This window comes from Tamandua tetradactyla, chromosome 26 (genome assembly GCF_023851605.1).
Source record: "Tamandua tetradactyla isolate mTamTet1 chromosome 26, mTamTet1.pri, whole genome shotgun sequence".
NCBI lineage: Eukaryota > Metazoa > Chordata > Mammalia > Pilosa > Myrmecophagidae > Tamandua > Tamandua tetradactyla.
In genome coordinates, this window is record NC_135352.1 from 47,157,241 (window position 1) to 47,301,011 (window position 143,771).

Genomic DNA, 143,771 nt, shown 5'->3' on the forward strand with positions numbered 1-143,771 from the left:
GATAGCCAAATAGCTTACAACCATACGAAGAGATGCTCAATACCATACGGTCTCAGGGAATTGCAAATAAAAACAATGCAGACTCCCACCTCACATAAAATCTAAAGCACTGACAATTCCCAACGCTGACGAGGAGGCCGACCCAGGAGCTCTCACTCACTGCTGGTGAGAATGCACGATGCTGCAGCCACGGCACTTCTTCACAAATCTAACGTGCTTGCCAAACAAGCCGATTATACTCATAGATGTCTACCCAAATGAGGTGAAAATTCATGCCACACGAAGACCTGCACGCTAATATTCATAACAGCTTTTCATAATTGCCAAAGATGGGAAACAACCAGATGCCCCTCAACAGCTTAATGGATAAACAAACTGTGGTGCATCTAGACAACAGAATATTGTTCAATGATAAAAAGAAATGAGCTATCAAGCCAAGGTAAGGCTTGGGGGAACCTGAAACGCATGTGCTGAGTGGAAGATGCCAGTCTGAAAAGGCTGCATACAGAATTATTTCACTCAAATGCTACTCTGCAAAGATAAAACCATAGCAACAGTGACAAGATGGGTGGTCACGGAGGGTTTCCGGGGGAAAGGGAGAGGGCAGGTGGAGTGCGAGATGGGAAAACCCCCGTCAATGAGGCACACTCTGCACGCAGTGAGGACTGCGCGGGTCGAGGATGGAGGCCGCCATCCTGTCCCGCTGTGTGGGAGATGGCATTGCATCCCTCTTGCCTAACACCATAGACTGAAACTGCTTAGGTCAGCCCAGACTCAAGGACCTGGAAATAAAGTGTCTAAAAACGATGGCCATTATAGTATGCAATGTCTGCTTTCAGGCTACAAATTATTGGTATTTCTTTCACGTGTGAAAGACACTTGCCCCTTGCCAAGGCCCCCGAAAGCCTCATCCCACCATGACGATACTCTAATAACGTAAACTACCTACACTGACCTGTAAATTTACTGTAATACTGATGAAAATCTCAGTATTTGCAAGGGATTCAGCAAGCTGATTCTTAAACTTACCTTGAGGAGTAAAGGACCAGGAAAGAGTCAAAACACTCTGAAAAGAATGAGATACCAAGTCCTGTTGTAAAATGATAATAATAATTAAGATAGGGAAAGGATAAGCAAACTGACCAAAGAAAGCACTATAGTACTCAGAAACAGACACACATAGAGAAGTAACCTAAACTTATCAAAGAGCAGATTGGTACAAAATAATGGACAATTCAACACAGTTTATACATTAATTGGTCATCACATGGAAAATAGGACATTTTACCTATGCTTCCCAAAACACACAAAAATCCACTTGAAGCAGGTCATAATTATTTGTTTAAATGACAAAACTATAAAACTTTTACGAGGCAATGCAGGGAACTATCGTAGGACCTCGGGATAGCAAAATAGTTTTTACACAAGATAAAATAAAGGCTAGCCATAAAGAAAATTTAATAAATTCACCCACATTAAAATTAAGAACTTCTGTTCATCAAAAAAATACCATAAACTATTGAAAAATAAGCCACAAACTAGGAGAGAACAACTGCAACCTAAGAAACAAGTAAGAATTAATACCCAGAATGTGTACACAACTTCTGCAAGTCAATCTCACAATCATCAAACAAATGAAAGTAAAAACAAAGACAAATGGCATTTCCTAGCCACAAGGCTGGTTGAACAAGAGCAAGTGTTCTCAGGGATGTGGAGCACCTCTTATCCGCTCTAGCGGGAAACAGTCAATAAAATCAGGTTAGGAAATCAGTTGGCCTAGCTTAGTAGAGTTGAACATAGCACATCCAATGTCCAGGAATTCTACTACATATCTACATCTATGCGTATCTATATCTGTATTCTACTATATATCTACTATATATCTAGATATCCTAGAAAACCAGAGTTACCCGTAACCTTGTGCAGCAAGGCATGTACAGACATAATCTTTAAAATATTGTTTATAGTAATCAAAACCTGGAAAGCACTGATGTCCATGAACATTAAAATGTATAAATCAATTACAGTATATGGAATACTATGAAAATAAAGGAAATACTACATGCGTCAACATAATATAGAGAATTGTCACTAAAAAATAGAAGAAGAAGAAGAAGAAAAGCAAATACATTGTTTACTACGTACCAAGCTCTTTTCCTAAGTGACATATATATACACACACGTATGCGTAAACATGCTTACATACATGTATACATGCATGCACACAAACATTACTTACTCCTCACAAGAATGAATGCAATGAGGTAGATTCTATTGTTTTTCCATTTTACAAATAAGGCAGTTCCAGTTGGAGGAATGAAGTAACTTGCACAAGTTGACACAGCTACTAAATTGGGTGGGAATGCTAGAATTCAATATCAAGGAATACGAATACAGAGTCTGTTAGAAGTTAGGTGGTGTGCCCAAATTGACAAAACCAAGCACGTTTGGGGGATATGTATGTGTGTGTTTGCTACGATACATGGAAAAACGGGACTACTTGTTTTTGAATGGACAACTGAGCAGCCACAAGAAGGAAGCTGTGGGGCATGCAACCGGGTGAATGAAACTTGAGGAATGGATGCTGAATGAAATGTAGGAAACTAACAGACGAATACGGTCATGCTTCACTCACATGGGCCAACCATAATATGAAACCTCAGAGAACTGGAGCCGACAGCATGGCTTATCAGGTGGGGCCTATTGTGAAGGGTCCTGGACTGTGAGCTCTTAAGCAGTCACGTCTACTCCAGAGTCGTAACTATTATTTCTGAGGTATTGAGCTATTTGTGTATAAACTGGTTATTCCCTGAAACTTTGGATATTTGTATGACACCTCAGACTTAGGGTCTATATAGAAACTGTTTAAAAAGTTGGAAAAGGGATCAGACATCAACTAGAGATATGAATGAAGCTGATCTGGATAGGACTAAGGTAAATCAGAATACAGGATAAAGGATGATATCATCCATATTTTAATTCTTCAACTCTTGTGAGACCAAAGGAAGAGATGTTTATTTGGTGCAAAATTTATATTTCAGGTAGAGCATTACAATCTTTTTTTTTTTTTTTTTTGCATGGGCAGGCACAGAGAATTGAACCCAGGTCTCTGGCATGACAGGCGAGAACTCTGCCTGCTGAACCACCACAGCCCACCCCCAGCATTACTTTTTATTAACTTTTCTGTTAATACATGAGTACATGGAACGTTGAATAGGGCATGGGGCTTTGTTGGTTTTTCCAGGTTAGTGTATGCCTTGAAACAACCCAGAGTAATTCGGGGAGAGAATAAAAAATTATTTGAAAGTCCCCTTCCACAACTGGGGAGAAAAGAAAAAACACTGAACTTCCCCATTTGGGGAATTCCTGTTTTCTCACAAGCAGTGGAGACAACCGTTTCAATAGACTGAACCCTTGATCTTGAGGCTCATCCCTATGAAACTTACTCCAGTAAAGGAGAGACTGAGCCTACTTATAATTATGCCTGAGTCACCCCAGGGAACCTCTTTTGTTGCTCAGATGTGGCCTCTCTCTCTCAAACAACGCAGCAGGTGAACTCACTGCCCTCCCCTACAGGGACATGACTCCCAGGGGTGTAAATCTCCATGGGAATGTGGGACAGAAATCCTGGGATAAGCCAGGACCCAGCATCACAGGACTGAGATAGCCCTCTTGACCAAAAGGGGGAAGAGAGAAATGAGACAAAATAGAGTTTTAATAGCTGAGAGATTTCAAACAGAGTTGAGAGGTTATCTTGGAGGTTATTCATATGTATTATATAGATATCCCTTTTTAGTTTTTGGTGTATTGGAGGGGCTGGAGGGAAGTACCTGAAACTGTTGAGCTGTGTTCCAGTAGTCTCAATTCTTGATGATGATTAGTAAATCTATTTTTTTAAAAAGAGAAAAACAAGGGGAAAAAATCACATAAAATTAATACTTTCAGGGCAATTGAGGGCTGGCATTTTTATAATTTCTAAGTCACTAAAATCATTGCATTTCTTATGCTGAGTTATGGGTGCCATACATAGTTGTTCATTCTACTATAATTTTTGAATCTATACATAGATATACATATATCTACACATATATGCACACACACATGTATGGTTCATGTGCATATACCATGCTGTGATTGGCTGTGCTTTCCTTTTATTCATCCAGTTTTCTCTCAGATTCGAGCAAGATTTCTCCTTAACACCTTTTTGAAACTCGAATCCAGGAGGAGAGTCCTTTCTCAACACATTTCTTCTCTACAGAAGTGAATCCAAAATGACCTTGTTCATAAATGGGAATAGAGAAAATGAAAGCTTGAAAATATATGGAGGGAATATTAGTTAATATTTCAGAAAACATTATTCCATCACCGCAGAGATTTTTCTATAATTCACAGATTTGTAACTGCTGAGAGGGAATGTGCCTTCTCACATAATGCTACACAATGAGTGTAATGACAGGTTGTCATGCATGTCCACTTTGATATAATAAATTCACACCAAGAATTTCTTCTAAGGAAACTATTGTGGACATGTCAAATGTCTTAGCTACAGAAATATTCATTTCAATGTCATATACAATAGTGATAATGGAAAGAGATGTTTAACTATTAGTTAAATGGTGGCACATTTATTGAATGGAATAATACCATCTTAAATAAGAGTGATGAATAGAAGATAACCTAAAAGATATGTTAACTGGAAAAATAAATTTAAAAATCATCAAGCATATGCCTCTATTGCTGGATAGTCTAGCTGAAATAAAGATTTGAAAGAAGAAAGTATAAAGGGAAAGGGATGTAAAACACAGTTGGCCGTGAAAAGTGTGGAATGCCTCAGTGATTATCTAAATGTTGCCGGAATCTAAATGGCTCAAAATAAAGCTTAACTTCTTTTTCTGAAAATTTTTCTTAAGGAAAGATAAGCCATTTTTTCTATAAAGTGTAATAAATATTTGGGAATAAGCAAATGACCTTGGGTTATTGATAATGAAAAGAGAACAAATGTAATGATAACGCAATTTCCATATGGTTTCATTAAGACTTTCTGTGCATAGCTTAAGAAATAAACAGGAATGACGAGTGGTATCGATCTCCATGGGGAGAGAGAAGTCCAGGTATGGCCACAGCTCAATAATCAAGGGGATAATTCATGAAATGGCCAAAGGGTGGTTGACTGAGAACTTTGCAAGGGTAATTCTCAGTATTTACATATTTCTGGTCAAAGGAAAGAAAAGTTTCTCTTGCCAAATTACTGATGGAAGTTTGTATATTCTTTTCCATAGAGAAGAGGGTTGGGGTGGAAGGCCAATGGTATGTGGGATTGTCAGCCCTTTTACAGAGATGTGGAGAGAAAGTCACCATGGACTAAGTGAAGACTTTTACATCTGAAAAACAGAATCGTCGAAGAGGTGTGTGTGTGGAAGATGTTAAATCATGAGAGAGAATGTGCTTGTTCACCATGAACACAGCCACTGAATCCAAAAATACTAAAAATGAGCCGAAAGGAGGGAGTTCTGGAACAAATAAGTTCTTCTTTAGTAAACGTAAGGAATTCATTTCCCCAGTAAATTGTGCGATGCAAAGTCAGAGTGGTCCAGGAAGGGTTTGGTCAGGGTTCTTTCGCCCATGGATTTAAGGTGCTATAAGAAGAGGCCAGTGAGGTCAGCCCAGGAAGACCAGTGTGGCAGGAAAGAGCCAAGCTCCCTGGAAGGCGTGTCCTCGCGTGATGGGCAGTCAGCATGTCTGTGGGATCGCATCTCTCGTTGCGTCCGACTGGCACAGCACCTGGAACAGGGGGTGCGTGTGCACACGTCCTCAGTGACACCTAACGCGTCAGTCAACTCCCCCCAAACCATCTCTGCTCTTCACCTGCTCGGCCATTGCCCCTGCAGAGAAAAACTAAAGCCAAACACCCTCTTCAGAGCAGTGGTCCCCCAGATCTTTCTGAAACTGAGTGAAAGCCGAAGTCAGACATTCTCCCTTTATATACATATTGAGAAGACTGAGGGAGAGCCACAAAAGTACACTTGAGTTCTGATAAAAAAAAACAGTAGCAGAGGAATGCTCGGGTACTATACTAAAAGGAAACACACAGCAGGCATTTCATTATAAGGTTCCGTTCTTTGTATCATTTTTTAATGTATGCAACTCCATTTAGTAAAGAATCACCCTGCTACACTTTCTATTCATCCAATAATTGTTTAATAAAATTCTGTTACTTACCAGTTTTTCAAAAAAATGCATGAGAGCTATAACCTTGTGACTCAAGTCCTATTTTATCTTAGTATAAACAAAATTTATGAGAAAAAAAAACCTTCCTTTTCTCTCTACTGTCTTTTCTTGTGTAGAAATCACCCAAGAATATCCCATGAAAGTAGTTCAAAATTCAGGACTATTTGCCAAAGCTGCCAAAGTCTGTCAGTGAAAGGAGGCAGACAAAACGCTATAAAATGAACTAAAGTGATGGCTTTAACAGACACAGTTTAGAAGTCTCAAGGTATTTTTCTCCTACCCGTGCTGGGGATCTCTCAGCCTTCCCCTGAATCATAAGGAATGCGCCCTGGGTCTCACAGCATCTCTTCAGCGGCCAGGAACCCTCTCCTGCAGCTGCAGGGAATTACAGGGACCAGGGACTTCGCGAGGTCCCCCGCTGTCACTTCTCATATTGATCCGAGGAGCATCCAGAAGGAAGTGTCACCTGGAAACGTGAGCTCGCTGTCCCGGCGGCAGCCTCCTTAGGGGCTGGGAGCAGGGTGAGTTCACTCCCTGAGAGCCAAACTACCCAAAGGACAAAACTACAAGTCAAAGCAGAACCTTTCCTTCCTGGAATAACTAAGGTAGGAGCACAAGAGGCATGAAAGGTGAAAGGAAAAAAACATTTTCTCCCAGTGGTTCCCATAGATAATATTTTTATTTTTTGAAAAAAACCATAAACCCACAGAAAGAATAACGAGCAGTCCGAGGGCAATGGTGTGCCCTTATCTGTGCTCCCTGGCTCCTGAGATCCTGCTGCGTCGTCCCCGTCACCCCGCATGGGTCCCGTCACCCCGCATCGGCCTCGTCACCCCGCGCGGGTCCCGTCACTGCGTGGGTCCCGTCACCTCTGTGGGCCCCATCACCCCACATCGGCCCCATCACTCCGCGTGGGCCCCATCACCCCACGTGGGCCCCATCACCCCACATTGGCCCCTCACCCCTGTGGGCCCCGTCACCCCGCATCGGCCTCGTCACCCCGCGCGGGTCCCGTCACTGCGTGGGTCCCGTCACCTCTGTGGGCCCCGTCACCCCGCATCGGCCCCGTCACTCCACGTGGGTCCCGTCACTCCGCGGGGGTCCCGTCACCCCTGTGGGCCCCGTCACCCTGCATCGGCCCCGTCACTCCGCATGGGTCCTGTCACCCCTGTGGGTCCCGTCACCTCTGTGGGCCCCGTCACCCCGCATCAGCGCCGTCACCCAGTGCTGGTCCCGTCACTCCACGTGGGCCCCGTCACTCCGCGTGGGCCCCGTCACCCCGCGTGGGCCCCGTCACCCCGCATCGGCGCCGTCACCCCGCGTCGGCGCCGTCACCCCGCGTCGGCCCCGTCACCCCGCGTCGGCCCCGTCACCCCGCATCGGCGCTGTCACCCCGCGCGGGTCCCGTCACCCCGCATCGGCCTCGTCACCCCGCGCGGGTCCCGTCACTGCGTGGGTCCCGTCACCTCTGTGGGCCCCGTCACCCCGCATCGGCCCCGTCACTCCACGTGGGTCCCGTCACTCCGCGGGGGTCCCGTCACCCCTGTGGGCCCCGTCACCCTGCATCGGCCCTGTCACTCCGCATGGGCCCCGTCCCCCCTGCGTGGGCCCCGTCACCCCGCATCGGCCCCGTCACTCCACGTGGGTCCCGTCACCCCGCGTCGGCCCCGTCACCCCGCATCGGCGCTGTCACTCCGCGCGGGTCCTGTCCCCCCTGCGTGGGCCCCGTCACCCCGCGTCGGCCCCGTCACCCCGCGTCGGCCCCGTCACCCCGCATCGGCCCCGTCACTCCGCATGGGTCCTGTCCCCCCTGCGTGGGCCCCGTCACCCCGCATCGGCCCCGTCACTCCGCATGGGTCCTGTCACCCCGCGTCGGCCCCGTCACCCCGCATCGGCGCTGTCACCCCGCGTGGGCCCCGTCACCCCGCGTCGGCCTGTCACTCTGCGTGGGTACACGTCGGCACACACACGGCACGACCCTAAACGCGGCCTTCCTCTCCACGAGACCCCACACTATTGCCAGGCCCTGGAAAACAGCACTAATTTAATGATATCACTCAGTATCTCGCCTGTACCCAAATAGTCTCGCTTGTCCCTAAAACGTCTTTAGAGACTTGATTAGAGCTCAGGGTCTAACCACACTCACTGCGCTCTCTTTGCTCTCCCGTTGTTTCCCTCCAGGCTTCGTGGCAATGAGTCCCCTGATAAGGCTAATTGTTCTAGGGAGGGCCCCACCTTTGAACTTGCTTTATGGTTTACTCTCGATTAATTTAGGAAGGACATTTCTGGCAAGAGTACTGCTTAGTGGTCCTGTGGGCCTCCTCGGTGTCACGTCTAGAGGCCCCTAATTTCCAGCCCACCCACCGCTGCAACGCCAAGCTTGGCCACTCGGTAAGATGGCAGTTTCCGGTTCTCTGCGTCCTCAAGGCGTGTCGTGATGCCCTGGCTGTGTGAAAACCACATCGCTAACCCACGGCAGGCCCAGTGCTTTCAGTGTTCACAGAGGGGCCTGGTCCAACACAGTTACTGCACCGATTTGCTATCTTCCTTTCTACATTGATTAGCTGACATTCTTCTCTCTCTTTCCTCCCCTCATGAAAAATATCAAGGAATTTATGTATTCGTAATATTTTGTTAACATTATTAATATTTTTGAAGCTCATTGTCCCAAATTTTGACAATGAAGTCCCTTTCTAGGCAGCTCCTTACTCTTTTGAGATGTCACATCCTGCCAGGTGAAGTGAAGACAAGCCAGAATCTTTACAGAAGTAAATCTCAGCACTCTCAGAGCTCCTATCCATGATGTATCTTTAAGCATGTAGATTTCATGCTCAGTGTATCTCATGGGGCCAGCACTATGTAACTTAGACTTACAGAAAATGCTGACCTAAGAATAAAATCTAAACTCTTTGATTGGCTTGGCGCATGTTTAAGTCAGGTTCTCCAGAGAAACAAACCCAAAAGGAGAGATCTGTAAATATGAGATTTTTAAAGGTGTCTCACACAACCATGGGAATGGAAGAGCCCAAAATCCGCAGGGCAGGCTGTGTGCCTGGCAGCTCTGATGAAGGGTCTGGATGAACTCCACAGGAGAGGCTTGCGGGTGAAGAAGCCGTGAAAGCATCTCTCTCCTCCCTCAAAAGTCTTCATCTGATTGGATTATCTTTTGGGTGGGAGACACGCCTTAGTTGATAGCAGATGTAATCGGCCACAGCTGCAATCAGCTGACTGATGATTTAATACACCAGCCATCCAGTTTATCAACGAGCCAGAAATATCCTTGCAGCAATGGTCAGGCCAGTGCTTGCTGACCAGACAACTGGGCACCATCACTTGGCCAAGTTGACGCCACAGCCTCACCATCACAAAGCACCTCCACAACACAGTGCTGCCCACCCATCAACCTCTGAGTCTTCAGTTCACACTCGCTCTGCTCCTGAGTCAAACCTTGAAACCTGCTCTCTCCCGTTCTAACCCTGCTTTCCCGCTGAGCACTCTGCTGGCTGCCTGCAGTGATTTTCCTCCCATCTCTGCCTCTCAAACCCCAGCTCCGGTGGTGCTGACTATACAAGACCACCCAGATTCGCCCACATGGAACCAATGCTTCCATCCATGCCTCCCACCCGAGTATTTTGTTTAAAATGCTATCAAAACACATGCTACTCTGTCTTACGGTATAAGTTTTTTAGTTTTAGTTTTCGGAAATAATTTATTTGGAGTATTTGTAGCTGCACAGTTGAGAAAAGCACATTCTAGTTACAGGGGAGCGTCTGCCTGCCGCTGTCCTCAATACCTTTCTTACACGCGTGTGAATTCCTCGTGTGTGGGACCAGCAGTGTTATGGTGCATTCTGAATGCATCTGCTTCCCTATGAGACTATTCCTAGAGGGCAGAATTACATCTTATTCCATTTTATATCCCACTCAATAGCTAACAGAGGTCAGAAAACATAGTACATGCTAAATGAATGTGCGAGGAGTAAAATGTGGATTATTAACTATACCAGATCTGTGCCTACAAAACTTTTGATTCAAAGAGAAAAACAAGAAGAAGAGCGCTGACTTCAGAAATAGTATAGATTTTGCATAACCAAACTGTGCTCCCTCTTTGACGAGTCCTCCACTTAGAACAGATTAAATGAAGAGAACCCTTTTTGCTTCCCTTCTGAAGGCCTGCAATCTAAACGAAGACAGGACTTCTGTAAACAAACGGAACACTTTTTGCTTTTTGGTAATTGGCAATAGGCAAAATGCAGGAATCAGAACTTGAGCAGAAATTATGAGGAGGAAAGTTGATGCCATTTCGGCAGGAGCTCAGCCACCAGTTGGCGTGAATTCCAGTGGGAAATGGTAATTAGATACGTTCAGATTCTAACCATCTGGAACTATAGGAAGCTTCTAAATTTGATTTGTGTTGGTCGAGTTATGGTCAAGAAAGGAGCATGCGCACAGTGATTTGGACAGACTTCAAAATGTGACCTTTTTGGAGCCCAAAACATGTAATTCTAGAAGAAAAATGTGAGCAGAGTTATGTTCTCCTTTGCCCTGGAGCTGTTTCTCAAAACCTGCCTGGAGAACACAGCTGAGTTAACCAATACGTTACCCGGACTTTCTAATCTCACAGTCAAGAAACAATTTGTTATTTTGCCTTTATATTAAAACACCATGATGCGCTACCAAAAAACAAGTGCTTCTGGAAGCATTGGGAGGGCACATGAGAGAAAGAGAAACTGCTGGATGGTGGAGAGACAACGTCTCACTCTCAGCTGCTGCAGCCGTCAGCAGACCCCACTAAGCCACTTTCCAGCTGTGGGTTGAAGAGCCTCCAGGCATGGCTACCCGCTCATTCCAGAAGAGAGGCCTTTGTGGAAAATGACATCACGTCCAATGGAGTTGTGCAGGCTGGGTCCCAAGCTGATGCCTTATTGCCATTATTCCAAGTCATCATAAGTGAATGACTCAACTGACCATGCAAGCAAAGCAGGGGGGGACATGTGGGTCAGCTCTCCAGCCATCATTGGGCTAAGCAATGGCCAACGAGCGTGTGGTCAGTCAATGCAATATCTTACAGGAAGAGCATGTTTGGAAGTCCAGGAGGGATGAGACTTACCCAGATTTCAAAATCTTTACAGGAGCAGTGACAATTACCCTGATTCAGCAAAGAAAGTGATGTACCTGCATCAACATTTGCAACAGCAGGTACAGTTTCATGGGGTTTCCCCTGCCACCTCAAAGGTGAATTGCTACATCAAAGCGAATAGTAAGCTTCATGCACGATCCGCTAAAATAAATAGGCTCTGTGTTAGGAGAAAGTCAGAAGAGTGGTTTGAAGAATTTGAAAGACAACTTCCTTCAAATCCTGGATTTGACATTCTTTAGCTTTGCACCTTCAGTTAAGACTCTGAGCTTCAGTTTTCTAACCTAGAAAATGGGATAAAATCTGCCCACCATCCAGGGCAGTGGAGATGAAGTCAGACAACACAGGCATGGTGCTTCACCTGTGATGAGCGCTCAGTAAATGTCGGCTGATATTTCTCATTCTCACTCACTGCACCTGAAAGGCTGGTAAGGCGATGATACAGAGCAGACACCATATAAGTTTGTGCAATCCTGTCTGCTTTTCTCAACCAGAAACATATCCGATTGCTTCTGTATGTTCCATCTTAAAGACTAATTCCCTGACGATCTACAGTGACAACTGAGCAGTACCTGCTGTTTAGTGAAGACTTTCTGGGTTCCAGCACTTTGAGCACAGCATCCTATCCTAATTTATCCTCATGGGAAAGCAGCCTTACACACCCTCGTCTAAAGAAGAAACTGCAGCATGAGCAGGCCAACAACCTACCCGGTGCCACGTCTCAGCTGAAAGCGACAGCACTAGGGCTGCCCCGACAGTCTCTGTCTAGACCCCTGCACTCAGTCACCGCTGCCTGCCGGAGCTTGCCATGTGCCGCAGCTACGTTTGTTTCCAGCAAGGGAAACAAAGGACGCGCTGGCCATATCCACACCGTGTCCAGTGGGTCACAGCTGCTTCAACACACAGATGTCCCCGCAACCAAGGCCACATCGCCCTGTAAGACCACCTGGGCACCGTCAGGAATTGGTCTAAGCTCCTTCTGGACTTGGCCCCGATTGGCATCCACGGTGCCAGCCTCCTGGCCGCCGCCCTGAACATCTTCCTATCTCCTCCCAGCTCTCTCCCGCACCTCCTTCTTCAAGCGTGGATATCTCTGCTGTTGGATCCAGGATGAATCCTCAGTACCCGGAACGAGCTTGGTGCAGCGTCGGGAGTCAGAGGCCATGTGTTGTGTCCGTCAAGGTGGTCGACCCCACGCACTCATCAGCGCTGTGTCACCTTTAACGGTATCGTTAACTTTATGAATTGCAAGATTACCCATTTACTTTCTCTCTCTCTTCTGCTACATTTTAAGTCTTTTTGCCACTGATTCCACAACCTACCACCAAGTCGATGCTTACTCATGTTTGTTGAATGAATGAGCTGGACTGAAAAGCAGTCGGCCCTGAATTCTAGTGCAGACTCCAGATTCTCGACAGTTCTACCAGCAGATGCCGTGTTCAGGGAGCAGAGGATTTCCACTTACCTGTGCGGAGACAGAAAACCTAGCTTCGACCCTGGCTGTGGACAAAGTGTCTAAGGCAAGTAGTACTTGGCTACAGGAAAGGACAGCGGAACAGGGTTGGTTGGTAGGGCTTGGGGTGTGCTTTTCTTTACTGTTTTGTCTTCCCTGTAAGTAAAACAGAGGCTGAGTTAGACAGGAGGTGTCAAAACTTCCTCAGGAGATGAGAAAGAAGAATGGTACAAGATTATCTCAGTGTATTCCAAAAAGACAAATCAAATTACAAACCTGTGTTTTCTAAAGAACTTACAAATATTTTTTCCTTTTGAGAGTAGATTATCTGATTTTTCACTTTTGTTTTTTTAGAAAAAATGATATGTTTTGTGTTTTACTCTTCGTACACATCCTTTCTAAAGAGTTTTCTTTAAACTGTCAGCATAAAATCCCTTAGACTTGCTTTCCAGTTGAGGAACGCGGTTTCTGACTCTTCGCTGATGTCAGCCTGCCATCTAGTGCCCATGCAGGGGATGACATGCCTGGAGGCAAAGCCCAGAGTCGGGGTCCAGCTGGGCAGGCCCCTTTCCTCCCGCCACCAGCCCACCACCCCGAGACCTGCCCCAGCCGGAAAGCAGACGTTCATATGTGTCGTCTTCCCTTCACCAAACACCTTCCACGAGCAAGTCCTGCTAGAACCACGTGAACCGGATGTGTGCGTGAAGTGCCCTCCGGAGCACGAGCCGTGAGTGGCTGGGCAGCGCGTACCCGGGCCAGGTGGGCCTCGGACACCTCGCTGCCCCTCGATCCGGAGCGGCGGTGCCCTCCGTCCCTGACGACAGGCCCAGAAGCCCTGCCCTCCACCGAGACACAGGTGCTCGCGGACATGACTGCACAGCTTTCTTCCAGCATCAGGTACAAACATGAAGTGCCCGGGTTGCAGAAAAGCCTCTACCGTCTCATAAATTTCTGTTATTGCACTCGGGTGACCCCTTCGCCCACAGTAATTACCTGTGGCTAATAAAAGAGAAATAGTCTTTAGGATTACAATGTACCTTAACACACACAAGGCCCTGAAATCTACAGAGAACGACTTTCTCTGAAGTAGGTCCAAACTGCGGGTTTATTTGATGCTGTCTCTGACCATGCTTTGTAAAATAAAAGTGACTTGTCAGTTACGTTGGCTTCACCTTTTCTCAACAACATTCACATTCATTGCTGGTAGAAGGGGGAAAATCATATGACACAGAAACTGGAATATATTCGCTTACTTGATTTTCACATAAACGGAGAGATGAGCGTTCACCTGTCAGAGCGCCCTGGCCAGCTGACGCTGGCCCGCGCACGTCCAGAGAACAAGGCAGTCTCCAGCTCTTCACCTCTCGAGGACGGACACTCCTTTACAAGGCGGAGCAGGGAACATGGCGCAGGGTTTACAGCCCAACAGTCTGTTTCTGAACAAAGCAATGCCCTCTGCTTTACTCCCTTTGCTCAAGAAAATGAAACGTGCGTTTTTCATGAGAACTGATTGCAGATTGCATGTACACATACATTTTTATAAGAAGAGACAGTGAGAAGGTGTTTCTTGAAACCTTTTCATTAACCCTGAAAACAAGACTGAATCTTCTCTACTTTAATAATTCTTTAGTAAATAATAGATTTTATTTTACCTATCTCACTGGCAAAATTTAAAAATAAAGTTGATTGTAGGGTGGGCCACAGTGGCTCAGTGGCAGAGTTCTCACCTGCCATGCTGGAGACCCGGGTTCAATTCCCGGTGCCTGCCCATGCAAAAAGAAAACCAAAATAGTCAAGTTGATTTTTAAATGTTTTCTGAGGGTTTATCATTACATCAATAGCATCCATAACTTTTTAAAATACTCTTTGAGGGGAAGAGAGACTTCCTGTGTGTTCTCCATGTTTTACCTCTTGTTGTGACTAAAATACTGAGAACATCTCTTCCAAACACCTACAATCTATGTGTGCAGTTCACAGCACCTTCTCATCACCAGCGGCTTCTCCTCTAATCATGGACTATCTCTGAAAGCTCATCCTAATCGAAAGTAACTAACTCTAACAGACTTATTTCAATTCTATGTAGAACTTTAAAATTTTTGTAATAAAGGAATAGAGAGCCAAAAGCACACCATATATTCTTAAAAAATGAAAGACCAGTCAACTAGAATGGAAAGCTTGAATGAATAAAGAAGGAATGATTAAAATTGTGGAGAATTTCATAAGCCAGACTAAATACTTCCAAATCAACAGCTAATCAGAAATGTATATAATTATCTTCTTTCTTTCCATTTTAAGATTTATTTTGAAATTGATTTTAAAGGACAGTATGAGATTTCTATATTTGTCAAGAGGACACACTTTTTTAAAGAAAAATTGCAGACTTGAGAACAGGCAGCCACTAGAAGCTTGGAGGCAGCATGTTTGGCAGCAATGAGAGAGATGGAGCTGAAGTCCAGGAGGCTAATCAGGAGGCCATCGGGACCGCTCGGGCATTGCAGACCGAGAGGCCAGCAAGAGTGTGGCAGCTGAGGGGAAGGAGTAAATGGGAAGGGCGTTCAGAAGGACCCGAGTTTAAAATGTGCATCTACTTAGTGGACTCTCTGCCGTCGCTTACAGAGGCTGCACATGGCAGACGCAGGGGCAGGCAGGCTCTGGGGCGCCCTGAGACTCCTCCCTGCGCATGAGCTGTGGCCTCCTGTCCCCTCCTGATCCCCACCTGACCCCTCCTGTCTCGTCTTCATGTCCTGCCTCCTGTCCCCTCCTGACCCCTCTTGTCACCAACTGTCCCCACCTGTCCCCTCTTCCTGTCCCCACCTGTCCCCTCCTCCTGTCCTCTCCTATCCCCTCCTGTTCCCACCTGTCCCCTCCTCCTGTCCCTTTCTGTGCCCTCCTGGCCCCTCCTGGCCTCTCTTGTCCAATCTGTCCCCTCCTGACCCCTCCTGACCCTTCCTGTCCCCTCCTGTCCCCACCTGTCCCCTCCTCTTGTCTTCTCCTGTCCTCTCCTGCTCCCACCTGTCCCTTCCTGTCCCCTCCTGTTCCCACCTGTCCCCTCCTGTCCCCACCTGTCCCCTGCTGACCCCTCTTGTCCCCACCTGTCCCCTCCTGTCCCCTCCTGGCCTCTCCTGTCCCCACCTGTCCCCTCCTGACCCCTCCTGTTCCTTCCTGTCCCTACCTTGTGTCCCCCTCCTGTCCCCCTCCCTGCACGTGAGCTTCATGCAAGGCAGAGAAGGGGGAAGGACATGCTCTCAGTCCTTAGATGGGTTGCCCCAGCAGGTAGCTCCGTTCTCAGTCAACATTAGGCAAGCGCTTTCTCCTAGAGGATGTGTGAGTGAGGGGTGGCCTGGGCCGGGAGTCTTACCCCAGGGTGGGTTTTCCAGCATAGAAACATGAAGGTGGGGGGATGCTGTTTCTCTCCGACAGTGCCCAGATCCTGTTCAGGTTGAGAAGGAAGCGTGGGAGCCTTGCAGCCACGTATCATGGAGAAGAGTCACCAGGGCCAGGCTGCGTGGTGTGCACACCTCCCTTCCGTGGCGGGTGGGTGCGTGCCCTGGTCTGCACAGCCCTGCGGTGGAGATGGGTGTTGTACTTGTTTCCCCGCCTCTCCAGTTCCCGTGCTTTCATGCAAGGCCATGTGTCTAGCTCTGGTCAGCGATACGTGAGAAGAGCTTACCTGTGTCACCCGCATGCCAAGGCAGCTGGAAGCTCCCCCATGGCTCTCAGCTTCTCTTCCTCCCTGCTGCCGTGACTTGAGACACCCTTCCTTCCACATGTGCAGCTGTGCGGGGCCTGGGCTCCTTCAGCCGAGGTCCTCAGTGAACGTATAAAAAGAGCCCAAGAGGGCGAAGAGGGCCTGGCCCACGGTGAAAGGAGGGCACTCTTCCAGCGTGCAGACTCACGTCTGAATTTAGGAGTATTTCCCACCCCGAAATATGAGGCCTGCAAACTCCCCCTCAGCAAGATTTCAGAATTGCTGCAGACCCGTGGGAGCTACCCGCTCTGGTCTTTGAGTGGGAGTGTTTGTTGATGCCTCCTTGACTGTACCCCACCGCTGTCCGCTGGCTGTGAAGGGACAGAAATGTCACTGTTCTCATCAAAGGTCTCTGGAGCAAGCATGCCCCTGCAGACCTGATGTAGAGACCACGATGGGCTGGCTCAGGATCCCAGACGAGAAGCTCAGGGCCCTGACTGCATGTGACTTTGAGTTGCCTCCTGTGCTGAGGGGCCTGGATAAATCCTGTGTTTAGAAAAACAGGTGCAAATGTGAGCTGGTGAGCAGAAGGAAGGGCCACGGCGGTGGCAGGGTGTTGGCCACCCTGCAGCTGAGCACGGCCATCCGACTGGCTTTTTCCAACGAGCTGTGGCAGAAACAACTCCAGTTCTCTCTCCCTGGGACCCAGAGAAGAGGCTGAGAAGCCACAAAGCTGAAGCATTAGCTGTCGCTGAGTCACTCCATGTAGGACTAATTTCCTGGAGAGTTGGGTGGCCCTCCACACTTCTCACGAGTGAAAATAAATCCCTGCTATGCTACAACCCTGAGGTTGGGGACTGCCTGTTCCAGCAGCAGCATCCAGCCTATCTTGTCCTAAATAAACCCCAAAGAGTAAAATTTTGAAGTTCTTGAGATGTCAGCCCTAATCCTAGTTTTCTCCTCCCTCTATGGGCTCCACCTAGGGGATTTTCTCCATTCCCTTGGCTTTAAATACCATCTACGTGTAGGCAGTCCTCTGTCTAAATTTACGCTGAACAGTCCCATATAAAACCTGTTGTCCTGGCATAATTCACTGTGCCCTTTCATACTCAAAAGTGCCCCAATTTGTATGACTTAATTATACAATCACCGTACCAATACGCCGATTTCACCCAAATCTGTATATCCAGTCTGAGCCCTCTTTCATGAGCTTCAGATACAGAATATCCAACCACACACTCAAAACCTCCATTGGCCTGTTGCACAGGCACAGGCATCTCACACAATAATATCTTGGTTTTCCCATCTCTGCCAGTCTGCCTCTCCAAGATTCTACACCTGTGCACCTAATTTCTCAAGTTATAAGTCTTGTCTCATCTTTCACACCTGCCTCACCACTTGCATCCAATCCTTCACCAAAATGTGCCAACTTCACTCCTAACATCGACCGCAGTGGTCCCCACTGGAGGGTCTGACTTAGCCTCTGTCTCCTGGGCTTCTGCTCCTGCTTCCTGTGGGGGCTGAATTTCACCCCAGCTTGGAAAAGGTCCTTATTCTGGAGGGTGAGGACCCTCTACACAGGCTTGAAGATGTTACTCAGTTAAGGTGGGAGGTGAATCAGGTATTCCCGGAGTCCTTTACAAACAGAAAGAGAAGAGAAACCACAGCGCGCAGCCAGAAGCCGGAAGCAAACGTGATCGGAAGAGAGTGGAGAAGACACTGCCACGCACATCGCCCATGAAGGAGAAGCCAAGACCCAAAGAGCACGGCCAGCCGGAGCACCCTGAGCCTCAAGCAGCCTTCCAGCCGACGAAACGGGGGCAATAGCCCCCCTGCTAGCCAACCTGCTGCATGGTGTTTGTTTAGCAGCCCGAAAGCAAAAACACTTTCTTACTGATCTTGCTTCCGATCTCCACACAGTATCCAGAATGTTCTTTAAAACATAAATTAGGACACTTTCCAGCTTAGAAACATTCAGTGACTCTACAAACAAAATCCAAAATCTTCGTTCTGGTCCACAAGACCCTGATTCCTTCTCTGTCCCCTTCCCTGGGCTTTACTCCTCACCTCTCACACCTCTGTTCTAGCCGTTCCGTCTTTATTTCGGTCCTCCAGCAAGCCACGTGCTTCACTGCCCCAGTACCTTTGCACCTGCTGCTCCTTCTATCTGCAGAGACTGTTGGATGCTCACCAAACTCCGTATCACCCAACCAACCTGGGACGCTGCTAGAACCATTTCCCCAACCCCTCGCAGCTGCTGTGCCACAGGACGAAACTGCAGCCAAGTCACGTGAGCAGAAGTGAAGGCGCAGCACCTCCCAGCCTGGCCCCCGCAGACGCCCCCACCCGCTCCTCCCTGCCCTTCCTGGTTTCCCTCCAGCCGAGATGAAGATGGCCCCAGAGCAACTCTGGGGGCCACAGGAGAAGACGGCAGAGCTGCTGAGGGCCCTGGAGCAACTGCACGGAGAGGCCCTCCCCACCGTTCTCTTCTGTACCTGGTGCAATGCCAGGTATGATTCCATCGCGGTTAAGCTGTTATACATTTGAGGTCTGTTATCATAGAAGTTACTATTATTTTAACAAAAACCTGTGCCTGGAACGTTGATCAGCTCGCACCACACACACATACATACACACTTCTACACTCATCACTCTGCATCACTCTCTCCTACTTACATTGCACGACAGGGCTTACATTCCGTGCATTAAAAGCCTTCCCTGACTGGCCTCATCCAGTCTGTCAGCTGCTCTGTCATTCCCTCCTCGAGCCCTCATTCTCTCCCGTCACTCACTCTGCACAACGCATAATTGCATATTAATTTGTATGTATGTGTATATAATGCCTGTATCCACACTGGCTGATAAGATCCACGGAATACGCCATTTCATCTACCATGTTATGTATTGAGTCCGCACAGCGCTTGACATACATCCAGCACTTAATAAATTTCAAAATGTAGAAGATGGACAAATAAGAAGCCACTACTAGGCAAATACTTGTTTTCATCACGTGACCAAACACTAGATCAAAAATCACAGAAAATTAAAATACACCATGAGGGGAGTTTTTTTTTTAACCTTTATTTATTCAGAATGCAATTCTAGACCAATCTATAACCAAAAGAAAACCCTAAACCTTGAAGTAAAGTTAATAGGCTAAATATTAAGACCTGCATTACCCTTGTTATATACGAGCAGAAGTAAGTTTCCATTCCTTTCATAAAACTTCTTGGTAAACTTCTCTATTTCCTTCCCATCAAAAGTGCATGAATAAGATCACGGTCATATAGCTACTGAGCACAAGGTACAAATGACAACTCAAACGAACTTTAGCTCCTGCAGTGTCGTGCTGACAATCCCAAGTTGCAACTGTTGACCTTTTCGATGGCCTCCATACGACATTTTCACCATTGGGACTTCACTGATTTTTAAAAGCTAGAATTATTTTTAAAGTTCTACATCATAACTAATACATGGAATATTGTGTTTAAGTTTAAGCTGGCAAGTTTACGTAAATCTTTTCTACAGTCCACATAATATATGTAGGAAAATGAATGTTATATAAGAGAATGAAATAGATCAAGTTCTTATATTTTTCACCTAAGAGTCTATGTATATTAAGTAATGCCAATTAACATTTAATGACTAAAAATATATCAACATTAAATATTAACTGCACAAAATCTAAAAGAAAATGGCTACCTTGCATCATCTTACATAATATACGATAGATTAAAAGTAGCTAATTATAAGCCTCTCTAAAAATTTAAAGTTTCTGACATCATTTTCCACCATTCCATCAATTCTTCCTTCTCCTCTTCTTTCCTTTCAGAAAATGACTCCAGTTCAAAATCAACCTAAAGGAGAAAATCAAGAAAAAATATCAAACTGTATATGTAGTTTTAGAAACTGAAATAAAAAATAAGAGCAACTGTAGAATAAGCTCAGCCCAGCCTCCTGAAGTAAAGTAAACGCTAAAAAATCTCTAGTGATAGGCAAAAAAAGATACATTTAGGAAAAAAAAAGAATTAAAAGCCCTTTTGTCTGAAATGTGCTTGGATCTAATAGCTACGGTTATTTGAAGGGAGATATAGTTAAACAAAATCCTGCGCTCCAGTCTTTTGCCTCCCACTGAAAGAGGAGACACGATTATTTCTCTGCCACTGACTATTCGGTGAGTCTCTGCTGTCAACGCTGACCTCTCTCCTAACAGCCAGGGGACCGGCACAGGTGCGCTGCGCAGCCAGTGGCCTGGGCCCCCAAACCGGAAGGCTGCACCTCACAGCTCCTGAACACTAAACTGACGGGCGCACACGCATTTCCAAACTGCCGCAGAGCTGAACTCTCCGCATGAACGGGGTTCCTCCCTGGTCTGTGGAGAACCACACATTTCCACAGCCGAGGGCTGTAGCACCCCCCTTCCCCTCGGGCCCCCCAGCCCTTCTCTTCCCTCATTCCAGAGGGAACTGAGGGTCCTTGACTTGGCCAGGTGAACCACGGCCATTTGCACTGCTCACCACCTTTTAACCAACAAACTAGGAAGGCCTGGGGCCAAAATAATTGAATCTTGTGCAACCTACTAATGGAGCAACTTTTCCCTAAATTTAATTTGCCCAAATTTCTCTCCTGTGTAACACCTGTGCAATCTGAGACCAAAGCACCGGTTAAAAAAACAAGATAATTTGTTGGCAAAAAGAAAATAGCTGCAAATTTTGGACGTATAACCAAAAATACAAATAAATTCTTTTTAAATAAGCTTTATGATTGGAAGCCCTGTAGGCTATCCCAGGGGCCCATTAATGTAATACTAAGAAAACAGTAAAATTCCGCTCTTGGAAAAGTTTTGGTCTCGTTGCCATCACCTTCAGAGCAGCGTTACTGGGCTCTGCTGAAACCAGATGTCGTTTCTGATAGTGCCTCACACAGCCTTGCTCAGAGGAGGCGCGTAATCAATGGTTAATGCTGAGATTGTCTGGCAGGCATCGTTTATTTGTTCAAATATTTATTGAGGCACTATGCCAAGTATTAGAGATAAAAAAAAGATTACTGGGACAATCCCATTTAGATGGAAATCAAGGTGATCAAATGAGTGTTTCGCTTTTTTAAAGTTTTATTTTCTTGCTGTAAAGCACCTTGAAAAACGAAAAACAGTAACAGAGTTCCACACTGAGTGGTAGTCAATCATCCAGGGAGACCTGGGGTAAACCCTTTGTCTTCCCCAGCCTCAGTTTTCTCCTCTGCTAAAAGGGGTAATAAAGACATGTACCTCATAGAGTTGTTATGAAGGCTACATATAAACCCCTTAGATGTGTCTGAACATGGTAAATCGATAAGTCTAAATGGCTGTCGTGATTACTTACCCTAACTGCAGGGCTGTAAGGAACTGCCACCTTCTTGGTCGTAGCCAGGTAGCCTGGAGCTGAGGCCGTGAGCTTATAGTTCCCAGGTACCAGCAGCCTCCAGTAATCGCCGTCACTCGCTGGAAGGAAGCAGAACACAAACCACAAGATGCAAATGTGAATTACAGAGCACAGCATCCAAAAACATCTCCCACAGCTCAGCTCAACTTGACTGGCTTCCCTATTTCTAAAGTCAGCGTACGTGGAATTTAATGAAATTCCATTAGAAAGGTCGTGACGCTGTCTACAGAGCCTCATTTTTTACAGCTGTTTTACAGATATCAATGTTAAGTTGTCTAATAAATGCCCTCAGAGGATGGATCTTTAATCGCATCCTGGAAAGCCATATAAAGCTCCCGGGCAGTGAGGGCCAACCCCGGGCACCGGGTCTGAGCTCCATCCAGAGCAGTGTTCACAGACCGGGGCCAAGACCGCGCCCCAGGGTCCCCGGAAGCTCCTGTTGGGGTTCTAGATTCCCAAGGATTCAGAAGAGGTAGGTCTGGGTGCCTTCTAGAAGGCGTTCTCAACAAGCTCTCCAGAGGGCCCTAACCAAGCAGAGTCACGTAGTGCTGTGCCCGCTCCCCGCGTCCCGGCAGTGCCCTCCTCGCCTGCGGGACTTGGCGCCCACTGGGTGGCAGCTCTCGGGCCCTCAGCTCCAGCCGGTGGAAGCTCTCCCCCTGGGCTGCCCTGGCCTAGCAGCCGCCAGCACCCCGCATCCACTGCAGGTGCCCACGGGACTGCTCGTGGCTGTGGAAACCTCAGCCGCCGCCTGGGGTACGGCTTGGGTGGTGCCGAGGCCACAGGCAAGGTGCCACGGTGCTCAGGGACACCGCCCCTCCCTCCTCCTAGCACCCGCCTCCCAGCCGACACTCCGCATCTCATCTCGTAAGACCCCTCGCCACATCTTCCAGCCCCCACATTTCTCCTCAGCCAGGACCTCATTTCTTTGCTTTGCTTTTCAGCAAAATCTTTGGAAACACTTGCCAGCACCTTCTCCAGTGTCTCGGCCCATTCTCTAGGGTCTGCTCCAGGCCGGACCTAGCACTGCACTGCCACAGATTCTGTCAAGCTCCTGCCAGCTGCTGAGTCCGAGGTTCCCTCACAAGCCGCATCGTTCTCGGCATGTTTCCATCCCTCCCTCCCTCCTTCTTGGGCCACTTTTCTCCCAGCTTCCACTCCAGACCCCACTGACAGCTCCCCCGTGACCCTGTCTTGGAAGGGCTGGAGCGTCCCGGGGCCGGCTCCCCAGAGTTCTCCTCTCTCTTGTCTACACGGGTTTGCCCGGTAAATGTCCCCAGACCTTCTGCACCATGGCACGCAGGAGGGTGACGAGTCCCTGGCATATTCAGGTTAACAGAAGAGATCCTCGGGCCGCAGGGGACAAAGTCCCACCTTTCCGAAAGGCCTCCCTGTGGGGTTAGGGCCGCACCTGCTGAGTCCGGCGCGCTGCCGGTGACTGATGAACACGTGTGGAGTGAACCAACGAGCAGAGCTTTAGAGGACATGTTAAAGATTTTTTTAAAAATCCAAGTTGTAGATATGGAGGTTAAGAAAGAGGTAATGGTATGGAGTGGTTTCAAAAACAAGCTAAAGGTTAATTATTTGTAAGGTTTAGAAATATGCAAAGAATTCATAATTAAATGTGAATTGTTGTTCTTGTTGAAAAGAACCCAACAAATGCCAGTTAAGCTAAAGTTATAGTTATTGACAAGAGCAGATGGATTTGCCAGGAAAATACACCAAAGTCCCTAGTTTAGCAGGGCCTAAACCTCGAAATAACTAATAGTACACCTCCACCCTTCTCACATCTTGTCTCACCTTAAACAAGTCATTTAACTTCGCTGAGTCTCACTTTCCAATGAGTAGAAAATGGATTTACATAAGGGTTAAATGAAGAAACGCGTGAAAATCCTAGACACAGAACTGCTGGCAGATCTGTCTGTGCCACTCCTGCTACCCACTAGTTCGCAGGTCGTGGGCACTTCTCGAGACACTAGGAGGCCTGGGCTCTAAGTCAGCGGAGGGTGTTTTCGTCTCTTGGCCCACTGGGGCTGCCATGCACCGGGCAGCTGCCCACATCTGCCTCCGGCTGACAGAGCCCAGGCCAGCACAGAAGCAGCCCGAGCACCCACCTGAGGTCACGTCATGGTCCAGGCCCTCCACCGACAGGGTCGCGTTGGCGATGGGCTGGCCCTGGAGGTCACGGACGAACCCCTTCACGCCCCGGTGCACCTGTGGAGGGCACGCAGGATGCGTCACACACGGCCCGAAACGCGCTTCGTGCCCAGCCCCGCATCTCCCAGCAAACTACCGCATGCCCCGTGGCCTAGGAACAGAGCACGCTCCGAAGCCACTCCAGTTTGTGCACTTTTTGCTCCACCTTCTCTTAAATGCACAAATGAGAAGTAACCCCTGAGAAGTAGGTCTCAGAAGTTCCTGCTGAACCATCACAGACGAGGGAGGTTCTGGCAGGTTCTGGTCTCCAGCCCGTTATTTTCCTCTAACGCGGCAGCTGCGTGTGCCAGTGAACAGGGCAGCACGCGTCCAGCCGAGGCGCAGCGGGGCAGGGCTGGGCCATGCGGTGAGCCACCATGGAGAAGGGATGGCGGCTGATGGGACAAGACCACAGCCTGCGTCCATGGCCATGACATGCGGACACAGGCACGAAGCGGCAGCATAGGGGGAAATGCACCTGCCGTCAGCCAGGATGACCGACAACGGCACCATTCTAACATTCCCTCCTCTGCCATGAATGCAGCGTCAACAGTCAGGGAGCATATGAGAGCTTGTATTGTTTATACGACTTTTCTCTAAACCTACAACTTCTCTAATTAATAATAACAATATGTAAAACCATTGTGCTAAGTGAAAGAAACCAGACACAGAGTATTATATATCATCTGATTCTATTTATATAAAATGTAAATATAAATAAATCTATAGAGATGGAAACCCACTAGTGTTCATGTACGGTTGGGGAAGGGTGGAGGGATGGAGTGGCGGCTGCCCAGAAGCTTAGGGTTTTTCTCTTTGGAGCAATGAAAATGCTCAAAAATTGATTGTTGTGTTGAATGCACAACTGTGAATATACTAGAACCAATGAGTGTGCAGTCTGGCTGGGTTATATGGTATGTAAATATATCTCAATCAAAATGCTTTTTAAAAAGATATATCCTCTGGCTACTTCTGCATTAAACCCATAAACAATTGTATTTTAGCTGGAAACGTGCTGTGAAAGACACCCAAACATCACAAGTCTGAATACCGACTTAGGGAGAAAGTGGATGAGCAGCTATTGAAAAAAAAACTGAATCAGTTGCGGTCATTAGCCTCATCACCAACAACATATGCTCTGATCTCGCAAGTGCTCAAATTGCTCTCACCCAATACGGCCCTAGGAAGTTAATTTTCTTTTGGTACTGATGATTTTGAATATTTCCCTATAGAATGTACAACAAATCTCATGTATCCCTTTATCATCAAAAAATAAATTTGGCAGTGTTACAAGATTTACCAGAAAGATGTCCTGATCATCAGCAAAATCTTTTGCTTTGCAAAAGTAACACAGGATTCTTTAAAGGCAATTTACAAATGGCAAAAAGTTACATATGTTATCAATAATAGTGAACGATAATTTTATTGGCAAACAGTATAATTAACAGAGAGTAAATATATTTTGAAAATGAAAAACATTTTCAAGACCTACTAAACCTTTGATTTTATTTCCCAAAACTTATTTATGAATTTGCCAACTGAAATTGAAAGAGATTGAAATTTAATAATGAAAACATGAAAAGTTACCATTCCAAATGAAATTCACAAGGTGAGAAAGTGTTGCCAATCAGAAAAACTGTGGAGAGGAGGAGGAAGTGTACATGTGGAAAAGGCATGGGGCAGAAAACCAGAGGAAAAATAATTTTACAATTCTTAACATAAAGGCTAGTGAAATAAATTTAGAGAGCTTCTGCCTTGCCCAGAGGGGTTTTTTATCCACAGTTGCTTTACCCATCTGGAGGCACTGTTATCCTGACATTGTCCATACCAGGAACCTGAGAGAAATGAAAGTTATACATTTCTTTACTTTTGGAAAATAAGTCAAATAATCATGGGAAAAATACACCATGTATCTCTATTGGGCACTGTGTGCCCAGTTAACATTCATGACTTCAGCGTTTTGTGCCCTTGAAAGCCGAGCGCTGCACTGCAGTATACAGCTCAGCAGACAGCGTAAGAAAACATCTCTGTCTCTAACATGCCAGCCATGGGGTGCAACTATCCTATTTGAAAAATCCCGCTGTAGGAACACGTCTCAGTGGACGTTTAGGGACCCTCCCAGCCACCCGCGGGCGCAGACCGGAGAACACCGCCACTTCATGCCTTTCCCAAGGGAGACAAGACGCCCCCCGTCCGCGCGCGCCTGCAGCAGCTGTTTTCCTACACTGTCCGCCCTGCAATGGGCGCTCCCCAGATTTCACTTCAGCCAGCCAAGGCTGGAGAATCGTCTGGGAGATGCTCTCCCATCATCAGGTTGTTTCCATCCGCAGTTCTCCAGCAGCCACGTAGCCAGGCTTTGCCCAGGGCTCTGCTGAGGGTGGAGACCCTCGGCTCTGCCCCACAGAGAGCATGACTCGGTGGCCGGACGGGACACCATCCCCAAAAAGGGCCCAGGACAAGCTGGCACGGGGCCCAGGGACCACACCCCGGGAGCCAGAGGGGCGGCTCTTCTCCTTACCCAGCTGCTCGCCTGGCTGGCTGCACTCTCCCACTGCATGAGCTCATCACACACACTGCTACTGTGTCTACACGGCTTACGCCCAGGCACTGACATCCTATTCAGGGTGGATCAGAACCCACCCCACGAGCACAGGAGACTGCTGTGTGCGCTGTCCCCTCTCCAGCCTGTTCCTACACAAACTGCTGTAACCATTCGACGAGCCGGCTGCGCGCCCTCCTGCCACAGTGAACGGGACAAATTCTGCCTCTTTCCTGGCTGCGTGCATCTGCGTTGTACTTTGTCCCTGCCATCCTTTTTCCTCAAGAACGAGGAGTGGACTCAAGCAGCACCCGAGCCCATTTTTATTGTTGACCCGAACGCTGGCCTCCCTGCCTCCACTGTGTAAATCTCAGAGCAGGGCGCCAAGAAGCCCTTCCTGGACCCAGGACCTGGGTTATGGCCCCTCTGTGCTGCCGTCCCTCGCGGCACGAGCCCACACTCCAGCTGTCACATCCTCTGGCGAGCCGGTGCTCACGCCGCTGAGGCCCGCTCACCACCCCTGCCTCCATGTTCCCTACAGGACAATGGTTCAGTAACTTTGGGAAAGTCACTGCATTAAGGGAACAGTCTTTATATATTCAAGTGCAAACACACCAAATCCCTCACCTTAATTCCTCTACTCTAAAGTACATTCTGTAGTTAACTTTGTCCTTAGATATGCATTCTGCATAGCTCTCCGCAGAGGAGACTCTCCACAGGTGCTCCCACCAAAGTTGTTTCAGGGTGAACGTGGCTAACGAGCTTTGCTTTTTGTGGTCTGAAAGCCACCTTTGTGTGTGTGTGCGCAGCAAAATTCCATTGACTGAAAAACTCCTGTGTGATGGGGGTTCCTTCATCAGTGTCCAATCAGCACCGAATCTACACGATGAGGCTGCTCCATTTTGGTAAGATACATGAATATCTGACATATATAAAGTAATTCTTAGGCTGATTTAACATTTTTTCAATATTGGTTTTGTATGTGTACATTTATAGTTGTACGTATATGTGCAAAGAGTTACATATTTATTTAACAGCATTTGTTTATGTCAAAATAATTTCTAAAGTTTGTCTAGACTGCCGGCCCATGAAATTCTCTTTTCTCCATTTGAATTTGGATGGAAAATGGAATTTGCAAACAGGAAATAAGTGAAAGCCGAAGCGAAGCCCTCCTGGCAGCTGCTCTCCACATGTGCTCCTCTTGCCACATCCGATGGACCCACCTGTACCCTCCACTGCTCACCAGCCTCCATGCTCGCAAACACCCCGTTTCCTGAGCAGTCAGCGCTTACCTGTTGGATGTAGCTAATCAGCGAGTTTTTGTTGTCCTCCCAGTAGCTCTGCAGAGTCTCTTCAGGCGGGAACTTGTCACAGCTCAGCTCCACCGTGACCTCGAAACAGTTGCTGCTGAGGTAGTTGAAGTCCTGCATCCCTGCCGAGGTGGAGAGGACAGTTGGCACATGGGACCACGTCACTGTCCTGCTCAGGCCCTGCCCCACGCCGGCCCCGGGCGGAGGGTCAGGCAGCCTGTGGGGAACCAGCAGGGGAACCGCCCACGAGCCTCAGAGATGGCATCACCCAAGACAGACCCTCCAGGGTCTCAGCAAGCCCTTCGCGAAAGGTGCTGCAGCTGGAGGGTCGGCGCTGCCAATGCCTCTGGGAGACAGCCCGGGAGAACCAGTCCCCGCTGGCTTATTAAAGAAATGCACGTCCTTGAAGCCCACATCTCTGTCAGGAGAGAACTTGGAGGGCCACGTGAGGTCACCACACATGCTACTCGTTCCTTAAATCCACCAAACAACGTGAATGATTGGGACTCTTGTTAAATACTACATGCAAATTCAGCACTGCCCAGTGCATTAGGCATGATGGTGACAGTACCTCAGACTGCACCGAGAGAAGAATCTGCATGCAGAGCTGCCCTGGTTTGAATTGGATTCCCATCAGCGGTGACTCTGCTGGCGCTCGCAGGCCAGGGCGAGCTCCCCAGCTGCCCTGAGGGTGGGAAGGGCTCACAGCCCCCCACCTCTCCAGGGACAGCCCCTGGCCTGGAGGTTCCAGCGTCCAGCCCCACCGCTGGGTGGGACCCACGCCCCCCACAAAAAGAAGGTCCCAGGCACTGGGTGTGAGCCCAGTGTTCTAATTAAGATGTGCCGGGAGAAATGAGAGTGGGCGTTAAGCCAACATGGCTGAAGGTCTTCAAGGCAGAGAGAACTGGACATGGAAGGAGAGCAGCCAAAGCTGGAAGTCAGCAAAAGAGGAAGGAGAAAATGCCTAAGGTGCACTGCCCCCCAAAAGTCAAGGAACACCAAAGACAGACAGACAGACAGAAAACACCTCCTAGCCCGGGAACCCTGAGCCTACATTCCTTTTGTTCAGCCAACCTATCACATGGTCCTTGTCTCAGCAACCAGGAGACTAAACCCAACCCCACAGGGCCACCACGCACAAAGGTGGATGGACACACAGCCAAATAGGCTGGGCCCCGTGCCTAAGGGGTTCAGCTCCAGGGGTCCCCGTTACTCAGGAGGGGACACCCCTGCCAGGGGTTCAGCTCCAGGGGTCCCCATTACTCAGGAGGGGACACCCCTGCCAGGGGTTCAGCTCCAGGGGTCCCTGCTGGTGGCTCAGACAGGCGGCCCTTGACCTGAGAACGTTTACTTACTCAGCCCTAGAACCTTCCTTACTCCTCTCTGTTCCCTTCCCTACTCCCCTCTGTCCCTTCCCTATTCCCCTCTGTCCCTTCCTTACTCCCCTCTGTTTACTATTTCCTTACTCTTATTTATCCTCTTCATTTCTCCACTCTACTCCCCCTCCTTACTTTTCCTTATTCGCTGTTTTCCAGGGTTTTTCCTGTCATGCAATGAATCATTGGATCCCACTTCCTGTCTCTGGCCCTACTTTAGGAAACCCAACCAAAGGCACTGATTAAATTCATTTTCTAAGGCACTAAAGACAATCAAAACTTAATTTACTGTTTATTTTTGGGAGATAATCAGTGACTAGGATAAATATTATTACTACAGTTTTAGGGATTAAAATTATTTGACATTCTGTAGACAAAGCACTATTTGTGCCTAAGGATAATTGTAATGGGATTATGAAAGGTTTTATGGAAGCTGTATTATAAAATTACGCCCCATAAGCCATTTTTTACTTTATGTAAATCCTGTATCTGATATAGGCTTTACTTCTCCATCTATAGGAATACAAGTACTTACTTTTGAACTAGCCAAATGCAAAATCAATATAAAAGCAGAAGTAAATATATATCAAGAAGGAAAAAATCAGGAGTATTTACCTCATTGCATAAATCCAGGTAATTAACTACATTAAGCAAAACAAAACTCATATAATTAGGCAGTGCTGCTAATGCCATAACTGATTCTCGCTTTCATTTCCAGGTACACCATAGAAAATGGTTTTTAGATAACAAGAAAGTCAATGCATGCATCTTTACAATTCAGACTCCATTGCTGGACAGAGGCGAGTATTATTCCACAGCTCTTAGAGCCTTGGCTGCTAATCTTAACCCCTAAATCCAGAATTTGAAGAGTAGAGCCAGTAACAATATTCAGTTTTCCCAGTGGGCCTTTTCAGTGTCTCTTAGTGACCATCAACTGAAAAATCATGAAAAACAGAAAAAAATCTAAACAGTAATCACTAGAAAACTGACCAAATTTAATGGCTGAACTATAGGTTCAGTCTCTTCTTAACGATTTAGGAGAATTAAAGACTGTCTAAGCCTAAATCGCTCCCTATTTAAACGGCGAGTCCAGCCGCCTCCACGCTGTCACAGCAGGTGGGACTCACCACCGGGTACGCTGTACCAGGCTCCACCGTTGGTCGTCCCGTCTACAAAGCTGCTGTCGTCGTCGTTCTTTCGGCACGGAGGCCGGTTGGGGTCAGACATGGCGGGGTTAGAAGAAGAGTAGGTCCGAGCCAAGCTCTGGAATATGGCGTCATCTGGGCAGGAGCTGTATTCGTGGGCGCTGCCTGGAAATAAATCCACCAAGATGGACGAAGTCAGGTCCAGCCACAGCGCTGCGTGGTTTCCGGAGTGGCTAGGGCTGGGCTACTCTCGTGTGCCTTTCCAGCTGCCTCACTATGAAAAGGGTGAGGCCTTAAGGACACGACAATGACAGTGTTTTCGGTGATATAACATCCATTCCTGACACCTCTTACTTACGAATGGAATAAACCTCACACAAAAGGTGAGAAGCCCAAGAAAACTGTTCCTGAGGAGACAACAAAGAGGTTTCTAATCGTTAAATTTTTAAATAAAAACATCACCTGCAGCAGCCTCACAGTCGTTATGAAGTGCTTTCAGAAATGCCCTTCAGTATATGATTCTAGGTTCTTCTAAAAATGTTCATGTGGGTATAATGAAAAAGACATATGTGTTTTGATATTGCACTTTTATCCATACATAATAAAATATGCCAGGACTACAGGTTTCCCATCTGTCAAGAAACCACAAAATCTGTACATTTATTTAATGTCATTTCATCAGAGACTTTCTTCAAAACCCAAAGTTTTCAATAAACTCTAAAATAATCATCCTTGTGTTTCTATGAGCTAACTCTTCTCAGGCTCTGAGAAAGGATCCAATGGAAAGTTCCTAGAGCGACAAGAAGTAAGGTGAAAGATAGACCTGGTTAAAGCTTGCTTTGTCTGAATCATAATGAAAATTTTAAAAAACTCAGAGCACTACTTCCCCTTGCTGATGACAGCGGACGTCTTTCCAGTTGCAGAACTGTGAGAGCAAGAAAGGGTGAGATCCAAACGGCCCAAACCCAAGAAGCTGCCGCATTTCTAACTTTCCTGTTCACGGACCTATGACTCCTGCTTTGGCGTCCCGCCCTGGCTCCTGACCTTCACTTCCTCCCTCTCTCTCGCCTCGGTATTCTGTCACGACCGTGCTTCTCTTCAGCTGTACCTTTGAACAAGTTCACAGTCCATTTCCGCCTAACAGCACGTGAACTAAGGGGTGTTTCTGTCCAGCGTGACTGTTCCCACGGCGGGTCTGCGCAGCGCCCAGCTTCCCTTCGCGAGCACAGCAGCACCCACCCCGTCCCTCCTTGGGGGCACAGTTGCGCCGAGGAAGGGGAGGGACACCTACCCGTGCGGGTCTCGTCGTAGGGGTAATTGGCCACCAAGTCTCCCCCGTGGAGGTTGGCGGACAGCACGAACGGAATGTCCATGATCCAGTGGATGACCGCCTTGGTCTCAGGAGCAAGCTGCACAGGGTGGACAGGGCGACAGGATTACATGCTTGGAGGCCACTGGTGTGACGCTTGACCAACGGAACAGCATAGAAAAGGTTAAAAAAAAAAAACAGCACAAAGCTGGAAGCTGGGGAGGTTTGAGCCCTGCTGTGGCTGCTTTTGCAAGCAAAAGAAGGTTCCCGTAAAAGCAACATTCCCACGTGGACTCAGGCTTACCACCGAAAATAGCTCAATAGGCTTAAGTTCTCCTAAAAGTTCTACTTTGTGAGCTGCCGGTTCTTCTGTCTTTGTGACTCGGAAACCAGCGTACAAATGTGGAGACTGCTCCCACGTCTGTGGGGGAATTCTGGAAGATTAAATGGAGTGGGGAGAGGCTGGGTACAAAACGTGAACAGGAAGCTACTGGACGGGTCAGGGAGAGCCGTAGTAGGGCGCAGGGCTGGAGCGGCGGCTCGAGGGCAGAGGCGGGACACTGCAAAGGAAATGGGCGCCACATCTGTGAGCTTGGGAGGCCAACGGCAGGTGAGCGAGGCAGGGTTGGAAACATCAAGGTGGATTCTGGTATTTCTAACTCTGGCGACTGGCTAAATGAGAGAATAGTAGCTTCTGAGGGAAATCATGTTTGTTTTTTTGACATGTCAGGCTTGAGGTGCTGTGTGCCGCCAGATAAAGGGAAGGACATTGGAAAACTAGAGTCCGCAGTCAGAGGGCTGCCTCGGGGACAGCGTGCGCTGACGGCCAGGAGGGGCTGCAAGCCCACGGAAGGTCAGAGAGCCCCAGAAGACCCTGAGCTGCAGGAGAACGAGCAGGGAAAGGAACTCAGCCGTGACCAAAAGGCAGTAGGAGAGGAGGCGAGGGGGAGAAGAGACACCAGCAGCGGGAAGCACTGCCACGAGACCGGTCGCTGAGAGCTGGCAAAGGCACCGCGGGAGCCCACAGCCGCCCTCCCCACCCTGCTCCGAGGACGCCGCCCTCCTTCTGCTCTCGGGCTCGGGTCCCTCCCGCCATGCATGCTGCCCCTTGCTTGGACACCACTCCCGCGTCTTCCCCGGTGATAAAGACACCAGAGGCTGGAGGCGAACCCCAGGAAAGCGAGCGCAGCCCCCACCTTTGTGTTCTGATCCACGATTTTCTTCAGATTTCTCAGCAGGTGGTTGTTCGGGCCGCCTTCCTTCTCGTGGGCGTAGACGATGCGGTCCAGGTCGGGGAAGTTCCGGTTGAGGTCGATGCCCTGGGCGTTGCTGCGGCCCACAAACCAGTCCTTCAGCTCGCCGGGCTGCAGGCCAAGGAGAGGGGTCAGAGGTCAGCGCCCGCTTCCCACGCGGGGCCGCCCGGAGGTGGGGCAGCTTCCCCCACCCTCGGGCCGCACCACCCAGCACCAAGACCACGGGTCACAGGCAAAGGGTCGGCTGTGGGGACTCTGACCACTAAAATGGATAATATTTTCAATAATAATAGCACTATTTTAAAGATACTTATCATCATATTACAGCATGTCCATCCATGTTAACTTAATAATGAGCTGTTTCCAAACGTGCCGCTCTCTAATTGGATTTAAGTAAATCCATTCATGGCCTCTGTAAATCATAGTAGCCTTTTTAAAAGAAATATCTAAAATATTAAGTCACTAAATCAGATTAGAAGTTAGAAACCAGTTTAGCATGAGTAATTTCTGTATTAATAGCATACCTCCCCTTTAGAGTCTACATGAACAAACAGGGGCTCTAGATAGAAAGTTTATGATTTCAGGAATTTCTGTTTAATTTTAACCTTCATTTTACTAGTGGTGCCATCTGTAAAATTAACGAATTTCCAAGATATTCAATTATGCTTTGTAATGTGGTTTTTCCTATTATATGACATAAATATGATTATAAAAGTAATTCCTATATTTTGGGGATCATGTCATCTCAGACATTTTGATCAAATATCTATAAGATAGAAAATAGCAATCATAACTTTTTTCGTTCCACATACAGTTTTGAATAGTACCTTAAAATATTGAATAATTTAATCCTTTATTTTACTAGATTTTTTCTCTTCTTACGTTAGAAACTACCTCACTGTTATTCTTATTTACGGAAATGCACTGTCAAAGTTTCATACAGTGCCAAATTATCGTGCATTGGAGATTTTATTTTTAAGGTACAAATCTTTCTTAACCACAAATAAATACACAATATATTTACTTTAACATTTTAGTAAAGTGAGAACATTATTGCAAACTATAGAGAGGAGCAAATATAACGCCCCCAGCTCTGTCCATTCCCAAAAGAAAGGGAACACACACTATATATCTTCTTCTAAAAAGTGGTTAGTTTCCAGCTTCCCTAACAGTTAAAAGGCATTACGTTGTTTGGGTTTAAAGGCAATCGCTTTATCTCTGTTCAGGATGCACAGAACCAAGCTGCAAAGCCTAGCTGGCCAAGGCCCCTCCGCCTGGGGTCAGGAGAGGGCTCCGGGCAGGGGCGCAGGAGGGCGTGTCTCCTCCCCCCCCCCCCCCCCCCCGCCAAGCCCCAGGGAGAAGGAAATGCCACAGCACGGATCGATGAGCATTGTTGATTTAGCAGGAAAACGGAACACGTGATCACTCGCAGCCTCTCTGACGACACTGTCCTCCGGAGCCCCTGAGTCCCCGCACGTTTCTCCCCAGCGCGCTGAGCCGCCCCTCGGGCCTCAGGGCCTGGAGCTCGGACAGGCTTTCCTGCAGGCGAGCAGGACCGTGCGGACCCGCAGACAGGACAGCGTGCCCAGCCCGCCTGCCGCACTGACCTGGGACGCCGCCTTCTCGAAGCCGTCGGGGTTCAGGGAGGGCATGATGTGGATGCGAGTGCTGTGGATTAGGTCCACGATCGTGGCGTTCCCCTGCTGGTACTCGTTGCACAGGTACTGGGCCAGGAAGACCAGCAGCTCCCGGCCCACAGCCTCGTTTCCGTGCATGTTCCCGATGTACTTGAACTCCGGCTCACCTGAAAGAGCAGCGTTTCCGTGAGGCCACAGAGAAGGCCCAGCGCGCCCAGGGCGGGTGCTGGACCCCTACCCACACCACAACACGTAGCGGACAGCTTCTTCGCCCCCCGAAGCGACGGTAGAAATCCGCCCTGAGATACTAGAGCACTGCACGCCGCGTCTACCCTTCTATTCTTCTCCCCAGCTGCATACGCCTCCCCAGTAGCTACTACAAATGGGTATCCGGTGCCTGCTATTTGCCCAGCCTGCACCAAGCACGTTGCTCGTTTCCTTCGTCCATCCTCACCACATGTTCAAACCTCAGTGTCGCCCACATCCTTTCCAGAGGGGAAACTGCCGCTCAGACAGCTTATGGCGCCTGAGCACAGCTACACAGCCCGCAAGTGGTCGACGCTTTTCGTTTCATGTTTCCTAACCACAGGAATGAAGGGCACGGGTCTGGAGGCAGACGCCCGCGTGCACATGCGCCCACGCTTGCTGCCCGCTGAGCCTCGGCAGCTCTGGTGGCTGTTCCACCACCCGTGACACAGAGGTGACAGCAGGCCCTATCTCGGAGGTTTTAGAAGAACTACGGGAAATAATGTAACAGGTGCTATGCGTTTGCTATAATTAAGTTTTAATAGTATTGTTACATTGCATTACCTTATTGTGAGAGTACTCACGGTACATAAGCTAATGTCCTTTTTACATTAACTAAATAAGGAAAACAGATATTTTCATCGTCATTATTACACAAATGCAGCCCGAAAAGGGTAATTTCACTGACGGGCTCAGAATTCAAACGTAAATCACCGCTGTCCGTTCCTCAGCTGTCCACTGCGTTTTAGGAGTAATGAAACTGCAGAGCAAGTGCCAAAGTTAACCCATCCTCTGGCTCCTTTCTGCTCGCCCATCCCCGCCCATCTCCTGGAGGAGGAAGGGTTCTCATATACACAGTTACTGGGACTGTTCGCTCCTCCTGTAAGAAAAGAGGCTGAAGTTAATTTTCTCCTGGAAATATGTCCTTTAAATGTCCCTCACCTGAGATTCCTGAGCCTATGCTTGAGTGACCACACAAAACGTTGCCCTGTGTGACCTCTCAGCCTGAGTTGAGCTCATCTTAATCCAAGGAGCAGGTGGGAGAAGGGTCAGGGCTATTTATACTCCCTGTCTTCACTGGAGTCGCTCATTAAGCTACTTCTTTAACAGGTCCTTCCCCAGGAGATTGCCTGAAAACAGCTCTTTGCTCATGATTTTTTAAATCACTTTTTCTTTGGGGGGGTGCATGGTCCTGGAATTGAACCCGGGTCTCCCGCACGAAAGGCGGGCATTCTAACCACCGCTTTACTTCTAAGTAATCATATCTTTCTTCCTTCTGTTACACTCGTGTGCTTTACACACCCCTTTCTGGGTGTGCCGATTTGATTGGGACTCAGGAGAGACTTTAGGCGTCCGTTACAAAAGAAAATGGAGCCGAGGCAGCCAGAGGCACTTAAGACGCCTGCTGCCCAAGGTTTTCTGAGAAGAGTCCAATTTCGGAGGCGTCTGCGGCTCTGCTCCCTGATCCTAACATAGCTTTGGAGTTTCGAGTCTCTCAACAGAGCTCGGCTCATACCCCAACAAGGCCTAAGAGGAGACAAAGCAAAGGAATTGTTCTTATTACTTCTCTGGGTTCAAAATTTTATTTTAATCATTTGAAGGAGAAATAGCAAACTCATAGTCACTTAACTAAATTAGGCCTCCAGATGTTTTATATTTTGTATTTTAATTTTAATGGTTTGGGGCGGGAAATGATTTCTGCGGTTCTGTCACAAGCCACACTACTCACTACTGCTGTTTTACTCGTCTACCTTCGCAATGCAACCGAAAATTTACAGTGTGATCTCTTTTCCTCAATCCTGTTGGAAATTCCTCTCCGGGACAAACTTCCCCTGATTTGACTACTGTATTTGTGGAGACGGTAGTTAAGATGACGATAATAACGCCCTATGTTTACATGAAGTTAGAACTGCGAAGGTCATAATTTTGAAGAAAATTAAATACGGAAGTAAGAAGAAAGGCACTCAGCAAGAGAAAAAAGTGTAATTTTATCTTGCTTTTTCCTTAGGAATAAATGAGGTCACTCTGAAACCCTACCACCTGCCTCCGAAAAGCTATTCTTTGAAGCCTCCTGACATAGCCTGTGAAATGAGAAAGAGCCACGACGCTCCACTCAGCATCTGCTGGACCGAGGACCCCGGGAGCCCACGCGGCAGCCCAGGGAACGTCCAGCCTGGAGCCACGTGGGTGAGTTCTGGGCGGGGACCCGGCAGGGGGGCGGCTGTGGGCAGGGCCGGGCGGGGCTGGGGCCTGGCGTGGGAGCCGCGGGTGGGGCGGGGCGCGGGCTGGGAGGGGTGTGGGAGCCATGGGCGGGGCAGGCGTGGGTCTGCCGCGGGTGGGGAGGGGGTGGACGGGGAGGGCAGGGACGGGGCCGGGGGTGGGAGCCGTGGGCGGGGCGGGCAGGGGCGGGGCCGGGCGTGGGAGCCGCGGGTGGGGCGGGGCGCGGGCTGGGAGGGGTGTGGGAGCCATGGGCGGGGCGGGCAGGGGCGGGGCCGGGCGTGGGAGTCCTGGGCAGGGCGCGGGCTGGGAGGGGTGTGGGAGCCATGGGCGGGGCAGGCGTGGGCCGGCCGCGGGTGGGGAGGGGGTGGACGGGGTGGGCAGGGGCGGGGCCCGGCGTGGGAGCCGCGGACGGGGCCGGGCGTGGGAGTCTGGGCGGGGCGGGGGCGGGCGATGCCCGCTGGCTGCGGCGCGGTGGGCCCCCGGGCTCTCCCTCACGGTTCCGTCTTGCCCACCGCGTTCCGTCCAGATCCTGAGCTCTGGTCACCGGCTCTCCGCGGCCTCGGCCCGCCCCGCAGTGAGGACCGCAGCTGCGGCGGGGCTGGAGAGCCGATCTGGGCCCGTGGGCGTCTTGCACCACACTTGGGGACAACGTGGAAACGCGGCCCGCTGCTTGTCACTTGACCGTTTTCTTCGGCCCTGACCTTTCTCTCCTGGGCCGTACCCAGCTGGTCAGGGGCTGCGCAGGGCTCCCTGCCGGCCTTGCGTGGAGGAGCGCGGGGCAGGGCTGCAGGGCTTGTCCGGTGCCGCAGGAAGCGCAGCCTAAAGCCCTCCTTTCAGCACCTGGGGACGGCTGTTTCTACCTTCCTCGCTCGCTGGCTAACTCATTTTCCTTTACACGAGTTACCCTGAGCTCCTGGCCTGGCACTTGAGGAATAAGTGTGTCCTGCAGTTTGCGTTGCGTAGGTTCAGGAAATGCAGTTTCCCTGCTGCAGCAGTTTTCCCCCAATTTCATGCAGCTCCCGGTTTTCCAGTTATGTCAGATGCATGGCACACAGACGTCCGTCGTGGGCCACGTGGACAGTCGCCTCACAAATCACATCCAGCCTGGTGGACCAAGTGTGTTTCTTTCTCATTTGTGTCACAGAACCAATCTATGTACCTCACAGAATTCACGTCCTCACCAGAGTGAGACAACAACGACTTCAAAGCTTTAAAAATATGAGCCACAGTGCACTGAAGTCATGAAAAATAACTGCGTAAATTCTAACCAAAGCCCAGAAATGATGATAGTTTCATACTCGTAATCCTTAATTTGCCCTGTTTGTATTAATATAACCTTAAATACCTAAGTCAGTAAAAAGTAATGTGAAATTTCCGTTGTCTCAAAAATAAAATTTAATATTCTTTACCTCAGAATCACGCAATACTTAGGGTGGGTGGGTGAAGTTGAACCTCAAGACAGGTTGGCCATGCTCCCCAATAGAAAAAGGTATTTCTGTCCTAAGGATTAGAAGGCCCCTAAAGAAGAGCCCACAGCCCCAGAAGGCATGGCAGGGAGAAACTTAAATAATAATAGTCTCCCTTTCCCACAAACGGGACACCCTACTAATTGATTTTTGTCCCCTTATTTGACTCAGTGGTTACCCTGCCTCCCCAGCTAATATTTTTTCCTCTTGGAGGTGGCAGACAGACTGACAGTTGGGAAGAGTGATTGCTCAGATGACTCTGAAGGGCCCCTTCAAGTCAATTATTCAGTGACCTCCATATGGGAATGAACAGCAGAGAGAGAAGAGCCAATGAAAAATGAGATACCAAAAGTGAAAGCGGCTTGTGGAATTCCACATAAGAAGTGTAGAATCATCAAGTACTTTAAGCCGCTTATTTTATTTTAATACAGAACTTAATTATAGCAACTGAGTTCTTCCATCACATCCTGTAAATAGGAAACTCACTGAAATGAATTACTTCTTTCTCCAACATCAAATTTTTGCCAAAAAGTGAGTCCCCAGGCTCATTTGAAAAGTATGTATTTTATTTAACAATTACACAATTCTTCGAGCTAGTGGCAGTCCCGAAACGCATGTTTCTAGTAATATAATATACTCAAAACCTTGCTGAATAAATATAGCATCTCCAACAAAATGCAGACAAAGCCTTAAGATATGACCTTACCCCTTTGCTCAAAGTTATCACGGTAAAGTGTGCACATAATCAATGACTTTGAGAAAATAAACAAGGGGTAAACAAAATGCATAATCACTGAATTGATTTGGTTTACCAATTGCTATGCAAACAGATTGGAAACCTCTTTGGAAAGGAGAGAGCTTTTTTCTTTTTTTTTAAGGCAGTTTTATTAAAATACATTCATATACAGTACAATCCATCCACGTATGCAATCAGTGGCTTTTAGTATGATCACGGAGTTGTGCACTCATCACCACACTCTATTTTTGAGCACTTTACTCCATAAACAAAAAGAAAAAAAAAATCACATACCCCTCAGCAGCAACCACTCAATCCCTCCGTCTTTCCCCAGCCCTACACAACCACCATCTGTTTCTATCTCTATAGCTTTACTGATCTTTACAGTTTATATAAATGGAATCATACAATATGAAGTATTTGTGTCTGGTTTCTTTCACTTAGCTTAATGATTTTTAAATTTTTTTTTAATTAGAGAATTTTTAGGTTTATTTTTAAAGTCATGTAATAAATACAACATTGTATTGCTGACACTTTCCGTTAGCTTGGTACCTTTGTTACAATTGATGAAAGGATATTAAACTACAGCTGTTAACTATCCATAGTTTACATTTGATGTATTTCTCCCACATGCCACACTATTATTAACAGCTGTATTAGTGTCATATATTTGTAATAATTCACGAAAGCACATTCTTATATTTGTTCTATTAACCGTAGCCTGTTGTGTGCAGCAGGGTTAACTGTGCTATACAGTCCCATGTTTTATCTTCTGACTGTCATTCTAGTGACATCCAGGAGACGAAAACCCTTCCAACCCCAGTCGTGTACGTAATTACATAATGCAGCGCTGCTGATTGCACTCTCAGGGGTGTGCTACCGCAGTCTATCGATGACCTTCCTTCCTCGGTGGCAAGCTTGGACTTAAGACAATAGTGCTGGTAACAGTTTCTACCTGTTTGACATTCTAACCTAGTATAACCTGGAAATTCTTCTTGCAGAAACTGACCCGTGCAGGTTTCCTAAAATTTGTCAAAAAGTAAGGCATTCATTGGCTCATGTTTTAGCACATTTTAGCAGCCTAAAATTCTGTGCATATTCCTAAGGAAATGCCAATCTCCAGAGATCAAATAAACATTGGAAGAGGGTGGGTATGGCTATAAAAATAGATTTCTCTTCAAAAAAAGAGATGAGAAGAAAATACAGAAAGAAAGGAGGGAAAGAAATCAAGAAAAGGCAAAAAATAAATAAATTGTTGCAAAAAAAATTCCAGAGCAGAGAAGCATCATATTCTCTTCTGCTTCTTCACAGTCTTATTTTAAAAACAAATAACATAAAAAATAAATTTTAAAATCTTGAAAGTGAAGTCATACTTAATCTGATTTTTAATGGCCAGTCAAAATGGAATACATTTCTGAATTATTCTGCAGAGATTCATTACAGAATTATTTTTGAAAGTATGAAATTAAGTATTGGCTGGTACCTATAATTTTAAAGTTCTCTTGTAGCTGATATCTAGAACATTCCTAATAGGATCCTGATTGGATAGAGGGGTGAACAAAAGAACTACTGACAATAATCTCTCCAGCTACCCAAGTTCAGACAATGTCGATGTTCTAATTCTAACAGAAATTCATTCAATCTTTAAAAAAATCAACATATTTGGTGACTTCATACAAATATGCTAGAAACTTTTTTACCAATCCCCATTTTCAGTGGTGACCTGGTAAATGTTTAACAGCCAGCTCTGATTTTATCACATTTGCAGATTTTCATGGCATAAATATTTCCACTGTGGCCAATTTGAAGCTGCCAACATGAGGTCAACTGGCTCACAAACTTCTTAAAAATTTCATAATAGGCCCTCTCAAGAAGGGATGAGCCAACTCCAGCACTTCACGGGTAATGAGGAGTGACTATTTGGGATAAACCTTCCAGTTTCTTCACATCCTTTCCAAAAGAGACACTACAGCCTGGGAAGACTTACCAAGAACTTTCAGTTTTCAATCCTCAACAAAATACTTGCAAATTGAATCCAACAGCACATCAAAAGGTTTATACACCCTAATCAAGGCGGTTTATCCCACTTTATGCAAGGTATACAGGGTGGCTCAACATAAGAAAATCAGTTAATGGAATACACCACATCAGCAAAATGAAGGCAAGAACTACCTGATCATCTCAATTGATGGAAGAAGGTATTTGACAAAAGCCATCATCTTTTCTTGATAAAACATGTAGAAAAATAGGGATAGGAGAAAACTTCCTTCTGCTGGATGGATGCCCAGTGTCACCACTGTTATTCCACATTGTCCTGGAAGTCCCAGCCAGAGCAGGTAGGCAGGAAAAGAAATAAAAAGGCAGCAACATTGGAAAGGAAGTAAAGCTTTCACTATTTGCAGACGACATGATCCTATATATAGAAAGTCTCAAAAATTCTACAGCAAGACTATTAGAGCTGATAAACAAGTTCAGCAAAGTGGTGGAGCTCAAGGTCCCTAGAGAACACTGATAATACAATATCCACACCAAAAGAATAAAGGAGAACTCCTACCTTCTACCACATACAAACATTAACGAAAAGGTTTCACCCACCTACATACAAGAGCCAAAACTGTAAAGTCCCAGACAAAAAAGCAGGGAAGCATCTTCAGGGCCTTGTGTTAGGCAATGGTTTCTTAGACTTTACACCCAAAGCAACAGCAACAAAAGAAAAAATAGATAAATAGGACCTCCTCAAAATTAAAAACTTTTATGCATCAAAGGACTTTGTCATGAAAGTGAAAAGACAGCCTACTCAGTGGAAGAAATTATTTGGAGACTACATACCCAATAAGGGTTTAACATCAAGAATATATAAAGAAATCCTACAAATTAACAATAAAAGACAAACAACCTGTGCTGGTTTGAAAGGATGTATGTACCCTAGAGAAGCCATGTTTAATCCTAATCCCATTTCTTCTAATCCCAGTTCAGAACTGTATGTTTGAAACTGTAATTAGATCATTTCCCTGGAGATGTGACTCAATCAAGAGTAGTTGTTAAACTGGATTAGGTGGAGATGTGTCTCCACTCATTTGGGTGGGTTTTGATTAGTTTACTGGAATACTGTAAAAGAGGAGACATTTTGGAGAAAGCAAGAGATTCAGAGAGAGCAGAAAATGCTGCAGCACCACGAAGCAGAAAGTCTACCTCCAGCGACTTTGGAGATGAAGAAGGAAAATGCCTCCCAGGGAGCTTCATGAAACCAGAAGCCAGGAGAGAAAGCTAGCAGATGACGCCATGTTTGCCATGTTCCCTTCCAGCTGAGAGAGAAGCCCTGACTGTGATCACCATGTGCCTCCTCACTTGAGAGACAAACCCTGGACTTCATCAGCCTTCTTGAACCAAGGGAACCCTGACTAATACACGTCCCAAGTTAAACAGCGAACACAAGTCTTGAATAGACATTTCTCCAAAGAGGATATACAAATGGCTCAAAACATGAAACAATTCAACATCGCTAACTATTAGGAAAATCCAAATCAAAACAACAATGAGATATCATTTTCCACCCACTTGAATGGCTACTATTTAAAAATCAGAAAGTTATAGGTGTTGGAGAAGATGTGGAGAAATTGGAAAACTTTTTCATTGTTGGTAGGAGTATGAAATGGTGAGGCCACTGTGGAAGAGTTTGGCATTTCCCCAGGAAGCTAAATACAGAATTGCCTTATGGCCTGGCAATCTTGCTGCTAGGTGTATCCACGGAAGAATTGAAAGCAGGGACCCGAACATGTTTGACCACCAATGTTCACAGCGGCATTATTCACAATTTCCAAAAGATAAATCCAACCCAGTGTGCATCAGCTGGTGAATGGATAAACAAGTGTGCTACGCATACAATATGATGTCATTCAGCTGTCAAAAGGAATGCCGTCCTAATGCTGCCACATGGATGACCCTGAGGATGTCATGCTGAGTGAAATAAGCCAGGCACAAAAGGACAAATGTTGTAAGATCTCACTGACATTAACTAATTATAATAAGCAAGCTCATAGAATTAGAATCTAGAATAAAGGTTGCCAGGGGATGGATTGGGGTGGGGGATGCCCAGTCAGTAGAGAATTTCCATTTAGGTTGAATGTAAAGGTTTAGAAAACAAGGTGGTGAGGGCAGCACATACTGTCAGTGTAATTATGAGCGCTGAATCGTGTGTGAACACGGTTGAAAGGGGAAGTTCTGGTGCCTCCTTGCCATGAAGGAAAGCTAGAGGTCGAAACCTGGGGCTACGGTGGGGAAGGGACAGCAGTTAATAGTAAGAGAATCACAACGTTCTTTCATGGGTTATGACAGACGTCTGACACTAATACAGTGTGTTACTAATAGGGTAGTATATCAGAAAAGCCCACCTAACAGAAAGTATGGACCATGGCTTATAGTACTAATTTAATATTCCTTTATCAGTTGTAACAAAGGTGCTACATAAATGAAAGTGTGGACAGTAAGGGGAACACTGTATTTATTACGTGACTTTTCTGTAAACCTACAACTTCTCTAATTAGAAAATAAAAATTTTAGAAATCACATTACGCTAAGTGAAAGAAACCAGGCACGAAGTACTACACATTGTATGATTCCATTTGTGTAAAATGTAAATGAATCTATCGAGATAGAAATTGATCAGTAATATGTAGGGTTGGGGAAGGACAGAGGGGTCCAGTGGTGACTGCTGAGGGGTACGGATTTCTCTTTTGGAGTAGTGAAAATGACCTAAAATCGCCTGTGGTGTGGAATGCACAACTGTATGAATACACTAAAAGCCGCTGATGACACTCCTTGGGTGCACAGTACAGTATGCGAATCTATCTCAAACTGATTTTAAAAATTCTTAGAAATTAGTTGTGTAAAATTAATGATGTAAAATTCTCTATTATCACCGCCCAAGGAGACTGACTCCCTGTGAATCGCTCTAAGCAAACTCGGGGAAGTTTTGATACACAACATACAAATCAAATTGGGCAGAGATTGTTTTAATGATAAAGTTTCATGATTTGATATCTTTCTGTAATGCTGATCACCAGGAAAGGCAAAGACTTACTTTTTAATTATTATAATAGTAATTAACTACATCAAATACTTATGAGAATGTCTTTGTGCATTTATTTACTGACAAGGGTTTTTAGACCTGAAAGCTTCTCTTTAAAGTATTAATTTCTAGTTATTTTAGATAACACTTTTCCCACACTCTGCTGTCTTTCACCAGTATTCTTATCAAATAAAATAATATTTAAAGATAAATTTACCCACAAATTTAAAAGCAAAGCAGAGGATAAGCTGGCACCAGGACAGGGGTGGAGAGGCATGAGCGGACCTGGGCCCTGACAAGTGCTCGTGATTCAGGTCCAAGCTGGTTCCCCCGATCACATTCCTTTATGCTTTCTGTCATTTGTTTCTCTATTTTGGAAGGTAATTTCCATAAGAAGTACATTTTGTCGTGTGTGAAATAAAGTTTAGATGGTGTGCTGGTTTGAAAGGAAGTATGCCCCCTAAGAAAAGCCATGTTTTAATATAAATCCATTTCATAAAGGTAGAATAATCTCAATTCTCATATTTCAATATGTTTGAAACTGTAATGAGATCATCTCCCTGGATGATGTGATTTAGTCAAGAGTGGTTGTTAAACTGGATTAGAGGATGACATGTCTCCACCCCATTTGAGTGGGTCTTGATTAGTTTCTGAAGTCCTATAAAAGAGGAAATACTTTGGAGAATGAGAGATTCAGCGAGAGCAGAGAATGCTGCAGCACCACGAAGCAGAGAGTCCACCAACCAGTGACCTTTGGAGATGAAGAAGGAAGATGCCTCCCGGGGAGCTTCATGAAACAGGAAGCCAGGAGAGAAAGTGTTTGCCATGTGCCCTTCCAGCTGAGAGAGAAGCCCTGACTGTGTTCACTATGTGCCGTCTCGCTTGAGAGAGAAACTCTGAACTTCATCGGCCTTCTTGAACCAAGGTATCTTTCCCTGGATGCCTTAGATTGGACATTTCTATAGACTTGTTTTAATTGGGACATTTTCTCGGCCTTAGAACTGTAAACTAGAAACTTATTAAATTCCCCCTTTTAAAAGCCATTCCATTTCTGGTATATTGCATTCTGGCAGCTAGCAAACTAGAACAGATGACAGCATCAAGTTTCTGAAGACTGAAAGTTCTTCGAGTTCCCCGAGGTGGTTGAGTGGGGAAGCTGTGATGCCTCTGCTCCACTCCAGGGGGCAAAACCAGAAGCAGTCAGGAGAAGGAACGGTGAGAACGTTCAACACAGCTCAAGAGCAAAGTTTCTTTCAGCTAGGGCTGTTCCAACACAGAAAGTATGCTGTGCAGTTATTAATTCCTCTAGAAGGCAGAGGGGTATTAAAGAGGCATGTAAAAAAGCTGCATTAAACGTTCTCTTAAAAATTCTATGATTTCATAGAACTCCAGCCCAACTCTTCTTTCATAAACTATTATTATCCAAGCTTTTTAAATTGTTCTGCACAAACCATGCTTCTCCATAAATGTTAGTTGCCAATTTTGACGGTTCTCTATCACAAAGAGAAAACTGTGGCTGACCATACTGAACTGAAGCATGACTATGCAAAGTAACAGAAAGCGCTCGTCTACTTCCACTCATCACCCCCACCCATGTCTGAGCAGCTCAGCAGGTTTCAAAGGCGCACAGAGAAGACAGTGCTGAAGGCAACGTTATCCGAGCCCACGTGGGCAGAGGGCAAGGAATGGTTTTAGTAGACACAGATGAATAAAGGAGAAAAACTTCAATCTGCTGAAAAGCAGACAAGGTGGTTACAGTGTTAACCACCTGAAACAAAATCAGCAATATAGAAGCTTAAACAATCTCTCCTTGAAAAATCCATGGATTTTTTTGTTTAATTCTGTTAGGAAGGAAGATAACTCAACTTTAGGATGTTATTTTTTCATCATAATCAAAGCCTTGCAGCACTGAACAAACACCATCTCCGAAGCAGGTGGCAAGTCACGGGTAGGCCCCTGGGTTCTGCCGCCTCTCCGCGTGCCTCAGGCTGTAGGTCCAGCCCCCATCCGGCTGGCTCAGCAGGAAGAACGAGTCTACCCTGGCCACACTCATCCCTGCAGATCTCTCCATTCCAGGGCATGCACGAAGCATCCTCTTTTTGTGCAGCCTTTGAAGAAAACCATGCTGACTTTCAGTGCTCCAGCTCAGAATCTTCTGTGGGGCTTCTTATATACAAAGACCGCTGGGGCCATCCCCAAACTCAGAAGTCTGGGAGGCTTGGGTTCGCCTATCAGCTCCACCACTATGCACATGGCCCAGAGCAACCAGCCCTCTCCCCGCCCCAGTTTCCTCTTCTGCAGATGGTCTTACCAAAACCTCTTTTGATGAGCCATAGAGAGAATTTAATGAGAAAATGTAAATGAGACTTTTTCACCATGCTGAACAATGAGTAGGTATCCAATAAATGGGAACATTACCCATGATTACACTGTAATAATTAGACAGTCATCCTTAATCAAGCCATAGCGAGACTTCTTCAATATCAGGTAGAATTTCTCTTTCAAAAGCTTACAGAGCCTGCGCGGGTTTGAAAAGGAATCAGTCCTTCCGGAAGTGTAGTGGTGATAATTATTTCTGGATTTTGAGAGGCTGTTTTATATGTGTACCCTGATATATGATATGTAGAGATAAGAATGAAGCTGATCAGGGTGGGGTTAAAGTAATTCAGAACATAGGGGTAAGGAAGACAGTGTCTATAGTTTAGAGCCACACTTACTCTTCGAAGCCAAAGGAAGAAAGTTTTATTTGGCCTGGAACTGAAATTTTCTGTAGCACATAGTCTAACTCACCTGTCTGTACAGCTCATTTGAACAGCTGAAACACAGGGAGCCCAGGATAAGAAACACGTCCTTTAATCCTAGGTGGATTGTTGTAATGCCTGCATATATCCTAGAGTATATTAAGCAGATAATCAAAAAGTATTGGCAAAATCTCTTGAGGGATGGGAAGAAAAAATAGGAAACTATTAAAACCTTACCATGAAGGAATCCCCTGATACTGTGTCAAACTTTAGGGACACCCAAATCAATAGGCCATGCCCTCGATCATGAGGCTTACTCTTGTGAAGCTTATGTAGGTAGTGGAGAAGCTTAGACTACCTATAGGCATGCCTAAGAGTTACCTCTGAAGGACCTCTTTTGTTGCTCAGATGTGGCCTCAGTCTCTCTAAGCCCAACTCTGCAAGTGAAACCACTGCCCTCCCAGCTATGTGGGACATGACATCCAGGGGTGAAAGTCTTCTAACATGGGAGATGCAACATGGGAGATGCAAAAGTCTGCAACATGGGAGATGAAGCCCAGGGATGAATCCAGACCTGGCACTGTGAGAGCAACAATTACATCCTGACCAAATACTGGAAAAGAAGTGTAATTAATAAAGTATCTGTGGCAGAAAGAGTTCAAATAGAGTTGAGAGGCTACTCTGGAGGTTGCTCTTATGAAAGCTTCAGGTAGACCTTGCTACCTATCATAACCTGCCAACTCCCAACCAGGACCATACCAGACAATCCTAAAGAACAGCTAAGGCAATATATGAGTCCACAAGGGTTCCAGCCACTAGAGTAACTTTCCAGAAACCTACAACCTCCAGATGGGTCCCTGGTCCAGATAAGTCCTGACACCTAGAGGGCCCAGCCTCTCCAGAACATCAGATAGTTTCATCTCCTTATAGGGATCTGTCCTGTAACTACCTATTGAAAAATGCTTTGAAAGGTATTGCTTTGTTTATTTCTTCGCTTTGTATATATGTTGTACTGTGCAATAAAATCATTTTTTAAAAAAAGTGTACCATCTTGTTAGGACCTAGAACCCAAGGGCAGGTGGCAATGGTGAGAGCCCGTGTCTGGGGGCTTACCTGGGGGCAGGGACCCTTCCAAGAGCCCTCAGTGCATTAACTCACCTAATGCACACACACATACACACACAGAGACAGTAACTCACCTAACACACACACACACGGACAGTAACTCACTTAACACACACACAGACAGTAACTCACCTAACACACACACACACGGACAGTAACTCACCTAACACACACACACAGACAGTAACTCACCTAACACACACACACAGACAGTAACTCACCTAACACACACAGACAGTAACTCACCTAACACACACACACACGGACAGTAACTCACCTAACACACACACACACGGACAGTAACTCACCTAACACACACACACAGACAGTAACTCACCTAACACACACACACACAGACAGTAACTCACTTTACACACACACAGACAGTAACTCACCTAACACACACACCCACGGACAGTAACTCACCTAACACACACACACACAGACAGTAACTCACCTAACACACACACACGGACAGTAACTCACTTAACACACACACAGACAGTAACTCACCTAACACACACACACACGGACAGTAACTCACCTAACACACACACACAGACAGTAACTAACCTAACACACACACACACAGACAGTAACTCACCTAACACACACAGACAGTAACTCACCTAACACACACACAGACAGTAACTCACTTTACACACACACAGACAGTAACTCACTTAACACACACACAGACAGTAACTCACCTAATACACACACACACAGACAGTAACTCACCTAACACACACACACACGGACAGTAACTCACCTAACACACACACACGGACAGTAACTCACTTAACACACACACAGACAGTAACTCACCTAACACACACACACACGGACAGTAACTCACCTAACACACACACACAGACAGTAACTAACCTAACACACACACACACAGACAGTAACTCACTTAATACACACACACACACACAGTAACTCACCTAACACACACACCCACGGACAGTAACTCACCTAATACACACACACACACACAGTAACTCACCTAACACACACACACACAGACAGTAACTCACTTAACACACACACAGACAGTAACTCACCTAACACACACACCCACGGACAGTAACTCACCTAACACACACACACAGACAGTAACTCACCTAACACACACACACACAGACAGTAAGTCACCTAATACACACGCACACACAGACAGTAACTAACCTAATACACACACACACAGACAGCAACTCACCTAATACACACACACACACACACACAGACAGTAACTCATCTAACACACACACACACACACACAGTGACACACACAATGAGGTGTGTTCTCATCTGCTACAGCTGCCAGAGTGCAACACACCAGTGTTGGATCAGTTTTTAATAAAAGGGCATTTGTTTAGTTACAAACTAACAGTTCTTCCGAGGAAAGGCAGCTGGCTTTCCTTGGGCTTCCTCTGTCCCACAGGAAGGCGCAGGGTGATCTCTGCTGGCCTTCTCTCCAGGCCTCTGGGTTCCAACAGCTCCCTGGGGCCATTCCTTTCTGCATCTCCAAACCTCCAGGCTGAGCTCCTTTACTTAATCAAGCTTCAAGTGCTAACCTCTTCCTTTCTGCCTCACCCTGACAATCCAAATTCGAGTTATGAATATGCAATGATCCATTTGACAGTGGATTCAAGATGAAAAATGGCTTTGCAAGGCTGCCCACTGCAGTAAGGGTGATGGCTGCACCTCCTGAGCCACCTTCCTCTTTCTCTCCACCTGCCCCAGAACCAGCAGCATCCTCCTACCTGTTCCCTCCCTTTGCAGCCCCTGCCCAGAGGTAGGGGCCGCCCGCCAGTGGGTGCAGGATGGCACGGATGGAGAGAATGAGCACGGATCTCCCAAGCAGCAGACTCCGGGCTGAACGCTGCCCGACTCCACATTTGATCACCTACCTGAGCCTCGATCCCTCATCTGCAAACTGAGACAACACTACATTTCTGCGTGCTGCTGTGAGAATCAGAAATGACACGCATGAACCAATGACCTCCGACTTAGCAAAGTGAACCACACTTAGCAAAGGGCTCAGTAAGTGTGAGCCACCATTACAATTAATCCAAAAAATAAAGCATTCTCCCCGTAACAATAAAACAGTCTGAACTTGATGTCAGAGAGGTCCATAACCCCTCCTCCCTGCTCTCTGAGTCTAACCGCCCCCATTCAACATTTAGGTCTAACTCTTCCTTTATGACACTGGTGAATAAACCACACTATGAACATGTAAAGTTACCTCTCTTCTATTGAGGACTTTATGAAAGTGTCACGAGCGTTCCTACACGTAGGTGTGTGTGAATATAAGACTAGATATGCACACACATTTCCTGACATCAAATATATCACTACATACTCATGCTTTCATTTCTGTGGGTTTGGTTTCTGAAAGTAGGCTGCTGGTTCAAAGGGAACGAGAATTCATATTTCAATGGCGTCTTCTTAAAGGGCTGCAGCACTTCCTGCGCCATCAGCAACGTAAGGAAGTGTTTGGTTACCCAATACCCAACCGTGGTGCTACGTCTGCTTTTCATCTTTTCCAAACTGTTGAGTTACTAATAAGTTATTTTAACTTGCATTTATTCTTCTTAAGGAAGTTGAGCATTTTTTCACATTTATGGCCATCTGTATTCTATCTTATGTATCTTGACTAATCTTAAGCTTTGCCTGCTTTCTATTATGGTTCTCTTTTTCTTATTATTTCATAGGATACTTTGCATATTAAGCACATCAAATTTTTGTTTGTCATGCAGTCTTGCAAATATTTTCTTAATTTTAACTTCTTTTTTTTCACAGAGCATTTTTCCACATGGAAATTCCTAATTTTGTAGTCACAAACTGTTGTTGTGAGAACTAGAGAACTGGAGAATTCTTGTAACAGATAAAATGATCTGAAATTTTATTTTGAAAAGTAGAGAATTCCCTCCTAGGGAAGGGAGCCATAAAATAAAAAGCCATAAGATGGCTTTTTAAAATGGTTTACGGACTTTTTTCTGTCTTTAAAGAAAAGTTAAAAACATTCTCCTGAATGGCTGGGCCACCTTCCCCCTTCAGCCCTTAACACTCCAGGTGCCCCAGTGTGGCACCCTAATTTCCTGTTCCAGTCATCCCAAACCTAATTTTGTGGCCAACTCAAGGACGTCCAGGACCTCACTTAGGGATTGAAAACAAAAGCTCTAAAGTCAGACGGGTTCATTTCTATCAGTCTTTCACCATTTACCAGCTGTGAGATTTTCGGCAAGGTATTTATCCTTCTGTGCCTCAGTTTCCTCAATGGTAATGTTGGAAAAATAGTCATACCTACTCCTCATAATTATTGGTCGGATAGAATAAAGGAGCCTGTTAGAAGCACTTATACCAGTGGCTGACCAGTATTCAATGCCCACTATGGTTGGCTGTGTGGCAATGATAAAGATGGGAGGAAGGAGGGAGGATAGGAAGAAAGAGGGATGGTGCAGGAGCAGCTGCTCTGCCCTCTGCTCTGGCTTCCAGTAGCATCTCTTAGATGACATCTCCGCTGTCTTTTCCTTGCTTCTTCCTATGATCCCCAGGGAACCCTCCAAATGATCCAAACCCCAAGAGATGCCCACATTTTGTCTTTTATTTAGTCTTTGCTGGGCTCTTTCAAGTATCAATTCACAGAAGTGTCTGGAGTGTTGATTATGTGCCGGGATCTGGGCTTACAGTGGAAAACAAAGAAAGCGTAGACCTTATCTTCATGAAACTTAAAGTCTCCTGTGCTTGGGTTCAGAGTTCCGGGACTGTTGTGCTCCTTTTAGGTTTCACTTCTTCTCTGCAAAGTGGACAAGGTATCATCCTAGAGAGCTCACTCACTAACACCGAATCAGCTGAAGACCATCAGAGACAGAGCCGAGCGCATGTTCACCAGACAACAGAAGGACGGTGTAGCTACGAGCTGCCCCTGCCCTACCCCAGCATCATGAAGTAGACTTTCTGGAGAGATGGAAATGTTCTGCATCTGTGTGGCCAGTGCAGCAGCACTTCAGCACTTGAAATGTGGCAACTGAGGACCGGGATGGATTTTCAATTATATTTAGTTTTAATTCATTTAAATGTAAATAGCCACATGCAGCTATATATACACTTGCTCAAGTTGCATCAATTCCCAAGATACGCAATACTTTACATTTCTCTATGCTATTTGAGTCATTAAAAATGATTTCACTAGTCATCAAATATTTTGTGACAATGTCATTGACATGCTATTAATCTCATAGCTCTCCTAAAATCAGTGGCAGATTATTTAATTCTTTATCCATATTAGTATTCCAAATACTCATTAACAAGCCTGTCCTTGTATTTAATTCTGTGGCTTTGGTCAGCCTCATGGAAAGGTGAGGACAGAGAGGCAGTGAGGATAAAGCCTGCCTGAACTCCCACGTGAGCAGATAGGCACTGGTTTTGCCTGCTTGGCCTCTAGTCCTTTCAATCTGGCCAGATGACCACAAGTTTCTTCTGAGTAGTGACCATTCTCCCCCCCTAGTCCACATGGATACCTGAGCAAACCCTGGTCTATCTGGGACCCTGTGACCAGCTGGGGAGGGCGGTGCAATCCCCGTCAGGCAAACAGACCATTGCCATTACATTATCAGAGCTGAATATTTAAGATTTATGTCATACTGACATCTGTCTGATGCTGAACATGAGTGAAGACACAAGCAGTAAATCCCAAGACTCAGGGAATTTTCAAGTGCATATCAACGACTCACACATTACTGAAAAAAATAAGCTTGAAGGCCAGTATTTCCAAATTAAAGAAATAGAAAGAATAAGAATGAACTTCCTGTCATATGTGATATGTGATATAAGTTTAAAACTGAGGTAAATCTTTAAAGTGACATGAGTCACATTAAAAAAAAATGTTGCAGCAGACTTCTGCCACAACATATTGTTCCTTGTCTGTGGTTGATCTGGCAATACAGGACACTGATGGCGCTTTCCTGAATAGTGTGTTTCTAACAGATTAACTAGGAAATGAATTTCTGTTGACCTATAAATTAGAACTATAAACAAGAAAGACACAGTCTGCTATACTTCCCCCAGTTAATTCTACTTTTTTCTCTCTCCTTATTCACTTCTTTTTTACATCATCTTTGTGTTACCTTCCTAAATTCTGAAGTTGGCTCACCCACAGCCATTGTCTGCGACTAACAGACAATCAACTTCATTTTCTGTTGCTGTTATTTTTGGTTTGGGTTGTTTTTGCTACTGGAGCTACTGTTGATACTGGCTTTGTTTTTTCAAAGCGAAGCTCTGCCTGCCAGGACTACACAAAAAACACCTTCAATGGGCCAGGCAAATGAAATGCTTCTCATTATTTTCTTTTTCCCAAGTCAGAGTTACAAGAGCCAGATTCTCTGAGAGTTTACATTTCCCCCTGACTGTAAATCAGATGCCTTTGTAAACTAGACTAACTCTTTAAAAATACTAGGGCTCCACCTGCATTTGTGCTGTGCTGCCCATATGAGAAGGACCAGTCTTGGCCTTAAAAATTAGCCTAAGACCTCTGCTTCCGCTTTCAGCTGTTTATGCTTGTCTTTTGAGCAAGTACTTTTTGAAACTCTATTTATTGACAAACCCTACCACCCATGAGTTTGAAAAACTCCAAAATCAGTCCCACATATTGCCCCAGGCTCAGCCTCCAGCATTTACGTGGAAGGTCCTTAACACACCTCCACCCAGAACCCAGGCCTTGCTTGGCCCAGACGGACCTTCCACTGCATTAGAACTATTTCCTCTTTTTTAAACCCATTTTTATTTTGGTGACTGATGGGGTTGAATCACGTCCTGGCAAAAGACATTCAAACCTCCACCGTGTTCCTGTAGGCACGGACCGAAGGTACTGACCTGTTTGGAAACAGAAACTTCTGAAGATACCATTAGTTAAGGTGCGACCACACTGAATCGGGTTGCTTCTCATTCCATGCCTTAAAAAAGGGAAATCCGGACCCAGGAGTCAGTAGAAGGCTGAAGTCCGCGGAAACTGGGAGGTCAAGGGGAGCAAGGGGTGCGGGGGCTTTGCAGGCCCTAAAGGACATCACACAATCAGAAAGGCACAAATGAGCCAGAAGGAAGGGCCCGGAGAGGCAGAGGAAAGACCAGGAGGCGTGTCAAGGCTCCCTGGAGCAGGGGAGGAGGGGACCAGGGGCTCCAAGCAGGGGCGACGCAGGGCTCCATGGCGGGGTCCCAGAGCCCCCACTGCGTTGGGCTGCGAGACTGACGGGCACGGCCCCCACCACGCGCGGCCCCGCTACATCACACGCGCCCCCCGACACGCGCGCTCCCGCCCCGCCCCGTGCTCGTGCTCCCTGTGTGTCCGCGCGGCCCGCACAGCGCGGCGGGTGGAGAGGTTTGCGGACCCCTAAGAATGCACGGAGGGCCCGGCGGGAAGCGAGGAGGAGGGGTCAGGAGGGGAGAGGCCACTGGCAGGACCGGTCGCCTGGACGGGTCGCGTGGCCCCGCGGTCAGAGGGAGGCAGAGGAGGCGGCGCCGGCTCGGAGCCGCCTCGGGTGCGAGCACAGGCACATCGGGAGCCTCCCGCGCTCGGGGCCGCCTTGGGGTGCGGTGCCGCCGGGTCGGCAAGAAGAACCGGTCGGTGAGGGCCTGGGTCCGGCCGTGAGTTTTAGAGGTAACAGGAGCGTCTCTCTAGGGATGCCACTTCTTTTAATTGGGACCCGCTCGTAAAACCCGCGTGGACCGTGAAGCCCGCGTGGACCGCCCTTGCCTTCCCCGCCTCACCTGCGGGCCCCTGCCGCGTCCGCTCTGCACCTGAAGGAGCAAACACCTCTCCGCATCAGTCCAGCCACGCGGCCTACGCATCCTTAGAATATGCTTTTTAAAAACTTTTATCTTTCCTGAAAATTGTTTCTGCGTCAGCCTGATGACCCTACATCAGATGGTTTCATCTGGGGCTTTGGGGAGAACGGGGGACCATTTTGCTTTGTTTTTGTACCTACTACACTCATCTTGCTTGTCGTTGCTACTTATGTCATTTCGCCACCTCGACAGACAAGAACGTGTCGTTTTTTTCTGCAAAGCCATCAATATACTTCCTTCCCTTCAGGCTTCTCCTCATATATTTAACCGTTCTTATTACGCTCTGACATCAGTATCACATCCTTTCTCACCCTTTACCATATTTTAATGGCTTCATGTTCCAACAAACACATGATCAGACATATCTTTGCCCAAAATCCCAACTACATCACTGCATAAATAGAAGTATCAGCATCTTTCCATTTCAGATGTTTAAAACTTGTGAGGAAACTGCACATTATGATGAAAAAAACCTGGTCTTCATCAGAAAAAAAAAATACCCCGTTATTAACTAAATGTCCTTAAAAACGGGGATAATAATGCCTGCTTCACAGAGACCGATTCGGGGAATTCAAATGAAGTTGCATTGGAAAGTACCGGACTTCATGCCCTAAACCTGCTCTCCTGCCTCTCTCCCTCTTTCCTTCCCTGTCTGATACATGCAGCCAATTTGGTTAGTCCTTTCCTTTCTGTGCAAGACCATTTCTGTAGGACGGACATGTCTACACTGCAGCCACACTGGCATGGAGCAGAAACAAGGACACGTGCTGACACTCACCCAGGAGGCAGAACGTGGTTGTAGAGCGTGGAAAAGAGGGGCGCAAGAATAGACAGCTGTGGGGCTCACCCCACGCGAAGCTCCTGAGGCTCCACCAACGCCCAGCTTACGGGTGGACGTAAGGAGATGGAAGCCAAGGAAGCCAGGAGGCTGGGGAAAGCCACAGAGCGTGCTGGGACGCAGCGGGCCGGGCAGGGCTACCCCAGCAGAGCCACTACGCCAGGAGCAAGCACCATCTGTGACCTCTGGGATGGCCACAGCTCCATCCAGCCGATTCACGTTTACTGGAAGAGGCAGGAGTACAGGGCTCCCCTGGGCAGCACCGAGGACACATTTCCTCTGGCTGGGCAGGCTGGCAGGTTGCTGACAGGTGGCAGGTCCAGCCTCCTTCACCGTCTCTGTCCGACCTGAGGGTCCTTTGGCTTCTTCAGACTAAATCCAAATATTTAACTTAAGAAATCTTTTTCCTTTCTCTGAAATACAAACTCCTTATCCTAAAATTCACCCTCCCGCAGGAGACCTGAAAAGATTATGGAGCCTTAAATCATTTTCTTTTTACATTTGTTTTGTGAAGCATATATTAAATATGAATAAAAACCACTTTCAAATGGATTTATATTTTTTCAAACTCCAAAATGGAATAACTATATACTTTATCACCACTCAGATTCAGTGAACAACCCTGTTATGCATTTCAGGAGATCCTTGTCTTCCTTTTGGATTCGTGCTGGAAGTGGTAAAGCTTCAGCGGTGACTGGCGCACAGGTAGTCCGTTACCTCCAAATGGCGTGAAGCGGGTTCCTGAGCGTGGGTCCACAGACACGTCCAGAAATTCCACAGCACTTGAATGTGGACAATCAGGCAAAAAAAATTTTTTTAATTTTACTTGTCCCATGCTGTTTGGCACTACTTTTAAAGTCTTTGTGCAGCTTCCCAAAATGTCATTTTCCTCAGGGAACAAGAAGATCTTGTAATAAGTGTGACTAAGGATCCCTCCCTCAAAAACTGGAAACAACACATGCAACCCATCTGGCCACATATCAGCATATGTGCAACAGTGTTTTTCTTTTAATGAAAGTGCCTCATAGATGTGATTTCATTAGCAATTTAAAAACTCATAAAAATTAAAAGGCTGGAATCAATCTGTTTTAAAGGGCACAGTAGTGACAATAACATTTCTACTCTCTTAGATATTTCCATTCAGTTTTAAATGACTGGAAATTCTCCAGGTACATGAAAAATTGTCTGCAGCCATGTGCCTCCCAGGGGATCTTTATAAAGCTTCGAGTAATCCAGATTAAGGCCCGACCTGGTTCAGCTGGTCACCCATGAACTAAAAATAGTGTCTTCACAAGGACCGATTCACACTGGATTCCCTCCCACAGCAGAGTAAGAACCTGTGCTGGTTGGGTACATAATTCACACTCCCGCGGATGCACCAATGAACACAGAAAAAGGACAGAAAGGAGATAATACCAAAGGCTTAGCTGTGGTTAAATTACTTATACAGCTCAAAATTTTCCCAAATATATAGATACACTTAATTTATAAATCAGAAATGACCCACCTCAGACAAATGCAAAGTGTTCTTACCTCTTCCTAATTCTGAAAGAATTTGAGACACATACACAATTTAACATTACATAAAATAGACCACCTTAAGTTGAGAGTAAAACCAAGTCCAACAAAAGCAGTGCTTCTCAGACTCTCACGTGCGTAGGAGCCACCTCGGACTGTGCGAACCCGCAGACTCGGACCTGGAAGGTCTGGGCTGGGCATACGAGCCTGTATGTCCAACAAGCCCCAGGTGACCGTGGGGAGGCTGGGGTGGGGCTGCCCGTTGAGTAGCAGGAGAGGCCCAGGGCACAGGTGCTCTCAGTACCTGGGTGACTTCACTGCAGTGGGCTGCTGAACGCAGCACTTTTCCTAACTGTTTAAAAGGAATACATTACTGGGTGTACAACGACTGGCCTTAAACTGTAATTTAGTAGAAGGATTATTCTGATAGCATAGCCTTGAATTTTACTTTTTAAAAATACAGACATGGAGCTTACTTTGTGTTCCTCTTGGGGGAACAGTATCTACAGACTTATATAAGACTTTGGTAGAGCTGCTAAGAGAGCCTAAAAGTTCTAGGGTTGAAAGATATTCCCCTGAGGAATTTTTTTTTCAATTTAGGGAAAATTACCAGTTATTTTAGGCTGGCTGAAATTCCAAATCATAGCTGGTGAGAGCCCTGAAATCCAAAATACGGAAGACAGTAGAGATTAATTGATTGTTGAAGGCTTCAAGTATCTCATTCATGTGGCAACAGGTATTTGGGTTACCGCTTCTCTCTTGGAAAAGTTACAGAACACACCTCACTGTTCTAAAACTCTGCAGTATCCCCTCAGTGACCGCCGAGCCTGCAGCAGGTGCAGCCCTGGCACCACTGGCCTTCCGGACAGGCCACTCTTTGCGGCAGGGGCTGCGGCGTGTTGTAGGGTGTGCAACAACCTCCTGGCCTCTGCCCGCACGTGTCAGCACACCAGCCCTGGAAGGACGCAGCCAAACCCGTCTCCAAATGCGCCTGGGGCAAAACCGCGCCTGGGGCAAAACCACCCCCGGTGGAAGCCACCAAGGCTTTTCTTTAGGCTTTGGGGAAATGCAACAGTCCTTTGAGGAAACGCCCCCGGACCTCAACTGGTCGTTGAATGACGTGACTGTTGCTACAATCTTGCTGACCCCAGCAGACCGTCTTCTACTCCTGGCTTGTTTTGACCCAACTAAGAAATAGGCAGGTTGGGTTTTCTGTTTTCCTAATCAAGTAAGCAAAGTTGGCTTCAACCTATTTTGTACCTAGTAGGTTCACAAAGGAAATGTTGATACAAAACATTGGTTGAGCAAAGTTCTATAGATTCCTTAATTCATCTACACCTAGATTAATTCAAGATCTAAAAGATGCCATGAAGGACAGGATAGAGGGTTTTTAAACAAATAAAAATATGGAGGCTTAAAAATCCAGGTAAAAACGTCTCTGAAGTTAAAGACAAAGAAGTAACAACTATTGGAAGAAGATTTAGATTTTCATAATGATGAAAAGATTATAAATCAATATTATCTTTATGATAAATGGACCTAAAATAAAATGATGCAGAAAGACTCAAAGAAATGAAAGTCTACTGCATATTAAGCAAACTGAAAAATAAAAACAAAGCAGAACTAATTATACAAAGTAACTTTTAAAAAAAATTAAGTTCAGAGGATCATTATATATTTTGAAAAGATACAATAATTAGTGAGCATAAAACTTTGAATAATACAGCAAGAAAATAGAAGCAAAATTTTTGGAATTAAAAGTAGAAAATAATCAAAGAATAATTACATAAGAAGCCAACCCAGCTTCATCTGCCTACAAAGATTAAGTAGACAAAAACAAAGATAGTGAGGATTTTAAAAGATAAATTATCAAAGCGTTTCTAGCACGATAATCTTGAAACAGGTAACTCACCTCCTAATATGCACATGAAACATGAAAGCTAATTACAAAAACATGCATAGAGAAATTTTTTCTTTCAAACACTTAGAAATTTTTTTATAATCTTTTAAAAACATAATTTTACAAATAAGAAAGAATATAGATCACATTCTGCAATAACCATGCAATGAAACTGGAAATTTAATAAAAATTTGAAAAGAGGCATAGAATTGGAAATTTTAAGACTTTCTCCTAAAAAATTGGGATCAAAAAGAATATTACATAAAACAGTCTATACAATAACTATAATAAAGTTGCTATATATCACAAATTGTCAAAGGTGTACTCGGAAGCATTCTTGTAGCTTTACATGTTTTTTTCTCCTTTTTAAATATGAAAAATATTGAACCAAATAATTTTTAATTGAAAAAGATGAAAGATCCCTTTTTAAAAGTACGAAATACATTTTTAAAGATAAATAAATCCTAGTAACTTAGAAGAAAAACATTGAATAGAATGAATAAATCCCAAAGCTCCTTATTTAAAGCAATAGACTAGCATTACTCAAATTGGCATTAAGGAAAAAGTTCTCTTCCAGAGCATGTTAACAACCATGCCAAGGAAAAGTCTTCCTCTACACAAATAAGTTCTTTATTTTTAAGTCCCCTTAATCATTAATGAACTTCAAAAGTTTTCTCTTTTACTTTAAAGCTTCTCAGATCTTTTCTTATGCTAATATGTACTTTGAGTCCTCAAGGGGAGATTCAGCACAATTTCCCAAGCTTATTTGCCTTTTTAGTATTCTGAGGAAGTCAGCTTGCAAACTGCTGAACTAGACAAACCTCTAGCAAACTACTAAAGAAAAACAGCAATAATTAATTATATTAGAAACAATAAAATGGAAATAATAACAAATGAGAAGTGTACTGCAATGGAATGCTATGTGCAATTGCACATTAATTAATGTGGGAGAACAGGCTTTGGGAAAGCACTCACTGCTCGCTGCCCAGATATGCACTCCTGTTTATATATATTCGTGTTTTAAATTAGAATTTTATATGAACTAGAATTATAATATGTATGAAAATGTGAGCACAAATGTTTAGCCTAAATCAAGCATTTGTTCTCATCCTATAACTACAATTTAGACTGTCCTTTCCTGGGTGAAAAAGGTAGAATGTATGAAAAGAGGCCAAAAAACTTCAAGTCTTCCTACTATAAAAGCAGCAAGAGACAGAAATTGAGAAGTTCTTGGAGCAAAACTTGGAGAAGAAAAGATCTGATGTTGGAACGAGCCTACCTCTGACAGCGAGAAGCAGAGGATGGAAACTGAACTGTCCAGCCACCCCCAGGGCAGCTGCAGGCAAGCCGGAAGCCCCCTGCGGACCTCTGCCTGGGCCCCGAGGGCAGGGGCACCTCTGGCCTGGACGCAGGGGCCTTCTGCCTTGGAGCCTTAGCGCTGAGGGCTGGGGGGCAGCACAGGGGCTGCACAGTCCTTCCGCTGGGCCACTGGTGAGACCTTAAGATCACACTCGACCTGATGACGAGGCAAATAAGGGGAAGCAACTAATAACTGTCGTTATGGCACAGCCTGAACAGAGCATTCCCCATCCCATTAGTAAATATCAAAATAAAAGAGAAACATTTTGTTATATGATAAAACGATTCTGAAGACATCCTAGAAGACAAAACTGATTAGAAATAACAAAGAAAATCATTGAAGAGATGAAAACTGAGAACGAAGGTGACGGCACTCCTAGCCTTCTGACGTGTTAAAAGATGTATGTGCCCACACATTCAGTACTTGAAAGGTGAGAAAAGTGACAGAAGCACAGGAACAGAAATACATACCCCAGAAACAACAGTAAATTCGTATTTTAACCTTCTGTAAAAGGCATTCTAGATCTGTAGTGAAAAATTACTGTCTGGTGAGGATGCTGGTTCCAATTGGCTAGCAGCTTGCAGAAAGCACTTAGTGGGATCTTTCCCGGCCACCACACAGTAAGAGCCAGGCCGGCTGGTTTGTTACAAGACTTTGGACACAGCCGTTTGCAACTTGAAGTTCAATCAGAATCTCCGCTGCCTGGCCCCTCGCCTGGTCAGTGAGACTCTGTAGTTTAATGTGCAGTGGACACACAGTCCAGTGGGCAAAGCCCCTTCCCCAGGAGGAAATGCCAGGGCTCCGGGAAGACTGGGTAGACATACGGAATGCAGCGCAAACCCTGCTCCTCTATTGCCAATGTGACTTGGTTATAGGATCCTCAATTTCCCCAACTGTAAAATGATGATGATGATAAACTGTATTTAAAGGTTATTGTGGATATTAAAGAAGATAACATGTAATATGCCTAGGTTTCATGATTCCAGTTAATTTGTAAATATACATATTCATAAGCTTCTATCTCTGTCTGGAAAACCACGTCTTTAAAAGTAAAACACGTTTTTATAACACACTTACTTTTTTATCCTGAGCTCTCAAGGAACAAGGCAGAAGCATCACCACACAATCCGCCCCCCAGGCTTTTACATTATTCATTTACTCTTAAAATACCAAACCTACTGTTAAGTAATTGCGATTAAAAATCAAAGAGTGAAACAACAAAAATAGATAAGATCCCAATATATTAAACTATCAATTATTTCTCCTAAAGAAGTAGAGGGTGGGGCAGTGAATATTTCTGTTGCATGAAGTCAAAAACTTATAGCTAAGAAGATAGTTGTAAAAAACAAGCTTATTTAGTTCCTTAAGTTGGACATTAAATTTAAGTACAGATACTTAGATTCTTTAATTTTAAAATTATTCCCAATTCTAAATGCTCAACCATGTCCATCTGAAAGTACTTAAATGGATTTCTTCAAATTCTCCCAACACCATTCAAAATGATTGATTTTCTCTGCTACAAATTTCTCTCAATTTTAAATTAAAATCATTTGGCTTTAACTTCAATTTTGTTATTCCCATTTTCTAGACCCCATTCCAAACCCCTTCCTAAGGAAGAAAACAAGAGAGAGAGAGAAAACGTTTATCACATTGCTCTGTTAGAAAATTATTATTGTTCGCTTAGAAATCTATTAATACTCTTAGGGTAATTCTCCCTTATACCAAAAATGCGAAAGGAACAAATTTGATAAAAATCCAATGTTTTTTCTGCAAAACAAGACTTTATAATTTTGGTCACAAGCTCTAAGTAAACAAAACTTCTATTCCAATGGAATAATGCATCTCATATTTCTATTTTCCTGACTCAAATACATTCTTACTTAATAATCTATTTCTGTACTATCACTACTCTTTGTAATACTAAAGAGGAGTTTTGCTTTTTTCCCAAAAATCTCAACTACAGATGGATAATTCGCTAGTCTGGATTTTTAGTACAATTGCCCCTTATTGAACACTTCCTGCACCATCTGCCTCTTTTGAGGCCAAACAGGGCTTTACTTTGGCTTGTTTATTTTTCCCGCCGTCTGTTGTCTGGCATTTTTCTCGCCACCTCCTGGCTTCCTGCATGTTTGGGAAGCTGCTCTCCCCACGCTTGGGTGCCTGTTCTGTCATGACTCTTCCAGTGGGCCCTGAATGACACCAGTGAGCTAAGTTCTCTTCCCCACAGTGTGTTGCATCATTGCTGGCTGATACTAGTATGGACCCCAGAAAAGCCATGTTTTAATTCTGATCCAATAGGGGCAGCCATGTTTCTTTGGCTCCTTATTCAATATTATTTAGGGTGGAACCCTTTGATTAAATTGTTTCCGTGAAGATATAATCCACTCATTGTGGTGTGACCTTTACATTAGATGGAGATGTGACTCCACCTATTCATGACGGGTCTTGATTAGCTTAGAGAGTCCTTTAAAAAGGGAAAAATTTGGGAGAAACTTCAGATACAAACACTTGGAGAACATTTGCTTCAGAGCTGACAGAGACATGGATGTTTGGGGATGCCTGGAGTGCCGAACGAGAGAGCAGATGCCTAGAGGTGCAGAGTCCAGCACACATCGTCATGGGCCTTCCCATGAGATGCTAAGCAAGCCAGAGCCTAGAACTGTGTCCCAGAGGAGCTAAGTGAAGGCCCACGTGTGCTTAGAGAGGAAACCACTGGCATCAGAAGCTGAAGCAACAGAACTGGGAACAAGGAGCAGCAGGCACCAGCCATGTGCCTTCCCATAGGACAGACGTCGGCCTTTCTTGAGTCAGGGTATCTTTCTGGATGCCTTAGTCTGTACAATTTTCTGGCCTTAGAATTACAAATTTGTAATAAATTTCCTTTATACAAACCAACCTATTTCTGGATTGCATTCTGGCAACTTTGGCAAACTAAAGCTGATGATACTTGTGTTAATTCCTGAATGTATTACTCCAAATGGTTACCTGCATTGGTGTCATCAGTCTGAGAATAAAGACTTAGAGACTGTGTTAGTTAGATTCAGTTGTCAACTTGGCCAGGTGAGCATACCTAGTCTTGTTGCTGCAGACATAAGCCAGTGGTACGTGAACCTCATCTGTTGCCAATTACATCTGCAGTCAGCTAGGAGGCGTGTCTGCTGCAATGAGTGATGTTTGACTTAATTGGCTGGTGCTTAAATGAGAGATTGCAACATAGCACATCTAAGCAGCTCAGCATTCCTCATCTCAACACTTGCAGCTCAGCCCAGGCCTTTGGAGATGCAGAAAGAAGTCACCCCGGGGAAAGTTGTTGGAACCCAGGGGCCTGGAGAGAAGACCAGCAGAGACCATCCTGTGCCTTCCACATAAGAAAGAACCTCAGTGGAAAGTTAGCTGCCTTTCCTCTGAAGAACCAACAGAATAAATCCCCTTTTATTAAAAGCCAATCCGTCTCTGGTGTGTTGCATTCCGGCAGCTAGCAAACCAGAACAGAGACCAAGAATCTCAGTTGCCTATTCCAAAGGTAGGTAGAACAGTGGCACATTAATTTGACCCTTGAGATCCTTCATGATGCACTTCACAAAATGCCCCTTACGCAGAACCAAACACAGAAAAATGAAGCTTTGTTAATACTGAACAGAAAGTGAGTTTTGTTCTTACTTCCTTCCTCCACTATAAATCATTTATCAAGTGCCCACCATTTTCCCAGCATGACTCCAGGGCCTGGGGATTCAGTGGTGAAAAGAGACCATTTAATAAAAGACCCTGAATGCAGGTCACAGGCACCTTTGGACGAGTAAAATAGTGAGGTTTCACATCACACTGACACAATTGACTTAATTTAGTGATTTGTGCTATTTAGCTGTTTCTGGACTAAAATAATGGTTTTAAATGAAATGCAATTGTTACTACAAAAAAAAGACAAAACCAACGATGAAAAACATTTATTGCCAATAATTACTTATTCAATGAATTAATAGCTCCAACTCTACTGTTTGCTGGTTCTGCAACTCTAAAGTTAATTAAGCCCTCTGAGGCTGTTTTCTTATCTGTAAAATGGTATATAATTCTTACTTAATTAGACCGTTGTATTAAAGGAGATAATCCATATAAAGGCTAAGTCATAGAAATGTCTAAATATATGTAGCTCTCTTTCTAAGCCGGGTGGCATCTAGTAATGCAAGGAAATCATCTGATTTAATCCAAATATTTTTATACAGCTACATATGCCTTTTTGGGAATTCACAAGAAGTCCAAAGTAAGGAAATTTGGACAATTTCCCAATTTTCACACCTCCCACTGAACCTCCAACCCACCCAGCCCCTCCTGCCCCACCCCCTACTCTAACCCATACTATTTTTCTAGTCCAAGAAAATAGCTGTTTCTCTGCCCCTTAAGTCCAGTGACTGGTCTGCACCTTTTGTAAAGAAACCTGTCAGTTCTCTAAATAAAACTCAACCCAAAGGAAAAAAAAACTCAGCCCATTTCCTTCAGGTTACATTCAAGGGCACATCTCAGGTGGTGCCAGACACTGGATGTTGGAGTTCTGACTCGTTTCCTGTGATCCATTCACTCGTTGACTCATTCATTCATTCTAAAAATGTTTTTGAGGGTTCGCTGTGTGCAGGCACTGTCCTCGACGCTGAGGGTGCGGCACTGGGGAAGGCCGCCAAGTACTCTCTGGTTGAGCTCATGGCCCAAGAGGAGACACTACTACAGAACCAGGAGACGGGGAGGCAATCAAGGCATCCTCGAGAGCAGCAGGAGCAACCTACCCCAGCCTTGGGGAGTCAGGCAGACTTAAGCCCAGGCTGGAACGCAGTGAAAGGAAGATAGCCAGACGAAGAATAGTCTGAGCAGGAAATCGCCTGAGCAAAGGCCCGAGTGGCACACACCTTTGGGCTCTGGGGTCAAGGAGCTACCTGGAGAATCCCCAACTGTCTCCAGCATTTGCCTGCCAGGGCTGGTTCCCATCTTAACCCAGAGCCCCAGGGCACTGCTGTGCCATGCTCCCCTGCTCTGAGCTACACCACTCGGAGTCAGAAGTATTCAGGGGAACGGCCACCCTGAGGTCCCCGAGGGACAGGCGGATGGGGGTGAGGGTGTGCTGAGTCAGCCAGAAGGCTTGGGCAGCCCCTCCCCAGGTTCCTTCCTCCTCCATCACCAAGCTTGGGGGATTTGGCTTCATTTTGTTAAGGAGGCAGAAAGTTTCCTCGCACTTTACTTTAGGCCATGATGCATTTCCAATTTCTAATTCCTAGTTTACATTTACTGTTTGCCTCTGGCAGATCTGTTTAGAGTATTAACAAAACCAAACTAAAAAGAGAGATCTGCCTCATTTGAGGACTAGATGCAATAATACAATGATGCTCAGTAGAATTCTCCCACATTGCTTAGAAAGCAGACAATGGGCACAAAGTGGGGCCAGGCGGCAGCGTGGGGGGTGCAGGATTTATTTTGTTCTTTATAGCAGCCAGTAAGTAGCCAGGGACTGTCAGGAACAACTGCCTGCAGACGTCCTTGACCAGACACAGATGGTACAGCAGTCTGGAGTGGGTGGCAGGGCTGAGATCACAGTGCAGAACTGTAGGTAAAGTCTCCCACTGTGGAGGCTGGGCCCCTCCCCACTGGCATGGCAAGCTGTTGGAGTCACTTTCCTGTGGGGAAAAGAAGCAGTCTCTACTAGAGTCAAGGGGAGAGGGTTCAACCAAGCTCCAACGGCTGTTTTAATTGACAAATGTGGACTGCTGAATACAAGCTTCAAGCACAGATAAACCCAGAGCAAGTAAGAAAGGAACCCTGACATCTCTCCCAGCAGAGAGGAGGCAGGGCTGATGGAAGAAAAGCATAGGTTTTTGGAGATGATTGAGTTCAAAGTACCAGAAAAGGGCTGTGCTCCCCCTCAAAAAGGGGCACATAGAGCCAGCCATCAACTGACTCTTGACTGATGGACCTGGGGGGCTAGGGACTGGCTCTGAAAAAGACTTTTTTTCTTTGTCTTTCCTTTTTTTTTTTTAAACTTTTAGCAACCTTTAAAAAACGCCCCATGCATTTTCAATTGTCAGCACTGCCCCAGGCAGATTAGGAGATGTCTGAGAGACATATTAACTACTCAAGTGAAGGAGATAATTCCATAAAGGGGGTATCTTCCCCAAGGAAAGGCATGGGCAGGGTCCAGCTCATGTGGCTGGGAGAATCCAGAGCTCAGGGGCTGGAAACAGAAACCGCTTAAGCCCGCCTTCCACCCCAGCCCCTGTCTCAGCCCAGCCCTGGCAGGGAGGGTCTGCTGAGAGTTAAAGGTTCTGCTCACTCAGCACCAGTGGGGAGCTGCGGGCTGACGAGCGCCACCTGCTGGGCAGGACAGGGAATGCAGAGCCCAGAGGCTCCACAGGAAAGTCAGACAACCTGCTGGGCTCACCCGCAGGGAAGCTGATCCTCATCACACCCTCCTCCGGAGACCTGGGCCTGTCTGGTCTGGGAAAACTCATTGGGGTCAATCATATCTGGAAGTCAAAAAACTTCCATATAGGCAGAGCAAGAACCAAGAAAACAAAGCTGAAAATTCTGATCAGTTAAACAGAACCTGTGCTAGAAGTCTAGAATAAGTTGAAGTGAAGTCAAAAAACAGATAGTGAAGAAAGCCATCCAGCAAGAAAACCCAGGTAAAATAGTGAAAACAATCTCCAGAAAAAAATAATCAAGGAAATGAGATGCCTAGACTCCAGCAAAAATTAATGAGTCATACTAGGAAAATCACAGATATGACCCAGTCAAAGGAACAAACCAACACTTCAAATGATACATAAGTTGAAACAACTAATTAAAGATGATCGAGCAAATCAACAAGTTGAAGGAAAATGTGGCAAAAGAGATGAAAAACATAAAGCAGACACTGGATGGCCATAAAGAAGAACTCAAAAGCTTGAAAAAACAAATTGCAGAACTTATGGGAATGAAAGGCTCAACAGATGGGATAGAAACAACAATAAAGACATACAACAGCAGATTTAAAGAAGCAGAAGAAAGTATTAGTGAAGTCGAGGACTGGACATCTGAAATCCCACACACAGAAGAACAGATGGGGAAAATAACTGAAAAATAGAGCAGGGTCTCAGGAAATTGAATGACAACATAAAGCATATGAATATATGTGCTGTAGGTGTCCCAGAAGGAGAAGAGAAGGGAAAAGGAAGAGAAAAATTAGTGGCAGAACAATCACTGAAAATTTTCCATCTCTTATGAAAGATATAACATTACAGATCCAAAAAGCTCAGCACACCCCAAACAGAACAGATCTAAATAGACCTACTCCAAGACACTTATTAATCAGATTGTCAAATGTCAGACAGAGAGAAAACTTTGAAAGCAGCAAGAGAAAAGCAATCCACCACCTACAAGGGAAGCTCAAAACTATGTGCAGATTTCTCAGCAGAAACCCTGGAGAAGGCAGTGGTGTGATATATTTAAGATACTGAAAGAGAAAATCTGCTAACCAAGAACTCTATATCTGGAAAGACCGTACTTCAAAAATGAGGGAGAGTTTTAAATATTTTCAGACAAACAGACCCTGAGTGAGTTTGTGACTAAGAGACCAACTCTTTAAGAAATACAAAAGGGAGCCCTAAAGGCAGGAGAGGTCTGGAAAAAAGCATGAGTATGGCTGAAAGAAGAAGGTTAGGGGCACGTCTGACACCAGAAGGAAAGACAGGAGATAAAGATTGGGACTGTACAACGTAGCAAAACCTAGAGTGGACAATGTTTGTGATTAAATGTATAAATATAAGAATGTTTTTACATGAGGGAGAACAAATGAATGTCAGCATTGCAAGGTTTTGAAAATGGGATGGTATATGGAAAAAATGCAATCAATGCAAACTAGAGTCTATAGTTAACAGTAACATTGTAATATTCTTCCATTAAATGTAACAAAGGCAAAATGCCAAAACTAAAAGTCAATAAAAGGGAGATATAAGGTAGGGAAATGGGATTCTTGTTGTTGTTGTTTCTCCTTTTAATTTGTTTTATTCTTTTATATATATATTTTTTTCATTTTCTTTCTTTGCAGAAGAAATGGAAATGTTCTCAGGTAGAAGTGGTGGTGAATGCGTAACTATGTGATTATACCAAGAACAATTGACTGCTTACTTAGGATTGATTATATGGTATATGAATAAAGCTGTTTAAAAAGTAAACAATAAAATACAAGTGCTGGAAAAGATGTGGAGAGAGAAATGTACCTATTCCTTGTTGGTAGAGAAGTAGAATAGTGCAACCACTCTGGCTTCACAGGGGCCTAAGAATAGGGTTACCATATGATCCTGCAACCTCATTATCAGGCATATACTTGGAAGAACTGAAAGCAGGGACACAAATAGACATTTGCACACTGGTGCTTAAGGGGCATAACTCACGATTTACAATGGAAGGAGGCGGCCTAAGTGTACATTGATGAGCAGAAGGGCAAACTGTGGTGTATACATACAGTGGAGCATTAAGTGTTTTCAAGAGGAATGAAGTTGTGAGGCATACAACTGGGTGAAGTAACTTTTAGGACATTACATCGAGTGAAATAACCAGAAACGAAAGGACAAATGTTGTTAAGTCCTCACTAATATGGACTAATTACAATTAGCAAACTCTGAGAACAGAATTCAAGAGGTTAGGACCTCAGGGAGCAGAACACAGACAGAGATGGGGCATCAACGATTAAGGGACACAGGATGTTCAGTCAAGCTCACTGTAAAGGGTCCTAGATTCTGAGCTCTTACAGTAGCTCTTATTCCTGAGTTTTAACTATGTTTTCTAAATTCTGAGATGCTGAGCTCTTTGTGTATAATCTGGCAGTTCCCTGGAACTTTGGGTGCCTGTGTGACACCTGAGACTCAGACCTAGAGCTCTGCAGCTCTGAAAATCAGCATTACTCCATACAGCAACTGTTAAAGAAGCTGGAAAAGAGAACAGACTTCACTTAGAGATACGAACGAAACCAACTTGGTTAGAACTAAGGTAAATCAGAATACAGGGCAAAAGATGTTACTGACTATATTTTAAAACTTCCAAGTTCTGTGTAAGAACAGGAAAAGATGCTTATTTGGTATAAAATTTATATTTTCTGTAGTGCATTATCTAATTTAACCTGTATGGTCACTTTATTTAAACATAATTACATGGAAACTAGAAAAAGGTATGAGATCCTGTTATTATATACAGGTTAATGTAATACACTGATACATCCCAGAGTATTTGGGCAGAAAATTTTAAAAAGTATCTGCAAAGTCCCCTTAAGGGACTGGGGAGAAAAGTGGAAATCTTAAACTCTCCCACCTTGGGAATTCCTGATGTTCTCACAAGCAGTGGGGACAACAAATTCAATAGACTGAGCCCTCAATTTGGGGTTCACCCCTATGAAATGTATCATTGCAAAGGAGAGGCTAAGCCCATTGATAATTATGAGTAAGAGTCACCCCCGCAGAACCTCTTTTGTTGCTCAGATGTGGCCTCTCTCTCTTAGCCAATTCAGCAGGTGAACTCACTGCCTTCCCCTCTATGTGCGGCATGACTCCCAGGGGTATAAATCTCCCTGACAACGTGGGATAAAACTCCCAAGGATGAGCTGGGATTCAGTATGAAGGGATTGAGAAAGCTTTCTGGACCAAAAGGGGGAAGAGAGAAATGAGACAAAATAAAGTTTCAGCAGCTGAGAGATTTCAAACAGTTGAGAGGTTATCCTGGAGGTTATTCTTACACACTATACAGATATTTTTTTCAGTCTCTAGTATATTAGAATATATAGAAGGAAAGACCTGAAACTGTTGAACTTATATCCAGTAGCCTTGATTCTTGAAGATGATTGTATAACTATGTAGCTTGTACGGTGTTGTGAGTGTATGATTGTGAAAGCCTTGTGACTGATGCTCTTTTATCCAGTGAATGGGCAGCTGAGTAAGAAATTAAAGATAACAAATAAATAAACAATATGGGGATGGGGATATGGGAGTATGGGGTTTTTAGGTATTCACTTATATATATATATATATTTTTTGGAGTAATGAAAATGTTTTAAAATTGATTGTGGTGGTAAACATACAACTATACGATGACACTGTGAGCCACTGATAGTACACTTTGGATGGATTATATGGTGTGTGAATATTATAACTCAATGAAATTGCTTAGAAAAACAAGAAAAAGCAGATGAAGAATCATATGCAACAAAAATAATGTCATTATTTTAATGTATTTATATTAATGTCAACTGACATAATTCTACATAATTGAAATTATACACTTGCAAGTTAAGAAATTGGTGATATTAGGGGACAAGAGACACACAAAATATAAATGTTCACCAAAAAGCTTATATTCATGTGAAAATTTAAGCATTAGTCATTGCTAATTGACCCAGAATGTATTCTAAGGGAAAATAATACTGGGAAAATATTAAAGTCTGGGTGACAACATCTCTCAATAACACTACTCTCATTTTACTGTATTTAATCCAAATGATAAAAGAGTGTATCACAATCACCCTCCCGGTAGCAATAGTTTTGAAAGATGATCAAGTCAGTTTTCACAGAGCTGCTCCCTAGAGAACAGTAGTGGAGTTTAAGTGACAAAGAAAGAAACATCCCCATTTGCTGCCCTCCTGCTGGGAGAAGAGGTAGATTAGCTCATTGCCAAGGATATCTGTGAAGAACTTCCCATGAAGCTTCTCCCCAGCTGAAGGCCCATGATCTAGAGATATTTTCAGGTTTGGCACTATTAACATCTTCCTAGTTTTACCTGCTTATGATTTGTTACAGCACGGCTGAGGTTGAAGTAAAGTAAGACTTCTAAACCAATGTTTCATTCAAACATATTTTCTTTTGGAATTAATTTATAATGATGAGGTCATTGTGGAAAAATTCATCCTTCTTGTGTTAATTATATTTTTCCATAAATATTTTTTTCCTGCTCTTCCAATCAGGGATTTTCCAGCGTCACTGCAGTTCAATTAAAAAATGCAAATAAATTCCAGGCAAGTCACCAGCAACCCCTGCAGGGACATAAGAGGCTCCTTTCAAGCTCAACTTTATTTCTGAGCACATTCTTCTGGAATATTTCACTCTATAAATACGTTACTTAGGTTGTTTTCGTTCAGCATTTCTTAGAAAATCATGTAAACCAGTTGATTGTCATCAAACCCCCTTAAGAATAGAACCAGTCAGTCAACAAGGGAGCACCACTCAGCCTGTCCACACACATTTAATTTATGCAAGAAAATGCTTCTAGCTTCCTGGTTGCCTCAGTTTTTATTTTTTCCTACATAAAATCTATTTTTAGAAACGTAACAAGTTTTGTTTCTCAAATAAGAGAATCTGGCTTTAAGGTACATGTAAATACACTCGATTAGTTAAGTTCACCCTTCTTTAAAAGTCTATGCATTATAAGAATCCTACAATTATGTAGCTTTGTTTTAACGGGTCATAAGAAAAACGGAACAAAACAGAATTTATCCGAAGATACAAAACCATTATAAAAATGTGTTCAGCTTTATCAATTTGATAGACTAAGACACTCTTCAAGTAGTAATTCCTTGAGATCTTTTAAGAAAATTTACGAAAGAGTGAAAGTATAAAATGTGATTATATATAGCTTCCAAAATTCTAAATCCTTCCTGAATTTTGTTTTGCTATTACATTACATGACAGGTGTATAAGCCTTTTAACAAAATGACAAAACCAAATGTTTTTCTCAGTGTGCTACAAGCAAGCTCACGAACTGTTTCAAACTGGACATTCTTCTTTTCCACTTTAAAAATAGACTTTCTCTAAACGCTGTTCCTAACCTAGAACGGACTCGGAAATCTGCGTGTGAGTGGAGGAGCAGCGGCTGTGCGGTGCCCAGAGGCCCTTCGCCGGCCTCCTGCAGCATGAGCAGCGCAGGTCTTCCGGCGCCACCGCGGTGCCCCCGCCGGCCACGCGCGGAAATTCCCTTTTACCTGCCACTTTCCCACCGGATGTTTCCAGGGCATTCTAGTGATCGCCCTTTTCCCTTGAGAAAACAAACTTAGGAAGGCTGGCGCTTTCCACGCGCCGGGGGGTCTGGGGCTGCGCGCATGGCTCCTGCACCCAGCAGCTTCTCACCTGCCGCAGGAGCAACCCCGGGCGCGCCAGTAGTCCTCCGGCCTCCACCTCCTGAGAGGGCGCCTCCTTGAGAAGGAAAGAACAGCAGGTTCCAGCTACTCAAAGGCAGGTGACCACGACGGAGGCTGGAGGGAGAGAATCCTGAGAGTCCCCGGAGGGGGGGAAGGGCACCAGTCTCAGCGGACCCTAAGCGCACAGGGGCCTGGGGCAGTGAATAAAGCAGTATTTGGAAAGTCCCCTTGGGGACTGGGGAGAAAGGAGTAAATATTCAGCTTCCCCATCTGGGGAATTCCTGATATTCTCGCAAGCAGTGGGGACAACCAAATCAATAGGCTGAGCCCTCAGTCTTGGGGTTCGCCCCTAAGAAACTTACTCGTGCAAAGGAGAAGCTAAGTCTACTTAAAATTAGGCTGAAAAGTCACCCCCAGAAGACCTCTTTTGTTGCTCAAAGTGGCCTCTCTCTCTAAACCGACTCAGCAGGTGAACTCACTGCCCTCCCCCTCTCTACCTGGGACATGACTCCCAGAGGTGTAAATCTCCCTGGCAACGTGGGACACAAATTCTGGGATGAGCCGAGCATCAAGAGATTGTGAAAACCTTCTTGACCACATAAGAGGGAAGAGAGAAATGAGACAAAATAAAGTGTCAGTGGCTGAGAGATTCCAGACAGTGTCAAGAGGTTATCCTGGAGGCTACTCTTACACATTATATAGATATCCCTTTTTAGTTTTTGGTGTATTGAAGAGGCTGGAGGGAAGTACCTGAAACTATAGAGCTGTGTTCCAGTGGCCTAGATTCTTGAATATGATTGTATAACTATACAGCTTTTACAATGTGACCATGTGATGTTGAAAACCTCAGGTCTGATGCTGCTTTTATGCAGTAATGGTCAGATGAGTGAAAAAATAGTAAAAATGATAAAATAAATAAATAAATGGGGATGGGGAGAGAAAAGGTAAATATTGGGTAGGTTGAAATACTGTGGGTTAATGAAAATGGAGTAAGTAGTATGGGATGTATGAGTTCTTTTTTTTTTCCTTTTATTTCTTTTTCTGGAGTGATACAGATGTTCTAAAAAATGATCATGGTGAAGAATACACACTATGTGATGATATTGTGAGCCACTGATTGCATAATAAGGTTGGACTGTATGTGTGTGGATATTTTTCAATAAAAAATATATACATATATATATATGTATATATATATATATTTTTTTTTTTTTTGCTTGGGCAGGCACTGGGAATCGAACCCAGGTCTCTGGCATGGCAGGTGAGAACTCTGCTGAGCCACAGTGGCCCACCCAATAAAAAATATTTTTTTAAAAAAGATAAAGTCCACAGTGAAAGTGCTGACTGCAGCAGAAAGACGGTGTGTCGGTGAAATACCCCAGAACTAAAAAGTCTGGGTTTCATTCCTGCCTTCCCCATTTCCTAATTGGGAAACTTTGGACAAGTTCCAGGATTTCTCATTGCCTCAGTCTCCTGATATGTAAAATTGAGACTATAACAATACCCGTAGGTTTGCTGAGAGGATTTAATGGAATAATGTCTTTTGTTTATTGCCATATTTCCAGCATGTGCAACTGTCTCTTAGGTAGTAAGTGCTCAATTAATGTTGGTATTCATTTCAAAATTATAAAGGACTATGTAATTACAAGATGTCAGTATAAGAATAAAAGGTATTTAATGTCTACAATTCCCCCACATCTGTGTTTTTTAAAACATAAATGTAAACTCGCTAAAAATTTAAAAATTCCATGTACGTTTGCAGCCTTCTCTGTTCTTTCTGATGTTTCCCTAACGTGTTTTCAAGCACAGTCTCCTGTGTTCTGCCCACCTGTAACCGAACTACCTCTGCACGCCCCCTGCGCCTCTGCACGCCCCCTGCGCACCTGCATGTCCCCTGTGCACCTGCACGCCCCCTGCGCACCTGCAGGCTGTCCCTGGGGCGAGGCGCAGCGCCTGCAACAGCGTCAGCGCAGCCAGCTGTGGTGCTAAGCAGCTCAGGGCACCAGAGCAGTGAGGAGGGACTAGGAATCCGCGGCTCCCTTGGCGGCGGAGAGTGCTTTCATTTTAACACCGCGCCATGCGCACGCAGGCCTTTCAGGGCGCCGCTCTTCCCTTCTCCTGCGGGGAGGGAAATGTCCCAGAACAGTCAGAGCGCCTTACCGTGAGAGCACTACGGTTATTGATTGATTAGCCATCTGCTCAGATACGCGGCCGTGTCCGCCCTGCACGCCGCGTCCTCCCAGTCGTGCACGTGGCAGGCTCCGCCCCGGGTACCCTAGAACTCAGGTGCCGGCCCCAACGCCAGAGCAGCGCTGGCGACCCGCCACTCCAGGGGGACCTAGAGAAGACGAGCTCATTGACCAGAGCTCTTCCAGACCAATCACCGGGCAATTTATAAGGCACCAATTTGCCAACTGTATAGAACATCAACTTCACAGCCAGCAGATGTTGTTGACTGAGTTCCAGAGAGGGAGAAAGAGGGAAGGAGGAAAGAAAAAAGTAGACAAAGTCCATTTTTAAATAAACAACTCCTGATAACACCTATTTTATGCTGCTATAGAACGACTCCCTTTGCAACAGTGTCTTTCTGTTTTAGTAGTTTCTTTCCACAGAAGAGGAAAAATGTTCCCTCCGGGGAGGAGAAAAAGGCCAGCTCTCAGACACAGTGAGCTGGTTCGTTATCTCAAGTAAACTGTGGTCAAGACCCAAAGAGGATATTGAAGTCATTGCTTTCCTGTGTCCGCCAGGAGTGGGTGCCTGTGGCCGCCTCACTCTCGGCTCTCTCTGCCCTGCACTCACCCACGGGCAGCCAGAACAGCCCTGTCACCCGAGCCAAGTGCTCTGCCAGATGCTGTGATTTAGCTCAGATCCTTCGGCTCACTCACACACACACACACACACACCTACACTCATGCAAACACACACTCCCACACACACACACTCACATGAACATACACACACACACTTGCACTCATCCAAACACACACACTCCCGCAAACATGCACAAACACGTGAACACACAGGAACATGCCACACACACATTCACATACACACCTCTATACCTAGGAGACCTGGCAGCATTTACAAATGAAAAGAAGAGAATTTCAGCAATTTGAATGTCATACAATTAATTTTGAGCAAGGCTTTCTAAGGTTTTCTTTCAGTTAGGTCTTTTATATATCATTTAACAAATTATTCCACCTTCCATCTGAGGAAAGGAACAAATGCAAAAGAAAAAATGGTCCCCTCCTTTTGGTATTTTTTGCTTTTTTATCACTGCAAATGTATAAACCTCTGCCTTTTAAATCAGTGATCAGAGATGTTATTTCAGCACTTTCTGAGGTGACAAGATTTCAAATGTATGATAAAAGTAAATCCCCATTAATAGCTGGTCTTTGGCAGCTGAAAGAGTCACTGGTCTCTTTCGCTCACCCACCTCAGGTGTGATTTCTACTTTGGGTACAGCTGTGAATAGAACCATTACAAGTCAGGGGTCAGTTCATAGCTTTGGGCTTCAGTGATTTTTTTTTTTTTGCCCTTTATAAATTGTAGTTGTTCTTCTGAGTAAATTTTTCATATAGTTCAAGACTGCCCCATTAAACTCACTGATATTTAAAGAAAAAAAGCCAGTGCTAGCTCATAGTCAAAACTACTTCAGAAAGACGGGCAACTGTGCACACGTCTGAGGTCCTGGGAACCTCAAAACTGCGCCTGCAACGAGATGCCGCAGAACTCTACAAAACTGAATATAACGGTCAGGTAAACTACCAGATAAAACAATTCAGTAAATCTGTTCTACAACCAGTTGTTGCGATGTAGTTTGAACTTTATTGCTTTTATGTATATATGCTATTTTTCACAAAGAATAAAAAAAGGAGAAGCATAACAGAGAAGATAGGATTTAACAAATGATATGACTGCTGAATCATTATATTGATATTTCTGTTGGTCTCCAGTGTCTTGGAGCAGTTAGAAGAAAAAACAGAAAATTGTGGAACTTTAACCCGTACCAAACTTTAAAATCTTTCTATAACTACTTGTTAAATGTACTTGGAAATTTATTGCTTTTTTGTGTATATGTTATATATCACAATTTAAAAAAAAAATTTAAATCATCATGAAATTCTTTTTTTAAATCAGTAAAGATTGGCCATCTACATTCGTTCCAGAGCTAAATCACCCTGGTATTTCCATGGCTTTTTTAAAAAGCACTGTATTCTGCTATTATTGATATTTTCTTAACCAATGTTTAATTTGTCACTGAAATGCTCAGCACCCCCCACTCAACCATCAAATTGATATTGATTCCATTATTCATTGTTGAGATTTGATACAAATTGCTTCAATTCTCTGGGCCAGTTGTTGTAACCTGAACCTGACAGTGGGCTATAAGGGAGGCCAGAGGATTCTGCTCTGCCTGGTTCACTGTCCTTCCCCGTGTGTGGCCCAGTAGACCGGCTGCAGCGGCCTGCACACCCGCCATCCGGAACGGCCAGCTGCTTCACGATGAGCTGCTCACAGACCCGAGGGCTTAGCTTCTCTAAGCACACACTGACAACACACGGAAGAAGGAAAGTGGCTACTCCACGGTTTCAATGGTTGAGATTGTCCATAGAACAATCCATTCCCATAAAGGCTGTTGCAGAAACTTTCCCCAGTCCCGTACTCAGAATCGATGTTACCCTCCTCCATGCAAACTCTGGTGAGTCAACGACTGGCCTGGTGCTCTTTCCTCTTGTGTCTCCCTCCACAGCGGTGAACTGAACGTTCTTTGCGCATATCAGGAACTGTCCCCTCGGGCAGTCACTGCGGAGAACTGCCACAATGGGGTTCCTTCCATTGGCCTGAGCTTCTGGGAATTCGTTACAATATGCAAACTTTTGAGTTCTACCTCCAACCTTCTGAATCAGAAACTCTAAACGAGGAGAGGGCAGCGACCTGTGTTTGACAAGTCCTGGAAGTGCTTCTGGTGCAGGATCATATTTAAGACCCACTGGTATCTTGGAATAAGCATGGGTTTGGAAGCAGATAGTCTAAAGTTTACAAATTCTGACACACTGCTTATTAGCTGATGACATTCAGCAAGTCACCTGACATCTGAGTTGCCTCTCTTCACCTATGAAATGGAGAGAGAACTGGGTGATGCCTGACATAGAATAAGTCCTCAATAAATACTACTGCCTTTTACTTTGTACCTTTGACCCCGGGTGTCCAGCCAACACTCTGAAAATAATTTCTCCTCCATGCCTATTGAATTACTTGAACCAAACTGAACTGAATGGAATGGGCAAAACAGACACAAGCACTTGGGACCAAACCAAATGGGTCTGTAACCCTCAGCACTGATGGATATCCATATAAGCGAGGAGAAAAATCACAGAAAATACCAATGGGGAAATGTCCTAGGTTAGAAATCCAGCTGCTTTGCCTCATAATAACCCTCCTTGTTATCTAAAATTTCTGCCAACCTTTGTCACAATGAGAATTCCATTGTCTTTCAGATAAATATCCCATCTTTCTCCCAGTCCTACCATATCACGCGGAATAAATTTTGGTACCCATGTAAGCTTTATAATAGAGAATTTGTTTGCTGCAGAACTCCCTTCATTTGGAAATAGATAGCTTTCCTCCCGTATTGTAAGCTGGGAAGTAGAAGAGGCTGGCCTCAGAGAATTATTACAACCCCTGATATCTGGGAAAACAAATACAGCTAATTCACCACAGATGAAAGTATGGAGTGGGGTTAGGAGTTAAAAGAGACTTTTTAACAAATGGTGGTGGGACAACAAGTCATTCACATGCAAAAAAAAAATGAAGGTGGACCCCTACTTCACACCATTTACTACAACAATTTACTCAAAATGAATCAAAGGCTTAAATGCAAAAGGTAAAGCTATAAAACACTTAGAGGAAAACATCATTCTTTCTGAATCTTTCTAACCTCGGATTAGGAAATGGCTTCTCAGTTATGACACCAAAAGCATATAAGCAACAAAAGAAAAAAATAGATAAACTGGACTTCAAAATTTTTTAAATTTCGTGCTTCAAAAGACACCATCAAGAAGATGAAAAGCAGCCCACAGAATGGGAAAAATTTTGTAAATCATATATTTGATATCTAGATTCTTTATTCCAGAATATATATGTACATATAGCTCTTACAGCTCAACATTAAAGAGGTAACTCAATCAAAAATGGTAAGAAGATTTGAATAGACATTTCCCCAAAGAAGATAAATAAAATGTCAATAAGCACATGATACAATGCTCAACATCTTTAGCCATCAAGGAGATGAGAATCAGATTGACAATGAGCTGTCACGTCATACCTACTAGAGTGACTGCCGTGAAAAAGGCAATGATCACCAGTGCTGGTGAGGATGTGGAGAAACTGGAACCCTCATACTCTGCTGGTGGGAATGTAAAATGGTGCATCCACTTTGAAAAACAGTCTGCCTGTTCCACAGAAAGCTAAATATAGAGTTACCACGTGACCCTGCAATTCCACTGCCACCTGTGTATCCAAGAGAAATGAAAGTACATGTCCACACAAACACGTGTGTATGTTTCTCCATAGCTGCATGATTCATAAATAAAATATGATATATCCATTCAACAGAATATTATTTGCCAATAAAAAGAAATGAAGTACTAATATACGCTGCATGAACGAATCTCATATGCTAAGTGGAAGAAGCCAGTATCAAAAGACCACGTACTGTGTGATTCCTTCTCTATAAAATAACCAGAACAGGCAAATCTATCAGCAGGTGGTGGGGAATAGGGAACGATTGCTAATCAGTATGGCATTTCTTTTGGGAACAACGGAAATGTCCTAAAATTGTTTACAGTAATATTGCACTACCTTGTGACTCTACTACAAGCCATTGAACTTCATACTTCAGGTGAATTTTTTTGTGACATAATCTCAACAAATCTGTAACTAAAAAATAATAACAGGGCAAGCATTTTGAGCCATTTTTTAAAGAGGCATGTTTTAGGATGGACTTTGAGAAAAATATATCTCTAAAGTCTCAGAAAAAAAATGTAGTCAGCTCAATTATATTCTCCTTGATTATATCTAAAGTGATAAAAAGAAATGACAAAAATGAAATTTAAAAAAACATGAATTATAAGAGGCTCTATTTCTTTTATAAGAGGCTCTATTTCTTTTTATGTTACAAGCCAGAAAACATGTACCCCCCTTGGGATATGCTACAATTTAAATTTTGTTCAACAATTAAATTACTGTAACACTAGAACCTGCAGGATTCTGGGCCCTACTGATTCTCTATTCCAACTCCTAGATTTTACGAAAATAGATTTCTCTAATATTTTTCATTTCCACAATACTATCTTATTAATATGCAGATACTAGTTTTTATTTACTGCAATTCTAATAAATTATTTGTGGAGCATGTGCTTCATGGATTCAAAATAAAATAGATTTTTATCTTAAATTTCTTGCATTGTCTTCTTTTCATACTTAGTTGCATGAATCTTTGCTGAAATAGTAGGTGATGACCGTTTCCTTCGTGACACACATGTACAGACATGCAGCATATGCTTTTTCCTTCCAATACCTTGTCTGGATAAATGGACATCGATGAAAGAGTCAGCCAGTGATCCAAATACTTTTTCTTAATCACCGTTTATTTTCTGTTTATTCGTTAATTTTTTTAATCTGAGCTAAAACTTGGTGGGTCTTAACTCTGCTTTCAGGACCTAGTATTTCCCCATATTTGGTTGTTTCAAAACCAGAAAAGGGAGTTCAGAGTTTCAAAACAATAATCATTATTCCAAAAGAATAAGGAAAGACTTTAGAATTATTTTTAAAGACCTAACTAGTTTTCCTAAAACAAAGGATGCTTCTGTCCATTTTCCAATTTGCCAAATTTCTTGGGTTTTGATATTGACTCTTTCCTTTTCAATAGAGAGCAAATCTTTCTATGATATATATGAAAGTTTGTATTCTAATTCACGTCATATTGTGTAACAAGTGAATATCACTTGAATTACAAATATTCTCTAAAAGTGAATTATGTATCTTGAGAATCATAAAGCCATCACAAATGGGACCAGTCATTTACTAAAATTCAATCTGAGGCCTGAAGAGGTGAATGGGTGGCTAAATAACACAAGTGATCAAAAGCTGAAATGTTTGCCGTCACACTTAGCATGGGCTTCGCCTCCAGCACAATTAGGGGGGCACAAAACAACAGGAAAATCTTATTCTGTTTAAAGGAGCTTTATTAATCCTTTATTAAATATGTGTTATTGATAAGGATGATGTCACAGTCTCCTGAAGAAGAAAGTACTGATATGAAAGTAAAATCATCTGCGGCAGTATCTTCTCTCCCATGTCTTCTCCCTTCACCCCGTTGCCACTGCCTTCCTCCATGTCCTCCTCACACGGGGCCAGTGGCACCTCCACAGCCTCCCGGCCACCCTCCCTACCACCACCTCGAATTCCCCTGACTTACTATTAAAATGACTAATTTTACCAAACCTCTGCTTTCCATAGTGTTACGGTCATGTCTAAAAGTGTACTGAAGCCCATCACCCACCACCGTAAACTCTGTCCACATTTCAGGATCTTGTATACGGTGGCACCACTTGGTCTCTCCAAGGCGGACTCGTGTCCCCCTAAGTGCCCCCCCCCACTCACACAGACAGATGTTCTCCATCTCACCAAGACAGGCATGTGGGAAGAGAGATTTCAGGAATAAGACTAAGCACAGCTGTTTGTTAAAGGTCAGCTCTGTGCCATGTGTGCGTGGTCTGTCGCTCCCTTCCCATCTGACCTTGTTCGTGGTCTGTTGTTCCCTCCCCATCTAAGCCTGTGTGCGCCGCCTGTGCCGTTCCCTCCCCATCTAAGCTTGTTCGTGGTCTGTGTCGTTCCCTCCCCATCTAAGCCTTGTGTGCTGGGCTCAACTCATCTCACAGAAAGGAACCTGAACCTCATCGAGATTAAATGTCTTGTTCAAGACCTCAAAGCTATTAAATGATGAACTTGACGACCCAGATCTGTCTCCCCGGTACACAAGTCCTTGCCCACATGTTGAGTTCGAGCTACAGTAAAGACGTCCACAAGACAAATGAGCTTCAGAGGAAGAAATGCCACCTCTGCTGTGCAGTCATGGGCACGCGTGCACTTTCTGTGAGAGCTTGTCCAAGGAGAACAGGTGTAACAGGGAGAGGAGAAACCAAGAACAGACGCTGAGCCAGACCCCCACTTACAGGATGGACAGGAGACACACACAGAAGAAAGGACAGCCACGAGGAGGCAGGGAGAGGCAGTGGACTCATCCAGCAGAAGTCAAAGAGGAGTTTCAGGTCACAATAAAGGACAGTGATAAGCTGTGTAAAGCAAAAAGTCAAATAAGATGAAGTAAGATAAAGATTGAAACTGTTCACTGGGACTACTGGTTATGAGCTAGAATGACTGGTAACTTACCCAAATCAGGACAACTTTGAAAATGAAGGCGGGCACTATTAACCAGATGTATAAGCGTGTAAATCAGGAGGTAAGGTCAGATTTATTAAGAGGTCACCAGTGTCCTTTGTGAGAACAGCTCAATGCAGGGATGCAGCGGAAGCCCATGGCTGTGGGCTCAGGAATGAATGTGGCTGACGAAGCACAAAGAATATGTAATTTAATCTCTCAAGAAGCTTCCTCACAGGGTTCAGTGTTTGAATTCTTGCCTGTTAAGCCGGACACCCAGGTTTTATTCCCGGACACTGCACATTTCAAAAAAAAGAAGCTTCCTTGCAACTCTATTGAAACAGCTTCCCCAATTATCACCCGTGATTTCCAACCAGTCAATGCATAAGTGATCTTTACTCAGTTCTATCACATTCCACAGCATCTGATATTGTCATATGCCCTCCACATTTCCTTGGAACATTCTCTTCCCATGACTTGTATGGGAGTGAATTATATCAACTATCTCTATTTCTCTAGCTTCTGGCCTCTGCTCCCTTCTTCCTCCTCTAATTTAAAAAATACTGGTATATTCTAAAGTTCTTAAAAACGGAGTATGTTAAACTGATAAGAACAGATACTACACTCGCTCTTAGCCAATGAAAGGGAGGGGTAAGGGGTATGGTATGTATAAATTTTTTTTGTTTTCATTTTATTTCTTTTTCTGAATAGATGCAAATGTTCCAAGAAATTTTTATGATGATGAATATGCAACTATGTGATGATATTGTGAATTACTGATTATATATGTAGAACGGAATGATCAAAATAAGAACATTTGCATTTGTTTTGTGTTTTTTGGTATGTAAAAAAATAAAATTAAAAAAACTAAAAAATAAAAAAGAGTATGTCTTCTAATATATACACAACAGAAACTGTTTGGAATAGATGATTATCATCAGCACAATAGATGCATTTGATATATTTTCCCAATTTACTTGGAAATTAATGATTCTTATTGCCCTCAAATGCAAAAAAAAACTGATAACTATTTGTGCTTTAATATATTACACATCTTCAGTAATCATTATTTAATAAATATAGCTCGCACTATATGACTTATGGACAGGTAATACAAGAGAGCAGTTTATCAAGTAGATTAATTTTAAGGCACATCAAGATCAGCAGGATCATGGAGAGGTGTACATTTAGGCAGTTAAATTTTTAGAGCATAAGCGAGCTCAACACTAAAGCCACTTAATTTCCAGTGCCAAAACCTAGAATCATGAATTATTGGCTATAATAAGTAGTGAATTGCAGTGGAACTTCTTATTCCCAATTGGTTAAATAACTAATGCCTGCAAAACCTATTTTTAGCACTTCAATTTATGTCACCTGATATCCTTTGTCTAACAGAACGGTACCTTTAACTACAGGTAGTGCCAGATGCTCTCCTCAATAAAAACAGCAGGAAGCAACATACTAACCTACGCACCAAGCAGACCTGCAGGAACTCACCCAATGAAATCAGTCTCTGGTTGCTAAGTCTTTCTATCACCACGGCAACACCTACTTCAAAGAAAATATTGAATTTTCAAGTCAAATGAGCCACCCAGCTTAAAACATCACTATCCTCCGACCTCTGATCTTCAGATAGTGTAGCTAAAGTAACTGCCGGCACCATCCACCTCAAATCAGAGCCCTGTGCCTTTCCATTGAAAAAGATTTATTTACACACAGTTTCTAACTTCCCTGGTTTCCTAGACAAACACCGTCCATTTGGTGTGCATGCACGGGTGTGTGCATTCGCTTGTAATGTCAACATCTTAGGAAATCCTCACTGCTACGTGCTCTTATAAGTCTTAAATTAGTATTACAGCTAATTTAAGTGAGCAATCGCTGAACTAAACAATGTTTAGAAATGATCAAAATGAAACTCCAAGTGCTACCAGTCTCTTAGTTATCTAATATGACAATGTTCAAAATAACCATTAAATATTTTTTAGCACAGCTGAATTTTTAAGTTAAAATGCTAATTTGGCCCATAAAAGGGAGATGTGCTGGTTGGAAACTGTTGTGTACCTCAGAAAAGCCACGATTTTTTAACATCCAGCCTTGTGGATGCAGACCTGTTGTTGGGTGGGAACTCTGGGTTAACCGGTTTCCATGGAGATGTGACCCACCCATTCAAGGTGGGTTTTAATCCACTTAGTGGAGGCCTTTAAGAGGAAGATGAGATATTCTGGAGAAAAGCAGAGATGCTTGAGAAAGGAGACACCCCAGCCGAAGCCAGAAGGACCCGCAGTTGCTGAGGGAGCGGTTTTCAAACCAGCCCAAGTCCCGGCAGAGGTCCTCGTTTGCCTGCCCACGTGCCCAGGAGCACAGAGCAATCGGCCTTGCTTCAGTGAAGGCGTCACCCTGTTCAGGAACTGCATTATCTCACATAATCCGACTGAAGGAAGGGTGAGGGCCTGCTGGCCTCGGGACCAGGCAGGGCCTCGAATGCCAAGCGCCCGGCTCTCTCACAGCTCACTCACCGATCTCTGTGTCCCAGCTTACTTCTCCCCAGCTGCGCACTGGAAACTGCACATGGAAGGGACCTCAGCTCTGATTTTCCCAGCTCATGTTTCCAGCTTTGCCAACACAGAGGAAGGAATTATTTCCCCTCAGTGACAAATCAGCAATTGTCAGGCAGGGCCCTGACTGGCCTGGAAAGAGGTGCTAAGAAGCTGGCTGACCCTTCAATCACAGAGAACTTCCCCGAGAGGGAAGGAAAGAAGGACAAGAAGAGAGGAGCTAGTCTCAGCAGAAGGTAGGGGCACGACATGGATCCCCGGGATTTATTCAACAATGAAGCTACAATACATATATTTTCCAGTGTTGGCTTTGCCACTTACAAGCCTGTAATAAACAGATGATTTAACCTCTCTGTGTCTCTGTTTCCTAATTTGTGGAATGGGGATAATAAAAGTAATAACCCCATAAGAATTAGGAGAGGTAGATGAGTGAAAGTCACTAAACGGTGCTTGGCACGGGGTAAGTGTCAGCAAAAATAGAAAGTATAAAAGCATATTCTTTTCACAACATTTAAACATTTTTGTTAAGTCTTTCTATTTCATCTTTACACTTCAACTGTTTTCTTCATTTTCTTTGTTATTTATCCTGTCTATTGATGCTTCTTGTTTTCAAGTTTGCATCACTTATTTCTTTTATTTGAAGGATGTCTCAGTCTGTGTGAGCCCCTTTCACCTCTCCCATTATCTTAAATGCACAGCTGATTCGTCAGGCATCTTATGGCCCACTGTCTAAGAGTGACCTCAGTGCCAGACAGAACAGGAGAGACCCCAGCCCACAGCCCCACCACCTGACGGGAACAGGAGAGACCCCGGCCCACAGCCCCACCACCTGACGGGAACAGGAGAGACCCCGGCCCACAGCCCCACCACCTGACGGGAACAGGAGAGACCCCGGCCCACAGCCCCACCACCTGACGGGAACAGGAGAGACCCCGGCCCACAGCCCCACCACCTGACGGGAACAGGAGAGACCCCGGCCCACAGCCCCACCACCTGACGGGAACAGGAGAGACCCCGGCCCACAGCCCCACCACCTGACGGGAACAGGAGAGACCCCGGCCCACAGCCCCACCACCTGACGGGAACAGGAGAGACCCCAGCCCACAGCCCCACCACCTGATGGGCCCCACCCAGGTGAAGGGCTCCAGGAGCTGGTGCAGGGATGCAATGAAATGCATCTCACTATGAGACTAACACGTTTGATATCTAAAAGGTATTTCGATGAAAACTGCTGTATTTGAAATTCAACACAGGGACTTCTTTTAATGGATGGAGAAGAAATAAGAGGGCAAATTATATGGAACATCTTTCAGCCACCCCCTTCATTGTGAGGGGTAAAAAATGACTTTCCTGGAAAAAATATTTGGTGGTCTTACTATAACCAACTGGATAAAAGTTGATTTCATTTTTTATTTACTTAAAAGCAGGAGACCTTTTCATACTAGAATTATCCCAGTTCTGTGGCCCATTCCTGGGGTGAGGCTGTGACCAACCTTTCATTGTAAGCTTTTTCTTTCTTTTAGTCTTTTCCTTCTGCAGCCCTCTGGACCCACAGACCCCGCATGCATCCTGAGCATTCTCTGGGGGTAAACAACATTTCCAACAGCCCTGTACAATATCTGCATGTCATTTACCTGCAGTGACGTTGACCTTACATAATATGCAGAATTTAGGACTTCAAATTTTATCCTGTGCTGCCTATCCAGTACCTAAGCTGAATATACACTGTACTTAACAGAAAACAAGATGAAATTTGATTCAATATTTTTTCTTTTCACTCTAATACATATATATATATCAAAAACTTGGGAAATGATCCTTATAAGTCTAGCAAACAAATGGCTACGAATAAGACTGTCCAATTAAATCATTACCAGTATCATCCACTGACCTTTGACCCACCTAAAACCCTCCCTTCTTCCATCCCCTCCCGAATCTCACCCTCAAGAAGCACCATCTGGCTCTGACTCCCACTCCCATAACACCCAAAGGTTATGACTCAGCACACAAGAGCAAATGACTCCAGACTTAAGCAATTACCTGAACAATTCAGACCAAACACTTTGGCCTGAAATAACATGATAATTAAAAGGAAAGTTATTTTACCCTGAATTAACTGTGAAATTATCTGACGTCTTCTCATGTGCATGATTAAACCCATTTCCTGCATATATGAGAACCTACAACACACCCTCTAATACAAACATTAGCCTCAAGATTGTGGAATAGTTTTTGCTTGTCCATATCCTGACAGTAAATTACAACAGAACTTATCATGTAATCATTTCGGTAGAGTTATTATAGGGCAAAAAAACACGCTTTGTGGACTCATGTTTGTTTAAAATCTGAAAACAACGCATTTGGTAGGGGATAAAGAAATGTAAAATGTGATTTCAGAATCCACTATTCTCTGCGTAATTCCTACATATAGTTTTTCTTTATAATAAAGGCTCTTTATTAAATAAGTAAGACGAAATCACTAATTCTTATACCATTTCAATAACTTTTACAAAAAATTCACAACTATGTGAGTGAAGACCTTTGGAAAAACTGTGTTAATGGTTGGTTTGGAAAATATTCTCAACAAATATGTAATCCTCTTTAGTGAAATTGATTTTTTCACATGAAAACAACGTAGACCCCAGAACAGGCCCATGCAAGTCCCGCTATTGAAAAGAAATCACCAGTTTCAATTATTTCCTGCCCCCTCCACAACACATGAACCTCCAGCTGCCCAGACACACAGTAACCCTAACACTAACCCTAACCTAACTCTAACCCTAACCTAACCCTAACCCTGGTGCTAACTGGAATCCTAACCCCAACCTTAACCCTAATACGAAACAGGACCCTAACCTGAACCCTAACCCTAACCCTAACCCTAACCGCCTCCGGAGCTCCTGGCTCCCAGGCCAGCCTTCCCGCATGGCAGGCGCACTCAGGACCCCGGGGCTGCCGTGGATGGCCGTGAAGTGGCAGCGCCTGGAGTGAATTTCCCTAACCTCATTCTCTGCGTCCCTGTGGTCGCGCCTCTGGTCTCTGCTGACCAGGCCCTGCAGGTGCGGCCTCTTTGTGACGCTCCGCCCGCGCCTGTCCCGAAGCTCAGCCCAGGCCCCCGGAGGACGCCAGACTCCCAGGTCTGCCACCCCGCAGCGGTCTTAAGCCACGTCCGTCAGGCCCCCACGGCCCCAGCACACCCTCTTCCTAGTTATCCGGCTCACTCCTCAGCCCGGAAGGCTTGGCCCCAAAAGGCTCATGCGCGCAGCCCTCCAACCCTTTCCTCCCGGAGGTGCGGTGCGGCCCAGGCGGACGCGTCTCCGCTTGGAGTGCTGCGAGGACCCACATCGGCGTCGCCTGCCCTGGAGGCTGCTCCTGTGAGCGCAAGGCCCCCACGGCCGGCCCCTGTCCCTCTACGGCCCTGGCCAGGAGCTGGGCCAAGGCGCGGGCAGCGCTCAGGAGTCCCGGGAACCCCGCGCAGGCTCAGGCCTCGCAGGGCCACGACGCGGAGCGCGGCCTCGCTGCCTGGGAGACGGCCCCAGGCGTCCTTGCTGAAGAGCCGTGGGCAGGGGTCTCCTGAAGCGCACTTCAATCGCCTATAAAATGGGAGGGTCCCTTCCAGCTACCAGAACCCCTACCGTTCCCACATCATGCAGTCGTGTGCCACGCTAAGGAAGACAGGTTTAACGGCAGTAGGAATTCAAAACAAGTCCACGCTGATCAAAAACTGTAACCGGAAAACTTAAGTACAAAACATTTCACCTTGGCAAATTCCTCTCCCAAAAGCATCTAACAAAGTACATGATTATTATTCAAGTTTTAGACGCAGGCAGCTGGATGAACAATCTGCAACAGCAACAGCAAATGCGTAGAAAAGCTACGTTCTAAATCCTCCCTCAATTGCTCAACAAACTGTTTCTTGTTTTCTGCTCTTATTTTTATTATTACTTTGTCATTATTTTTTTAAAAACATAGTTTTTGATTGTACAGTCAAAACAGAACACTAGTTGATCTTTATTTTACCGCTGGAAGTTAGCCTAACCAAATCAAAATTATTTAATCTCTTTTTACTGCCTGACTAACCAGAGTATTTAAAAAGTTACCAATGGAAAAATACAAGTATAATCTATTGCGGCTTATTACAATATAATATATTAAATACATAATATAACATAAGCTTATATTATATGCTTATTTATATATGGCTGTGTGTTAGTCTGCTAAAGCTGCCAGAATACAACATATCAGAGACGGGTCAGCTTTTAATAGGGTAATTTATTTAGCTAAAAACTTATAGTTCTTCAGAGGAAAGGCAACTGGATTTCATCTGAGTTTCTTTGTCAATGGGAAGGAACATAGCAATGTCTGCTGGCCTTCTCTCCTGGCTTCTGGTTTTCCAACAGCTTTTGCAATTCCTCTCTGCATCTCCAAACCTCTGACCTGAGCTGCAAGTGCTGAGATGAGGGTGCTGAGCTGAGTTCTCTTCTGACCTCTCTGTTTTAAGCCTCCAGCTAATTAAATTAAACCTCACTGACTGCAGAAGGCACTGCCCTTAGCTGGCCGCAGATGGAATCAGCCACAACGGGTTTCACATGCTGATGAGTTATGTCCACAGCGACAGAACAACGGGGCACCTCACCTGGCCAAGCCAACACCTGGACCTACTACCACATATACAAAGAAGTTATCAGAATAATCCTCCCGAATAATTGTACCTTTTTGATGAGGGAAATCAACCCCAAAGAACAACATCCCAAAAACGGATGACCATTTCCATGCCATACATTCTCTCAACAAGGTGAAAATTTCACATATTAATGGAATTTAATTATCTGTTACAATATTAAGTGCATACTTAAATGTCACCACTATTGGGACAGTAAAGAAAAAGTCATGAGAAGCATGATTATCTTCCGCTGGCCTGCAATTAAGTAAGTTCTCTCTCCACTTCTACTTTCCAGATTTTATCCATCCTCTAAATCTGCTCCGCCCTCCAGCTTTTCTGAAAGCCCTCCCCTGATCTGCCCTCTCCTCCCTGCAGAAACTGTCACCCTTCAGACCAGATATTTGGCGCAGTTATTGTCTGTTATCCCTTTCGCAATGTCTCTCTATAGTAGATTGACTCATGAACCTCAACAGAAGACATGCTCTTAATCTTAACCACAGTTCCTATGAGTCTGAACTTGTTTGTGAATAGGATCTTCCAGGACCCTATTTAGGGGTGGCCAGCTGAGTCACAGTAGCTGTGGGTCCAAATGACTGGAGGACTTAGAAAGAAAGCCAGAATCAGACCAAGCCATAGGTGGAGTACAACAGCATTGCCATGTGAAGGAAGCAAACATACAAGCCAAGGAACCCCAAGGACTGTCACTAGCCATCACCAGGACGTAACAGACTCTGAAAGAAAACAGCCTTGCTGAGGCCTGGATTTGGGGCTTCTTGGCCTTGAAAATGATAAGCCAATAAATCTTCAGGTTTAAATCAATCCTTCATGTGGTATTTGTCATGGCTGCTCTAGAAGCCAAGATACTCCCCAACGTGTAGAAGGTCCTTGCACAGTAGACATTTGGTTATTACTAATAAATAAATGCATTAGCACAGCACATGATAGGACTAGTACTTCATTTACTGCACGCTACAACTCAAAGTTTGATACGTGAACTGGTCTGAAAGTATTTCTATCTGCATTTTCCAAATGCCTGGTCATGCAGGTGTGAAGCTGTCTGCACCCCAGAAAAGCCATGTTCTTTTAATCCATTTTTGTGGTGGGTGGACCTGCTGTGGGTGGGACCTTTTGATTAGATTGTTTCTATGGAGACGTGACCCACCCAATTCAAGGTGGGTCTTAGTTGTCTTTACTGGAGTCCTCACAAGAGAATAAAAGGCAGAAATATTCTGGCAAGAGCTCAGAGACAGAAATGCCCCAAGAAGAACAAGGAAGGACAAAGAAGCCCGGAGACATTTTGGAGAGAAGGGCCAGCAGCCATGGCCACATGCCTTCTCATGTGACAGGGAAACCTGGGCATCGGCCTGTCTTCAGAGTCAAGCTATCTTTCTCTGGATGCCTTAATTTGGGCATTTCCATGGCCTTAGAGCTGTAGACCTGTAACCTAATAAATCCCCTTGTAAAAGCCAACCCATGTCTATATATTGCATTCCACCAGCATTAGCAAACTGAAACACTAAGGAATGTCTGTAATTTTCCTTCGTGCTCTGTCCAATTAAGGTCATTTATACCTGCAAGTTGACAGTAAGGCGTATTTGATAATAAATCATTCTTTATACTTTAGTTTAAGAAATAAGAACACCATGAAAAATGTGATGTTATCTACAAATGAGATCTTTCTTGGCCTTTTGGAAATGTTGGCAGAGGTATGAATGTTTTGCTGATGCTACAATCTTTTGGAGTCCATAAATGCATTACTTTTATTCAATGAACTTTTTGGAAAATACCAGCCAGTCTCACTCTGGTCTCACCCTGGATTTTACTGCTGAAGCAAAGCATAGTGTTGGCCTCAAAATACAGTCCACTAATTTAGATAAAAGCATAAAATTAATATTACTCTTTTAATGATGTTTTTCCAGTTCAGTCATGTATAACTCACACATATGAAAACTCTATTAATCCCAGGTGTGACACGGGAGAAGGGAGTATTGGAACCAAACAAAGACTTTTTAAGTACTGGGGAAAGACAATACTTTCAAGCAACACTCAACCCAGTGGTTGTCCTGTTTTGAGGAAAACCTATGGCATTATGCAATATCACATAGAAGGAGGCATTTTATCAAGTATTTTGTGCACATTCAACACCTCAAAAATTTTCAGACACTCGTGCATCTAGAAATGAGAAATAGCAGCAAAAATTTTCTCAGCTGAGGAAAGCTCTTCCTTTAGAACTGAGTTCTGAGGTCCCACACACAGAAACTGATATTAAATTGAAGCTTCTGTGCCCTATAGAGTGGCCTGCATGGACAGAAACTATTTGGAAATTAATTTGGTTTTTAAAAATCGTTACTCAATTATTAGAGTCACAAATTATGAACTCAAAATCCTAGTTCTACTATAGACATATAAGTGCAGTTCACAAACCTTATTACTTTATAATCCTAGCAGATTTTATAATTAGCTTAAAGGAAGATTTGGCCATTTAATTAAATTATCTAAAACATTTCAATCTCTCTATATAAATTTAATATATTCAATTTCCCTCTTAAATATTGTGTTTGATTCACTCGCAGACATTCCCAACTTCTTAAGTTTTAAAGTTATAAATCTAAAAAAATTAAGTATGCGTAGTAACTCCTGATTTCTCTTCAATGTTCCAACATCATTTACAAATTTGTTCAATTTTCAGCTTAAAATCACAAAACTAAAATAATTATCCCATTGCACATTTTTCTATTGCAATTACAATGTTGGTCTTTAGACACTACTATACACCAAATTCTCTTAAACATTGTAAGGTTTTAAAGAACTTAAAATTCCAAGTATGTCTCAGAATGCCTTAAATCCAGCTATACACATTATTTCTAAATCTCCGTGAAGTTGAAGATATTTACCCAAAAAGGAAACAGCTATGTCTAGCATGTAGTTTTGGAGTTACCTTCCGAAAGAAATAAGGCAGGGGAAGGAGGGTGCTGCTGCCTCAGCGGGAGCCTCTGGCCCCAGGCACACGTGCGCCTGCAGGCATCCAGGCAATTTTCTCACCATCCCAACTACCGCTTTGAGCTGCTTCTTATAGTTTCTGATTTGTGAACAGTAAACCTAAGGAGGAGTGTGGTGACGACTTAGCGCATACCGCCAGCTTTATGCTCTATCATTACCAAGTTTTCTAGACAAATTAGGGTTGGTTGTTCCTCCGAGGTGACCACACCACTGATCCGACTTGGCACTTCCTTGGCTCTTAAAATAATTCAGTATTTTTCATCTTGCTCCAAAGACTTTTCCCTCTTCCATTATCTTCCTGTTCAATAAAACCATGCAACTCTTAAAAATAGTAAGATGATAAGCAATAGATGGAAAGACATTCCCTGCTCATGGATAAGAAGGTTAAATATAGTGAAGATGCCAATTCTACCTAAATTTATCGACAGATTCAGTGCAGTACCAATCAAAATTCCAACAATCTACTTTGAAGTCTTGGAAAGGCTAGTTACCGAATTCATTTGGAAAGAAAAGAGACTCTGAATAGCTAAAAGCATCCTTAAAAAGAACAAAGTGGGAGAATTAACACTTTCTCGTTTTGGGTTTTTTTTTTTTTTTTTTTTTTTTTTTTTTGGTATACTGTATGGCGGGGTCACAATTCATTATTTTTCCATGTAAGGATCCCATTATTGCAGCACCATTTGTTGAGTTTTTGTTTGCTTGTTTGTTTTAGGGGGAGCACATGGACCGGGAATTGAACCCAGGACTCCCACATGGCAGGCAAGAATTCTATCACTGAACTACCCTTGCACCCCACAAAACTTCCTGATTTTAAAACCTATTATAAAGCCACAGTGATCAAAACAACATGGTACTGGCACAAAGATATATGCACCGACCAGTGGAATCAAATCGGGAGTGCAGAAATAGACAACCAAATCTAAGGTCAACTGATCTTCGACAAAGTCCCCAAATTCACTGCACTGGGGCAAAATAGTCTTTTCAATAAATGGGCATGGGAGAACTGGGTGTCAATAGCCAAAAGAATGAAAAAGGACGCTTACATACACCCTATACAAAAATTAATTCAAAGTGGATCAAACACCTAAATATAAGAACTAGTACCATAAAGCTCCTAGAAGAAAATGTAGGGAAACATCTTCAAGACCTAGTAATGGGAAATAGCTTTCTAAACTTTATACCCAAAGCATAAGCAACAAAAGAAAGAAATAGATAAATGGGAACTCCTCAAATCAAATGCTTTTACACCTCAAAAGACTTTTTCAAAAAGGTGAACAGGCAGTCGACTCAAAGGGAGAAAATATTTGGAAATCACACATCAGATAAACTTTTGATATCCTGTATATATAAGGAAATCATTCAACTCAACAACAAAAGAACAAACCCAATTATAAAATAGGCTAAAGATATAAATAGGCATTTTTCTGAAGAACAAATATAGCTGGCTCAAAAGCACATGAAGAGATGCTCATTTTCATTGTCTATAAGGGAAATGCAGATCAAGACTACAATGAGATACCACCTCACACCACTGGAACTTCTATTCATTGCTGGTGGGAATGCATAATGATACAGCTGCTATGGAAGACTGTTTGGCGATTAATATTTAGGAAACTAAATATTGAGTTGCCTATGGCCCCACAACAGCACTACTCAGTATATACCCAGAAGAGCTGAAAGCAATGACACACACAGGCATTTGTACACCAATGTTCATGGCAGCAAAAGATTCACAATTGCCACAATTGGCAACAATCCAAGTGTCCATCAACAGACGAGTGGATCAACAAAATGTGGTATACACATATGATGGAATATCATGCAGTGGTAAGACAAAATGATGTCCTGAAGCACATGACAAGATGGATGAGCTTTGAGGACATAATGCTGAAGGAAATAAGCCAGACACAAAAGGATAGATAGTGTATGATTCCACTTTTATGACCATGGTAAAAGGTAAAATCAGAGCTTTATAATATAGAAGATAGGGGACTTAGAGATGCATGGAAGTTAAAGATGGGTGAACCATTAGCTGATGAGGTTGAATTCCAATGCAAGGGAATAGATAGAAGTGAAGGTGATTCTTTCTAAGTCTAGATCTATAAGTAACATTACCATATTGAAGATGAACAAGATTGAAAGGGGTTGTATAGACCTATGTGTCCCACTGATCAACACTACAAATTACATTAATATAAATAAGTTCTTGCTTGAACTATTGCAAAGATATGAATCTTATACAAAGAGTTAATAATAGAGGAGTACAGGGGGGAAACTACCATTGCACGTTATAGGCTATTTAAAAGGAAGACATCAGCACTACCTCAACAATACCAAGGGTAAATAAGAGGGGGGAGGGACAAACATTTCCTATTTGGCGAGGGTGTGTTTACTGGTTATCTTTCTCTTAGGAACAATGAGATTATCCAAAATTGAGAGTGTTGATGGACTGTGGTCTTTGAGCATTATACATGATGCCTAATGAATGCAGGTGGCTGAAGGATACACTGAGAAGTAGATTGGTAAATGATGGTGTATACATATGATCAAATGTACTGCGACAAAAAGGAATGAAGTTGTGAGGCATGCAACGATGGGAATGAACGTGTGGAACATTTGGTGAGGCGAAATAAGACAGAAACAAAAGAGCAATTATTGTATGGACTCCTTTAGAAAACGCTTGCAAGTAAACAGGGGCCTAGATTGTAAGCTCCTATAGCACACACATTCAGTTCGGAGCTGTGATTGTTATTTCTGGATGTTGAGATGCTCTGTTATATATGCATAACCCAGTATTTACAGATGAGAACTAAGCCAGTCAGGACTAAGGAAATCCAGAAAACAAGGATAGGGAAGGCATTCTCAGTATTTCAGAACCTCATCTACTCTTTGAGACCAGAGGAAGAAAGGTTTATTTTGTCCAAAACCTAAATTTTCTGTAGGGTATAATCTAAGGAGAAACCACCTCACACCTATAAGAATGGCTGCTATTAAACAAACAGGAAACTATAAATGTTGGAGAGGATGTGGGGAGACTGATCTATCCTGTCTGGATAGATCATTTAGACAATCCAAACTCAGGAGGCCCAGAATAAGAAAGAGGTTCTTTAATCCTATATGGCTTAATGTAATGCCTGGATACATCCTAGAGTATATGAAGCAGGTAATCGAAAAGTATCGGCAAAGTCCATTGAGGAATGGGAGAAAAAATATGGAACTATAAAACTTTACCATCAGGGAATTCCCTGATACTGTGTTAAACATTAGGGACACTCAAATCAATAGGCCAAGCCCTTGATCTTGACGCTTACTCATGTGAAGCTTATATATGTGGCAGAGAGGCTTAACCTACCTATGGTATGCCTAAGAATTACTTCTGCAGGACCGCTGTTGTTGCTCAGATGTGGCCTCACTGTCTCTAAGCCCAACTCTGCGAGTGAAATCATTGCCCTCCCCTCTAGTTGGGACATGACATCAAGGGGTCAAAGTTTCCCTGGCGGCATGGGAGAGGACTCCCAGGGATGAGCTTGGCCCTGGCTCCGTGGGATCAACAATTCCATCCTAACCAAAAGGGGGAAAAGAAGTGTAACTAATAAAGTATCAGTGGCAGAGAGAGTTCAAATAGAGTTGAGAGGCTACTCTGGAGGTCACTCTTAACACAAGCTTCAGTTGGACCTTGCTACCTGTCATAACCTGCCAACCCCCAACAAGGACCATCCCTGCTAATCCTAAAGAACACCTAGGGCAATATATGAGATTCCACAACAGTTCCATGCACTAGAACAACTTTCCAGAAACTTACAACCTCCAGATGCGTGCCCCATCCAGATAAGTCCTGAAATGTAGAGGGCCCAGCCTCTCCAGACCGTCAGATAGTTCCATCTCCTTACCCCATATTAGTGACAGACCCTTCCAATATGAAAAAATTAAAATGGGAATAGCCTAAATACCCCCACCAGGGCCTTCGGACAGCAGGCAGGCGGGTGGGCACCGGGGCACTCACGCTCAGCAGAGGGTTCGCAAAGTTTGGGGGGACCCACCTGAACCTCGCTTGTCCCGCAGTGCCCATCCACTCCTGGCGTCCGCCCACGGCCTGAGATGGCCAAGGCCCAACGCAGCGCCGCGTCTAGCGGCTCGGCGACCCCCACCCCGGGCCAGGAGGGGCCACAGAGTCGGGGACCCCCAAGAAGTGGGACCCCTCACTTGTAATCTGGTAATGAAAACAAAGCACGGACATCAAAGCGTGTCCGAAATTTAACTGAAATTATCATTTTCATCAGATACCTAGATTTGTTCATTTATTTAGTCTTAGCATACCATTTACACAGCAATTTCACAAAACTGAATTTACGAATGGTTATAAATTACAAGAACTTTCTCACAGTTTTAGAACGTTTCGCAAATAAATTAAGAAATTAACAAGAAGAATCCTCCTTTTGAGAGCAGGAAACCCCCAGCCCAAGCAAGGGGTTAAACAATTTGCCTATAAATGAATTTACAAACATCTTTGTGAAGCCTCACTTCACACTCTGATTTTTGTCAAAAGTGAAAAGGAGAGTACCCGCTTGGCTGGCAGGAAATGAGCTCTAGCAAACAAGTAGTCCCTGTTTGATTAAACAAAGGCAGTGCAGATTTAACCAAAATGCACCTGTTCCTGGTACAGCTATTTAAAATCTCTTTAAAATAACTTCAAGGTTAAAAAATAAACTCAAGTTTTCTTTCTGACGGTGTAACTATTCTTGGTATATTTACTAAGATTTTCCTGCTATACAAATGACGGCAATTCGTGTGCGTTTTTGCAAGAAATAAAGATTATTGGAGCAATATCTTCTTTAAAAAGAAGAAAACACATTTTTTAGTTTTTCTTTTAGACTTCAATATTAGGCAGATCCTCCTTGAATCTTTAAGTCCCAACTAAAAAATATTATCTAATCGCTTACCTGAGATAGCTACGGAAAGCTATTAATTCAGGACTCAAGCGGGGGTGTTTAAAGAGAGGTGGGCAGCTATGCGAGAAACCGTCAACAGTAAATATGCTTACATACGTCCTGATGTGTCTGTAACCGAGTTTACCAGACAAAAGTTTCCCAATCAACATTCAGACCACCAACTTTTCTTATTTTAATATCCAAAGAAGAAGGAAAAAGCTACAGAGGAGAAACTTTGGGTTCATGTAAATTACTAAGCTTTCCAAACCCTCTTCCTAGCATTCTCATGAACGTGATGGCCAAATTGGCCTAATGATTCAAAACCCCAGAGAAAGACTTTACCCTATTTAGAGAGGGTACAATAGCCCAGAAAAGCCCCTGAAAGAAAAAACTTATGAGAAATGTTTTTTTAAAAAGAATACACTGTTTAGATATAAAAGAAAATTATTCAACCCCTAATAAAGGCTATGGATAGAAGTAAAAGCAAGAAAAATGAATACTTTTATAGAAATATGTGAAATCTGTAAATATAATACTTATGCCAACTTGAAATTTTAAATGGCAGTCCTTTCATGATTATTTTGCACTCATCAAAACCTAGATAAAACCCACATGTCTATGTAATATTTTAGTCTATGTATATATGTAGTGCTTGCTATATTGTTCACCTGAGCATTATATACCTATATTTTTATTGCTTTAAGATTTTCCAAGAAATGAATTTAACTCTTGAGAAAATGCATTCAACAAGCTGATTTTTCACTGCTTGAGCTCTATAGAGATCCTCTTGATTTTTTAGAGTTAATGCAGTTCCAAAAGTACATTAATTTAATTCCCATGAATCTGATTATGATGAAAATTTGACTTAACATTTACAGAGCTTCTACAATAACTAAGACTGAATGATCTCCTCTAGTAAACTAAAAAAAATGTGCTGGAAAAGTGATTTTAAACAGTCACAATTTGAGGTGTATAAAAATATTTCACTAGGAAACTGTACTTTAAAATCAAATGTCCAACATCCTACCTAAAACAAAAAAGGAAAAAACTTTTATTTTGCCAATGTCCTTGACATTTCCAGTAGCTTCCTATATAGCCACCATCTTTGTGTTTGTCACATCTAGTGTCTTTGCTGATCTCTATTTCCTAAGGCCCCCTGGAGCCACGTCTAGTCCCTACTTTCGGTCCAAGCACCCATGAGCACGGCCTGGGGGACACATCTAGTGGGGATGGCCTCCCTCAGCTTCTTTGCCTGCAAATGTCGATCCATCCCTCATTTTTCAAAGTATCACCAGATGTAAAATTCTTGGTTGGCAATTGTTTTCTCTCAGCCCTTAATACGTTTCCCCATTTCCTCCAGCTTTCGATGAGAACCTGGCATGGAACTCTACTGGGACTCACTGGGCTTGTGCTGTAGGCCCTTCCTCCGGGAGCTCTCTACTCCAGATCTCAAGGCAGGCATCCTCTGCCCCAGCCTGCTGTGATTTAATTGTTCCATGCACTGCTTTAACTGTCCACAAACTTCTTCTGCCTTCAGGGCACGTTTTGGGAAAGTAAGCCAGAGACAAGTTTCCTGGTTCAGGGTTTCAGGCTGCCACCAAATGGATGGGAACGAACACACAGGCAGCACAGTGTGCACGTAGGGACCCACGCCCACCAGCCTACAGGCGCGCAGTCAGGCTGCCACAGGGCCAGTTGCTCCTCCCATTTTTTAACACTGCACTGTCTTGATTCGGCACTCACCCAGTTACTGCAACCCTTGAACCGTTTTCCAGAGCTCTGCCAACCTTTTTTTTAGGGATATGAATTTTCTTGAATGCTTTTTTCAGCATCAGTCGAGATGATCATGTGATTTTTCCCTTTTGATTTGTTAATGTGCTGTATTACATTAACTGATTTTCTTGTGTTGAACCATCCTTGCATTCCTGGCATAAACCCCACTTGGTCATGGTGTATAATTCTTTTAATGTGCTGTTGGATTCGATCTGCTAGTATTTTGTTGAGAATTCTTGCATCTATGTTCATTAGGGAGTTTGGCCTGTAGTCTTCCTTTCTTATACCATCTTTACCTGGTTTTAGTATTAAAATGATATTAGCTTCATAAAGTGAGTTAGGTAGTATTTCTTTTTTCTCAATTTTTTGGAAAACTTTGAGCAGGATTGGTGTTAGTTCTTTTTTGAATGTTTGATAAAATTTCCCTGTGAAGCCATCTGACCTTGGGCTTTTCTTTGTAGGAAGATTTTAGATGACTGATTGAATCTCTTTACTTGTGATTTGTTTGTTGAGATCTTCTATTTCTTCCTGAGTCAGGGTAGTTTGTTTGTGTGATTGTAAGAATTTGCCCAATTCATATAAGTTGTCTAGTTTGTTGGCATATAGTTGCTCATAGTATCCCCTTATGATTTCTTTTATTTCTTCAGGGTCTGTGGTAATGCACCCCTTCTCATTTCTGATTTTGTTTATTTGCATCCTCTCTCTTTTTTCTTTCTCAGTCTTGCTGCTAGTCCATCAATTTTATTGATTTTCTCAAAGAACCAACTTGTGGTTTTGTTCCCTCATTCATTTAACACTGCTTTAATCTTTGTTATTTCTCTTCTTTTATTTGCTTTGGGGTTAGTTTGCTGTTCTTTCTCAAGTTCCTCCAGGTGAACAGCTAAGTCTTAGATTTTTGCTCTTTCTTGTTTTTAAATATAGACATTTAGGGCAACAAATTTCTCTCTCAGCACAGCCTTTGATGCATCGCATAAATTCTGATATGTTGTCTTCTCATTTTCATTCATCTCCAGATAGCTGCTGATTTCTCTAGCTATTTCTTCCTTGACCCACCAGTTGTTTAAAAGTGTTATTTAATCTCCATATATTTGTGAAAGTTCTTGTTCTTTGGTGGTTATCGATACCCACCTTCATCCCATTGCAATCAGAGAAAGTGCTTTGAATAATTTCAATGTTCTTAAATTTATAAAGACCTGTTTTGTGACCCAGCATATGATCTATCCTGGAGAATGTTCCATGAACACTAGAGAAGAATGTATACCCTGGTGTTTTGGGGTGCAAAATATGTCTGTTAGGTCTAATTCATTTATCAAGTTATTTAACTTCACTTTCCTTGATGATCTTCTGTCTGGTTGTTCTAGCTATCAAGGAGAGTGGTGTATTGAAGTCTCCTATTATTATTGTTAAAGCATCTATTGCTCCTTTCAATGTCTGTCTCATGTACTTTGGAGCTCCTTGATTGGGAGCATAAACATTCATGATTGTTATTTTGTCTTGGTAAATTATCCCTTTGATTAATATATAGTGTCCTTCTTTGTCTCTTATGATGTCTTTTTTAAAGCTGTTTTACTCACACACCATACAATCCATCCAATATGTATATTCGGCGGCTCACAATATAATCACAGAATTGTGCTTTTATCATCACAGTCAATTTTAGAACATTTTCACTTTTCAAAAACACCACAAACAAACATATCCCATATCCCTACATCTTCCTATTATCGATAGTTACCATCGGTCTGATACCTTTGCACAATTGATGAAAGAATGTTATATTACTGTTAACTATAGTCCATATTTTGCATTTTGTGTTTTTCCCCACATAATATTATTACTATTAACAATAGTCCATAGTTTTTATTAGGTCTATTTTTTCCCATATACCACTCTATTCTTTTTTTGTTTTTAATTTTTATTGCTACGACAACGTATAAGCACAAACTTTCATAACATACAAACATTCCATACATGGTGTACAATAATGGCTCACAATGTCATCACATAGTTGTATATTCATCACCATGATCAATTTTTAGAATATCTGCATCACTCCAATAAAAGAAATAAAAAGAAAAAACTCATACATACCATACCCCTTACCCCTCCCTCTCATTGAGCATAGAATTTCCATCTATGCAATATATATTTTTAATTTTAACATTTGTTCCCCCTATTATTTATTTATTTTTAATCCATATGTTTTACCCATCTGTCCATACCATAGATTAAAGGAGCATCAAGGTTTTCAAAATCACACAGTCACATTGTGAAAGCTATATCATTATACAATCATCTTCAAGAAACATGGCTATTGGAACACAGCTCTACAGTTTCAAGTACTTCCCTATAGCCTAAAACAGCTTAATCTAAAATGGGGATATCTATATAATGCATAAGAATAACCTCCACGATAACCTCTAGACTCTGTTTGAAATCTCTCAGCCACTGACACTTTATTTTTGTCTCTTCCCCCTTTCGGTTAAGAAAGTTCTCTCAATCCCTTGATGCTGAGTCTCAGCTCATTCTAGCATTTCTGTCCCACATTGCCAAGGAGGTTTAGACCCCTGGGAGTCATGTCCCACATAGAGAGGGGGAGGGCGGTGAGTTTGCTTGTCATGTTGGCTGAGAAAGAGATCACATCTGAGCAACAAAAGAGGTTCTCTGCGGGTGACTCTTAGGCCTAATTTTATGTAGGCTTAACCTATCCTTTGTGTGGATAAGTTTCATCAGAAGAAACCCCAAGATTGAGCCAATTTTCAATAGTTATTCAGAGATTCTATTGGGAAATGACACCCGGGAGCACCTTATAGTCAATAAAAGCTCTTGCATCCATTTTTAAATACTCAGACTTTGTTTAAAATCAAATGTCTTAAAAATAAAGTTTTTGTTATTCTAGAAATATGATGCTCAGCAGTGATTTCATAATGAATAGGTTTCTATGAAAAACAATTACTGGCAATGGAAAGTTATTCCAGGGTATATTATCATAATTAACTCATTTCTTTTAGTTAAGAGTCAACTCGGTAATTTTCTATGAGTTAACTTATTCTTCAATGAGCACTAATTTGGAAACAGTGAAAAATGGAGGTAAATCATTTGAAAATAATAAAAGCACTGGTAACACAAACAAGCTCTTCTCTTGGGCCATGCTTCACCACAAAGAGCTGGCTGCTGACTCTCTTATAAAACGCCACATCTGAATTGTAAAAGAAACAGAAACATTTACAAAGCAATGAGCTCACAGTAATTCCAGTAATTAATTTGCAGGGAAGGAGAGAACAAATTTAAACATGTTTGAGATTTCACTTCATTTGACCCACTGGCTAACTCTCAGATAAACATCCTCCTTTATGGCACTTTCAAGGGCACAGTTTCAAGACATATCACGAGGGAAGGAAAAATTAAACACCAGGGATATGCGACTGCCACACTGAGTGCAGCACGTAGCTGTGAGCCTTGACAGACTTGCTGAGGGCACATGCAGATTTTTTAAATATCAAAATGTGACTAAATACATTTCTACTGGTTATCTTTTTTTTTTGGCATGGTCTGGGAATTGAACCCGGGTCTCTGGCATGGTAGGTGAGACCTCTGCCACTGAGCCATCGCACCGCCCTCTACTGGTTACCTTTTAAACTTTTATCCGTATAAAGCAGTTTAACTTGCTAACATGTCTCACACATAACTCCTTGTTCTAATTTGCAAGCTACTGGAATGTGATATACCAGAAACAGAATAGCTTTTAAAAAGGGAAATTTAATAAGTTGTAAGTTTACAGTTCCAAGGTTGTGAAAATGTCCCAATTAAAGCAAGTCTATAAATATTTCCAAAGTAAAGCATCATCAAGAAGTTACCTTCACTCAAGAAAGGCCGATGAAGTTCAGGGTTTCTCTCTCAACTGGAAGGGCACATAGTAAACATGGTGACATCTGCTAGCTTTCTCTCCAGAAAATCTCCTTTCATGAAGCCCCCCAGTGACTCTTCATCTACAAGGGTCTCTGGCTGTTTTTGGCTCTCTGGTTCTCCTGGCTCTCTCTAAATGTTTCCTCTTTTAAAGGATTCCAGTGAAGTAATCAAGACCCATGTGGAATGGCTACATCCTCCTCTAATCAAAGGTTAATACCCACAGTTGGGTGAGTCACATCTCCGTGGACATAACCTAATCAAGCTTCCAGCCTACAGTGCTGAATAGGGATTAAAAGATCCACCTTGGGTCAGGATTAAAGCATGGCTTTTCTAGGGCACATCACCTCTCAAACCAGCACAGTCCTCATCTACACACCAAGAGGAAATGCCTGTTATTATAGTCCAGCTATTACAAGCATTGCAAGTACACCGGGAAATTGGAAAAGTCATGCATTGGTGGATTTCTCCATTATGCAACTGCATCCATCACCATAAAATAGAATATAGACATTAGAAAACTGAATTTCTATCCTTTCCTGTTATACTTTTAGCATAACAGTAACCTTAAAACACAGCTTTGTTTTGTGATGTGCACTTTAGCCTGTTTGAGGAATTCCATTTATTCAGCACCTATGTTGAGCAGCCACCAGGATCTAGCAAAGTTCTAGACACCTGAGACACAGAAATGAGCAAAACGTAGTCCCTGACCACAGAGAATTCAGTGTCCTAAGGGAAGCTGGAGGCCAACATGGAAAGTGACATACTAAAGGCAATACTAATTGTAGCCACATATTGAATTTAAAATTTCATATTTAGCACCTCATTTAATCATCACGATTTTGTCACTTCGTGAACTTAGAGAAAAGTTCACCGACTTGCCCAAGAATGGTCAATGTTCTAGTTTGCTAGCTGCCGGAATGCAACACACCAGAGACAGACTGGCTTTCAATAAAAGGAGATTTATTTAGTTAATGCATAGTTCTTCAGAGGAAAGGCAGCTAACTTTCAACGGAGGTTCTTTCTTACGTGGGAAGGCACAGGGTGATCTCTGCTGGCCTTCTCTCCAGGCCTCTGGGTTATAACAACTTTCCCTGGGGTGATTCCTTTCTGCATCTCCAAAGGCCTGGGCTGAGCTGAGTGCTGAGATGAGGTATGCTGAGCTGCTTGGGCTGTGCTACATTGCGCTCTCTCATTTAAGCACCAGCCAATTAAGTCAAACACCATTCATTGCAGCAGGCATGCCTCCTAGCCGACTGCAGATGTAATGAGCAACAGATGAGGTTCACACACCATTGGCTCATGTCCACAGCAATAGAACTTGGTGCCTTCACCTGGCCAAGCTGACAACTGAATCAAACTACCACAGTCAGCTAAGTAAAGGAAGACCCAGAATTTGAGCCTAGGGCTCCTGACATCAGAGTGTCTACTGTAAGCTTTGTGTTAGCATTTTTCAAAAAATAACGGAAACACAAAGAAAGGACCTCAGCGGAAGTGAGAAAATTAGAGAAAGGTTAGAGAGGAGTTTTCAAAGAAGAGCTTTCCCTAAACTTTCTGAAAAATAGTAAATTACTCAGGACTGAGCGGTTTCACTAGAAATCATGTAGGAAAGTAAGTTAGACCAACAAAGTAAATATTGGAACTGCCCTAGATTATTTTATCTGCCTGAACAAACAATGTTTAAGACATGCTCAAACAATGATGAACACTGTCCTATTGAGTGAGGCAAAATAGGCCACACAAGAGGGTGCCACATCTGGGAAGCCAATGGAAGGCATGGGAGATTGACATGTGTGCACCAGTTTACCTCTGCTTGCACTCTGCCTGCAGCGGCTGGGGACGCACCATAAACAAGACCCGTGGAAGGTGCCGACTCCAGCTAAGGTGTGGCCAGACTGGACCAGGCCCCGAGCTCTACCAAGAGGAGCTGGAAGTCACACAGGCAGGAAGGCCACGGAGGGGATGCCACCATGAGGCTGGGACACAGGCCACGGCAGCCCAAGGAGGAGGCAGCCCCAGAGGGCTCAGCATTGACTTCCAGCCTCAGAAACCGGGAATGAAGACATGCTGGTCGTTGGAGCCAGTCCCATACATGCACTTGCCATAGCAGACTAGCAAACTAAGAGAAATGGCGAGCGTTTGGGAGTGAGAGAATGGCGAGGAGAAGGACGAAGCCCTCAGGCTGTCACCCGACTTGGGCATCACTAAGGCTGCGGCCCGAGAAGCGCCGGGCAGGCCTCATGACAGCAGACCCTACAGGACGCCGCAGCCAAGGCGGCTGAGCCCATGTGAGCCTGAAGTCGACGGGCACGTTTCGTAGGTCAACTGAAGATGAAGACTTTTTTTTACAAATTAGCCCCTCTCCTTGACATCTAGATGCTAACAACTTCATTAAATTCCTTTCTAAATACTCTATTTCATTGGGCTCATAACAATCCTATGAGGTAAATGTTTTAAGGATTCCCATTTTATAGACAAGAAACAGAAGAAACAAAAGTTAAATGCATGTAGCTAGTCAATAACAACAGAAGAATCAGAGCCCATTTGTCCTACTCTAACCACTCTAATCAAAATTATCTGTCTTCTCTGCTCAGAATCATGCTCTCAGTTCAACAATCATATCTTAAGAGCTTACTCTACCTAAATTGTGATGCTAGCTATTAATAGGCAAAAAAAAAAAAAAGATGGAAAACATATGCTCTCCACCCCTGAGTGAGGAACTCCCTATATAGGGCTCGCTGCTAGAAAATTAGCAAATCACCCTTAATGGTGAGATAATAAGTGACGTTGGGTTAATCCTGTATTCCTCAAACTAGTATAACATTATTTCCAAGAAAATTTCCTTGTAAAAAAAGGTTCCATGGTGAAAGAGGACTGGAAAAGACTGCATAATATCTATCTAACTTGGGGATTTGAAATACGCATTAATATATTAAGGGTTCTGATAAAGTCTTGGAATATACAAATCTATTTATCTTTGTTTACTTAATATCTATCAAACCCTGCTGAACCAATGCGCCACTGAAACACTGGGAAAAGGTGAACTATTGTACTGCCTTTCCGGGGCCATTTTTGTATTTCTTAAGAACATCTCTCCCAAAGGAAGCGAAGGTGCGGGGATTTCACCCCCCATGTGCCAGTAAGGGAGACGCTTCAAATCTGTTTCTACAGGGCCTGCCTGTGTTTCCTGAGCACAGGATATAATGTTAGGGTCCAGCCCGTGTCCCTCTCTCTCCCGTTAGCCAATCGCACATCAACCAACAACATTATTTCTGGCAAGAACTGCCATGTCTAAAAATAGCTCATGACCACAGCCTTCATCCAGCTCATTCTCTAGAATGTCTCAGACAAGGGCGAAGTGTTGCTTAGCCATAATCACTTCCCACTAATGAAGTCAGGAGTCTTAGCGGGTATGAAAAGAGGCCATACAAATCCCCACTTATTTTTTTCAAGTTATATAGAAATGTTGCCACTTTAAATGTTCCAGCACAATACTTGGCAAATGCATACTGGCATTCATACACTTAACAGATTTGGGGAGGAATAGGTCCAAAATAATCATTCCAGCCTTTGGGAAAGGAAAATCTATGCTCTAAAGAATGTTTTAAGATAGCATTTTAGCTATAAATCAGATTTACTCCCCAAGAGCAACCCTCAACTACATGTAGAAGAATTAATATTAGACGAATTAGCCTTAACGCCTGTTTAACTCTGGGATGAGTGGTCTGGGAATAGAGAGTCCATCACTTAGACATAAACTAATAAAGGTTTCTTTTATGAGTATTTCAGGGATGACGTACCTGCATGGAGAGCAGGGGCTGCACGTGTAGAAACGTGAAGGAAAAGCGGAGGCGTGGGCGCCCCTGGCGGTGTCACGTCCCATGGGGACTGGCGTGAGCTCCGAGGCCAGTCTTGGCACCTGCCGGCCCGGGCTCGCCCTCACCCGGGAGCACAGACTCGGGGTGGGCAGTCGGGGCCGTCTGGGTCCAGCCAGCTGAGGTTGCTGAAGCTGCAGCCCTCCTCGGTGACTGAGACCCAACTTAAAGCTAGTCAAGAATCCAGCTGAGTCCTGAGGTGCCATCCTTGCCTCCCTGATTCATTCAAACCAGAATTTTTTTTCCCTTTCGAGAAATTCAGACGTTGGATATCGGAGATTACTGATCATTTCCAGGGGATAAGGTCAAGTTTGATCCACAGAGAACCATGCCTTTCTGCTCGGAAAAGTGTGGGAGCTGCCCTCGCTAACCTGCCAGGAGCCTTCGCATGGGCAGTTCCACCACAGGGAAGGGCTGCGTGTGCATGGGTGCTGTTTGGTTTTGGTGGAGTTTTTCTGTTGTGATAACTAAATCTTTAGAATGAACCATGAAATCTTTAAGTTCAAAAAATCACTTTATATTAAAAAAAATAGTTAAACTTCACAACTCTCTTGCTGGAAAAGAAAATGAATTTGAGCAACTTCATCAGAGTTTTAGTCAAGTAAATGACTTTAACCTAAATACTATCTCCTAATATCTTAAGTATTATTTCCAGCAACAATGAAAAAGATATTTATAAATGAAAACATTTAAAATGGTTTCAAAAGCAGGGCCCAGTGACGGCGCACGTACCTAAGCGGCGAGGGAAGCGGTAGTTCTCGGTAAGCTGAGCGTGCGCTGCCTTCGCTCGGCCGGTTCTTCTCCAGCTCTCCCTGCTGTCCTGTCCCCCTCTCCAGGCCGCCCCTTTCCCGCGCCCACGCCCTGCCTGCTGGCCTGCACACTCCACGCCTGAGGGGAAGTCCACCCCACACGCCAGCCTCCCCTGGGGAGCAGAGTGAGCATTTCTACCTCGGAACAGCTACGGTAACCCTCTCTTCATTTCTTAAAACACTTTCATCTAAAAGGAATTTGAAGGTCATTTAAGAGTCATGAACATTTTCTTATATCCAAAAATTCTAGAAAGAACTATCCAACTTACATATTGATCGGACCTTCACCTTTACTAGTTTCTTGAGGATTTCAAACCTATCTGTCCCCTCATAAAAGGTGTGGGGGGGAAATGTGACTCTTTTTAGTATTGGTTCACAAATTTATTTCTACCTTGGACATGCAGTGGACAGACATTTTGCATTCTGTTACTAGACAATACCAAGGAGTTACAACCCTCTTCCTTTAGCAAATAATTGTGAGGCACATAGTGGAAGCCATTTCTGAATGAGTCTTCATAAAGTACATTAAATCTGTGTATTTAAATCTGTGTATTTCTGTCCAAAATCATCGCCCAACCTTTGGGAGAGGAAAATCTATGCTCTAAAAAATATTTTAAGATAGTATTTTAGCTATACATCAGATTTACTTCCCAAGAGCAATCCTCAACTGCATGTAAAAGAATTAACATTCGACAAGGGAGCCTTAACTCGTGTTTACCTCTGGGTTTCTATGTAAAGTCATGCACTGAGTCACTGTTTCCATACCGGGGGCTGAGGCCTCTTGGACCACACGTGGGCATGCGGGGCCCCATCCCCTCCTCACCCACCTCGCCCTACTTTACCTTCCTGACTTTCAAGCAAGAAGTATTGTTCTCATTTCAAAAGCATGTTACATTGGGACAGAATATCACTCTAGAAGTTCATTCACTTGAAAGAAGACAAGTAAAAGTTTTCAAACATTAGCTTTCCTATAATCTCTTTGAAGAAACAATGTAAGAAATTGAGGCGCAATCTACAAAAAGTTGAATAACAAAGGCCTCCAGTTAAATTGGCAGTTGGAGAAGTGCGAGTTTTTAGATTAGCTTTTGGTGCCTAGGGCGTCTGCCTTTGGTTGTTTCTAGTAAGCGAAACTGAGTTCCCCCATCTGAAGCAGTTTTTCTTCAGATAACAGTATGGAACCAGTTTTTAAAATTTCCAATCTATATGCTAAAACTTCCTACAATGCTTTCTATAAACTGTTTTCTAGGATCTGATTTTAAGATTTTGCCAGCAAACTTATACACACCTTTTCACTTATATATTTGAATGTAAGAAATGATTCCTTTTAAAAGATTTATTATTTCTGTACATCAAAAACGTTTCTATCAACAGTCTATTTTAATACCTTCTCCATTTAATTCTTCTAAAGCATCATAATGCTATTCTGGTCCTGCACTGAGAATTTCTAGAGTATTTCTGGTGCTTTCTCAATATAAAGAAGAAGTCAAATATCCTGTGCTTTTACAGCCCAGATTGCTTTAACTGTACCTTTACTATCAGAAGAGACCAGGCCTAAAGGATCAGATCATTTCTGATTTTTTTTTTTAATGTCTTTTTAGAAAAATCCCCAAGGTAAAAAATACCTCTTTATTAAGTACACGCATCTCATTTAACAGAAATTAACGATGCCTTCACTTCTACAGCCAGCAGCGTGAACCCTGCGACGGCCATGCGGGCTCGTCGGTTGCAGTCAAAACTGGGCACGACACTCATCTCAGGTGACTGAAGCAGAGAAAGCGGAATATTCCTTTTTCCTCAGAAAGGTCCTGCGCAGTTCCGAAGTCGATGCCTGCGGGACGCGCGTTTTCGCCTCTGGAGGAGGGACCTCGCGGCCTCGCAAGGCCCCGCGCGCGCACGCACGAGCGTGGACCCGGCCCGTGGGGCGCGGGGAGCCGGTGCTCCGGGGCCGAGCGGCTCACGGCTCCTCTAGGCCCCCACCTTGTCTTTCCACGCCTGCCTGCCCTCCACCCCGCCCGATTCCAAGGACCCCAAATGTTCCCTCCGGTCGTGTTGCGCAGAGTGCGCGGATGGGTGCCGGGTTCGCGGTCCCGCCCCCAGCCCCCCAGCCCCGGGTCTTGTCACTGACGGGACGCAGGGCGCGGGGGATGCTGCTGGGGCACGGGGGCAGAGCGGAGCCCCGCACCCATCCGCGGGCTCGTGAGGGGCCTCTGCCTCCTTCCACTCCCCACCCGTTCCCCGAGGCTCCCGCGAGGCTCCCGCGGGCCTCCCGCGCGCGCAAACCACCCGGGGCGCCCCGGGGACCCCCAGGCGGCTGGGAGCCGCGCCTTACCCGGCTCGTGGACGCCGGGGTTGTCGGACAGCTCGATGACCAGCAGCTCGCGGCCCTGGAAGCTGCGGCCCGCGGTGTAGATCCTGCTGACGGCGGTGCACTGCAGCCACACGGACACCAGCGCCTCGCGCAGCTCGGGGTAGCGGTGGTACTCGAAGGAGATGCCGTCCTCCTGCGGCAGCCGCCGGCGCCGGCTCAGGCCCTCGACCCCCGGCCCCTCCGCCGCGGCCCGCAGCCCCCCGCCGGCGGCCAGAACCGCGCACAGCGCCAGCAGCGCCCGGCAGCCGCGCCCCGCCATGGCCGTGCCCCCCGCCCCGCGCCCCGCGCTCGGCCTCCTGTCGCCGCGGATGCACCCGGCCTCCTGTCGCCGCGCCCAGAAGAGCGCGGGGGCGAGACGGCCGCGGGCTGCACTACCCGCGCCGGCCCGGGGGAGCCGCAGGAGAAACCACTTCAGGCGGGGGCGGCCCGAGCGGACCCTGCACGCCGCGCGGGGGCCCCGGCTGCACAGCCAGGGCTGGTCTTCTAGCGCCGCCCGCCCACTCGTGGGCCCAGGCAAAAGCCAAGAGGCGCGGGGCGCGGCGCAGGCGGACCGGCTAAAAGCTGCGTTTGGGGACCGTGTTGTCGCCGGGACGCACGACACTGCGCTTGGAAGAAAAGCTCTCGGATTGTTTGGGAGCCTTTTAAATTGACAATTATTCCGAATACGCCAGGGTCTCCATCCCGATGCACCAAGAATTAGAGGATATTCAAGGGGGCAGAAAATGAAGGGAGGAATTGGCAGGCCCTTGCCTGCTCCGCATGATGCATTTTCATAACTGTGTTGACAGTCCAAACACAAGCCTCGGGGGTTGGGTTTCCTTTACTGCAACGTCTGGATAGAAAATAGCACTGCAGCTTCCACCTAGAGGTGCGCGAGAACAAAAATGCATTCTGTCCCTTTGCACACGAGGTCTTCAATTGGGGTTAGCTGCCTTTCTTCCAGAAAACAAACAGACAAGACCATATCATCTGGCAGCGGCTACGGCAACCATCTACAGTGGGGAAAACAAACTGCAGCGCTGAGGCTGCACAAGACAAAGGGTTTCACTTGGCGTTAAGATTAAAACCGATGGGCAAGCCACAGCGTCTCAGCAGGCAGAGTTCTCACCTGCCACGCTGGAAACCCGGGTTCGATTCCCGATGTCTGCCCATGCAAAAAAAAAAAAAAGATTAAAACCCATTATAGAAAGAAAACTCTGATCATGATAAGTGAGACGACGCTCCCCTTGCAGAGTTCTCTAAAAAATACAGAATCACTAAAAGCTCAAATACCCAGCCTTCAGAGAGATTTTATATTCTTGCAGCAACATCCAGACCAGATGTTATTCTGAAGAGGCTGCCATTTGCATCCGAGAGCAGCACAAATCTAAATAAATAAATAATTTATGAGGCAATTTTTCTTGTTAGAATTTTTTCGTAAACATGCTTTTTCTCAGCCTCTCCAGACATTTAATTAAATGATTTTATTGAATCAAATACAAGTGCAGGTATGGGAGGCAGGTGCTGCTGGGGAAACCTAGCTGCAAAGCCCCTGACTCCCTGTGTTTCCCACAGCAGCGTGGATCTCCTTTTTTGGATTTTTTGAGGAGAAAGCTGCCACTATAAAGATAGACCACTCAGGTGCGTCCGGACCCAGCCGCATTCCTTGTCAATGTAGGCAGAGCTAAGAACTACAGAACTGTGTATTTTCCACTCTGACCAGTCTGTATTTGATTATGTAGTCCAGAAGTTTGAAACCAAAGTTGTAATTACATTTCTAAAATTGTGCCCAAAAGAGCGACCTTGGAAACATAGAGAAAGAAAACAGAGCCGCTAAAAATAATTTCAGAAGTGGAAGGTTAAGATTTTCACATTAGTAATTTAAAGCGACCACACTAACTTAGCTAGGAGGGGCACAAACGACGTTGGTCACTGAAGTCCTGTGTGGCCCTTAGCTATCTCTTTAAACAAAAGTTGTGATTTCTGTTTGCTTCCAAGTCTCAATTTTGTGGGTTGTCTTTCCCTGCTTTTAATGAATGGAATCATACCAGCCTACCAGCTATGCAGTGTCACTCGACGTTGTCTTATTTGAGACCTTAAGTGTTTGTTTCCCTTATCTATAAAATGAACCGGTTGGATTAGATTAGACCACACAACTCTGGAGAGTTTGTGTAATGTGCGGATGCCCCAGTTCCTTCCTATTCAGTAGGTCTCAGGTAAGTTCTAGGTAACAACAAGTCTCCAAGTTTTAACAAGAATACCAGGTACTTCTGATTTTGATGTCTGATTGTCAAATGTGCTTTGAGAAGTTCTGTCATAGGTTTTCTAAGATCTCTTTCTGATCCAAAATGCTATGACTGCAGAATTTTTGTTTTTGCAAAAGATCCCAGCTCACCTAAGTTCAGTTGAGCTCCTTACCTGTCCCTGGCATACCATACTCGCCATGATGTCCTTTTGAAGGAATGGAAATGTGGTGGTTGAATTTGTGGGCGGTTTTGGGAAAGCTGCACAGACTTCACTGGAGCCTACAGTACTTCTGTGTGACTTCGTAGGCAGTTTCGCAAAAGGTTGCATACCTACTTTAGTTTCCTAGCTGCTAAAACAAATGCCGGAGTGGGGCTGGCTTTGGCTGAGCAACAGGATTTAGTGACTCCTGGTTTCAGAGGTGGGGTTTCCAACTGGCCAGCAGTCAGGGGCTTCCTTGGCTTGACTGACACATGGCAATGCAGGCAGCGCCATTTCCTTACCTCCAGGCCCCGTGGACTCCTGGCTTCCCAAGGCTTCTCCCTCTGGCTTTCTTTCTGCCTGTAACAGACTCAGGTAATTAGACTCAGCCAGGCCACACCTTAATTGAAGGTACATCTTGTAGGTCCTTGTTTGCAATGGGCCAAATTCCCCAGGCTGCAGAGCAAGATCAGGGACTCGGCCACAAGACCCACCCTGGCTGCGGTGGATGCTCTGAACCCATAGTTAAACTATGTGCAATCCACATTTTTATTTGGTCTGGAAATTGAACCCCAGTCTCCCTGCCTGGAAGGGGAGCATTACCCCACTGAGCCACCTGTGTACCCTGCAATCCACATTTTAAATTGTCTAGAGAGAGAGAAAGGGAGAGGGGATCTTTTTCTCAGGTCATTTCTGGACAGTCTTCTCACACATGTGCATGATGGCGCATGCCCACTGCACCATCGTGATTTTAAGAAACCAATCCTTGCAATCTTCTCACACATGTGGATGTTGGTGCAGGCCCACTGCACAGTGTGATGACCAGAAACCATTCCTTGCAATCTCCTCGTATGTGTGCAAAGACCTGTCTGATTTGCTCCTCACCCCCGTACCCTGCACCGCCCCTCCATATCCCTGTGACTTGCACCCCATGCTCACAGGCACCCCAACCCCTGCATATGTCTGCACCACACCCCATCGCTGCACAGTTGTGCCCTTCCCCATGCCCCACATCCTGCTCCACATCCATCCCAAAAATAAAAAGATTTACACTGCTGAAAGAAATCAACTTCCAAAGTAACCCTATCAAGGTATTTACATGCTGTGAAGATCACTCACCATATGAAGATGCAGACAGATATAGCCCAGTCTAATGACCAAATTAAAACATCAGAGGAGACCCCACAGACTTTGGGACAACTAATCAAAGATATTCATATAATTATACCAAATGAGATCAGTGGGAGGGCTAATGAATAAAAGAGATCAAGAAGACTCTAGAAGAGCATAAAGAGGAATTTGAAAAAATAAATAGAAAAATAGCAGATATCACAGAGTTTAAAGATACTGTAGGCCAAATCAAAAATATATTAGAGACACACAATAGCAGATGTGAAGAGGCAGATGAAAGAATATGTGAACTAGAGGACAGGACAGCTGATTTTGAACACACAAAAGAGCAAATGACAAAAAAGATGGAGGGGGTGCAATGGTGGCTCAGTGGCAGAATACTCACCTGCCATGTTGCAGACCTGGGTTCAATTCCCAGAGACTACCCATGCAGAAAAAAAAAAAAAAAAGTTGGAAAAATTTGAATTGGATCTCAGGGAAATGATGGACAAAGCACAGTGCACAAAAATAAGAATCATTAATGTCCCAGGAGGGGAAAGGAACATTAAAGGGCTAGAAAGAGTAGTGGAGGGTATAATGGGGGAAAACTTCCCAACCCTTACAAAAGACATAAATATGCCAATCGAAGAAGCCCATAGAATTCCAAATAGAATGAATCCAAACAGACCTACCATAAAACACATATAATCAGTCTGTTAAATGTTGATGAGAAGCGAAAAATGCTGAAAGCTGCAAGAGAAAAACAAGGGAACTATATACAAGAGAAATAAAAAAAGACTGAATTCAGACTACTCAAGCTGGCACTATGGAGGTGAGAAGGCAGTGGTATGATATATTTAAAATCCCGTAAGAGAAAGAATTCCAGCCAAGAATTTGGTACCCAGCCAAAATTATCCTTCAAAACTGAGGGAGAAATTAACATTTTCACAGACAAACAAAGGCTGAGAGAATATGTCAGCAAGACTATTTTTACAAGAAATAGTAAAGGGAGTTCTTCTGGCTGAAAAAATAAAAAGACAAGAGAGGGAAGTCTGGAGAAGGGCACAGAATCAGTACCAGTAAGGGTAACTTAAAGGATAAAAAGAGAAAGGGAAAAAAAAAATCTGACAAAGAAAATCCAAAGAGTAAGATGGTGAAATCAAGAACTGCCTTTACATCAATAACATTGAACATTAATTGACTAAACTTAACAATTAAAAGATACAGATTGGCAGAATGGATTAAGAAATAGAATCCAGCTATATGCTGCTTACAAGAGACTCATCTTAGACACGAGGATACAAATAAGATTGAAAGTGAATGGATGGAAAAAGATGTTCCATGCAAGTTGTAAGCAATAGAAAGCAGGAGTAGCTATACTAATATCAGACAAAATAGACTTTAAATGTAAAGACATTAAAAGAGACAAAGAAGGATACTGTATATTAGTAAAAGTGACAATTAACCAAGAAGAAACAAAAATCATAAATGTTTATGCTCCCAATCAAGGAGCTCCAAAGTACGTGAGACAGACATTGACAAAACCCAAGGGAATGATAGACATTTCAACAATAATTGTAGGAGATTTCAATACACCACTCTCCTCTATAGATACAATAGCCAGACAGAGGATCAACAAGGAAACAGAAAATTTAAACAATTTGATATATGAATTGGACCGAACACACACATATATATAGGTCGTCACACCACAAAACACCAGGATATACATTCTCCTCTAGTGCTCATGGAACATTCCCCAGGATAGATCATATGCTGGGGCACAAAACAGGTCTTTATTAATTTAAAAACATTGAAATTAATCAAAGCACTTTCTCTAATCACAATGAAATGAAACTGGAAATCAATAGCCACCAAAGAACAAGAACATTCACAAATAAATGGAGATTAAATAATACACTCTTAAGCAATGAGTGGGTCAAAGAAGAAATTGCTACAGAAATCAGTAGCTATCTGGAGATGAATGAAAACAAGAATACAACACATTAAAATTTAAGGCATGAGGCAAAGGCTGTGCCGAGAGGGAAATTTATTGCCCTAAATGCCTATATTAAAAAAGCAAGAAAGAGCAAAAATCGAGGACTTAATTGCTTACCTGGAGGAACTTGAGAAAGAACAGCAAACTAAGCCCAAAGCAAACAGAAGAAGAGAAATTAACAAAGATTAAAGCAGAGATAAACGAATGCGAGAACAAAAGAATAATAGAAAGAATCAATAAAACCAAAAGTTGGTTGTCTGAGAAAATCAGTGAAAGGATGATAAAGGGAAAAAAAGAGAGGATTCAAATAAGCAAAATCAGAAATGAGAGGAGGGTCATTACCACAGACCCTGAAGAAATTTTTAAAAATCATAAGAGGTTACTTTGACCAACTATATGCCAAGAAACTAGACAACTTAAATGAAATGGAAAAATTCCTGGAAATAAACAAACTACACTGACTCAAAAAGAAATAGAAGTTCTCAACAAACCAATACAAGTAAAGAGATTCATTCAGTCATCAAAAATCTTCCTACAAAGAACTGCCCAGGGCCAGATGGTTTCACAGAGGAATTTTACCAAACATTCTGAAAAGAACTAACACCAATCCTGCTCAAACTTTCCAAAAAAACTGAGGAAAAAGGAACACTACCTAACTCATTTTTATAAAGCTAACCTCATTTTAATACCAAAGCTGAGTAAGGTGCTACACGAAAGGAAAACTACAAACCAATCTCCCTAATGAACATAGATGCAAAAATTCTCAACAAAATATTAGCAAATCAAATCCAGCAGCACATTAAAAGAATTCTACACCACCACCAAGTGGTGTTTATACTAGAAATACAAGGATGGTTCAAAACAGGAAAATCAGTCAAAATACAGCACATTAACATATCAAAAGGGAAAAATCATGCGATAATCTTGATTGATGCTGAAAAGGCATTAGACAAAATTCAATATCCTCTTCTAAGAAAAACTCTTCAAAAGGTAGGAATCAAAGGTAACCTCCTCAATATAATAAAAAGCATATATGAAAAACCCATAGTCAATGGAAGGAGACTGACAGTTTTCCCCTTAAGATCAGGAAGGAAACAAGGATACTCTCTGTCACCACATTATTCAACTTTGTACTAGAAGTTCTAGCTAGGGCAATCAGGCAGGAAAAAGAGAAAATTGAAAAGAAGAAGTAAAGCTTTCATTATTTGCAGATGACATACTTGGAAAATCCTGAGAAATCTACAACAAATTTACTTGAACTAATAAATTCAGCAAGGTGGCAGGTTATGAAATTAATGGGCAAAAATCAGTAATGTTACTATACATAAGCAAAGACCTAACCAAAGGTTAATTAAGGAAAAATTCCATTCAAAATAGCAACTAAAGAGTCAAGTATCCAGGAATGAACTTAACTAGGATGTAAAGGACTTGTACACAGAAAACTACACAATGTTGCTAAAAGAAATCAAAGATCTAAATAGGTGGAAAGACATTCCCTGCTCATGGATAGAAAGGCTAAGATGCCTATTCTACTGAAATTGATCTACAGATTCAACACAGTACTAATGAAAATTCCAACAGCCTCCTTTGAAGACTTGGAAAAGCTAGTTACCAACTTTATCTGGAAGGGAAAGAGACTCCAAATAAGTAAAAGCCTCCCAAAAAAGAAGAAGAACGTGGGAGGATTAACACTTCTTGACTTTGGAACATATTATAAAGCCACAGAGGTCAAAACAGGCATAAAGATAGAAGCACTGACCAATGGAATCAAATTGAGAGTGTAGAAAAGATCGCCAAATCTATGATAAACTGACCTTCAACAAGGCCCCCAAATCCACTGAACTGGGACAAAATAGTCTTTTCAATAAATCAGCATGGGAGAACTGGATTTCAATAGCCAAGAGAATTTTTAAAAACCCTTACCTTGCACACTATACAAAAATTAACTCAGAGTGGACCGAACACCTAAATATAAGAACTAGCACCATAAAGCTCCTAGAAGAAAATGTAGGGAAACATCTTCAAGACCTAGTAATAGGAGGTAGTTTCCTAAACTTTACACGCAAAGCACTAGCAACAAAAGAAAAAATAGATAAACAGGAATTCCTCAAATCAAATGCTTCTGTACTTCAAAAGACTTTACCAAAAAAGTGAAAAGGCAGCCAAGTCAATGGGAGAAAATATTTGGAAATCACACATAGGATACATGTTTGATATCCTGTATACATGAAGAAATTATACAATGCAACAACAAAAGAACAGACAACCTAATTATAAAGCAGGCTAAAGATATGAATAGGCATTTTTCTGAAGAACAAATACAGATGGCTAAAAAGCACATGAAGAGATGCTCATTTTCATTGGCTATAAGGGAAATGCAAATCAAGACTACAATGAGATACCACCTCAGACCTATACAAATGGCTGCTATTAAACAAACAGGAAACTACAAATGTAGAGAGGGTGTGGAGAAATTGGTACACTTATGCACTGCTGGTGGGAATGCATAATGGTATAGCTGCTGTGGAAGACAATCTGGTAGTTCCTCAGAAAACTAAATATCGAGTTGGCCTATGACCTAGCAATAACACCACTCAGTATATACCCGGAAGAGCTGAAAGCAGTGACACACACGAATATTTGTACACTGATGCTCATAGCAGCATTATTCACAACTGCCAAAATATGGAAACAATCCAGTGCCCATCAACAGACAAGTAGAATAACGAAGTGTGTATATAGATCCAATGGAATATTATGCAGCAGTAAGATGAAATCATGTCCTGAGGAACACGACACGATGGATGAGCCTTGACCACATAATGCTGAGTGAAATAAGCCAGAAGTAAAAAGATAGATACTGTATGATTCTATTTTTATGACCATGGTAAAGGTAAAACTGGAGACATAATACAGACTATAAGAGACTTAGAGATACACAGAAGCTTGAGATGGGTGAATGGTTAACTGATAAGGGTGAACTTTGAATGTTAGGGAACAGATAGAAGTGAAGGTGGTTCTCTAGTGGGTCTATAAGTAATATTGCCACATTGAAGGTGAACATGATTGAAAGGGGTTGTATAGACTCATGTGTCCCACTGATTAACATTACAAATATAAATAAGTTCATGTATGAACTATTGCGAAGGTATGAATCTTGTACAAAGAATGTATAATCACAGGGTATAGGGGGAAATTGCTATTGCATGATGTCATGGTCAGATTCGTGTGCAAACTTGGCCAAATGGTGGTACCTGTTTGTCTGTTTGGGCATGTGCTGGTCTGTCTGTTGCAAGGAGGACATTTCATAGAATTAAATCATGATCACGTCAGCTGCATCCACAGCTGATTCCATTTGTAATCAGCCAAGGGGCGTGTTTTCTGCAATGAGTGATGCTCAGTCTAACCACTGGAAGCCTTTCAAGGAGGAGTCAGAAGAGACAGGCTCTTTTCTGCTTCAGCCGGCAGGCCTCTTGTGTGGAATACGTCAAGACCCTCCATCAGAATCGTGGGCGTCACAGCCTACCCTGCGGATTTTGGACTCTGCATTCCTGTGGTCAAGTGAGACACTTTCATAAATTTTATATTTGCAAGTGTTCCCTGTTGGTTCTGTTTCTCTAGAGAACGCTAACTAATACATCTTGGTACCAGGAGCGGTTCTTAAGAAACAATCTTAAAAATGGGTTTTTATGAATGGTTTTCTACTCTGACTGGACTCAAAGGCACTAGGGACTCTGATTCCCATAACCAAAATGACACTCCCATCCATGGAGTGAGTTGGCGAAAGAGATAGTCAAAATATCACCATTAGATTCTCCTAATGCTTCACTTATGCAAAGCCAGGCTCTGGGGGATAATGTTTTTTTACAACATTACAGAATTTTGTGGAAATAAGAGGCATAGAGATGTTGGCTGTTGTTGTTAGATACACTGGCTACATTAAGGAGTGAAAGGGATGGGTTCAAGGCTTCAAACAAGAGGCTTAAGTGCCATCTGTCAGATGTAAACGTTTCTATGAATATCCTGAAGGAAAATCCTATTTCCTGTAGCCGTAGGCTTGAAATCTCTGAAAATCAGACTCAGAATCTTATTGTTAGAGTAGCAACTTTACAGTGTAAACTGAAATCTCAGTCTTGCATGGTGTCTGCCGTTAAAGTGAGGGCATTTATTGGAAAGGAGTGGGACCCTGAAAAATGGGATAGTGACATATGGATTGATAATAATGTTGGTGGAGAGGTGGAAACCCAAGGTCATGCTGAGTCTTCTCTAGATAACCCTGTAATAGTTTGCCCTGAGGACATAGCTGCCCCAACTCCAGCCTGCCTTGAGGAGTTGGCCACCCAATCTCCTCTTGAAGGGATTAGCCCTAGAGTGATTAATCCTGTTTCACCAGATGAAACTGCAAATGAAGGCCCTGAAGCAAATGGCTTGGAAGATATTTCTAATTCCTTTCATGGCCCACCTCCACCACCCCTCATTTCTTCCAGACCTATAACTAGACTAAAGTCCCAAGGGCCCCTAAAGGTGAGATACAAAGTATTACACATGAGGAGATATGTTATACTCCAAAAGAACTGTGTGCATTTTCCAATTTATATAGACAGAAATCAGGGGAATATGTGTCACAATGGATTTTAAGGGTGTGGGATAATGGTGGGAGGAATATAAGTCTGGATCAGGCTGAATTCATTTATATGGACCCAATAAGCAGAGATTCCAAATTCAGTGCAATAGCTCGAGGGGTTAGAAAAGGTGTTAACAGCTTGTTTGGGTGGTTGGTTGAAACATGGATCAAAAGATGGCCGACATTACCTGAGGTTGAAATGTCAGAACTGCCCTGGTATAATGTAGATGAGGGGATCCAGAGGCTTAGAGAGATTGGAATGATAGAGTGGATTTATCATGCAAAGCCTGCTCGTACACCCAGGAATGTCCAGAGGATGCACCTTTTACCAGAACAGTGAAAAATTTGTGATACTAGTGCCATCATCCCTGAAGAGCTCTGTGGTTGCACTTCTCTGTAGGTCAGACATTACTGTAGGAACTGCTGTCACTGAGCTGGAATCCTTAAGCACAATGGGGATGACGGGATCCCGAGTTGGCAGAATCCAGGTGTCAGCACTTAATCACCAAAGACAGGGTAGACGTGGCTATTATAATAGGTAGCAAACTCAAAGCAGGAGTCAAAATTATATGAGTTGTAGAGATTTGTGGCATTGGCTAGTAAATCGTGGGGTACCTAGAAATACAATAGAAGGGCAGTCCACTAAATTTTTGTTCAAGCTATATAAACAAAAGAGTTCTAGGTCAAGTGAACAGAAGCCTAACCTGAATTACAAAAATACAGAGTCACGGCCCCTTAATCAATTTCCAGACTTGAGACAGTTTACACACACCCAGAGCCCCTTGAATGAAGGGGAGGCCAGGTCCCTTTGGGGAGAACCCTGCTACACTGCCACAAATTTATACTGTTAATCTTCCTCCAAGCCTTCCCCAAGGAGACCGATGGCCTTTTACCAGGGTAACTGTGCATTGGGGAAAAGGAAATGATGAGATATTTCGGGGATTATTAGACACTGGTTCAGAAGTGACATTAATTCCAGGGGACCCAAAATGTCACTCTGGTCCACGAGTCAGAGTAGGGGGCTTGGGGAGACCAGGTGATCAATGGAGTTTTAGCTCAGGTCCACCTCACAGTGTGTTCAGTGCGCCCCCAGACCCATTCTGTAGTTATTTCCCCAGTTCCAGAATGTATAATTGGAATAGACACTGAGCAACTGTCAGAATCCCCACATTGGCTCTCTAACTCATGCAGTGAGGGCTATTACAGTAGGAAAGGCCAAGTGGAAGCCACTAGAACTGCCCCTACCTAGCAAAATAGCAAATCAGAAGTAATACTGGATTCCTGGAAGGAATGCAGAGATTAGTGCCACTCTTAAAGACCTGAAGGATGCAGGGTTGGTGATTCCCACCACACCCCCATTCAACTGCCCTATTTGGCCTGTGCAGAAAACAGATGGGTCTTGGAGGATGACAGTGGATTGTCGTAAGTTCAACCAGGTGGTAGAGCTGGTTTACTATTTTGCTAGGTAGGGGCAGTTCTAGTGGCTTCTACCACCTGCTTTGTGGTAACTCCAATTTCAGCTGCTGTTCCAGATGTGGTATTATTGCTTGAGCAAATCAATACACCCCTTGGTACCTGGTATGCAACTCTTGATCTGGTAAATGCTTTTTCTCAATAGCTATTAGTAAGGACCACCAGAAACAGTTTGCTTTCAGCTGGCAAGGTCAGCAATATACTTTCACTGTCCTACCTCAGGGGTATATCAACTCTCCAGCCCTATGTCACAATCTTGTTCACAGGGACCTTGATCATTTCTCCCTCCCACAAGACATCACACTGGTCCATTATATTGATGATATCATGTTGATTGGCCCGAGTGAACAAGAAGTAGCAACTACTCTAGACTTACTGGTAAGGCATTTGCATGTCAGAGGATGGGAGATAAATCCCAACAAAAATACAGGGGCCTTCCATCTCAGTGAAATTTCTAGGTGTCCAGTAGTGTGGGGCATGTCAAGATAATCCTTCTAAGGTGAAGGATAAGTTGCTACATCTGGCCCCACTTATGGCCAAAAAAGAGGGACAATGCCTAGTTGGTCTCTTTGGATTTTGACAACAACATATTCCTCATTTGAGTGTGCTACTCTGGCCCATTTATCGAGTGACCAGAAAAGTGACTAATTTTGAGTGGGGACCTGAACAAGAGGAGGCTCTGCAACAGGTCCAGGCTGTTGTACAAGCTGCTCTGCCACTTCAGCTGCATGATCCAGCAGATCCAATGGTGCTGGAAGTGTCAGTGGCAAATAGAGATGCTGTTTGGAGCCTTTGGCAGGCCCCTGTAGGAGAATCACAACGCAAACCCTTAGGATTTTGGAACAAAGCCTTACCATCTGCCACGGATAACTACTCTCTTTCCAAGAAACAGCTTTTGGCCTGCTACTGGGCTTTAGTAGAGACTGAATGCTTAACCATGGGCCACCAAGTCACCATGAGACCTGAGTTGCCTATCATGGGCTTGGTGTTGTCTGATCCACCAAGCCATAAGATTGGACTTGTACAGCAGCACTCTATTGTAAAATGGAAATGGTATATACGAGATAGGGCCAGAGCAGGTCCTGAAAGCACAAGTACGTTACATGAGGAAGTGGCCCAAATGCCCCTGGTCTCCACTCCTGCCACATTACCTTCTCTTTCCCAGACCAGACCTATGCCTCTTGGGAGTTCCTTACAGTGAACTGACTGAGAAAGAGAAAACTCGGGCCTAGTTTACAGATGGTTCAGCATGATGTGCAGGTACCACCCAAAAGTGGACAGCTGCAGCACTACAACCTCTTTCTGGGGTGTCCTTGAAGGACAGCAGTGAGGGGAAATCCTCCCAGTGGACAGAACTTTGAGCAGTGCACCTGGTTGTTCATTTTGCTTGGAAAGAAAACTGGACAGAGGTGCATTTGTCTACTGACTCATGGGCTGTTGCTAATGGTTTGGCTGGGTGGTCAAGGACTTGGAAAGACCATAATTGAAAAATTGGTGACAAAGAGGTCCGGTGAAGAAGTATGTGGATAAACCTTACTGAGTGAGCTAAAAACATGAAGATATTTGTGTCCCATGTGAATGTGCACCAGAAGGTGACTTCAGCAGAAGAAGGTTTTAATAATCAAGTGGATAAGATGACCCATTCTGTGGATACCAGTCATCCACTTTCCCCAGGAACTCCTCTTGTTACCCAGTGGACTCATGAACAAAGTGGTCATGGTGGTAGGGATGGAGGTTATGCATGGGCTCAGCAACATGGACTTCCACTCACCAAGGCTGACCTGGCTACAGCCACTGCTGAGTGCTCAATCTGCCAGCAGCAGAGACCCACACTCAGCCCCCAATATGGCACCATTCCCCAAGGTGACCAGCCAGCTACATGGTGGCAGGTTGATTACATTGGACCACTCCCTTTATGGAATGGGCAGCGATTTATTCTAACTGGAATATACATACTCTGGATATGGGTTTGCTTTCCCTGCATGCAATGCTTCTGCCAAAACTACCATCCGTGGGCTTGCAGAATGCCTTATCTATCACCATGGTATCCCACATAGGATTGCTTCTGATCAAGGAGCACACTTCACAGCAAATGAAATGTAAGAATGGACACATGCTCATGGAATTCTCTGGTCTTACCATGTTCCCTGTCATCCAGAAGCAGCTGGATTGATAGAACAGTGGAATGGCCTTTTGAAAACTCAATTATGGTGCCAACTAGGTGGCAATACCTTGAAAGGCTGGTGTAATGTTCTCCAGGAATCTGTATATGCTCTGAATCAGTGTCCACTGTATGGTTCTGTTTCTACCATAGCCAGGATCCATGGGTCCAGGAACCAAGGGATGGAAATGGGAGTGGTAACACTCACTATTACCCCTAGTGATCCACTAAGAAAATTTTTGCTTCCTGTCCCTGCTACCCTGAGTTCTGCTGGTCTACAGGTTTTAGTTTCAAAAGGGGGTGTGCTTCCACCAGGAGAAACAACAGTGATTCCATTGAACTGGAATCTAAGACTGCCACCTGGTCACTTTGGGCTACTCATGACCCTGGATCAACAAGCCAAGAAGGGGATTACATTATTGTCTGGGGTGATTGACCCTGACTATCATGGGGAAAAAAGGACTGCAGCTATACAATGGAGGTAAAGAAGAGTTTTCTTGGAATATAGGAGATCTCCTAGGGCGTCTTTTAGTACTACCATGCCGTGTGATTAAAATCAATGGAAAACTGCAACAACCCAATCCAGGCAGGACTACCAATGGCTCTGAAACTTCAGGAATGAAGGTCTGGGTCACCCCACCAGGCAAAGAACCATGGCCAGTTGAAGTGCTTGCTGAGGGTAAAGGGAGCATGGAATGGGTAATGGAAGAAGGTAGTGATAAATATGAACTACGACCATGTGATCAGTCACAGAAACGAGGACTGTAATGCTGTTTTGTTCATGTTATACTATTTAAGTTGTAAGATATCAAGTTTAAGAATGAATATAATGCAAGGATTTGCTCCCTATTCTGGAGAGAGTTACTGTGTTTCCAGTTATGTGCAGGACAGTTGAGTATCGTTAGGTGAAAGGAAAAAATGTGTGTTTAATGTTTTTTATTTAGAAATTAGGTATGGTTTAAGGTGCTATATATTGCTGCCAAGTTGACAAGGGGTGGACTGTCATGTCAGCTTCATGTGTCAACTTGGCCAAGTGGTGGTACCTGTTTGTCTGATTGGACAAATGCTGGCCTATCTGTTGCAATGAGAACATTTCATAGAATTAGATCATGATCACGTTAGCTGCATCCACAGCTCATTCCATTTGTAATCAGCCAAGGGGTGTGTCTTCTGCACTGAGTGATGCTCAGTCTAATCACTGGAAGCCTTTTAAGGAAGATTCAGAAGAGACAGGCTGTCTTCCTGCTTCGGCCAGCAAGCCTCTTGTGTGGAGTTCATTGAGACCCTCCATCGGAATCGTTGGCTTCACAACCTGCCCTGCAGATATTGGACTCTGCGTTCCCACAGTCACATGAAACACTTTAATAAATTTTATATTTGCAAGTGTTCCCTGTTGATTCTGTTTCTCTAGAGAACCCTAACTAATATACATGCTGTGGACTAGGTTAAACAGGAAAACATCAGCAGCACAGCAACACCAGGGGTACATAATGGGGGGAGGGACAAAAGTTAGGGGGAGGTTTGGATTTTCTATTTGGTGAGGGTGTGTTTATCATCAATCATCCTCTTGGAGACAATGAAATTATCTAAAATTGAGAATGTTGATGGACTGCTGACTTTGGATGTTATGCATGAGTCCCAGTAGATGGAGATGGGTGAAAGATGGACTCAGGGAGTAGATTGGTGAATGATGGTATATACATATGATCAAATATTGTGCTGCTACAAAAAGGAACAAAATTGTGAGGCAATGATGTGAACCTCACCATTTGGTGAGGCAAAATAAGCCGAAAACAAAAGAGCAATTATTGTATGATTTCATTTAGAAAATACTTATAAGAAAACCAGGGCCTACATTGTAAGCTCTTATAGCAGTTACATTAGTCTGGAGTGGTAATTGTTACTTCTGGATTTTGAGGGGCTGTTTTATAGATGTATAACCAGGTATTTAAGAATGAAGCCAACATGGTCAGGATTAAAGTAATTCAGAACCCAGGGGTAAGGAAGACATTGTCTATATTTTAGAACTACTCTTTGAGACCAAAGGAAGATTTATTTTGTCCAGAACCTAAATTTTCACTAGCACATAATCTAACTCAATCTATCTGGATAGATCATTTAAACAACCCAAACATGAGGAGCCCAGAATAAGAATAAGGTCCTTTAATCCTACATAGCTTAATGTAATGCCTGGGTACATCCCAGAGTATATTAAGAAGATATTCAACAAGTATTGGCAAAGTCCCTTGAAGGACAGGAAGAAAAGCATGGAACTATTAAACTATTAAACCCCTGATACTGTGTCAGACTTTAGGGACACCCAAATCAATAGACCATGCCCTCGATCACAAGGCTTACTCTTGTGAAGCTTATGTAGGTAGCTGAGAAGCTTAGCCTACCTATAGGCATGCCTAAAAGTTACTTCTGGAGGACCTCTGTTGTTGCTCAGATGTGGCCTCTCTCTCTCTAAGCCCAACTCTGCAAGTGAAATCATTGCTCTCCCCCCTACATGGAACATGACATCCAGAAGTGAAAGTCTCCCTGGCGATGTGGGAGAGGACTCCCAGGGATGAATTCAAACATGGCACTGTGGGATCAACAATTCCATACTGACCAAATGGGGGAAAAGGAGTGGTGAAATTATTTTGAATGTTATATTTTTAATCCAAATATTATAGTTTCAACTTGTAATCAACATAAAATATGTCAAGATACCATTTTCACAATGATTTCAAAATTCATGTGTAATTTACACCTACAATGTATTGCAGTTCTGACTAGCCATATTTCAAGTGCTCAATATCCACATTTGTCTAGTGCTACCATATTGGACAGCTGACAAATCTCACTGCTTTTATATTTTCATCTTCTAGGATTACTCCTTCTGATTTATTTGTCCGAGTAATGCCTTTTTGCAGGGTCTGGTTATATCTTGGCTGGTCTATGTCAACATCCCCCCCTTGAGGGACCTCATCCCATCGCTGGTTAATGTCAGTCTTGAATCTTGCACCTAAACCACTTTCTTCATCTTTCACATAGACGACACTGGCCGTTACCCTAACATGTCCATTTCTTAGTGGGTCAAAACTAAAGCCATGATCCTTATGCTCAGAGCCCTAGGAAATCTTACTTCTTATGTCCTCTCATGCTTCATTCCTACTTTGTTTGTTTCTCTCAAACTATTAAATTTGATCCACCACTGTCTCCCAACCTAGATGCATATTTGTATCAACACCATCCTCCCCAAGGCCAACCCTGTAGACTAGATGTTATTCTTAGCCTCCTCTTCTCCATGGGGCAGCCTTTCTCTCTGCTGCACTTTCAGGCTTTCTGTCTTTCCTTTCACTTCTCCCTTTGTACAAATCTCTCCTACCCTCTTGAAAAAAAAATGACACCCTCACTTGAGTTCCCGTTCCTATTTAGCTATCACAAATATTTCTACCTCGCGTTGACTTCTCTCTTCTACACAGCTTCTACTCCACTAATACCTAACATTCAGTGCACATTTCCCTTTTGGGAGGTATTCCCCTGAGCACTGTATGCACAGTTTCTGCCTGCACCACGTGTCCACATTGGGAAGCAATTTCCCAGATCCTCCTTCAGGAATGAAGGACTATTTTCCCAGCAGAGGCAAGTGCTATCAGCAGACAACCTCTGCTGTCACCCTTGGAGAATTACCTTGGCTGGGACAAATCACAGTGTCGAAACCAGATGTTACACCCTTCCAGTTCAGCCCATGTCCAGAGACAGATCACTGTAGCAGAATAAAGACCCAACTCCCTCTCTCCTACTCAAAGCAACTCTGAAGGTCATCACAGCTTTCAGCATCCCATGGGGTCACCTGAAGATGGATCATCACAGGTTCAGAGCTCCCAATGGGAGCATTTTTGTGAATGGCACAACAAGAGAAGGCCTGTCTCTGAGTATCTCAGAGCACCGCTGCATCGCAGAGGAGTGGGTAGCAAGAGAGAGAAACAAGATGGATGAGGTGGTGATTCATGTAGGAACACTGAGCTTGAAGGAATCACAAGAACTGGCTGAACATGCAGCAGAAATAGGAGCTGATGGCATTGCTGTCATTGCATCATCCTTTCTCAAGCCATAGAACAAAGGTTCAGTCTCCCCATGGGGTCACCTGAGGACGGGTCATCACAGGTTCAGAGCAACTCACAGGATCCCTTGGGCACAGGGTTGTGCGCAGCTCCATTTCTTCTGCTCCATCCTGCCTCCTCCTTTCCTTTTGCAGGTGTAGCTCTCATGGGCACTCCTGAAACACCTGCTCACTAACACCCCAGCATCTGTTTCATAGGACCCCAACCGGTTGCCTGAAGAGTTGAATCTCCTTCCATGGTCACAGAGGAAGGAAGCAAATGTGTCAGGTTCAACCCTCTGCCATGCCATCCCATGGTTTTCTAAAATGAAAACCCGGCAGATGCTTCTGAGGATGTATCACACTGGAACACTCTTCTCTGTTGAATGCCATAGAATGCTTCTTCCTGCTTGAAAGCCTGTGCTCCTCTGACCTTGGGATCTGCACAGCCCACCTGCATGATCTTTCTAGCTCTCCTGGGCAGCCACAGGCTCCCTCTTGGCCAACCTCTGCTCCCTCCCTGTGCAGAGCTGGCTCTGCCGGCTCAGAGGGAAGCACAAGGCCAAACCTATGGAATTCCCACAAGAGAAGAGGAATAGGAGTGGAGGGATGAAAGAAGAGGAAGGAGGAAAGAATAAATTAGATTGAGGAACCATCTTTACACCTTTCTGAAGATAAACAGTAGCATAATAATAAAAATACAATGCTGCATTTGTAAAGTGCTTTTATGCTTACAAAGTGTTTTACCTGCATTTTCTTGCTTGATCGTCATCTGCATTTTACAGATAATAATGAATTCATTATTATCACCTGAATTCATAAAGAATAAATTCTAAAGCAAACATATGCTAGGTCAGAGAGAAAATATTACTAGTTCAAATAGCTTTTAGCATCATTCCTTCACTTAATTTTTTGCATCTGAGCTGATTCCATGTTAGGGAAACATTCTATAAACCTGAAGTCTTAGCATGTTGCCAGGGACCAGGAATGAATTCAATTTCTGTGTTCTTCCATCGATGAAGAAATTATTGTTTTTGTGCCTTTACCAACTGTAGAATGTGATATGCCTTTAATGACTATAAGATATGATGATGTTCATCAGATTTAACTTAAGACAATATATTCTATTACATAGAAACAAGATAACAGAATATGGAATAAGAAAGATGATCTCCGTAACAGCTTACATATAAAACACTGGGTTAAGCCCTGGCAGTTAGAGGAGTGCATGAAAGATGTTTGCTTTATAGGCCTTCATTTTCACTCCAATACAATATTCAGGAAAAGATAAAAGTGCGTTTTCTTTTATATACTCCACTTTCAGGAATGAAGTTACCAAAATAAAAATGCAACACAACCCTCTCCTCAGAAAAGGCCGCACAGGATGGCTGGTTTCCTTCAGCTGGAAGGTGGCAGCCAGCATTTGTGTTTGCCAGGCGGGGTCCCCAAGACAACGCCCAGCACTGCACAGGTGCACACAGCACTGCACAGGTGCACTCAACACTGCACAGGTGCGCACAGCACCACACAGGTGCACTCAACACTGCACAGGTGCACTCAACACTGCATAGGTGCACAGAGAACTGCACAGGTGCATTCAACACTGCACAGGTGCACACAGCACTGCACAGGTGCATGCAGAGCTATACGGGGCACACAGCACTGCACAGGTGCACACAGCAGTGCCCTGATCTTCCATTGTGATGGTGTTGAACCCTCTTGTCCAGCCCTCCACACCCACTCCAAACACCTCTGTTCTTCCCCCGCCTTCCTCTTCTCCGAAAGTCCCTCACTCACGTGGGGGGCGTGGGGAAGCCCTGACTGCTGCGCCGCCCCTGCTGGTCGCTCTCGGGTCTCGTCGCTGCCCAGCAGCCTCACCTGCTCCAGGGCCTTCGCTGACCAAGCCCAGTGGCGCCCAGGTGCTCCGGCTGTGACTTCTCTTCACTCGCTTCATCATACTCATCACAAAATGATGTTTCTCTGCTTGCGTAGCTTTCTACACAAGTGCTAGGTTGTCAAATATCCTAGCATTTTTATTTAAGCCCACAAGAATGCTATGCTTTTTAAACAAACTAGTTCAAGGAAGTGACTAATTCACCTCTTAAAAAAAAGGATCATTCCTAGCAGTCTGTGGTGTTTGAGGCTGTCTGCACCCCAGAAAAACCCATGTTCTTTAATCCACTCCTGTGGACACAGCCCTCGTGGTAGGACCTTCTGATTGGGTTATTTCAGTTGATGTGTGGGTCTTGATCCTCTTGCTGAAACTGAGATGAAATAGAGAGAAATTTGGAGAAAAACCCTGGAGAAGCTAAGAGAAGGCTCACAGAAGCTCAGGGAGGACGCTGGAACCAGAAGCTGAAGGCAATGACGCCCGGGTGTGAAGGGCTGTGCATGGAGGCCTCGGCCTTCGCAGGTGACAGAGGTGGCCCCGATGCCAGCGGCCAGTCTTCGGAGTCCAGGCAGCACTTGTTGACGTCAGCTGATAAATCCCCATGGCAAAAACCTGCCCATTTCTGCATATTGCATGCGGGCAGCTGCAGCAAACCCAAACAGCCTTATCCGCTCTGCACAGATCACTGGCTTTCATCTCCTGCCCACTGACTACACCTTACAGGTAAGGAAACCTAGGTTAGGGGGATTAAAGAAGTCACTGAAGTTGATGTAAATGTGGAGGGTTGAAAGCCGGTGGAGAAACAGCACACTTCACGCGGTGTGCCGTAGGGTGTGAGGCATTCCTTCATTGCACACACTCTCAGGCAGGGCTACATAGCCATAGGCCAGGAGCTGGTATTTGCTGTGTGGAGGTGGCTGCGGTCAGGGAGGAATATAGAACTGAATAGGGTTCCTTCCCGGGAGGCCCTCAGGGTTCACGCTCTTTGGCTAGAAGCAGTGACCACACCTAAGAGAGTTGATTTCTATTGCAATTCAGCAGAATTGAAGTCTGGGCAAAACACGTCTGTTCAGAAGTAAGTCGGGTAGCATTTTGAGTACTTTGACATCTGTCCAACAAATAGACTGGTTAAATAGTTAACTCTCAGACTCCGAGCCTGCCATATCCCAGCTGCGGGGGCGCTCCCTCACGCCCGGAGATGTGTCCCAGCACCGCATTGCTCCTTCTGCCGCGTGGGTTAGGGATTAGGTTCCGCCGCCCCGGAGGAGCCTCCCACGCGTCCCTTCTTTACTTTCGTCCTCTGGCCCCTCACCTCAGAAAATTGATATTTTGATCCTTGGCTTCGCTTGTATTCCCTTTAACAGTGTCGGGAAGTCTGCGCATCCAGTCGTCCCTTGGCTCTCCGGCTTCCCCGCCGCGCGCCCCCGCCCCCGCCCCAGCACCCACCTTCGGGCAGCAGCGGGGAGACAACGGGGCGGGTGAGGGTGAGGGAGCGGCGGCGTGGAAAGAAACAAGCCCGGCCCAGGCTGGCCTGCCCGCAGCCCCTGCGCGCGGACGCCCGAAACGCTCTGGAGCCAAGTCCACCGGCGTCGCCACCCGGCTCCCTTCACCTCCCCAAGCCTTTCCCCGTCGCCACTCGCCCCTGCCGTCCCTCGGGACCTGGCTGCCCGTGCTCCCGTCTATGGGCGGATGTCAGCACGTTTCCCCACTTGCTTGGCTTACTCTTTCCCTTCTGGCCCGCTCCGTTCCCTGCCCCTTGCGGGTCCCAGAGTGGACACGGCTCAGCGTGACAACCTTCTGCTGCCATCGGGCCGCTGCAGAATGCGCTCGCAGCTCCTTGTTCCTCTCCCCTTTCATCAGGCTTTTTAATAATCACTTCTTTAAGTGGCTCTAACGTCCTTGCCCTGGGTGAGGGCAGCCAGGCCTCCCGGTCCCCTGGGGTGCCCTACTGCTGGTAAAACAGAAACGTAGTCACTGTCCACCGGTTGAATGGATGCCTGTGGTGTATACATACGATGAAATATTGTGCAGCAGTAAGACGAAATGATGTCCCAAAACATATGACATTGATGAACCTTAAGGACATAATGCTGACTGGAAATAAGCCGGACACAAAAGGATGGATACTGTGTGATTTAATTATTATGTCTCTGGTGAAGGTAATCTCAGAGGTTACAGTGTAGACTGTAGCAGACATAAAGGTACACAAAAGCTAGAGAAGAGGGAAAGGTCTCTATTCAACCAATTAGGTTGAATCCAAATGCAAGGGAACAGATAGGAGTGATGGTAACTAATTAGTGGGGTTAGAGGTAACATTGCCATAATTAAGGTGAATGTGATTGAAAGAAGATGTATAGTGCCATGTATCCCACTGATTAAATTCATCATTATAATTAAGTTCTTGCATGAACTATTTCAGTGGTTCAAGAGTAGACAGAGTCAACAGTGGAGAGATATAGGTGGGAAATTAAAATTGCATGCTATGGCCAATAGTTCACAGGGAAGCATCAACACCACAGCACTGCCAGGGCAACTAACTGGGGGTCAGAGGGGAAGAGATGAGTGGTAAGGGGTGGTTTTGATTTGATAGTTGGTGACATTGTGTTTACCTGTTCTTTGTCATTATGGACCAATGAAAATTGTCTAAAATTGAGAGTGCTGCTGATTGTACAACCAAGCGAGGATATGGTAAGATACGGTTTGTTTATTTTGGACATTACCCATGATTCCCAATAGATGGAGGGCTGAAGGGTGCAATGACTGAGAAGCAGAGTGGCGAATAGTGATATATTTATATGATGAAATATGGAGTGGTTACAAAAACGAGGGACATCAAGGGGTACACAATGAACTGAATAAATGACAATGTGTTGTACAAAATAAGCCAGAAACAAAAGAATAAATTAAGCCAAGGTTTTTCTCAGCCAACACTTATCAGAAAATAGAAGCCTAGGTTGTGGGTCCTTTAGAGCAGTCACGTTTGGTTTGAAGTTGTGGATGCACTTCTGGATTCTGTGTGTATCAGCTGGGATTTCCCTGGAACTCTGAGTAGCCCTGTGACACCCAGGTCCCAGAAATGAAGTGCTGCAGCCCTGAAGGTTAGCAAAGCTATATACAACAGTTAAAGTAACCAAAAAAAGAGCTCAGGCCTCAATTAGAGTTTGAAACAAAGCCGGTCTGGCTGGGTCTAAGGTAAGTTCAAATGCAGGGTAAAAGATGGTAGTGTTGTGCTCTAGACCTTTAGCTGCAGTATGAACTCAAAGGCAGAGAGGTTTGTTATATCTAGAAACTAAATTTTCTGTAACACTATAAATCAACCTATCTGGATTGCTCATTTAAACAACCCAGGGCCCAGAATAGGAATGAGGCTTTGTAATTCTCTAATAGCTTAATATAATACCAGGATACATCTCAGACTATGGCAGGCTGGCAATTAAAAAAGTATTTGTAGAGTCCCTTGAGGATCTGAAGGTGGAATAAATATATATCATTCCATATTTCATGGAACTATTAAATTTCCAAGACAGGTAGACCCGGGGACCCTCTCAACCATTGGCAACTCCCAAGAAAATAGGCCAAGCCCTGGATTTTGAGGCTCGCACTTATGAAACTTATTTCTGTACGGGAGAAGCTAAGACTACTTATAACGAGGCCTTAGAGTTGCTTCCAGGAAAACTCTTTTGTTGCTCAGATGTGGCCTCTCTCTCTCTAAGCCCAACTCTGCAAGGAAAATTGTTACCCTCCCCCCTACATGGGACGTGACATCCAGGGGGTGAAGGTCTCCCTGACAACGTGGGGCATATGATTTTCCGGATGAGCCTGGCCCTGCACCCTGGGATAAACAATGCCTTCCTGATTAACAGGGGGGAAAGAAGTGTAAAAAATAGGGTACCAGTGGCAGAGATCACATGGAGTCAAGAGGCTGTTCTGGAGGCTGTTCTTACACAAGCTTCGGTTAGATAGGGCTGATGGCCATGGTCTGCTAAACCCCAACCAACATCACTCCTGTTGACTCTTAAGAACACCTAGGGCTTGAACTGAGACTCTGTAAAGGTTTCATGCAGTAGGTTTGCCTTCCTGGAACATATAATTTCCAGAGGGTTCCTAGGTCAGATAAATCCTGAAAGCCAGAGGGACTAACCTCTCCAGGATTAATTAATTACATCCCCTGTCCTTTAGTGTGGACACCCCTTCTCAATCTGAGAAAGTCAGAACAGGCATTCCCCAAAGATGAAAGGAGAAGAAGGAGGTATAACCGAGAAAATGGGATTTAACAAATGAGTATGGCTGCTGAATCACTATATTAGTATTCCTTCTAGACTCCAGTGTTTTGGAGCAGCTAGAAGGAAAAATCTGAGATGGTGGAATGGTAGCCCAGGACAAACTCCAGGATCTGTTCTGTAACTACTTGTTGAAGAGTGCTTTGAAAAATGTTGCTTTTTTCTTTCTTTGCTTTATATATATGTTATATCATACAATAAAAAATGTTTTAAAAAAAGAATGTGGTGAGGTCTTTACAAGTATGCAAGATTTTAACATCTCTGATGTTTTATTCAGATTTAAGGAAATACTGTCCCTATTGCTTACAGAATTTTTTTTGAAAAACAGCTTTATTGTGATTTGATTCATGTAAAAAATAATTCACCCATTTAAAGTGTACAATTCAATGTTTTTTAAAAAATATATTCACAGGACCATCACCATGATCTAACTCTAGAACATTTTCATCCCTCCTAAAAGTAACCCCATACTCTTAACAGAGTATGTTAACAGAGCTGACCACATCTACAAGCAACTAAGGGGAGTGTCTTCCACAATGACAGACATTTAATCCAATCAGTTGAAGGCTTTTAAGGGAGAGGTAATGACTTCAACAGTTACCAGAGAAAACTCTCATCCCTGCCTCGGCCAGCTAGCCTCCCCTGGGGACGTCGTGGAAGATCTCCACTGGAATGCCGCTTGCAGCCTGCCCGATGGAATTTGGACTTGTGCACCCCCACAGCTGCATGAGACATTTTTATAAAATCTCAGACTATTTACAGATATCTTCTGTTGGTCCTGTTTCCCTAGAGAACCCTGACTAACAAAACTTTTGTACCAACAGTGGGTTGATTCTTGAGAAACAGAATCTTAAGAATGGGGTTTTACAACTGGTTTTCTACTCTGATTATATTCAAAGTCACTAATGATTCTATTTCCAATAATCAAGATGGCACTCAGAGTCTATGGACTGAGTTGACAATAGAGATATGCAAAATATCATCATTTGATTCTGCTAATCATATGCCTTTATAAGACAAGTCTCTGGGTGACAGTGTTTTTGAAGAGATTAACCCTTTAGTGTTTGCTACATCTGTAGCTACCTCTGCCGGGGAAACAGCCCTCACTCCTCTGTAGACATTAGTCCTGTTTCACCAGATGAAAATGCAAGGGAATACCCTGAGGCAACTGGCTTGAAAGATACTTCTAATATTTTCATGACCCACCCCCACTACCCCTCTTTTCTTCCAGGCCTATTACTTAAGTCCTAAAATGCCTCAAAAGGTGAGGTAAGGGGGTGTAAGGATAGTTCAGTGACAGAATTCTCGCCTGCCATGTGGGAGACCCAGGTTCGATTCCCAGCCTGTGCACTTGCAAAAAAAAATTTTTTTTTCAAGAAATGGTGCTGCAATCATGGGATAGTCACATGGAAAAAGAATGAAATGTGACCCCTACCACACAGCATACAAAAAAAGAAAACAAGGTGAAGTACAAAGCGTGACCCATGAGGAGGTACAATGTCCTCTAAAAAACTGCATGAATTTTCCAATCTATACAGGCAGAAATCAGGTGAATATGTTTGGGAATGGATATTAAGGGTGTGGGATAATGACGGAAGGAATATAAAGTTGGATCAGGTTGAATTTGTTGATACGGGCCCTAATCTAGTTTGCTAGCTGCCAGAATGCAATATACCAGAAACAGAATGGCTTTATAAAAAGGTAGATTTAATAAGTTGCTAGTTTACAGTTCTAAGGCCAAGAAAATGTCCCAATTAAAGCAAATCTATAAAAATGCACAAATTAGGGCACCAACAAGAGGTTACCATCACTCAAGAAAGGCTGAGAAGTTCATGGCTTCCCTTTCAACTGGAAAGGCATGTAATGAGCATGGCAGCATCTACTAACCTCCTCTTCAGGCCTCTTGCTCCATGAAGCTCCCCTGGGGGCGTTTCCCTTCTCCATCTCCAAAGGGGGACTCTGGTGCTCTCCTTATTCTCGTCACTCGGCTCTGTGGCTCTGCTGTCATTCTCAAGCGTTCTCCAAAATGCTTCCTCTTTTAAAGGATTCCAGTAAACAAATCAAGACCCACCTGGAATGGGTGGAATTATAGCTCCCTCTGAAGAAAAGTTAATACCCACAAGTGGGTGAGTCACAGCTTTGTGGAAATAACCTAATCAATTTTGCAACCTACATTATTGAATAGGGATTAAAAGAAATGGTTGCTCCCACAAGATTGATTTGGATTTTAGGGTACATAAATCCTTTCAAACCAGCACAGAGCAGAGATTCTGCATTCAGTGTTGTATGTTGAAGGGTTAGAAAAGGTGTAACAGTTTGTTTGGATGAATGGATGAAACATGGATACAAAGGTGACCAAAATTACCTGAGGTTGAAATGCCAGAACTGCCCTGGTATAGTGTAGAGGAGGGGGTCCAGAGGCTTAGAGAAATGGGAGTGTTAGAGTGGATTTATCATGGAAAGCCTGCTCTTACACCCCAGGAATGTCCGGAGAACACACCTTTCACCAGGATCATAAGGAATAAACTCATGAGACTAGCACCATCATCCCTGAAGAACTCTGTAGTTGCACTTCTCTGTAGGTCATATATTTCTATGGGAACTGCTGTCACTGAGCTGGAATCCTTAAACACAATGGGGATGACGGGATCCTGAGTTGGCAGAAGCCAGGTGGTGACAGTTAATCACCATAGACAAAGTGGACGTGGCCACCATAATGGACAGCAAACTCAAAGCAGCAGGCAAAATAATCTGACTTGCAGAGATCTGTGGTGTTAGCTAGTAGATCATGGGGTACCTAGAAGTGCAAAATGTGGGCAGTCAGTCTACTAAATGAGTCTACTAAACTCAGAAGAGTTCTAGGTCAAGTGCACCAAAGTCTAACAAATTAAAAAAACAGAGACTCATGGCCCCTTAATCAATTCCCAGACTTGAGATAGTTTACAGACCCCTAGCCCCTTGAATGAAGGCAGGGCCAATTTCCTTGGGGAAGAACCTTTTTACACTGCCCCAAATTTACATTAACCTTCCTCCCAGCCTTTCCAAGGAGACCTATGGCCTTTTACCACAGTGACTGTGCACTGGGGAAAAGGAAATGATCGAATATTTGGGGCATTATTAGAAACTGGCTCAGAAGTGACACTAATTCCAAGGGACCCAAAACATCACTCTGGTCCACCAATCAGAGTCGGGGCTTATGAAGGTCAGGTGATGGATGGAGTTTTAGCTCAGGTCCATCTCACAGTGGGTCCAGTCAATTCCCAGACCCACACCAGTTCCAGAATGGAATCGACATACTCAGAAACTCACTCATAGAGGGAGGGCTATTATGGTGGGAAAGGCCAAGTGGAAGCCACTAAAACTGCCCCTACCTAGCAGAATAGTGATTCAGAAGCAATATCGGATTCCTGGAGGGATTGCAGAGATTAGTGCCACTCTTAAGGACTTAAAGGATGCAGGGGTGGTGATTCCCACCACATTCCCATTCAACTGCCCTATTTGTCCTGTGCAGAAAACAGATGAGTCTTGGAGGATGACAGTGGATTATCGTAAGCTCAACCAGGTGGTAGCCCCAATTGCAGCTGCTGTTCCAGATGTGGTATCATTGCTTGAGCAAATCAACACCTTGGTACTTGGTATGCAGATACTGATGTGGCAAATGCTTTTTCTCAATAGCTGTTAGTAAGGACCACCAGAGACAGTTTGCTTTCAGCTGGCAAAAAAGTTTGGATATTTCCATAGTCTAGAACTGTGAACTTGTAACTTATTAACTTTCCCTTATAAAAGCCATTCCATTTCTGTATGTTACATTCTGGCAGCATTTAAGAAACTAATACAGATTTTCATACCAAGAGCAAGGTACTGCAGTTTGCAAATATCAAGCATGTTAGAATAGCTTTTTAAATGAATAAGGGGAAGATTCTTTAAGAGTTGTGAGAAACTTGATAGAGAAAGCCTAGAATGCTTTGAAGAGACTGCTGGAAAAAATGTGGGCTGTAAAGATACCTCTGATAAGGCCTTAGAGAGAAATGATGCATGTGCTATTGTAATCTGTAAGGAGGGTGAGCACTGTTCTAAAGTGGCAAAGAATCTGGCAAAATTGACTGCTGGAAGTCCTCTTGGGGGAATGGTGAGAAAGGGGGGAAATTCAACTTCCCCAAGTGGAGAATCCTTGATATTCTCACAAGCAGTGGGGACAACCAAAGCAATAGGCTGAGCCCCAAATCTTGGGGTTTGTTCATATGAAACTCAACCCCGCAAAGGATAGGCTAAGCCTACTTAAAATTAGGTCTAAGAGTCACCCCCAAGAGAACCTCTTCTGTTGCTCAGATGTGGCCTCTCTCTCTCAGCCAACACAACAAGTAAACTCACTGCCCTTCCCCTCTCTACGTGGGACATACTCCCAAGGGTATGGACCTTCCTGGCAACGTGGGACAGAAATCCTAGAATGAGATAGGACTCAGCACCAAGGGATTGAGAAAACGTTCTCGACCGAAAGGGGTAAGAGAGAAATGAGTCAACATAAAGTATCAATGGCTAAGAGATTCCAAACCAAGTCGAGAGGTTATCCTAGAGGTTGTTCTTATGCATTAAACAGATATCACCTTTTTAGTTAAGGCCTAACAGAGAGGCTGGGGGGAACTGCCTGAAAATGTAGAGCTGTGTTCCAGTAGCCATGTTTCTTGAAGATGATTGTATGATGATGTAGCTTTTGCAATGTGATTGTGTGATTGTAAAAACCTTGTGTCTGATGCTCCTTTTATCTACCTTATGGACAGATGAGTAACCATTATTTATGGTTTAAAAATAAACCATTTTTTATGGTTTAAAAATAAATAAATAATAGGGGAAACAAATGTCAAAATAAATTTAGTAGATTAAAATGCTAGTGATCAATGAATGGGAGGGTTAAGGGGTATGGTATGTATGAATTTTTTTTCTGCTTTCTTTTTATTTTTTTTCTGAATTGATGTAAATATTCTAAGAAATGATCATGATGAATATACAACTATATGATAAAAAAGAATGTTCATATTGTAGTTGATTGATTTTATTAATAAAAATAAAATTAAAAAATGACTGCTGGTTTAGATGAAAGGGACATTTTAAAAGCCATGAACTTGGATATTTAGCAGAAGATATTTCCAAAGTAAATGTGGAAAGTGCAGCCTAGTTTCTTCTTGCAGCTTATAGTGAAATGAGACAAGAAAGAGGTATGCCGAGAACTGAACTCTTGATTATAAAGAAACCAGAAATCGATGTTCTGGAAAATTCTGGGCTACAAGAATGGGAGACCCCAGAGAATGGTGCCCCATGTGAAGATTTGGCCAAATGTGGAACCAGTCAGTCATTTCAGAAAAAGCCAGGATTGGAGCTGGAGTTATCCAGGAAGAATTTGTGGTAACTCCTTATTTCTGATGAACATGATCCCAGTGTATGGCATAGAAAACCAACAAGAGTGTTGTGGGATCTGTATAAATGAAGCCACTGCCAGTCTGGACTAAAAGAGACAGGAGAGGGACAAACTGAAGGAAAAATAACTTTGGAGGCAGAATTATGGAAGCTAAGGTCCGAAGCCAAGACACCTCAGGCCACGACAGCCAACCTACCCAAATACTCGGAGAGGGTGAATTTGCCACAAGAGCAGAGGGTGGGCCATCCATGTCAATGTCTTGGAAGAGTTGTGCCGTAGGACTTGGAGAGGGTGGAGTACATTCCTTGGGGATTGGGGAGAGCCTGGCTGCCACCCCATTGCTCTGGAGGGGTTGAGCGTGTGCCTGGGAGATGGCAGAGAGCCTGGGTTTGGCCCCGATATTCCGAGAGGTGCAGCGGAGAAAAAGATGATCCCTCAAGGTTGCATTTGGAGAGAGCCGGGCTGCTGCAATGGGCCCTTGGAAAGGGTGGGACTGCTGTTTCCAAAACCCCAGGGATAAATGACTCAGACTTTGAAATCTAATGGCGTTTGCCCTGCAGCTTTCCAGAACTGTTTGGGTTCAGTGACCCCTGTGTTCCTTCCAATTTCTCCCTGTGGAAATGGGAATATGTATATTATGACTGTCTTTCCTTTGTATGTTGGCAGCAGATAACTTGTTCTGAGTTTTACAGGTCCACAGCCAGAGAAGAATGTTGCCTTAGGACAAACCATGCCTTTGTTCAGATTTTGTACTGTTTTTGATTTGTATTTTCACTGAAATGATTTAAGGCTTTGTGATATTGTGGTGGAATTGAATGTATTTTGCATTTGGAAGGAACATATCTTTTGGGGGTCCAAAGGATGAAATATGCCGGTTTGAAGCTATCATGTACCTCAGAAAAGTCATGCCCTTTAATCCTCATTCAATATTTCTGGATGGAATCTGTTTCCATGGAGATGTGACCCACCCAACTGTGGGTAGTAAATTTTGATTAGACATTTTCCATGGAGATGTGTCTCCACCTATTCAAGGTGGAATTGCTTACTGGAGCCCTTTAAGAGGGAACCATTTTGGGAATAGCTTTAGTGCAACCAGAACCAACAGAGTCCACACAGCCAGAGACCTTTGGAGATGAAGAAGGAAAACACCCCCAGGGGAACTTCATGAACCAAGAAGCCATGAGAGAAAGCCAGTAGATATCACCCTGTGCCTTTCCAACTGAGAGAGAAACCCCAAATGTCACTGGCCTTCTTGATCCGAGTTATCATTCCCTGGATGCCTTAGTTTGGATATTTCCATAGTCTCAGAACTGTGAACTTGTAACTTATTAACTTCACTTCATAAAAGCCTTTCCATTTCTGGTATATTACATTCTAGCAGTATTTAAGAAACTAATACATCTGCCAAGCCATAAAGTTGGACATGGACAGCAGCCCTCCACCATAAAATGGAAATGGTATAAGACAGGGCCAGAGCAGGTCCTGAAGGCACAAAAAAGTTACATGAGGAAGTGACCCAAATGTGCATGGCCCCTACTCCTGCCACATTAACTTCTATTTCCCAGCTATGGCCTCTTGGGGAGTTCCTTATAATTGGTTGACTGAGGAAGAGAACACTTGGGCCTGGTTTACAGATGATTCTGCAGGGTATGCAGGTACCTCCCAGAAGTGGACAGCTGCAGCACTACAACCCCATTCTTGGATGTCCTTAAAGGACAGTGCTGGGGGAAAATCCTCCCAGTAGGTAGAACGTCAAGCAGTGCACCTGGTTCTTTATTTTCCTTCAAAGAACTGGCCAGAGGTATGTTTGTGTATTGACTCATGGGCTGTTGCTGATGATTTGGCTGGCTGGTCAGGGACTTGAAAGGAACCCAATTGGATGATTGGTGACAAAGAGGTCTGGGAAAGAGGTACGTGGACAGACCTTTCTGAGTGGGCAAAGAACGTTTGTGTCCCATGTGAATACTCATCAGAGGATGACTTCAGCAGAGGAAGGTTTTAATAATCAAGTGGATAAGATAACCCATCCTGTGGATATGTCATTTTCTTTTCCCAGCCATTCCTTCCATTGCCCAATGGGCTCATGAACAAAGTGGTCACAGTGGTAGGGATGGAGGTTATACGTGGGCTCAGCAACATGGACTTCCACTCACCAAGGCTGACCTGGCTTTGGCCGCTGATGAGTATGCAATCCGCCAGCAGCAGAGACCCACACTTAGTCCTTGATATGGCACCGTTCCCTGAGGTGATCAGCCTGGTGGCAGGTTGATTACATTGGACCACTTCCATAATGGAAGGGGCAGTGACTTGTTCTGACTGGAAAAGACACATAGTTCGGGTATGGGCTTACCTTGTCTGCATGCAATGCTTCTGCCGAAACTACCATATGTGGACTTATGGAATGCCTTATCCACCATCATGGTATTCCACACAGCATTGTTTCTGGTCAAAGATTCCACTTCACAGCAAGTGAAGTGTGGGAATGGGCACATGCTCATGGAATTCTCTGGTCTTTGTGGTATGCTATATATGGTCATTTAGGGTGGCTGATGGCAGAAGCTGCAATTGTGGACCATGTTGTGCCTGTCTCTGTATCAAACAACTTGATGGAATTCATGAGGTGGGGTGGCTACACCTTGAATTGTGTCATTTTACTAACAAAGTGTTTTCCATTGGCAAGACATCTCCAACTAACATGGGGCATATCCTTCCCCTAAGGAATGGATATGGACCTGTGGTTTGGCCTTATTTATCCTATAACTAGACAGGACATTGTATGCAGGGAGAGCCCTATGTCCCTGCTATCTTCTATGACTCTTCACCCCATAATCTAAGCAACTGGGAAATGGTTAAAAGCTAGATATAGAATAAAACACACTTCCTGGTGTTAGCCATTCTTGAACCAGGTGGAGCTGCAATTGCTACTGAAAAATATGTGGCAGCTTTTCCTGTGCACCTTCCTTGTAAGACTAAAAGGTGTCAGCTAATGCTCCAAAATGAATACCAGGTAATCAGGCAAAAGTCACATTTATCTAAACAGTACAAAGTGCAAATACAGCAAACCAATTCACAAAGTTTAAAGATACTGATTAAAGTATAAAGAGAACTTGATACCCCAAAATGAAAGTGTTAATAGCAGAAATAAAGCTCAATTAAAAAACATTCAAGAACCTTGGAAAACCTTTAGGCAAAAATATTCCATTTGCACCAATGAGAAATGCTTTAATTTACTGATGCCAGGAGGGCACTGTAATTGAAATAGATTCCTCAAAAAAAGGGAGAATCACCCCAAACTGGTCAGCTCCTGATGAGAGTGGAAGTTCTCAGGGCTGTATTCCTGATTCAGCAGCTTCACTCACTTTATCAAATAATATGGTCCAACCCCTGATATTTTGATCTTTAGGCAAATTCTACAAAATGTTCACTACGGCCAATGGTACCACTGCTAAATGTCTCTGAAACGGGCACTCTAGTGTTAAATGTGAAGACCAATTCCAACTTCGGGCCGGTGCTACTACGGCAAAAAAGAGATAAACTAATACCTGGTCTTTAAAATTTCTTCAAAAAGCTGTACTTAAATGTGTAATTTTTCTACATACACAGAACTTGTGGCAGAGGAGAAAGTTCCCGTTAGAAAGGTAATTAAAGGTGTAAATACTCGTTGAACCACTTAGCAGCCAAGACACTTGCTTATTTCTGCTCTTCAGAAGCAATGTTAGCTACAGTTTCAACTCAGGAAAATGCGCATTTTCAGGAAGTGCAGCACAATGTTTATTCAGTCTTTTTCTCAAACTTCTTCATCTTTTCAGTGTAGGCGATAAACTGAGAGTCTGTTCCAAAAATTCTGTCCCACCATGTGAATGTGGAAGCGTAGTTCCCAATGAAGTTCATGTGGTGGAAATCATGATGCCGAGAACCAGCATAGAAAGGGATGAGATGCAAAGGGTTGAGAGGAATATCATAGCCACTGAAATAAAAATGGGGAAGACTATCAAGGTCATTGATACAACTCCCAAAATTCCATTTTCATTGGTAGTCATAAACTCATTAACTAATTCAAATAATGCTACACTTCGCCTAAGTCATTTTATT

At 44.0% G+C, this 143,771-nt stretch overlaps 2 protein-coding genes across 2 annotated transcripts in view; both read right to left on the reverse strand.

Annotated features, from left to right (window-relative positions):
- Positions 1–19,571: 19,571 nt before the first annotated feature.
- Positions 19,572–110,559, reverse strand: CPE (carboxypeptidase E). The gene is made up of 9 exons (XM_077144682.1): positions 110,176–110,559; positions 34,658–34,854; positions 32,994–33,161; positions 31,780–31,897; positions 30,471–30,653; positions 27,950–28,089; positions 24,037–24,136; positions 21,866–21,984; positions 19,572–20,362 (listed from the first exon to the last, which is right to left on the reverse strand). The coding sequence occupies exons 1-9, from the start codon at positions 110,471–110,473 to the stop codon at positions 20,264–20,266; spliced, it is 1,422 nt and encodes a 473-aa protein (XP_077000797.1). The 5' UTR covers positions 110,474–110,559; the 3' UTR covers positions 19,572–20,263.
- A 32,131-nt stretch (positions 110,560–142,690) lies between these two features.
- Positions 142,691–143,771, reverse strand: part of MSMO1 (methylsterol monooxygenase 1) — a 9,371-nt gene continuing 8,290 nt past the window's right edge. The window contains exon 7 of the mRNA XM_077144661.1: positions 142,691–143,646. Coding sequence (XP_077000776.1) covers positions 143,451–143,646 — 196 coding nt within the window. The 3' untranslated portion in view covers positions 142,691–143,450. The remainder of the gene's footprint in view (positions 143,647–143,771) is intronic.

Excerpts from the sequence above, each read along its gene's own strand:
- CPE (XM_077144682.1), bottom strand. The coding sequence starts at position 110,473 with ATGGCGGGGCGCGGCTGCCGGGCGCTGCTGGCGCTGTGCGCGGTTCTG. Across the intron at positions 30,654-31,779 it reads CTACGACGAGACCCGCACGG|GCAGCGCCCACGAATACAGC; the intron begins GTAGGTGTCCCT and ends ATTTATTTCCAG. Across the intron at positions 21,985-24,036 it reads GGACCATGACGTGACCTCAG|CGAGTGACGGCGATTACTGG; the intron begins GTGGGTGCTCGG and ends GCTTCCTTCCAG.